We start from the raw sequence: 141,191 nt of genomic DNA, 5'->3' as shown, positions 1-141,191 counted from the left end.
AATTCATACTAAACATTGGTAATGAATTAAAATGGTTACCAACTTTAATAAGATTAGATCTACTTACTATGTTATTTAGAAATATAATAATTACATACCAGTTACTTTAATTCAATCTAGATATTGGTAAAATTTGTATCATTATTGTGACACCAATTAAGAAAGATCAATAACAAAATAAAAAGATGTTGTTTTTATTTTTTTGAAGAAACCTTGAATTTCTCGATTTGTTAACAAATGGTTTAGACTCTTGTTTGGTAAACGGCTAGCGACGAGACAATTATCATTGCTAAAGTACCAATTTATCTGAAAGTAATTTAAATATAAATTGGTTCAACAATAGTTGTGCTTATTTTTCAATTGTTCGCTTTGTTTATAGATTATTTACACTGATTTGCTATTTTTGCATCACTTATCAAATATTAAACATACAAATACATACATATTTCAGCACATTCCTTGCTTCGGCAAATTGTCATCGAACTAGCGTGTTATTAAATGAAAATTTTAGTTGCAACACGTAATTGTTATACTGTTTGAAGCCTCCTCGTATTGATTTTATTAGTACTCAGTTACACCACTTCATGAATCGCTGGCCATGTATTAGTGAACTGAATCCCGACTTTGGACTCGTTGAGTTTCAGAAAAAAAATCATTGTGATTTTTGTTGCAGCCGTTTGAGAGGCAGGCCTGTCTCACTCAAAATGTGTGCAGCTCAACAGTACTGCCTTAGGTGGAACAACCACCGGTCAAACCTACTCACAGTCTTTGATGAACTCCTACAAAATGAAGCCTTCACCGATGTTACCCTCGCTTGCGATGGTGGCAGTCCAATAAAATGCCACCGGATGGTTCTAGCCGCCTGTTCCCCTTATTTCCAAAACTTGTTCACGGATCTACCATGCAAGCACCCAGTGGTGGTCCTCAAAGACGTCAAGTATTCGGAAATCAAAGCTATATTAGAGTACATGTATCGAGGCGAGGTCAACGTAGCCCAGGACCAACTCGCCGCCTTGCTCAAAGTGGCCGAAGCCCTCAAAGTGAAGGGCTTGGTCGAAGAAAACCGCTCCAGTGGGAGCTTCTCCTGCAACCGCGATGAGGAGCCCATGGAACACTCCCCCACGGGCACCAGCAACTCCAATTCAAGCATTCAGAACGTGCACAGTAGCAGCAATAACTCGCCCCCGCATTCGACCAACAGCCACTACAAGAATCCTTACGGCATGTACAAGTCGGGGAGCATGGATCGCAATCCCAGGATGAATCTGCCCATTTGGGCAGTGCCGGGATTGCCCATGCCCTCGCATTCAAATACCGTTCCTAACCAAAACCACCCACATGCTGCCGCCACCGCTGCGGCTGCTATGTTGAGTAGTTGTTACGAAGCTGCCACCGACATGTCGCCTCTGAAAAGGAAAAAATTGTCCAGTCTTCTCATGAATAGAGACACTCCGATTTTGAGGACTGTTCTAGGACAAGGTCAGGCTGATTCATCGCAACCTGTAAGCCTGGTCTGTCATCCGGACAGCCACGATCAACATTCGAACGGACCGGACCAAGAGCGAATGGAAAAGGTAATCAAAAAAAATTTTTTCTTCAGTGATAGCAGCTTTTTGGGGTTTATTTAAAATATATCGAAATCTAAGACTTGTTTGTTTTATTAAAATAAGAAAGTTACCAATTCATGAATAAGTAACTGTAACTGATTTTGTTGGGCATTTTATAGATGCAAATTCTTCAATGATGTCACTGAAATTAAAGTTTTAACATAGCTTGATGAAGCTTTCTATGAGCTTTTTTTAATAACAAAAGTTAAAAAGCAAAATTACTAATCTGCTGTTTTTTTGAGAATGATTTTGATTTGAGCATTTTTTTTGTAACACTTCTTGGTTTTTCTTTCTAATTCTATTCAGTTTTATTCTTAATTTATTTTTTTTAAAGATTTGTAAGCTTTATTGTAATTTAAATTTTTGATTAATTATTTAATAAATAATATGATTATGTACTGTTACACACATAATAACACTAGTTTAAAAATAATAACTTGTTTAATTTACTTGTAACCAAATTATTATTTTATGTTTATTTACTTTTAATCAAACAAAAATAATAGTTAATTTTTTTTTCATCCCATCACATTTTTGAGTGTCAAAGGATATTTTTTTTTGCTTTTTGCACAAATGCTTCCCATTTAAAATTTAGATAAAATTCAAATTGTTGCTAAATTATTGGGACCAGATGGGTTTAAAATGAGTTTTAAAATACAGTACTTTGAACTTCTTTTCTAAAAACTCAGGCTGAGTGACGTTTCGTCAACATCTGAAGGTTTTTGAAGATCGGTACAAAGGTTTTTGCGATGAAATTATGTTAGGGGATTATGTTGGACTGTTATAAGAAAAACTGGTCCAAAAAAACTATAAAAAACAAAGTAAAACAACTCATTTTAAATTTATTGTTTGGTGGTTCTTGTATTTTTGTTAATTACATATTCCTTAAACGTGAAAAAAAATTGCTATGTCCGAAATTCCTCCTGGAGTAACTAGAGCCACCTGAAGATGGTGGGTAAAAGGTGTTTTTTAAATTACCTCATTAACTGGTGGACATAAAATTTACAAAAGTTTGCATCGGGAAGTAATTTTTTGACGCTGAATCTATTGGTGATATCAAAAATTGTGTACTCTAATTTTGCTTAATAATGTTTTTTTTTGTGAGATTCGTATTTATTGGATAATTGTCTTTAAAAAATGAAGCACCGTTTTCGAGAAAAACGAATTTGTTTCTAAAGCTGTTTATCAACTTTATTCCAAAAACAAAAACACGCAGTGAGTTTTTTTATACAGTAAGCGACCAAATTATGGATTTATTTCTAAAATTGAAAATATTTTGTTTTGACAAAATGCTGGAACAGGTCAAATTTTTTTTTTAAAAATACACAATTTTAAACTTGAAAAATTGTTTTTTTGTTGTTGGTTGATATTATTTAACTTTTTGAATGATTTTTTTTCGAAAATTTTATGTAATATTTAATAGTTTGGTGTTTAATAAAAGAGCTATCGGAATAGCTTTAGAAAATAGAGGTTTTCATTAAAAAAAAATATCGATGACGTCATTACTCAAAACCCAAAAAGAGTAAAATTTTAAATCAAGTTGAGAATTGTGTATTTATTAAAAAGAAAATTGACCTGTTTGAGTATTTTTGCCAAAACAAAATATTTTTAGTTTTGAGAAGATTATTGTATAATTTTGCCGCTCACTGTGTTTATGGTCGAGTTATCGTTCTTTAGAAAGAATTTCCGGACATAGAGCAACTTTTTTTTCTACAATGATCTAAGGAATTACTCCTCAAAATCCTTCAACGTTTTTCCCGAACATTCTGTACCTACTTATTTTACGAGTCTTATTATAGTATGTTACAATATAATCAACGACTACAGCAAGGCCTGTCTTTTGAAATGATTTTTTTTGTTTTACTCGAAGGTTATTTTATTGACTGACGCCCTTAGACTATAGCCTAGATAGCTTTTTAAGTAATCTGGCTCTGCGTTTCATTCCATTGTTATCAAATTGAGTAAAAAACCGAAACTTTTTACTAAAATAAGCACGAACGAATATGAAATGAAAATAGAATTTATATTGTGAATCTTATGCATTTTTTTATGAAAATAATTTCGCAGCACTTGAAAAACGAACCCTCCGAGGACGCTCAATCCCCTTACACGGACTTCACGATGATGAATGACGACGAAGAAAAATCAAAATTAGCGATTCCGTCCTCCTCTCCCCAATCCTACTCCAGCGAAATGCGAGCCGTGTCTTCAGGCATTGCAACCTACGTGCCGAACCAAAAACCCGAATGGAAACGCTACAAGCAATACACCCGAGAAGACATCTTATCTGCCATCGAAGCCGTGCGAAACGGGATGTCTGCGTTGCAAGCCGCCCGGAAGTACGGCGTGCCTTCGCGAACTCTTTACGACAAGGTAAAGAAACTTGGTATAACGACAAGTCGGCCTTTTAAACGGGGCACTAACGGGAGTCCTGCGTGCTTTCCTTATGGGATAAGCGGGACAGGGTCGCCGTACGGGGGCCACATGCCTGAGATGGACGATCCTCCTGCCAATAGTAACAACACTTCGAGTCTCCTGGAGGCGACGTTCCTCCAGCACGCGTTTGAGGGTCGTGGTGGTGACGATAGGGAGGCGTTGGCGGCGATGGCAGTGGCGGCGGCGGCGCATGCCGTGGTTTCGGGGCATTCGACAAGTCCTTCGAACCACGGACATGCCACGAGTCCGAGCCCGAGTCCCACTTTGTTGAAGTATATGAGACAGAATAGCATGACGCCGTCGCCGGCCCCCGGAAGCGAGCACCACCACAGTGAGACTAACGGGAGTTCGGAGCGAGAGCGCGATGATGATGACGACCAGGTGGAGGATTTGTCAGTTGGGAGGAAGCAAGAGTCGCGAGTGATAATGCCTCCGATGAATCAGGTGTCGACGATAATGAAGAAGGAGGAGTTGTTGAAGGACATGATCAAGGAGGAGGCTCGGAGGGAGATAAGCGTGGAGGAGGCGGAATAGCCTCGGCAAAGACTGCTGACATAGTTTTAAACCAGTGTTAAGTTTTATGATTATATATTTTATGTATTTTAAGGTTGCATTTGCAAAATGACTGAGTTCAGTGCAATATGTATTATCTGTGGTCACCCCACCCGTACTCACTTAGGTTTAGGAGTTAGCTATGTTAGGATTTTTTATCTCAGAGTGCCTGTTTGTTTATGCCAAGTGCGAGACCAGCTCACATTTCCTACAAGTTCCTTCACGGAATGTAACTCGTAAGACTGATAGATTTATGTCACTTCACTATGAGACTGATTCAAAGTAGAAATTGGCGGTCTTTGTGCTTGCACTACGTAACCGGTGTTTGTTGATCTTTACTGATCTTTGAAAAAAGATGTAAATAGTTTTGCTGAGGGGCATTAAGCCTGCTGCAGAGGAGCTGACAATGTTGACTTGTTGCGCGATTATCAGTTTCGTTCGGCCCTCTTTAATTAACCTTAAATAGTTTCGATGTGATTATTATTGGCTTAAATTACAAATAATTGGTTTTGGGTTTTTAGGCTTGTATCTTACTGGATAGGATAGGTATTGTGTAAGATATTGTTTTAAAGACAGAGAAAATTAGACGAGGGGTTACGAGATCAGTTGTATTTAGTGTACGAGTGTCTTGTGTAGCACTATTGAGTCATTTGAAGCACCTCAAAGGTACATAATAATTGTCAGTGGTAGTTGCACGATGCCATAGGTCTTCATGATGGCCGTTGTATAGCCATAGCTGTGATTTTCCTAGACTGAACACAATCATCACTAAATAACACATCCGTTTTTGTCGATATGAAGTTAGACTGACGACAGGTCTAGTCACCACATTCATTGCTGCAGCTCATCAATTTTATTAGAACCAAAAGTGCAATTCTTGTTGCAACACTGTATTTATTATTAACGATTACAAGACTGAATTAACGTTATTATTAATTAATTATTTTTCCTACGCGACTAGAACACAACAATATGGACCAATTTTTGAAGAAAATTCTACTTACACACATGTGCCTTTTACTCAGTCCAAATCTTACTGAATTACATTCCATTAGTTTTTATCAAATTCCGGTTTTTATCATCACAGGGTTCCCGTCACGTTTTCATAATCACCTGAAGTGAATTTTCGCTAAGCACAGATTCCAAGTTGTATATGTTGTGTTTTATTATTTTTTGCCATTTTTATTTAAGACTGATTATTATTATTATTTTGTTAATTGTTTTCCAAAGTATTTGATAGGTTTTTATCAGTTGTATACCTAGTACTTGTATTACAGATCTCAAATACCTAAAAGCTAAATGCTTTATATTCAACTACCTCAATATAAACAATTTATTTACATAAGATTTCTGCAAGTTGTATATATCAGATTTTATATATTTACATAATATTATATTCTTATTACATCAATACAAGTTGTGTGCTCATATTTTACTTTTTTATATTTGTAGAAGAAATGTACTGTTAATATACATTTTTGATAATTTAATGATACAATATTATTTTATGTAACGTTATTGTTAGAAATAGTTCTATATTGCACTGCACCTATATGTAATGCATTACTATAAGTAAAATTTAAACATGTATATGATACACATTATCACTTATTTCATTCCCCACACCCTTACCTTTACCTACTTAAAAAAATATTTTACAAAGTTTTGGAAAATAAAAATTAAAAAGAACTTTCATAGGAAGGTACATAACCACTTACTTTTTTACTTACTCAACGTATGTAAGTAAAAAATGAATATGTTATGTGCATGCATTTGTAGTAAAACTATAAAGAAATACATTTTTAGGTTTACTTTTATATTCAAAAATAAATTAAAATAGTTTATTTTAAACTATACAGACTAAACCAAAAGTAACGCCACAAAATTCATATTTTTGTAATGAGTCATTTTTCAAAAAAAATTTTAAACAGGTCAATTCGTTTTTATAAATGCTACATTTTAACAGTATTTTAACATTTCTGACGTCATTGGATTTTGAGTAACGACGTCATTACTAATTTTTTTAAGAAGCAAACAACAAATTTGTTGACTGATTTTGGCAGTAGATACATTCTCCTATACCTAAAAAAAAACAGTAAACAAAAATGTGGGTTACCATTTAAAAGATACTGATAACGACTTTACTTAAAATCTTAAAACTCATTGACGTTATAAATGATAGTATAATGAAAATGTATTATTTACAAAAAATAAAATCAATCTGTTTTGGGGGTATAAAAAAATACTCATAAAATCATGAATTTTGTGCGCTACTATTGGTTCACTAGTATTTAGATATACTCTATTTTGAAAATAAATGTAAATTTACTGCACTGTGCGCCATCTAGCGCTAAGTAGTTGAACAAAGTAAAAATTACTTAAATACAGCATCCTTTTTTGGATATGATTATATTTTTTACGTTTATGAATAGATGTCCGTCTTTAATCAATTTCTGACGTCACTGATCATCCGATTTTAAAGTGACATTTGATTCGCTGATCGAGGTATGGTGATGTTTATGTGTTTTGGTGTTTACACCTGCAGTTGGAGTGAAATCAAAAAACTCAAAAAATGGATGAGAACATACCCCCATTCAGTGGGGATTTTAATCTAAATGAGTTGCAAGGTATAGACGGTAAGAATCAATATCTATTTATTAAATAAATGTGCACAATTACAATTTATTGCATCATTTTAGACATCTTAACAAACTGCGAAAACGAATTGATGAAGACCAATGAGTTATTCACAGAAGAAGCCTTATTTTCTCAACTTGACCCTCTCTTACCCATGGATGATGTCAGCTTCGATTTGGGAAGTATCAGTGAATCTACGTTTCTTGATCCTCAAACTCTTTCACCTCTGAAGCAGCAAAATCCTGTATTTAATTCTCAAGTTTCACAGACTTTTCAGTCAAATCAATTTGTAAACACCCACAACAGTCAAGATTTTACAAAATTGAACAATATGGCAAGTACAGTGAAGCCAAACATGCAGCAGACCCAAAATCCAACTGCTGTTATCATTTCCCAATCACAACCTCTTGTTTACTCAAGCTTACCAATCCAACAAACCAATCAACAGCGTATAATCCTCCAACCAAATCCCAAATCTGAACAAATCACGAAAACACAACCTGTTATTGTACAAAATCTAAACCAAATCCCTTCTGATAAAATGCAACAGCTGTTGCTACAAGCAAAAATTGTCAAAACTAATCCCCAACCTACTGTTATGTACACCACTACAGTAGCTTCACCTCAACCTTCTTTGCATACTTTGGTGAACAGTGGAACTCAAATTTTGACCACTGGAATTCCTTTGGTCTTAGACACTGAGAATAAAGTTGCCATAAACAGAATTCCTCAAGGGACAGGGAAGGAACCCAAAGTTAAAGAGGTGAAGAGGAGTGCTCATAATGCTATTGAAAGGAAGTATAGAACCAGCATCAATGATAAGATTGTGGAGTTGAAAAATATCGTCGTGGGGACTGAAGCAAAGGTAAGACGTTTAGATCATTTTTATCGCATGTATCTGATTACAGTTATCTCATAATTTTATACAAAAGCGTAATACTCTATATGTGTACGATTTTGTGCATTACCTTATTGTCTATGATGTAAATAAATAAAAGCTTATGTTGCGATGATTGAATAACTGAAAAAAAAATATCATGCCGATTTAAATTTCTAATTTTTAATGTATTAACTCACAGCTAAACAAATCTGGTATTCTGAAGAAAACAATTGAATACATCCGCTTTTTACAAAACTCAAACACACGCCTGAAACAAGAAAACATGGCTTTAAAAATGGCTGCTCGTCAAAACACTCTGAAAGATCTTTTAACGACGGGCAAAAATATGGAATATGCCCCTCAAGACACTCCTCCTCATTCAGATGTTTCGTCCTCATCACCCGACCACTCTTTACCATCAAGTCCCGAATATTCAACATGTATTAAGGATGAAAGTGATGAAGAGACCGTTGGGATTTCGAAAGGCATGGTGGACCAAACCCGAATCACTATGTTCATGTTTATGTTGGCTGTCATTTCATTTAACCCTTTTGGAATAGTCTTAAAACAGTTTGCTTCTTCAGATCAGGAAGCGTCAAGCGTTGGACGAAATATTTTGTCGTCAGGTAAAACTTGAATTAAAATTGAACTGTAGTTGAAACAATATTGTATAGGTGACGGTCAAACTCCGTATTCGTTTGGTTCCTCGTTTATGCTCTGGTTCATAAATTTGACGATTTTTGGTTTTTGTTTGGTCAAAATGTTTGTTTATGGCGATCCGATTATTCCGAGTAGTTCGAAAGAAGCGCAGAAATTTTGGCGTCATAGAAAACAAGCCGATATTTATATCAAAGCAGGTGATAAACTCGAAGCGAAACAGGAACTTCGTAGGTGTCTCCAAACTTTCGGCATAACATTAGCAACGAGTCGTTTCGAACTCGTGTTGTCTCTTTGTTGGCAAGTGTTCCGTCAAGTTATGCATCGGTTATGGATCGGGAGGTGGTTGTCTAGACACGTTGGGGGTTTTTTCGTCGACGGGTAAGCATTAATTTTTGTCTCAAAGATCACAAAAATGATAAACGACTTTAGAGCCACCCGATACGAAGCTCTGACTTCGTGCCGCGAACTTTCTTTGGTTTATCACGACTTACATCAGCTCCAATTGGTAGATGGGCCGGAAGAAACTTGTCATCTTCTCGGTTTGACAACTGCACTGAGTGCACTTAATTTGGCCGAAGCGGCAAAACCCAAGATGAAGTCTGTTCAATTGATCGACATTTACGTCGCTTTGGCTTTAAGAATTAAAGCCTCGTGTTTGAATATTTTACAAGGGATTCAGAAATATTACTTAGGCTTGGCGAAATTAGCATCAACGAATTCCTGCGATCCGATACCGCCGAGGTTGCAATGGTTGTTGACACCTCACGGGTTTAAGTTTTTCCTTTCGCAGAAATTTCTCTATGATGCTAAAGCGACGAATTTGCCTTTCAGTTGTATTGGCAACGTTTCCGATCCCTTGTCTTTCGCCATGAAGGTTTGTTTTAATTTATGGGGGTTTTATAGGAAGTAAAAGACGTTTTTTGTAGTCGTATAGAGAACATTTACTGGAAACTGCACTACAAACTTTAACGACTCCTGGTAATAAAAATGACGTATATGAAGACAAAAAGACGGACATTACAGACGTGTCAACGTACGTCCATTTGTTGGTTGAAAATGTTGCCACCGATGTACATACGGTTTTCAATTCAAATCAGCCGCATAGTATGTTCTTTGCCTACACAAATGCAATTTTTATGTAATATATTTTTTAAGGTAATTGTGATGAAATTGCCCACTGGTGGACTTCAGTCGTCGATGTAGCCTCTCATTGGCTTCTTGGAGAAGAAAATATAGATGATCTTTATAAAAAAGTTGAAAACATATCTGAATCATTGTTAGATCTAGAAAATCCGCTCCCTAAAGCCGTTATTGGCGCTTTTGTGGCTAGGAAAAATTATCTTACAGCTGGATCGAGTTTTTCTCATAAGAAAATTTTAAAACAGTGTGACCACGCCAGTCAGTTGTTGATCGATTGTCTAACATACTCCAGTTGCAAATCACAGGATAGTTTGATTTTGGTTAGTACCTATTGATTATTATAGGAATTTGTTTGAGAAGAGAAGATTAGTGTTATGGTCTTGGGTGCATTGTAGTTGCATTGCATATTATTTAAAGTGCAGTGTCTCTCCAGTGCAACTTAGCGCATAATATAACGACTAAGATTTATTTTTGTAAAAATTTGGCTCTCCAATAGTTCCAAATATAAGATATTTTCTTTGCAGTTGGCACAGTTGCTGGTCTGTGATTGGATTCTTGAAACAAGAACCTCCCTTTGGGAAGATTCTGTTGAAATATCAACAACTCCGATCCCAGTTCCTAATAATGTTCTTACAGCGTTCCAAAAAGATTTATCTTCATTACGAACTTTAGCCCAACATATCCCTGTAAGTTGGCCTAAAATTTCTCTTTCAAGTTTTTTTGATTTGATTTTTTTAAAGAGCGCTTTGCCTCGTGTTTTTCTGTATGAAGCTACCGCCCGCTTGATGGCGGGCGCAGCCCCAGGCCGCACTCAACAACTCCTCGATCGCAGTTTGCGGCAACGTCACGCTCGTTCGTCGATGATTTGCGGCAAAGGCGATAAAAACCAACAGGATGTTGGAGGAGAGCGCCAACACGCGACCGCTTTGTATATGGCTTGCAAACATTTACCAGGTCAGTTAATGTCATCGCCTGGAGAAAGGGCTGGCATGTTGGTTGAAGCAGCGAAAACTATGGAAAGGATCGGAGATAAAAAGAAATTGCAGGAATGTTATAAGCTGATGAAGACACTCGGTGCCAACTCAGCCACGAATTAGCGTAATTAATTTTTATGGCGGACGTAAAATGTGATGTTTATGAGCCGAAATGGCGTGATTTCGGGCTGAATTGGCTTTAATTTTAATTAGTTTGTAAGCTTTGAAGAATGTGACAATATTTATTTTGTATAATTTTTATTTAATAAAGAGTCTGATAAGAAGAACCTTTTTGATTGGGGATGAAAATCTGGTCTTGCGGCAAAGTGCGTTGTATTTAATCTGAATGGGTCTTAAAAAGCGATCAAGTGTCGTTAGCAGCTGGGGAAGTCAGAATTAAGGGAACGTCGTGTGGTTAATAGGTGCGCACTCGCCTTTCGTACCACTGAATTTTGGTTCAATTAGGTTTTCAACTTGAGATAAAATGAAACAAGCTGTTTGTTTACATGACGGTGCTTTGCTCTTGGAAAAACGTATGCGAAGTTTATTGCAGTTTGAATAAAGAGACATTGCGAAAACGGTTAGCTTTCTTGTATTTACCTTTTGGATTTATTTTTCATAAAGTTGGAGAGGAGGCGGTATATCAACCTCTCAAAACCAATAAATGTGTTGACATGATGTCTCAGTAGCACTGTTTGAACAAGGAACCTTCTATAGATTGCGGAATACCGAGATATTGCCTGCTGGATGTTGAATCTAAGTTTTTTTTTAAATTAGAACTTCTTATCACTGCAAACTCGAAACAGCTACAACCAATCATTTTTTGTATTAGCAGCAAAAACCACCTACTCAAAAGTTATTGTTATTTAAACTTCTTTACTAAAAAATCAAATATACATATACTTTGAGAAAAAAAATTATGGAACAAGTTGAATACATATTAGCAAATGTTTTTCTTTTATACAATTCTTTGTTGGAGAAATAAAAAATAATTGAAATTTAGACTGTATCAGTACGTTTGTTTTTTTTAATATTTTTTATACACGATGAATAAAAAGTAAGGAACTAACTACTTTACTCAAAAATAATTAGTGTAGCGTAAAATACAATTAAAATGTGACCGTTTACCAAAAATAAAATTTTTCGATTTTTTTTAGTTTTCGAGTTTCGCAAAAAAAAATTTAATGGCAACCTACTGTTATAATTTTTTTTTAATTAAACACTATGATCTAAAAATGACTTCTAATTAAATAAATTTATTGTAATAATTTAAATTAATGTTTTTTTTTTAAATCAATTCTTAATGTTGCGTTCCGAGCTCATCAAAAAAACGCTTGGTTCCATACTTTTTATTTACCGTGTATGTAACATCATTTGAAAAGTGTTCCATTAATTTTATATGAATTTTGTTTTACTGTTATATGACTGATGTGTGTAATGGACTTTACGGAATAATTGATAAGGATAGAAAGTGATGATTAAGTCTGTCAATCAAAAAATTAATAGAACAGCAAAATGGAATTATGAATACAAGTTTTGTCCATCCTTTACGATCTTTTAATTGTTGTGTTTACTACGACTAACGAAGACCAGAAATAAAACACACAGAAGATGTGTAAAAATATTTTTAGTCAAATTAAACACACGTCGATTTGCGCCTTGTTACATGTTTAATTATACTAATATAACCTGTCTAGAGTAAAGCTTCTGATAAACGTCGAGTATACTTAAATGTTTTATTAACCACCAATTCCAATTGGTTACATTTAGAAATGATATAACCAATTTCTGAGTCGTGAAAGAAACAATAAAACGATGAACAATCCAGTAGAATGAAAATAAATCTGCCGTTTTGCAAGATGAAGAGCGTAATCAGCGCCTTGAATCCTCTGCATAGTTGGTAAGCTTACGCCTATTTCAAGAAGGAAATTACCTGGCTTCACCAACGAGTACAATTTACTGCATATTACTAACGTCGCACATTACTGCTACTTCTATGCCGTTTCCTGCCCTCTTCAATACAATCCTAACTACCTATACAAATTATAAAGTTAATAAAGCCTACGACAAAGCCGCACTCCGGATTCGAGACGCTTTTCGAGGGGATTTAACCAATTTCATGCAGTATCGGCACAGAAACCTCTCCAAAAATCTTTTTTTATGATTTTGTGATGTCAGATAATTACTTATACAAATTAATTAAAATAAAAGTCTGCACGTAATTCTAACATAGTAAGCGTGACGTATTATTATTTATTGCATTTACAATGCTCATAATTAAAATTTATAGGCCGTTTGCGGCACGCAACTTAACGTAGGTATACATTTTAACAAAATAATTTTGGGGATAATATTCTTCTTTAAATTGTTTTTAGCTTATCTGAATATTTTGCTAATTAATTACGGTTATCACAATCGCGTGGGTGCGGAATATAAAAGAATTTTCTTACACTACAATGACTTTCAATACAACTTAAACCCTGAAATGATTATTTACTTGTTATAAACGTTTATTTTAAAGTCGATACAGCTGCCACAGGGACAGTTGGAATCGCGAATAAAGCATAACTATAAAATCTGAATAAATGTAAAGTAGAATCTTGATTTTATGCGAAATAAAAGAAATTGAGACGTAAATAAATGCAATACTAATTAAACTGTCTTTAATTTGGGCGGTTTGGGGTGTGAGTAAATTACAATTTTCGTCAAATCTGTTTAATGAAATTTTTTATTGATCATTTCGGCATCGTCGGTACCCCTTTGTGAGGCAACAGGGTCGATAATGAGTAATGAAACTCTTACCACATATTGCCGTCGTTGTAATTAACGATTTTAGTTAATATTCTAATTTAGTTGAAAACGACCACACTTTACTATGGAACGGTTTCAAATTACATGACCGAACATATTTAACATTCATTTCAATCATTTTATGTTTTTATCTACTCGACATTCAAAATTTATCCAGTATTGACTTTTCAATCGCACAAACAAGAGTTGTGACTCTTTTTTAAATTTATTTCTAAAGTCTAACGTTCTAACAGCCAAGTTCTTTCCCAAAGGATTGTGTGTCGACTGTGCCTCCCTGGTGGAGCCGGCGTCTTGGATTTAACACTGTTGAGTAAATAATTTTGAAACTTATTAAGCTGCATAAAACTTAATATTTACTTAATACGATAATATCGTGGTAATGGGGCCACAATAAGGTTATAGTCGGTGCTTATTCACTTAAAAGGTAAACACAGAGAGACACCGACGAGGAACTCAGAGTCTCCGAAGTTTACAGGCTGTTTTATAATTATTTAACTTAAGCGTTTTTTTTTGTTTTTATAACTGAAATAAGTTTTATGTCGGGGTGCCACAGCAATAAATTTTAATTAAAAGATTAGATTAATCGTGATTAATTTTGGTCGAGAATAGAAATTCGAGTAAGGATTAGTTAGTCAAATAATTAATCTTAATTAGTACGATTTGATTTGTTTATCATAATAATTGATTACGTTGTGGTTATTGTTTTAATCAAGGCAAAGTGCTGATTGCGGTTTTTAACTTGTACTGGAGGCACTATTATTACTCATTAGAAAACTGAAACTGTCCTAGCATTTCAAAGCAATTACGGTGGCTTTTAACAACGCAGATAAATAGCGGATACTTCCTGTAATTTTAAAATAATGAATTGTAAGACGATACTGAGCACTTCTTGTTCGTTTTTTCTCGTCGAGTGCACGTATCTGTCATAGAAATGATGGATAAAGAAATATAATAATCTATCGGGCAGGGGCGGACTGGCAAATTTTTATATGGAGTGCTAAGTTGAAATGAGGGCCCAATATACAATACAATAATAGTTATTTATTGTAAGAGTGTGTTAGGTAGCGTTTTATCCACGCAAGAATGTTTAACCGCGAGAACGTCAGTTCGAGCGGTTAATTTTCTTAAGTGGATAAGACGCGACTAACACACGACTGCAATATAACGTTTTATCTACAATCACAGGCCCAAATTATTCCAAACTTAATTAGAAATTAAACTGACATTTAAACGTCACACCAAATGTGCTTTCGGTTAAACGTAGTAAGCTGTTAGGTTGCGCTGGTTACTAACAGTGGAATAAAGTTACTTTATTCCACTAGTGGATAAAGTGGTACTTTATACGCATCTAAAGTGTGGAATAAAGTCTCTTTATAGAGTGATTGTGGATAAAAATATGTATAAAAACTACTACTAATGTAGTAATTTTTTTTTAAAGAGTTTGTTTCCTCTATTGAGACATACATCAGTTGAAATCATGATGGTTTAATAAACGAAAATAAAATTTTTAGATGAACGTCTTCAGAGGCTGCTTGTAATTTTAATTTTTGTTTTTCTTTTCGATTCTGTGCACCAAATTTACACTTATATTTAGATTTTTCCATTATTTATGCCCACTAATAATTAAAAAAGAAATAAATTAAAATTAAATAAATTAAGTAAAAACGATATTTTACATCGGTTGATTACAAAATGTGTGGCATAACTTTAATTACGAATCAAAAATCGGTATGAAAAAATGATTTTCTATACTTAAATATTTTTATTACCGTTTATCCGATTGTTATTAAATTTTGCATGTTAAAGGACAAAAAGACACTCTTTGATTTGGTGTAAACGGAGGTGTTGTAGATGCTAAATATTTCCGGTAGCAATGGGTCCTCCCAGTTTTAGGATCATAACTTTTTTTCGGCTTATTAATTTCTATTCTTGATACAGCCCAATCATTTTTTTTTTAAAAAGATAGTTTCATATCGCCAAAATGTACCGTTCTCGAGTTATTTGAGTTTAAACTAAATTCTACACCGCGCTGCAAAATCAGAATTTATAAATTTTGAGCGTACCTTGGAAARAATCCACTACGAATGACATCGCTGTCAATGCTGTTATATTTAATGTAAATTTCATTAAATCCAAAGGAACATTTGTTTATTTCTTGATGATTATAAAAGCTGTAATTTTTCTATTGCTTGACGAGTTGGATTAACAAATACTGTGTTATCTATGCTCATTTGTAGAGGAGTATTCGTGATTAAAATTGACACAAATTTTTGAATCACCTGTATAAATCCATGCGTAATTTTTCTTACATGCGTGTAAGACCTTATAAACAAAATTGAGCTAAAATCATTGAAATTATAGTTTTATTTGTTATGATGGCAATTTTTTAATTCCTTCAAACTAAACACACTTAGCTTCTGTGAAAAACGCGTTTTAGCACTTCATGGATTAGCTCTATGCAATATCAAACTATAACCTTCTAGTGCATTTTGGAAACTTTATTTACAAATTTAAAATTATTGATATTATTTCAATGAGCTCTTGACATAATAAGTCTACCATAATTGAGGGCCCGTAAGATTCGAGGGCCCGGGGTGCTGTGGCACCCCGGCACCCCTGGCCAGTCCGCCCCTGCTATCGGGGGTTTTGTTCGCGAATCAATCGTATGTGGGAGTTAATGGCGTAATTTCGTATTGTTTATGCGGATATAGTTTCAATTGGGGTGATTAATGGATAATGGTTTTCATAGAGCTGAAGACAATTATCTTTAACTGCGAGGCGAACATTTTATAACCCCCTCTCAAAAAAGCGAAATAAATGGTCTTAAATTCAGCTCGCAATTTGGATATATGTTTCATAAAGTCGTAAATTTTAGTAATACTCTTACTCTTTCAGATATTTTACTTTAATAAATTATAACGGGCCGAGGCGAACTGCCTTATTTTGTTTAATGAAGCTGTCATTCCGCGAATTAATTATATCCTGAACGGTATAAATCCTCGCCTTCACACAAATTGGCGGCGGTAAATGTATACAAGGGATTGTGCAACAAAATCAATGACTTGTTTTTTTTTTCGTTGAAACAATCAAACTTGTTTGTGTAGACTTGAGAAAGAATCGATTTATTCTGGTGGTGCACCTTAATTAACACAAAAATGAAGTCGTGAACTTGAGTACTGTGTAAATCTTGGCTATATTCTCGCCTCATCGGTAATTTACCGCTTCCTTCCCGCTTTAAGAAATAAGAGCACGTCGTCCCTTTCACACTTCAACGACACTGTATTTTATTACTTTCCCAGTCGGCAAACCGCAGAACTCCTTAATAACACTGATCTTTTAAAGATCAGGCATGTGTTAGTTACAGAAGCGAATATAAAGAACTGGAACAAAGAAAATGATAATCTCAAGTAGCGATCAAAAGGATTAATTCACCAGAAACAGATTATTTCTTTGGGCTTTGGGGCTCGTGTTCCGGGTTCCTCAGACACTGGTGACCTTTAACGAGCTTTGTCTTTTTCTAAATGTTTTTTAATTTTTTTCGGTTTTTGTACACCAAACCAATCATCTACTTAGTCTTTCTAATAAGCCACACAAATTGCCTCTTCAAGTTGTTCTTTTGGTACGAAAGGCTTTCTTAATTAGGGTTCAAAGTTTCATAACATGAAAAGTTTCTGAACTGTATCGTCTCGTTATAATTTTTACTGTATTTTGGCGTTTTCCTTTGATAAATAGCCGTATGAAGTTTTTCATCCATACCACAATTTTTTTTTTATTTGTTTTTATTACTCCAAATTTTTAAGTTTCTATTACATGACTTGTGCCAATTATATGTGTTGAAAAAGGACATTTTGCAAATGGCTCTCTTTGATTGTTTAGAAGGACTGAGTAATCTTCTCTGTATTCTCTTCTCTAATTTAAATGTTTGAACGGTTGAGTCCAGAACTCGGTTTCCGTCTGATTTTTGCCAAACCTGATGAGGGTTTTACACGCTCCATCCAGTCAATTTGTGATCCTGACATTTTGAATGTCACTAGACCTGTTTACTATTGATTTATGTAAAGAGCTGTCACGGCTTCCGATTTATCGAGAATGTGTTTTTTATTGAAAATGATGTTTGACTGCAGTAAGATGGCCGAAACAAATAAAACTAAATAAAGCATGAAAATGCTGAAATGGAATGTCTTTGTAAGCATTTCATGCATTTGCGAGCTTATGACTGGTGTCATTATACCAAGAACATTTATCTGCTTTTGTATTTCGAGAATTAAAATATCTGTGTAATTTTGTGTTTGAGATTTTTTATTAAAGTGTGTGTTGTAATTAAACTGTAAATTGTAGTAAAATAATGTAGTTTGCTCTTGCTAAAATTAATTAAAACCAAATATTGTAAATTACAATCCGTTCAAAACTTGTTAAAATAATAAACCGTTACATTTTTTTTTAGCACATAGATGAAAATTAAATGTTTTCGTTTCCTAAAGAAAACTACGAAGCGTCTCAATCTATATTTACATTTAATTAATATATTACCGTGTATAAGTGCTTCGATCCCGCAACCTTATGCAAAAATCTCTGTAATAAAAATATGCTCGTATTATACAGAGAAACATGCCAAGATTGCTCGATAAAATTGCGTGTAAACACGGGGTTCATATACAAATTTTAATTACGGCACGGGTACGTTATCGCAACTTATCCACAAGTAAATTACAAACACAGCTAAACAAGCAAAAACAAAACGTATGCACCCGCCTCCAAAAACACCGAGATTTAATAACTTGGTTGGGTATTGTAGATTTCGAGTTTCAATCGTCGGTTTAATAATGAATTGGCGTACAAAACTTGCCACGTACCTGCTCCAGGACCAGCTCTCTTACAGCTAAATAAATTAACCCACACAAAACAAGATGATAATTAATGAACTTGAAATTGTTTGTTATTTTTTTACAGAAATAATAATTAATGGTTTAATTTTAATATAATTTTCTGAATAGGTATTTAAGTAAATATATTGTTTCTGACTCGGCGCATCCACCATTTCACCATTTCATTATCTAATTTTATGCTGAAATGAGTTGAGTAATTAAAACGACCTTCATGTTGTTTTTGTGATTGAAAGTTTTTACCATTAATAATAATTAATTAATACATTTATATACATTTCTTAAATTATCTTTCTTTCTTGAATCTTCGATACTTACTTTCTACAAAAATAACGGTTTAGGTAAAACATGTTGATTCCTTGAATAAAAAAAAACTTTTGAAATCCTTTTGGACAAAAACATTTGAGTGATTTGCCAGAAATAATTTAGTTTTCAGTAAAATTTATATCTCACTGTAAATATTTAGGTACGTATATTTATCTATTATGTTCTGACCTTATGTATCCACCATTTATATTTATTAGTAATAATAACGAATCTTACGTTCTAATAATTGTCTTTGGCATTTTGTTCCCAAAATTACTTACCTTTTAGGAGAATTACGACTGAGGTAAAAACATGTTGTGTTTGAATTAAAAAAAATATGAAAAATAAAATTGGAAGTCTAGTTTTTATATTTTATGTAAAACGTCGATTTTTCTTAAAAATTTACGTTTAATTGACCTAGCTTTGGAACAAAAAGTTACGATCTCATCTTTAAACACTAGAACAAAGAAGTTGATGTCCTAGTTACAAGTCTATGTTGTCGTCGCGATAGATTTTTACATTAGCATTGTTGATCGCTTGCCTTTGTCGGAGCTGTTAGATTTTATGAGAAATGGTTTACTTTTTTATTTGCCGATGTAATAAAATGGGTGTATGAAAGAGGCGTGTAAATAACATACGGCGTTTGTTAATAAATTTTATTTTTGTATTAATCTATATTTTACAATTTGGCATTATACATTAATGTGCTACTTACGAAGCATACAAATTCATTGCTAAACTTAACGCTTTCGAAGTCTGAGAACTAAAATTAGGAAGATTGTTATCGAATTAAAAATGAAAAAGTCATTATTGAAATATTAATCCGCTTTGTTTATTTTTAAATAAAAACTGTTTATGAATAAGTAATGTATTGTTGAACATTAAATGTTGGTTGGTTGTTTCGGTTGCTTTGTTTTCGTGAATGTTTGTCTTTAAGTTAGTAAGGGTCACCATGTTTGTAATAGGTTTAGTACAAGTTACCCTGCATAACAGTATAATTCCAGTTATATAGTTGTTTCTGATTTACTCTAATGTTTCACATGTGTATTTAGACACAGATTTGCTTTTAATCTTCGAATGGATGAAAACTCGTAATTGCAGGATGAAATATATTTCGAAAAAGTCTGGAATTAAATTTGAAGATTTACGTGGATCACTATTTTAATTCGAAAAGAAATTCTGGCGGGATTATCTCGAAGTTTGCCAGTTTGTCACAGTCTCAGTGAATCAAGGGCTCCGAGGTGGGCATTACTTTAATTAAGTGCCAGCTGATGCCCGATTATTCTCAGACTTCGAGTTTCATTTCGTCCAAGCTGACATACAGACAAGATTGAAATGAATATAAGTATTTGCTTCTGCAGACAATTTAACTCTTATTAGCGTAATTAATTTTCTTGTTAAATAATAAAATATCTGTTTGCCTTATTCATTACCTGGACACGGTTTGTTATTGTATAATCGTCACACATAATGCCTAATGCTCACGCCCTGCTACACACTTAACATCCCGTGCGGAAAGCTCCGCTTTTTCGCACCTCCACTTGGTCATTATTGCATACGTTATCACAAAATGCGTCTCTTAGTTTGTCGATTATATACAAGAGTTGTCGGTGGTGCAGCTCAGTGTCGCAAATGCCAGTTCGCCGGCGAGTGTAGCCCCTTATCATTGTCAGTCCATTTATTAACTGGAACAACACAGGTCCATTAACAGTGGCATACGTGGGGCTCTCGTGTATCATTTACCTTTGTAATACATCTCCTTGTGCATAGAAGGACAGTTGCCGTTCTGTAACAAAACATAAACGGATTTCAGTGTGTTTTATTGCAACCATCACAAGTCAATTAGGCTTTGAACGCAAACGACCGCCGCAATTACAAGGATTTCGAATTCAGGACTTGAATGTCTGAAAGCGACGCGAATTTCAGATATGTCGACGATCTACTGAAATAAATAACGAGACGACGCTAATTGAAGCTCGGAATTAAATCGCGACATGTGGTGGAGGCGTCGGGGTAGCTTTATGACACCTCCACAGGATTAAATTAAAAATTTATCAGTGGTTCCAAATTTATACCGAACCGCAATATTTTTAATATGCTTTTTTAACAATTACTTATCACCGTCTCAATGTAAATATACGAGACTTTATTAAATTCTTTAAAAAATTCCAATTTATTGCGCGCTGACACGCGATTCACTTTTTAGCTACCACCAACTATTGAACAAAATAAAAATTATAAATGAGAAATAATATGTAATAAATATAAAAAACAAATAATTATGACGAAAATGTATCAACACTTTTTTAATTTAAAGGTTTGTTTCGCTTGTGGCCCATTTCGTCAAAAAAAAATCAAAGTAGAGAAATATTTTATTGGGAAAGGTGGCAATATTTTTGCCCATTGGTACCATAACTCAAAACCTTTGATATTCTTGTGGACTTTAAAGTGCACATATATTACACCTAGAAGCAGGGAGCTTAAGTTTACAAAAGAAAGTGTCTGGATAATATATCGATAAGTGTTTGATCCTACGCATGAGAGAAGAGACGAATAGATACGATAATCTACATGTTTATCTGTTTACATAGTCTGTTGGCTATAAATATGAATAAATTCGAATTTTTATACTCAAACAATGACGTTATTGTTAACAAGTTAATACAATGATGATATAATAATTTTCATTCTGTAAACCTCATATTCTAGGATTGACATCTGCGTTTTCAATCAGAAATTGAATAGGTAATTTAATCTTTTTTGAAAATATACAATAAGTGTCAGACTCAGTGTCAGAACTCCGCACAGTTTTGTGTGGAATTCATGGTTCATTTTAAAGTGTTCTAAGTATTTCTACTTGGGCAAGTATTTCTCTGATTAAAAAATACAATAGCGCCAATTACAGTTTCTGAAAATTTAGCTCGTGTTATAAAAGCAGTATGATGTGAAAACTGTGAGTGAATTTTTTGTTATTAATTTAAATGCAAGTATCGAGTGCAGGCACTTAAAAATGAACTCCGCGTTTGCTCCATTCATTGAACTAGTTTTTAATACAGAAATTAAGGTAATTATCTTGAGTTTATTTAACCATTATATCCGAACGTAGCCGTAATTGGTGCATTTTAATATGTTTGTGCTAATGGGAGATTGCAAAACGTGCCTTGAATAGCGGCGAGTTGGCTCAAAAGTAAGAAAGGAATACATGGGAGAGAGCCTGTTGCAATGCAGAGTATAACTGACCGGAAGTGAACATACCGCAGCACATCCACGCGATTTTAATACAGGAAATTGGAAACCAGACAATGCAAATTTTGCCTACGTGCTGCCTTGGATTTGTGTGTTTTCTATGTAAATTTTAATTAATGCTTTTGAAGAGTGACAAAGGGCCAAAGTAGGATTGTCGATTATTCTTGTTTGAAACGGAGATGGGGCTGCCGTTTATTAACATCATTTCAATGGTGATCTGGTCTTGTTTAAATATTATCAACCGCGATAAACAACAGCGTGTCGGATACTTTGAAATGCTGAATGAAATTTTAATGAAATTTATTAACAGGGAACAGTATGTGTGAGTTCACGAACTAATCTCATAATCCTAATACAAATTTATTACCGAAGTGGTACACATAGAACCAAATTACTAAATTTATCTGGGCTGAGTTATGGGGCAGTATTGCATCATGGAAATTGCACCCTCTCAGGAACACCTGCAGATATGGACTATTTAATGAGAAAATTTGCAAAACAATAAATTGTTTTTGTTTACTTTCCAATCAACAGTAGTAATTAATGAAGGATTAGTTAAAGTGAATTTGAATTACATAAACTGTACAAGACCCACATCATTTTGTTTAGCCTTCAATCGATGAACTTGTCTCTAGCACCTTTAGACATGCGAAAAGCTGCACTTGATTTGATTTTGACAATTTCGATTTTTTCAAAATTTTGATCGTTTTCCGGTAACTGCAGTAGATTTGCGCCAATAACACAGGAATTGCTTTTGTAGTGGCGGACGCTTAGAAATCAGTTCGCGGGAGGAGAACTCAGGAAACAAGTTATTAATTTTATGTTATTGGAGCTTATTTGAGCTTATTTTAATGTTGAGAAACTCAAGCCAGTGGAAATAGTCAACACATTATGTCGCATCTTGGATAATTTAGGACGTGTTTAAAAAATTAATCGAGTTTGTTTAGGTCGGGTCGAACTAAATCAATCCGCTCAAAGCGGCTTAATTAAACATGTTTGATCGTGTAAAGTGTGAGGTGCTCATTATTTTTTAACGAAAATTAATTGCTCGTTGAAACCGTTGTAATCACACTCCCCTAATATTTGTTAAAACTTACAAGCTCACTTCAATGTTGTATAATTACGCGACAACAAGAGCATTAGCGGAGCTTTGGGCGTTCTCAAGACAACTCAAGTTAAGAGTTTTCCCGGTCGCCGAAGGCGGGAAAGCATTCTGTTAATGTCATTTAAACACGGGGTCATTCAAGCATTAATCTCGGCGAGAGGAAATAGGCAATTGACTTTTTAAATCGTCAGTTATTTAGACGGGAAACAGCAAATCGTTTAATTCGAGAGGAAAAATTCGTAAATGGCATTACCCCCGTTTTCAGGGGGTAATTACCACCATTACGAACATCCCCGACATTCTCTCCTTAAATAATTTAATAAATGGATATGGCCGCACTAAAGTCATCGATTTTCGCCGGGTCAAACTTTAAAATATCCCTGGGATGGACCAAATTACGCAAATTGCCGGCTTTTAACTAATCAGGTGTGTGAGCGGCCGCGAAGAACTCATTAATAAAATAACAACAATAACTTGGAGGGACGGAGTGTTATAATCGTTTCCGAGCTTTAGGCGCTTTGTGCGGATTAAATCTCGTTGCATTCCTTTGATGTAATTTTCGACAGTGTTAACACTCGGGCCAGAGTGTCGGTTTAAACGACGAGCGCCCTAATCCCTTTAAATATTATATTATAAACTAATTTTATCTGCCTTGTGTAATCTATTTTTCACTTAGAAGATGCCGGGATAAGAGGAAGAAAAGGAAAAAGGCAATAGTCATGCGTATAAATTGTAACACATTGCCAGATAATGCCCATATCTGTAGATATTGCAGTTAGTAACGGCACTTGTCTTCTCCTTTTCACGACGATTTCTTATCTTACACTTAATATCTTATCTTTACACTTGACTGTTATTTTTGGACCGTTGGACGTTGCTGTTTAATTTTTTTACGATTTCGATATATTTGGCTTTATTGCCTTTTATATTGTTTTGCTCCGAGCCAAATTCGAGGTAATAAAACAACGACAATTTAAAGTTTAGGGATAAAAAGTTTCAACAAATTCTACAAGCGTGCATGCTACAGATAGGAAGGTGTTTTATTAGCCAAGTATAATTCAACTTAAAAAAATATTTTTTGTATTCGAGTTTATTCTCAAGATTTATTAGGTAAATATTAATTAAAAATTGAAATAGAACGTTTTTCGTTTTGAAAAACTGGTGTTTATTTTTAGAAATTGTTAATAAATGAAATTGTTTGTGCGTTTGAGTTATGAGTGTCCTGATTTCGAGGCCAATTGGCTAATCGATCATTTCGGTTGAATCCTCCTCTGCTTTATAAATATTTATTTATATCAGTGGTCATAATGTCGACAATTTGCGGTAAGAGTATAATCGCTTGGTAGCTTATAATAGCTGCGGCGGCACCTCAGTTTCAATTACTGATTCCGGCGGCGGGAGTCCGGAAGTGAAAGGGGGGCCTTCCATTAACTAAGCCTTTCTCCTGAGACCGAGAGTCATCTATCACCCCAGGTCTTGGCTACAAGCATGCAAAGTGCACATTAGCACCGACTAGATGAACATAAGGAGCGATTTGTGACCGAGATATCACTTCTCAAAAGAAACACTGCCACAAAGTCACTTTGAGCAAAAATTTCTATTAATCAAAGCAAAATACAAACCACGGCATTCTTGAAGTTGATGTTGGTTCTGATGGTTCTCTGATGGAGCGGCTGGACCGGACGGGCGTTGTTGCCCAAAGGGGCTTTGGGCGCTTCTTTCGAACCCTGCATCAGCTTCCTTAATTGGTACATCTGCAAAAACACAAAAAGAAAAGCGGTTCAATGGGGCCGGATTAAAACGCAATCTTTCTCAATCAGACGGACGAATTGTGACCGAGTAGTGGACCAAGTCCGCAAAACGACAGCTCAGCGTTTCCATTCGGACTTTTAAATGCTTTCGCAATTTAGTTTTTCAAGGCGAGACGTTGGAAACCTCAGATTAAATGCAAAACTTAAATCAATTCCAGTTTGGGATTCAAAAATAAAAATGTTGGAAGCTTCAAATGTTAACAATATCGGTTGCCCCCACAATTTTTTTCCTAATCTCTTTAAACGGCTGCAATTTGGAAGTATCGAGCGATGATTCGCGCTTAAAAAGTAATTCGATATAATTAAACGGTAATGGATTAAATCCGCCGAAATTAATAGAGGTAATTTTATCGCTGTAATAAATTACCGCATTCATCAATTCTCAGCGGGCTTGAGTTGCTAAAATGAGTCCCTTGTGTCCAGTGAAAGGCCGCAGAACGCCACTGTAGCACTTTTAGTTACTTTGAAAAATAAAAATAACTCGTTGTGATTGTCGACGCGAATTTCCTACAATTTATGGAAGTAAAAAATCTGGCGGCGTACTAAAGAGGCCTTGCCAGTCTGTCTTTCAAGCTCATAACATTTATATGACGTTTACATCTTGTAGCGATATATAAATGACATCGCACCGCGTAAATTTGTAATGCTTTCGAGGGACGAGCCCGAAAACACTCAAATCGCCTAATACAAAGCAAATAGAAATCGGGCACTGTTTGCATTTAGTTATATCGGTTTTTTCCCGTATTGCCTTGTATCGATTCGGCTAAAAGGAATTGAATTAATAGCTTTGTTTGTGTTCAGCTTGAGGCATAACAATTCAGAGATAATAAATCAAAAAACAACGACCCTCACACCGCTAACACTGATTTCTTACCTCTTGCCTAGTAATATAAATGGGCTTATTAAGGATGATCCAAACAGTAGTCTCCCAACAGCCAGGATGCGTCGTCGAGCCTTCATATGTCATAAAGTGCTCTGTGTCTGGCAGCATATTTTTTAAAGATAAATGTTTTATCGGTGTGGAAGCGCCTGAAATCGAACAGAAAAACAGTCAGTTAACACAGATAAATCCTATTAGCATCAAAATATCTCCACGAAAAACATGGTGTTTAGTTTGGGAAATATTTAAAAATTTAGTTCTTCTTTACTAATTTTACGCTAATGGGTGAATGATTAAAAATGTAAATTTTGCTAACTAGGTATGTGTTTTTATACCTACTCTTATATTCTTTACTTTTTTTATTGTCCGTTTGCTGTGAAACATATAAAATTTTTAATTCGTTCCCTTGTCAAAATACCAAGTAAATAATAATTCACGTAGTGCCTCATTTAAAATTCTCGGAATTATCACAAAATTGGGCCATATAGTAACAAAGGTGGAGCTGGTAAAAAAGTGACGGCAATTATGTCAGTCAGGCTCAGCTGGGGTCTGGGTAGTTCATAATTTTAACTAGCGCCATGTCGGCCTTGTCATACGTTTTATTTCAACGTTCATACTTCTAGTTTCAGTTTTTGTTAGTTCGGCTTGTCCCAAATTAAATTCAGCAATGTTGGGGAGTTTATAAGAAATCTGAATCTCGGTTCACTTATTATTCATTTTCAACGCGTTGTTCAGTGAACAACGATTTGTAAAAGCGCGAATGCATGTGTGTGGGAACATTTCTCATCGCCAGCCATTTGTATCTATTTTTAACGTTGCGAGGAATCGAGTTGTATCCTTGATACGATTTGTGAATATTCAATGTTTTACCTAGGAGCTAATGAGCGTCAACTCTCATAATGTTAATTACAAGGTTTAATCAAATGTTAATATCAATTTATTGTTTGAGAATATTGTGTATTACAACTTTACACAGCTGGAAATTCACAAGGTTTAATTATATGTAAATAAAGCCAAGCAATCTGTCGAACAGCGACTATTTGTTCGGCAATTATTTTAAGTAAATCATTATCGGTAAATATTCTTGATGGCAATTGAATATGACCGCAGTATCGAATAGAATTCAATTTTTCGGCTCATCATTATCTCAAAACAAACCAAATTATACGAATGCTTTCGTTGAAGGGAATTGGAGAAGTTTATTAAATTATTCCGTGAATCACCAGATTTATCTTCTAGTATTGATTTTTTTGCCTTTTGAGCAAAGAAAACATTTTACAACAAAAATATTTTTTTACATTAATATTAATACAGCCAACAAATTTTAATTTCAGTTTATTTAAACAATTGTAAAAAGATGCGATAAAATTTTAAGGTTCACATTTTGATTTGTATTTTATTTTTCTTCAATTCAAGCATTGCAACTAAAAATAACGAAAAGCTTTCATGTAACAAGGATACAATCTTTTTAAATTTGATGTCATATCTTCTTTATATAAATATAATAAAACAGGTTTAGATAGAAACATAAATACATTTTTAATAAAATTTCTGAAAAAATGTATTCAATTTTGATCTTTTGAATTGTAAAAGAATATGTATTTATTTCTGTTTTCAATCAGCATCCAATCTGCTGTAACAAAACGTGAATTAATGTTGATATATTTGTGTGGGTAATGAAATTTTACCCTTTGTTTTGTTTATTTCTTGCTCAAAATGTATTTTTGTTTACTACCCATAAAGCTTACTAATTTGAGTTTACAATTTTTGCTAGAAGTAGGTATCAAAATTTTTTAAATGTAGATTTAGTTTTTGCTTGGAATAATGGCGATGGCTTGTAGATTAAGCAGATTAGATTCCAAACGCAGTAAATGTCAAATGTATTAAAGCAAGGAAACAACATTAAAAATGCAAAGAAATAAAGTCACGTAACGTCGGCATATCACTCGATAAATGTAAATATTTTTTACAAAGTAATTGTCGGATTATACAAAAATATAAATTATGCATTTTTGTATTATACCAAATAAAATCTTAAACGCGTTATAATAATTTGATAACTTGAAAGTAATAGCGATCATAAAACTTGAATCAATAATAAAGTATAACAAAGTTGTTTTAAATAAAATTTGCATAAATTTTGTAGTGCACTCGTATGGATCAAGCGTTCTACATACATATTTAAAAATAAAAAAAAAATAAAAACCAGTTTTTTATTTAATTTGAAATGTTTACAAAAGTTGCGTTGTATTAAATAATAAAACATTGTTTTTAGTATTTTTAAATTAATTGTTAATTAATTCATATGTATGAGAAAAATAAAAATACCTAATTTTATTTTGTTTTATCCCGGCGCATCCACCATTTTTACGTATGGTACTTTTCTTTAGCATTTAACACACTTACTTTTCCATTATGTTCGCATATTTAAAAACTTAGTTTTTATGTAGGCTAAATTTTTTACAAGAAATTTTGGTCTTTTGTGAAATTATGTAGATTTTTACTTTTGGTAGAGTTTAACTGTTGAATTATTGATTGTTCACCCAGATATTACTCAAAGATAAAGCGTCAAATTCAGTAACAAAGTAAAATAAAACCGTGCGAGTCGTAAGACCGAAAATTAGACATTTACATTTTGTTTACCTGTGCGCAGTTTTCGCTAACAACGGGTCTTGAGAGAGCCTTCTCTCCATAAAACAGGATGGGGCAACCCTAGCCGTGCAACTAAACTAGAGCGACAACCAATGCATATAGTCAACAAAATTTAACTCTTCTTGTCTTTTTGAAAACATATTATAAATAGAGAGAGAATCATAGCACGTAATCTCTTTTTACTTCGACATAGGTTTTATACTGCAGTATCATGGGAATGCAGTTGATTTGGAAATCTATGACAAGCAATGCGTCGCATCCGTTGCGCCGAAATTGTACAAAATAAACGCTCGTTTAGATTAACGCCAGCACTCGTTCTGTGGTTGTAGGAATTCTGTTTGGCTAATGGATTAATGGCACCATCCGAACAAGAAAATCGTCATGACCTGCACACGACTTTTGATGATATGTTTACGGTTACAATTAAATTAAAACCCAGTTATTATTTCCTATTTTCTAATTAGAATTTTTGTTTTATTTTATAATGGAGATTTTCTAATATCAAAGATGCTTTTGCAAATTTGTTAAGAGAATACTAAAACAGGCTGTTAATATTAAAATGCAAAATTAAACGAATTGCTTGCACATACATAGGATTAGAAGATTATTAAACTACGTTGTTTTGCATTAACTATTTTAATTTTGTTTTGCATTTAAGAAAAAAACAGCGTTTTAATTTAGTGCTGTATCGGAAAAGATCAAAGGAAGAAAAGATTTTTTCTAAAATAATAAACTGAGTCATTCATAGTAAATTACGAGGACACATTTCATCCATCTTAAGCGGGTGGAAGAAACTCATTGAATATTTAAATATACGAAGTAAATGTATAAAAAAAAACTCTTTACTCTTTTAATATTTATCTCTTTAGCGATTTACAAAGTCACTGAATTTAATGAACATCTTTTATGTTTGCATTTACATAATGTTTGTGCTTTGATACGTAAAACAAGTTTCGTTATATACAGTATTTTGCCTTTGAAAGATTATTCCACTAAGACTAAATACAAAATTAGACATTTGCATCATAGATAAATCTATTCTCTTAACGCATAATTTCTGGTTTGTAACAAAACACCTTAAATTAAGAAGCAATCACAAAAACATGCACCTGTTTCACAATAATTATACAAAATCACGGAACGAAAGCATTACTACCTCGATAACCTCTGATAGCCCAACACCATATTTCACTAGAAGGAAACGGCTTTCACCAACTCTTATATCGTTGCTTGGGCTACCGAAGTACTGGAGATTCTTAACTATATAATAATAGTTACCATCGATCCAACTTAAAAATCGTATTTTTATTTCTATAAATAAATGAACAGCTTTAAATCGTTTTATTGTGGCCAACACAAAAACCGACATGTGACAAAGGGATAATCTCTATTAAGTGATTAAACCAGCTTCGCTTTTCGACGGTCCCGTGTTTTTATTTTGACTCACGAAACTGGCACGATCTGTCGATAGCACGATATCTAATTGTAAACTTTTTAAATGGATTCACTGGAATCGTGTTATCCACATGAAAGCATCAAACAAGTAAAAATAAACAATAACAAGAATTTGACAGAGAGGAAAATAAATTTGCAAATGAGATTAGAATTCGATGAATTAAATTGCAAATGTTGATCCTCTGTACCAATGATCAAAGTATTAAAATACAGCTTTCTATGGAAAACTTGTTGACTAATTTCTATAGGTAATTGCTTTAGTAAAATATTAATGTATTTATGCAACACATTAACTTAATTGATTGCTCTGTTTTTATTTCAAAGTAAAAGTATATCTATGTAATCACTACTAAGTGCGTCCGTTGAGTAGAACAGTTATTTCAAAGTATTTTGGCCCATTTCTTATGTTCTTACTACATGGGTCTGTTTAGAATAGACCTTAATTGTAATATAGTAAACAACAATGATATTTTTTTTTATATTAATGTGCATCAAGTAGGTTGTAGAAGTCTTTAACTTAAAGGCCGATTCACACAAAAAGTGTCATTAATGTATAATGTCATTCAGAACAAATTTCATCACATCAATAATAATGACAAAAATCTTTATGTTTGCTACCCTACTTTAATTAAGTTGTTAATTTTAATTATTTTTTGATACTTGGGGCACACATTTATTTGAAAAAATATTTTTTAGGAAAGATTGAGGTTAGGATTGTTTGAATTTTTTCATGGTTGCCACCTTAAAATAATCCTTTTCAACGACTACTTCGATGCACATTAATATGAAAACGAGTATAGAGATAAAGTGAAATAATAATTAAATATTAAATAAATTAATAAAAATAATAGTATATTATAATACTAGTTTATAAGCAACCTTTTAAAACACGCACGGTTTAAGAGCACGACGCGTCAGCGGAGTGCTTTTAACGTCGTAAGTTTCTTAAAGGCGCTTATAAACGAGTGTTATACGCTATTTTTTATTATACCTGCCCATTTACGATCTTTTATGAGCATTGAAAAAATGTGAATTTACACAATAAAATTATCAAAGGTTGTTTGTGAATCGTTTTCGTAGAGACGGTTACTAGTTTACGTTGTTAAACACATTTTTTCACGTTGTAATTGGTCCGGACATTTCACTATTTCTTGTTACCTAGACAACTTTAAAATTTCAGCGTGCTGTAAAGGCCAAATTGCACACACTGCAGCATGTTTTAATTTAGGATTATGATGCAGGTATAATAAAAAAGTAAATGATAATTAAATGGTTTTTAGGTACACAATCAATAGTTGTTATCATCATTAAAATTAGTCATAATTAAACGAATTTCAGAAATAATAATGTTATAATAAAACTAATTTGACACATCCAAATTTTCGCGGCGTGTCATTCACTAAAATGGTACATTTTTAGGACATAAAAACCGTTAGGTACAAAATGATTTTTAAATATAAAATCTATCGATTTTATAATTATTATAGTTATTTCCTCGACGAGTTTGACTGTAAATCGGACGCTTTACTTCAAGAGTGGATATTCCACGAGGTGGAATAAATTAAGCGATTTACACGAAGACGAGTTGAATACAACATTTTATTTCGACTCAACAAGGCTTAAAATTGCATTAAATCTGTTAAAAATAATCAATCTAATACGTTTCGTATTGAGAAATACCAAACAGTTTTCACACAAGAGAAATTTAAAAATTTAAATTTTAATCGTGTCGAAGAATAAAAATTTTAAGGATTTTGCCTCACTTTTTTAGTTTTGTATTATATGGGGCTGTTCACCACACAACACTTTTTAAGGTATTTGAACCTGTTTTTCAAGGTAGTTTTTAAAAGTTAAAATTGAAGTATTTTGCCCTGTTTTTAAAGAATATACAGGATGCGCCAGAACTCGCGCCCCTGAGAAAAATGCCATATAAGGTAAGATACCAGGAACATGGAAAAAATGTTAAAAAAATTTTATCTATAAAAATTTCGAAGTTATGAGGGTTTAAAGTTTGCACTTTGACTCTATTTATTTCTGTTGGAAAAACAATTTTCCAAGTTTTTTTGCTATAGTCTATTAAAAGAGGAAAGAAGGAAGCTATATTCTAAATTGTAACTCTGTTCAATGTTATTTGAGGCTTTTATTGCCAAATTTTTCTCCCTTTACTAAATAATTGTAAAAAAACATGTACAAGATTATAAATATCATTAAATAGATATAAAAAAATGTCAAATGTCAAAAATTAAATGTCAAAATTTTTGGACAGATGGAATTTTTTAAACATTTTTTCATGCTCTTGGTTTCTTACCTTACTTGAAAATTTTCTCTGGGGCGCGAGTTCTGGCGCACCCTGTATAACAGACCTACTCGGTAATGTAAGTGTATACCTAATCGAATGTTATAACATATTTAGTTAGAAAGGGCTCTGTAGTTTATTATACCTGGTGTCCCACCGTGTATACAAAATTTTTCTTTGATTTGACTCAAAATGTTTGTGTATGCCAGCATAATTGCAGTAGCCAGAAGTAATCGTGCTAGTGGCTTCCTATTCTCCGGGGAATTAAGTCTGCTAAATTAGTGAGGTACCCAAGCAATCGGAATTTGTCAGTAATAGTCTTGAAATAACTTCTCGTAGGTAGGTAGGTGATTGCTGATGAGATTCTCCTTCCAATGTGATTGTTGTGCCGGTTGTTGGATTCTCTATGCAAGTGGAAGCAATCGTCGCACACGTAGTATAGTTAACATTTAATCATAAGGTCGACATCAACCGCGAGCAGGTGCTAATCCCTTCGGATTAAGCCAACGTTGTCAGTCGACATGCACGGATACATCATCGCACCATTCCCACCTCGCGCAGGGCGCTGCACCAACTGATGCTTTGTCAACTGGATAAATAGCAACACGTCGGCCTATACAAATGGTTGTTGCGTTCGGATTCAACCCTCTTAAAAATGACGGCCATTATCTGGCAGACAGATCGTGAGCAATCTGACTAATGTAAAGCGCTGGCCTTCTCATATACATCCACCATGTGAATTTATTCCGAGAATATATTTATAAGATGGTGATTTATTTTTACATTAGTGCCCCGCTTCCGCGCCTGTCATATCACAGACGCGCTTACATTCATCAAAACGAGGATTGATTGCGCATTATAAAACAATACGAGAACCTTCGGATTCTTGCTTCGAGTTGCAGCGGTTCTATACCATGGCTCCGACGCTTGCCTACCATCATTATTCAAACTTTCTTTCTATTATGCGGCTTTCAGTTCGGCACAACGCCTTCACAATGTTCTACAATCTAAATAGATAAATGGCCAAATCTAACTACTGTACTAGAACACAAATTTTCTCGGAAAATATTCAATAACTGTCGAAGAGAGATTTGCATGTGTTTCTTCCCATTTTAAATAGAAAACAAGCCAATCTTCTGCTGTATGTCGTGTCAAGAGAAACCAAAGTCGGAACCAAATTACGTGAGCCAGATAGATATTAAATAGATAGATAAAAAAAGTGTAAAGGACAAAATTGTAGAGAATCAAATCTGCTTTAAAAAGTCCGCGACACCAAATCTCCATCTTTAATGGTTTGGGTTTAAATAGTTTCTTAGACACGCCACATACAAGCGAAATATTTTCGTCACTAAAGATAGAGTTCTAGTGTCGTGGACTTTTTTACTACAAATTTAATTTTCTACAACTTTACACTTTTCAAAAAAAGTTAAAAAAAAACATGAGGCAAAGCAAACATTTCTGTTCTGTTTATTATTTTATATTACGATTGTCAGCAAAATTTTCATTATTTCATTTCTTACTGTCAAGTATCAATTTAATATTCTATCTGCCTGTAACTTTTTTGTTAGTGTTGTCATCATCTTCATTTAAATAAAACATTATTTTTTTCGTTTGTCTCAAATTCGCGCTAGTGACACTCATTGAATAGCAGCAATGCATTGATATGTTTTTTTTTTTAAGTGAACATGCTAAGTTCAAAAAAATGCTTCTGTAGGTATATTGCAATGCAATATCAATTTATTTGTGCCTTAAAATGTGTAAAAACGATTTTCTCTTTTAAAAATAAGTTCTTTTCTTATCGACTTTTATTGATTTGAATACCAGTTAAAAAGTAAGAATCCACTAAGTTATTGAAATATTCAAATTTATTTAAAACGTAATTTTCGTCTTATGATAACTTTAGGTTTGGGACTCATGGATCTTATTGAAAAAGTGTACCAGTCCAACCGAATGAAGCAAAAAAAAAGCATAAAAGGTCAACAAACCATTTAGAGCATTTATCTGATTTTGTTTTTTTTCTGAATCCGTTCCACTTAGTTTTGAGAAAACATTAAAGAATGAATGCTTTCAATGATTTCTGGTAAAAGGTCTTGCTTATTTATTATTGGCAAAAGTGTATTGAAATCAATTATTTCGATCAATAAAACTGATTTAACGCAAATGTTTAATTAAAAATTTGATTTAAAAAACGGGACTTCAAATGTAACAATAATAAATATCCTTGAAGCACTTGCTTTGCGACTTGGGCTTAGCATCAGTGAATGAAATAAAATCGGAGTAAAATCAAACCGATGTGTTTGGTGTTCTCTTTGCAAATCCATACTTATGCACAAAGTCCAAAAACACACAGAGAGAGACGAATGTGTTCTTCTTTTTGATTTGTGTGTGGTCCTCGGACCGGCTTCCTTTAGTAAACACCCCGGACTTTTTATGTTCCCGTGTCGTTAGAATGCAATGAAAAATGGTGTCGAATTCCGGAGTGAGGTTGTTTATTGGTTGGCTAAGAGCGTCGCTATCTGCACTCAGCAATGGTATGATTTACTACCCGATATAGACGCCACGCAGCGGTGTACCGGATAACAGAGACGATTTATGGATCCGTTGCTAAAATAAACCCGATTTTAATTATCGCGACCATTAAATGTAAATAAAAACACAACACGAGATAGCCGGCCATGGGCCTTCATTAACGCCCGGAATGCAGCAAATTCCGGATTGTTTTACTTAAATTAACTGGCCACATGCCGACAGGGAAATTTCCGGTACATCGGATTCAATAATCAGTGATACATTTTTGCGGAGATTACGCAATATTTGCTAGCTTTGGTCTAAGCTGGAAGAAAGTTAGTTGCTTTGTAAAATTGTGCACATCTGAATTTAATGAACTAATTGTGATTTTACAGAAGGAACTGCCGGGGTTGAAGTTACTTGCAATTACGGGCGACGGTTTGAATAAGACTTGCACGAGATAGGCTTCATTTGTTTAGAACAGAAACTAAAAATGTGCACTTTATTCTTTTGACAACTTTAACTGGAATAAGAGAAACGTACAAGCAATTTTTTCTCTACACCAGAGAACACAAAGACCTTTGAATTATTTCAGGTCTAGACTTAAGAACATGAAAACAATCTTTTACTTGTATTTCAATTATTACAAAGTTTTTTAAATTGATGAAAACTGTTTAGGTACAAAAACCACTACTAATACTACAGTTAGTTGACATGTTATGAAAAATCGAAAATTTGCTAGTTGTTCACAGTATGGTTTTTTAGAACTTTATTAATTATTTACAGGTTGCCACGGTGTTGTCACAAATAAAAATAAATAAAGATTTTGACATTTTCTCTTAACGCGTTTTTAATTATGAATCTGTGGAACTTTTTATTGTTACTATTTTCAAGAAATCTTCTGCAATGGGCCTCTGCAAACGAAGAAGAAATATACAAATCTGTTGTTCTAATTGCAGACCAAAAAATTGGTGATCCAGTTCAACAATTTATAGGTACAGGAAATATATTAAATGAACGATGGGTTCTCGCATTAAGCCGAATCATCAAACCTAAGGCAGAGTTAGTGGTAATTCCAGGTCATGAAGTATTTATTGATATCAGCAAAAACAAAAACAAGTACCGTGTAATAAATATACTGAAGCAAGAAGGTAAGATTCCAATATTTCCATATACCTTCAATTACTGTATAGACATAATTTTCAGACTGGTCAAAATCTGAACATGCTTTCACCTTACTACAAACTGCCCCTGATATAAAATTTGATAACTTTACGACTGTCAAAAACATGTTTTATAGTTTCAATGCAAAAGGTAAACTTAATTCGAATTGTGAACTGGTAACTTGGCACTTAGATCTAAAAAAAAGGAAATGGACTAAAATACGAATTTCTGTTCATCTTAAAGTCTCCTCGACCATTTGCAAAGCTAACACTGCCTATGAATCTTGTGTTAGTGTTTTGAATACAAATTATTTGTTAAGGCCGTGTGTCCATAAAGTTGTCCTAGGAGCTCCTTTAGTATGTGATGTATCAGTTAAAGGAATCTATTTTGGCGAAGATGCAATTCAGTGCAGTAAATCTTTAGCTATATCTGTTAATAAAGTGTACCTTTTCGAACAAGATCCCAGCATGCTACACTTTTTGTATGGGCAAGCACTCCGTAAAAAACTAAAAAGAAAGATAAACGCTCCAGAAGAGCCGACTCAGGTTAAGTTTGAGATTTCAAGCTCAAGTAAAACCAGTACATCACCTGAAGGAACCACCATGCAAAGTTCACAATCTCATTCAGTTACTCAATTGGCAGAAGAACAGGCTTCAGCTTCATCACAAAATAGTGCACAACCTCAAAATAATAACTCATCTACTCAAAATCAGTCTAAACCACCAACTGAAGTAAATCAAGTACAGCCTTTAGATAGTCGGGCAAACAAACCGTTTGTAGCCATCACTCAGGCAAATCAAGAGAAGCCTTTAAACTCGTCTCAAGGTGGCAATGGCAAGGCAAACGAACCGCTTACAAACGCCACTCAACCAAAACAAGACAAGCCTTTAGACTCGTCTCAAGGGGCCAATGGAAAGGTGGATCAGGCAAACGAATCGCCTAAAGGCGACACTGAGGTAAATCAAAACAAGCCTGTAGAGTCTCAAGGTGGTGGTGGAAAGAGTGTTCAGGACGACACAGATCAGCAAAAAGCGTATAAAAAATTGCTTTCTGTTATAAAGTCCGGTACTTTCGAAGAAGGTGATGCATACATTTCCGAATATTTGATAGATTCTTCGCACTATGAACTTGAAAATATGAATATGAATCCAAGTGATCGAGAAGAAGATTCGGAGTATCTTAAAAATATGATCTTTAGAAAGAGAGAACAATGTTCGGGTGGAAATTATTGGAAAATTCAATACTGCTTCCTTTTGATTTATCATTTATTGTTAACATTATTTATTTAATAAAGTATTAATACATTCCAAACTGTGAATCACATCTTAAGTTCTATTTTGTCAACATTCTAATGATTTTATGAGCTTCAAGCTCGTAGAAATTTATGAACGCAAATGTATAAAAGCTTCCTTCTGGTACAACGAAACATTCGTCGTGACAAAGGGAGGGTTGGTTATAACAGTGCGTGGGCCATCGCAGAAGTCCAATTACTCCAAATTCGCAAAAAACTGGTAATCCACTGTCGAAGGTACATATTTTCATTTTTCGGTCCGTTTTAGTAGTGGCATACAAAACTTGGTTTTTTGCTTTTCCCCATATTTTTACTAAATTGCTGGTCACTTCATGCGACTCCATCAACTGGTAATTGTAAACCTCGTTTTCTCTCAGCGTGAATGTTACGTGACACTCTTTAAATGTTTGCCGTGGTAGAATGTGTATTCGACTGATTTGCGACCCAAGAAAATTTATATCTCGTTCTGTTTGTGCCACTGCTAAGTTTGATGTCGGTGTGAAAGCAATATGTAGTAACGCGTAATTGTATTGAGGATTAGATACATTTGTTTCAATTCCTAGGTTTGAGCAACCCAAATATGCGAATAAGTTTTTGCTAGGGTAGATATCTAGGGGATTCTTTACAGTTAGAATATGTCTTTTGGTAAGTACCACTCCATGTGCTATAGCCACAGGTTGCTTTTGTTCTTTTTTTATGAAGCAGGCAATGGGACTAGGTCGACTTTTGGAAATAGAAAGGAGTACAACTAGTAGGAAAGCTAAAAGTGTCACCAGTCGACACATTTGAGCTTTAATAGCTGAAAATAATACGTTTGTGTAGTGTGTAGTGTTAAATATTAAAATTATTTAATATTTTACCGGCGAATAACGAAATTTCTGATGCAGCAATGGAAGTAATCTGATTTTATCAATATGATATTAAGATTAACGACACAGACAGATAACAATATCAAAATTTCATTGCCAACTAAACAAGAGAAGGTTTCTTAAGATGTTTTATGCTGAGAAATTTAAAAAAGGCTAAAATTCTTGATGATTTTGTACAGTTGTCCGAGTAGTAATTTCAGTTCTGGTGCAAAACCGCACGCAATAACCCGTTTAACGTTTATGTTGTTTATGCATTAGTCGTATGTGACAGTGTGAAAGGGTTTTGATAGTGAAAAGTGGGGGTGTGTATGGCGTGTCCTGGTCCAACGTGACAATGACAAGTTGGCCGTATATCCCTTTGGACCACTTGAACAAATACGCTTAAACTGACGCAACCGCCACCGATTGTTATTTATACTTATTTACGTTGGACGCACACTTGGGACTGATTGATTATTGTTTAAACGGGACGACGCGATCGTTATGAAATCATTCGACGCTAATTCCACTTGCGAGGCTTCATAAAACACACGTTATTACAGGTGCAATTAAACCAAACGGATTTGACATTAAGTGCACCCTTAAATAACTTATTTGATATCAAACACACGCGGGGGATATTGACGTGTCGAGTGATTTTTACACTAGCAACTTTAGAAACCAAACAAATAATGTTTTCTTCAACCAAAAATGCCAAATAGCCTTACGTTGGTAAAGTTTTTACAGCGTTAAATTTGTCTATCTATTCTAGAGCATTAAAAACACCAAAATAGACACAAGAAAATTGAGTTTTTGATGTTTCAAAGCTGAAATCACTAGTGGACTTTACAATAATAAAACATTGCTCAAAAAGACAGTCTCATTCTGCTTATTATTGCCAATGTCTCTTTTTACGATATTAAATAAGTTCAATTTATCAAAGGATTGAAAAATTTCAAAGTCGAACCCACGAATTAGGATGTATTTATTAAAATTTATTAAAAAAACTTCAAATTTTTTTTTCTACGACCCTAACAGGAAGAAAGTTTCTCCACCATAATTTCCGAACGAAAAGTGGCGAGTTACCTCCCAGTCTCGGGCAGTAACTTCTAACTGTGGGAGGAAATGCTATACTTTCCTCTCTTATAATACAAATAACTATTTTCTACGACCATATACGAAACTACAGTGCGATCAAAAACTCTGTCTAACAAGCAAGCGTAGAAGAAATTGAAAACGTATGTCTGTGCAAAATAAAATGTCACAGTGACAAATGAGAAATGTCAAAATGTTTGTTATGTAAATTATGACAGGAAACCGTGGTGAACGATTTTTATGAATAAACACCAACAAAATCTTATTTTAGTTTGTTTTGAGACGTTTCATAGATCAATTCAATTTAATTAGCTCAATGTTTTAGTTTTTATAAAATAATTTTTTGACATCTAGATAACATACGAACTGCCATGCAACATACGTCCTCAACTAGGACGCCTACTTGATCGAAAGACTTTTTGATCGCACTGTAGATCATAACGTACAATTACATATGCGCGATAATTGGCAATATCGTACGAGGTCGAAAACCTGTGCGATTTGTTTTCGCACTGTGTGTTAGAAAATTAACGCACAATTCACACTCGAATGTTTTGTATTTTTTCATTTAACGTATTTTTTTTTGTATCCATTATAAAAAATAAATCGTTATTCAATGTATTTTTGTATCCATTATAAAAGTAAATCGTTATGAAAAAAAATATGTTCGTAAGAAAAAAATTATTTATGGTTGTAGGAAAAATAGTGTACAAAACTTGCAGGAAAGTGCAAAGTATTGCCTGCACTCGGCTAACGCCCCGTGCGCAACTTTCCCGCTTGTGCGTTATTTATCACTTTCCCTGCTCGTTATGTAATATACTATTACAATAGTTTATAATGGTGTAAATAGTGCAGCATTTTTTGGAAAAGAAATTGTTTAATCAAGAAACACTTGGTTCCATACTTTTTGTTCACTCTGTATGTAGTGTGTAGTTGGCTTTCTTTGTGATAGGATTGTATTAAAGCTCTATAAATAATGTGTTGGCCCTGCGAGACGCAATGACGCTAAAATTTTAATATCTGATGTTAGATGAAAGAAGGAAAAATGTAAAAAGACGACGACTTGATGAGGAATATTTACAAAAGACGCTTTTAGTATAGCCTCGTTAACATATACATAATGTAAGTCATTATTATGTAAATAAATGCACAATCTTAATGTCAATAATAGAATTCATTCAATTTGCATTTGAATGAGAGTCGTATGTTACTTTTGAGACATCCAGTCTATGATATGTGAATCTCTACAGTATATAATGTTTACATTTTATTCCTTTTACAAAGCGTTGCGACGAAAATTGAAACACTTATTAAAATAGAAAACCAAAGGCCACATTTTATCGTTGTAGCGTGTCCCAAATTACACCACACCCCACATTTGAGATTTTCGTTAAATCAAGCTCGATTTTTGCAATTTGTACGTCTCTGATATTGATCGGCTGTGTCATTAGATATTTTTATTTCCAGACGACATAAAATTGCCTTAAATTTATAGATACATAAATATTTATGGTTGCAGTCAAACGTGCTACGGCGCTACATGAATATTTTGACACTAATAATTCGAAAATATTTTTGTGCAGTGCAAATTTGATTAGTTATTGATGATCTCGTCAAAACCACAAATAAATAACTCGCATGAGTGCTTGGTGATACCATCAATTCGTTACGGAAACACACATGCTAGGAGAATTTCTACAATGCATGATGAGTCGGTTAATATAATTCGGTTAATTGTCTGAACTAAACTTCCACTAATGACACGTACACTGTTTAGTGGATTTTTGTGTTGCAAAAATAACATTATTCAATTCTCAAACTGTGGTACAGAAAAACGAGTGATTTAATCAGAGATTATGGAAGTGATGCATTAGTTTTACCAGCGGGATTTTTTGGGCGAAGGGTTGGAGGGATAGAGAAGACAGAATGATAAATGCAACACGTAAACATTACTCACAATTGAAATAGTAGGGCCGTAATTTTGATCTAAATCTAACTTTCGTCCCAACAGATTAAATATAAATTTAATCAACTGGTTATAAATTATTTAACAACATAGAATAAGAAAATTAAAAAAGTAGTGACAACTTGAAAGATAGTTGAATTTGAATATACAACAATATGACTTTTTGTTTGTGCTAATGTGGATGTGTAATTATAATTGCCAAATTTTTAATTTTAATCACTTCTTCCATAAACCTGCTATGAATAATTAAGAACTAAAAACCGCCAACAAAATGCAACTCCGGTTGCACCTTCCTTCACAAAAGCTTCTTTGTCCCGACAATCCGATTACCGGTTGGTCGTTGCCACCTCCGCTTCGAAAATGCGACCCGAAGAATCAATTTGCTTGTCCTATCCTCCTCTAAACGATTCACACTCTCACTTACAATAATATTAGACCAACTTGTGTAATTATACATTTCCCCATTTCCCCCTTTGCCCTTCGTCAACTTGTTGAGATGATGCGAGCTTGAAGTGTAACCTTGTAAGTGATCCAGTTACAAAGTTTCCATTAATTTACATTATTGAATTTGCGCTCTGTGCACATATCCACATATGCAATTCAACCACTTCAAGCGGATTGATGCTTCGTGTTGCCTATGATTTCGAAATGGGGTATTATTAAACAATCCGTAACAATCTAGCCAGGCGGATATGATGTGCTACGGTTTGGATTGCTAGTGGTATTTCTCAGCGTTTTATTCGCATATGAATGAAAACGATGACACTAGTCGGAACATAAAAGCGAGCTCTCAAATTACTGCACTGTTTCAAAATGTTTGCCAGATTTAGCCTTTATACACAAAAATTGGCTTTTGATTTAATCTTGTTTTGTGCACTTAAGAGTATGTGTAATAAAAGTGCTTACTTTTTATAAAGCTACATAAAACTTGTAGTAAGAGGAATGGTTTACAATAATGTATTTTATAAAACTAACTAAACTACTTTAGTCGCCTTAATGTCAGTGCACGAGATACGAAACTTGTGATGAAGGTAAACAACAGTTACAAAGTTAATGACTGTTGGTATAAAAGAAGCTTAATCTTCAAGTGTTATAACATATATAAACAACGTCGTAATACATAATTGCAAAAATTGAAAATTTCATATTTTACAAACTTGTTTAAAAGTTCGTATCATTGAAAAAATTGAAGTTATATTTACTATCCCGGCGCATCCACCATAAATGTAAACATTTAAATTAATTAAAAGACATAAAATACCACAATTGGGCTTCGTGTTTGCACAAAAAATATTAAATAAACTTGTCAATGCGTTGCAAAGTGTTGCATAAAAGCAAAAATAATTAAAAATAAAAAATAATTTTTCTCATGAGCTTTTTCTGGTGTGAGTAGGTAATATGCAACAAAATAAATTTGTAATGTAAATAACTATATACAGGGTAGTTATGGCGTGACTGACACAAAGAAATTAACAAGACAGGAAACACAATTTTTAAGGTTATTTGTCTTTCCATCGTTGGAAAACACTTTAGTGATTCAAGCCTTTTTGAAACTTTTCTATTTAGGAAACATTGTCTTTACAAAGACTCAACGGCAGAAGCATATTTCCCAAATTCGCCATAAATGAGAATTAGATCTGTTTTCTCATGGTTCGAATGTATTTTGACTTTTTGCTAAATTTAATGTCAGTTCTGACCACGATCGTAAAATAGACAGGTCTTGAAACTCCATTCATAAATACGTTTGAAAATTGAATTATTTTTTCTGAATCGCAGGTGGTTATGGAGGGCAACTATACCCGTGGCGCCTTCACGTGGTGATTTTATTAATTCACTGTTTGACAGCATTTTGGCAGCTAACCACAAATTTAAAAAGCAAATTTTTCTCTATTTCCAACTTTTCTAAATATTTTAGCTGCTTGTGCACAGTTTTTCGGTGTTTTAGGATGGTTTTCTTTGATTTATACTTCATGTTTTCTTGGTTAATATCTTGTTTTCTTTCGTTCTGTTTAACTTGATTTCTTATCTAAATTAAATATTAAAAAAATTTTTTGGTTTTGAGTTTGTCGTTCAATGTTTTTGGCAATCAAAAAGGTAAATATATTTGGTTTTTATATCTTGTTTACACAAAAACACTTCTGCAGATGCCCAGAATTTGTGCTGTTTTCCATTGAACGACTAAATGAAGTAGTAAACAATTGTGTTTTTTTTTTGGGTGAAAGAAAAATTGGACCTAAGGGCAAGGAATGAAACTCTAAATACTGTACTGCAAAGAAAAGACAGAAGCTGTTAATTACATTTTGAGAAAAAAGATACAAAATTAGAGAGAAATCATTAAAACATTTTACATTGAAGCATTTAATCGACTAGGGTTTTGAGTTTTGACATATTTGTAGTCTAAAAAGTAATATTTTGGCTTAAAGTCCTATAGATAAATGAGTCCACAAATGAATCAAGTTTTTAAAAAAATATTTATTTCTTTACTCTGTTTACAAAGTGCCCGCTCACCACAAAAATAGATCCTGAAATTGTCTTTATTGTYACTGTGGTTTTCTTTATTATTCAAAAAATRTTGCTGRACACGAAGTSGGTCCCGACCATCGTGTTTCTGACCAAGTAAAAAACACCATTTTTATAAATCTTGGAAGATTGTCTTTACAAAATCCTTCTACATTGTACATTTTGCACCAACCTTGATCGCTACATTATTAGTTAGAATTGGATAACTAAAAAATAACTTATGTATAAAAGTTACTTACTAAGTTAAAAGATGTTTCCTATCATCAAGTGTAAAACCAAACCAAAAACCTCCTCGAGGACTAAATGAATGAAGCGGCAGTTAGCTGCCACTTTTATTAAACATATTGTACTTTATATGTGGCGCTTATTAAGTTGTTTCTTGCACATTTTTTAACAATTTTGACAAGCCCACAGTAACCTAACAAATTATGACAAGCGCTAATTTAATATTTGACATTATTTATGCACGGAGACGTCATTTTTCGTTCATAAATACGCAGTAATTAACGTAGTATCCGATAGAGGCACCACGGGTATAGTTGCCCTCAAAACCTACTGAGATCCAAATTTTTTAATTCAATTTTGAAACACGAGTTTCCAGACCTGTCTATTTTACGATCGTGGTTCTGACAAATAAAATTATTGGAAGCAAAGCTATAGTGGATTCATAATCGATTTTTCAAAAAATGCGAAATCTAAAATATCCACGTTAGCTTTGCAAATGTATTGTGGGTTGTATTTTCAATTCCGTCAGGCTCATTATCACTCGTGAAATACCCTGTATTTTCAAAATTATTAAGTTTAAATTTGTTCCAATTCTTTTTATTCGACCCTTGTAGTAAAATTTGAGTGTTCTTTAAAGTTACTTAAATAACATGCTTAAACACCTTGTATAACAAGCAAATATTTAAGTTTGCAACTCACGTTTTAAGATTAATTTCATCCTAAATTTATTTAAAATAGATTCCAAAAAATGTACTTTGAAAATGTTTCTGTAGTCGGTGGTGGAGAGAGTTAATTTGAGAGTTTATTATTGCTCCAAAACAGTAAAAAAGGAATAAGTAATAAAAGATTTATTGCAACATTAACAGTCTGAGAAATGACCGCTACACCTTGCAGAGTGGCGTTGGCCGTTATTAATAATTTAAACAAGCGTATCGGGCTTTGTGATTTATTATCTGTAGCAGTCTTGCGGTGTGGGTGCTATTCGCTTGGTATTGTTTACAGCACCGCAGGTTAAATGAATTGTCGTATTGTTTGTTATTAATTATGATATCGGTTTATAGAGACTCGGGTCTGTAAATGGATATCGTTTAATGCTCGGAAGTGTAGTGGTGACAGAGCATCGTTTGATAAATGAACCCGAGGGCGACTTTGATAATTGTTTCTGGGTGACGCTTGTTTGTGTCACGTGTTGACTTCTTAACGGAAGTGGAATAACTAATGGAGTTTTAATAGACGACGTAAGATCTCCACACGCACCTTAACTTGTTAGTCTTAGATATGTTTCATTACGGTAAAAGTGCCACACACCGGAGTGACACGCGAGCGGCTTCATCTAAATGCCGTGTCATAAATAATACAGTCGGGGGTTGTATATGGCGTGACTGGAATGATTGACCTCTTCTTTAATTAACCATAAATCAAGCAATATTCACTTTAGGCTCCTCGCGGAACTCACCTTTGTACATCACGTGGCTGAAAACGTTGGTGATTATCCTGAATTCCGGATTGGACCTGTCGCCGATCTGGAAAAAATAAAAAACCGTTTTTAGACAAAGCAAACATCGCACAAACACCGCAGCCTTGCCCATCTGTGGCGTGACTAAAATCACTCTTGGCTCTTTCAACTCTCGGCCACGCTACTGCATATCACATACTCCAAGCTAATTTAAAAACATAAGTGCCTTGTTGCTATTTGTTATCTCTGATAGATCGCATTCGCCCTAATTAAAAAATTCAACGCTGCAAAATGTTGCAACGATCGATGCAAGACATGAACATAGCGTTAGTGACAACTGACTATTTATGCAGCATCCTTTTACGCAATCAAGATCAAACACACCAAGCCACTTTGAAACGAAACATAAATTAATTACATATAATACATACATCAAATCAATTCAAAAGCAGCATTATAGGTGTTGTATGAGAAATAATTATTTTCAGCTTGATTTAAAACTAAAATTGGATCGGAGAAGCATAAAAAATAATAACGCATTCATTGCAAGAAATAAGGGCAAATATATATAGTAACGACAACGTCTAGCTTAACGCTATTTTACTTAATAAAAATAAAATAATAATACAAGGTGTGCCAGAACTAGCGCCCCAGAGAAAAATGCCATGCCAAGAAAAATCCCAAGGTAAGATAGCAGAAACATGGAAAAATTAATGTTAAAAAAATTCTATCTATGAAAATTTCGATGTTGTGAGAGTTTAAATTTTGCACTTTGACTCTATTTATTTCTGTTGGAAAAATAATTTTCTAAGTTTATTTGCTACAGGCTATTAGAAAAGGAAAGAAGCTGTATCTTAAATTGTAACTCTGTTTCATGTTAATTGTGGTTTTTATTGGCAAAATTTTTGTATCTATACTAAATAATTATAAAAAAACATATACAAGATCACCAATAAAACTAAATAGACATAAAAAATGTCAAATGTCAGAGAATAAATGTCAAAATTTTTTGATAGATTTAAAAAAAAATTGCAATTTATGTAAAAACTTTCTCTTTTTTAATTTAAGTATAAAGTGGATACTTGTAATCCTTAGATCATAACCTTTACGAGAAAAATGGTTTTATAGTGGGTTGTCATATAAAAAAATATTTTTTATCCGCAAACGTCACAAAAGTGACCACTTTTATGACTAAATGACACAGGTAAAAGTTTTACTTTTCAGACGTGGAGTAAAAACACTGTTTTTACGCCTAGGCGTTTTCACTTTTACTTGACACTTTGACATTTACCACTGTTGTCTCTTTCTTGTCTCTTTTGCTTTTTCAGCATTTTTTGGACAGGTACAAGGTAGATTATCAGCATTCGACATATTGCACTATAAACTACACCAGTTATTCTCCAATTAAATCAATCAACACTTTCGAAATCTCAACACAAATTCCGAAACTGACGCGTGACGTTTGTTATGATTTTATTGCAAAGCGTCCTGATTATTGAGGTGATTTATTTGATTATTGGTGTGTTGCTCTTTTCTCTCCATCTCAACAGTTTGCAGATAAAATAGTATATGTTATTTGGAGTAAAAGTGAGTTTATGTGGCTCAGCTGAATCCATTTGAATGAACGTTCAGCTTCGCCACGTAAACAATCACTTTTACTTCTAATAACATAATCTACTATTTTGTTGAACTCAAATACATAAGAAAATTTCAAAAAAATTTATTGTTCATAAAACATCACATTTGTAAGTATATTAATTTATCATTCATCAATTAGTTTTTCCATAAAATAAAAGTTTAAGCAAAAAACGTTTGATATCATACTTTTTATTCACCTGATACAAAATGTAAGTATTTTACCAAGGGCATTATGAGAATGTTATTATTTTCGAGGACGACAGGTTTACAAGTTCTCTAGTCTCTAATAACCCAAGACTTTTGTAAGTCGCCTATTGGACATAGACATCAAATAATGTTCGTGGTTTTTGATCTTTGTCTTACTTATCCAAAAATATCAAATGAGTATTGTAAACACTATCATGTAAAACAAATAGTTATAAGTGTTATAACCTATTATGCCCTAAGGCAGTATTCTCTTTATGATACACTTCGTAGGGAAGTTATTATCAATCAGTAATGAACAAATAAAGTATATAAATACATACAGTAAATACAGTGTTCTAAGAAATACGTGAAAAGTAATTTCTTACTTTGTTTTTTTTTTTTTGAATCTATCGTATTAATACTAGAGAGACTTTCTAACTCACTTGAGAGAAAACTAATAAGTTTTCATAGAATAATGTGAGCAAAACATCGAAGAAACAAGACAGTGTAGTGAATTGATACCCCATCTAGAAATAAGTTCATTATAAAATTAAAGCGAATCAAAAGTGACAATAGTTTTAAACTTGTAGGTTATTATTGGGAAGTCAGCCTTATTTCTAAAGATAGTTTAATTTGAATCGTGGTAATTACATTATTTTTGAAGGTACAAAAATAGTATATTATGTTATTAGGAGTAAAAGTGATATTTTATTTATTTTATTCCAAATAACATAAACCTTGTTATCCGCAAACGATTCAGATGGAAAGAAAAGAGCAACACAATAATTATCAACTAAATGACCAAAATAATCAGGACGCTTTGCAATGAAATCATAACAAACGTCACGCGTTAGTTTCGGAATTTGTGTAGAGATTTTGGAAAGTGTTGATTTATTTAACTAGTAAATAATCTACACTGTACATTCCTCTCCTGAAAATGCTGAAGCAGCGGAAGAGACATTGTAAATGTCATAGTAAATGTCAAGCAAAAGTGAAAAAGCTTAGGCAAAAAAAACAGTGTTTTTTACCCCGCGTGATTTTTTTTGTCTGCGGATAAACTTTTTTGGGCAAAAAATTAAGCGACAATAGTCATTCTTAATTCTTAATTCTCTATAAATGTCTTATCACTTATCAGTTAACATCTCTAAAATTTTAATACAATTAATAATTATAATGAAATTTTAGCGATGTTAACTGATAAGACATGTATGAATGTAATAAATATAATAATTATAATAATAAATAGTTTAAACTATTAAAATAGTTAATAATAATAGTTAATAGTTTAACTATTAAACTATTTATGTATATTCATACTCATTTGAACTTTTAGCGTGATTTTATTTTTTATTGTAAAAAAAATATATGAACACTTAAGAACCTAAGCTTAAGAACTTAAACCTTATAATTGTTTTTCTATTTTGTTCTACTCATATAATAAAAGTGCTACCAATAAAAATTAAATATATCACTTTTTGTGTTAATAATTAAACCAAGGTACACTTACTGTTTTGAATAACTAAAAGTTTTGTTTTCTTGCTAAAAATAGATTTTACATAATTTAATATCTTGGCAGACTCCGCCAGATACTTGCTTTGCAAATGCATTACATTTTTATGTAGTTTATCCAAGTATTATGGTTGAACGCGTTCTACCCCTTTGATGTAGTTGTTTACATCCACTGCGTTAATCTGTGAGAATAAATAACAGTGCAATTTAAAGAAAAAACTACTCGTACTTCGAAAATTCATTATTTTATTATTACTCAATGATTGAAAAATAGCCCAAATTGTTTGTTTGAAAAACTGCCGCGTTAAATTTACACAACTAACCGGAGTGGCGTTAAAAATTAAGCGTTAACCCAACAGTCGCTATGTGTTTTCCAAATTGAACGCTACACATTTGAATTGAATTAACTCTTTTATACTTGGATTTGTTATTTAATAAAGAATTAATCAACAATTAGGAAAGAAATAACTTGCGGAATGCGGTTGTAAATTTTATGTGCCCTAGTCTGGTTAGTCGTAAATGATTTATTAGTTAATGAAATTGAATATTGGCACTAAATCTCGCCGTTTCCACAATAATGTAAACACCAGCCCTAGTTTTGAAGTCTTTGTGTGTGAATAATTTTCCTTGACCGTTTATTTTGCGATGAGAGCGGTGACATATTTATAGTACCATTTGCGCCGTGATGATGGGACATTTGCTGGAACTTTTATCACCGGTGCAGCTTTTGAGAATGTGAAAAACGCACGCCGGTCGATGCATTCCAGTTTGTCGGTATGAAAAGTGCAATGCGCAGCGTTTTGCATACCAACAAGGGTCAGAGCAGTGGTCATATCGCCCCACTTGAAATATACCCCAGCGATATCTTCCGCATGACCGGCGGACGTTGTAAAACCCATCCAGAAGCTCCGAATGAGCTGTACTACATTCACAATATGCTAATCTACTCCGACATTACTTCCCGTTCTCTTAACCGTGTCCGTCCGTTAAAATTGTTAATTCTCTTTTAATACCGGACCATTCACTGGAAAGGATTAAATATACATGAGACCTCAAAGAATTCGAGACGGTACGGCCGCCTAATCTCAATGAACGTCTTGTTTGTATTTAAACGAGACCCTATTTTTACTGACGGCACAGTTATTGACGTGCTAAATGATAATAACCGCCGCTTGCATAATGTGACGGAATTTCAACCGCAACACTTGATATTAAATGAAAGGAATTTCGAATTGGGGCCGACTCGACCATAAATACGAAGAACAACCAAATAACAGGGACACTAATTGGAAAAAGGTAACGTTTGAATTGTTTCACTATGTCACAGGATGGCTCGTCATATTTTAAAATACCGGAGCCTGCAGCAAAGAATTTCGCAATAGGATATGGATTGCTTTATAAATATTTATAGCTCATTTTAGTGGGACAGTCCGATGTAACAAAAATAAAAACTGTAAATTTTAGAAGCCGGCAGGAGGCTCTCATATGGATACGTCTTCACCGACGGTGTTTTATACAGGTGTTCCGTCTAAACCCCACATTAGAAGTATTGAGAGTTGGAATAATCGTATTTATTTGAAAATTGGTACATATCCATAATGCATTAAGTCCTCCTAAATGAAAATATTTTCAAGATGGCGGCACTGTCGGTTATACCGGAATTCGGTCTCAACTTTCTTATTTTAAATGAAAAGGTTGATTTTTTACTGCGGTTTTGGATTAATCGGGTTATTTTAAGGGAGTTTTTATCAGATTTCCCTATACCTAAATTTATCCGTTTTTTAAATATTTGGAGTTTTTCAAAAAAATTTGGATCTGTACCTTCCACTTTAAAAATCGGTAACTCTACCATTTTTTAAGATTTTGAATTCGTTTTTTTGGCGTTTGAAAGAGAAAGCTTAGATCATTTTTATGGTGTTTTCAAATTTTGAAAAAAAATAACATATCACAAAATTTGAAGGTTACTTTTGTAATAATTCAAATACTCATAACTCAATTTTTTCAAATGTAATACCCTAATTTTTATTTTACTAGATAGAAGAGAATTTAATTGTGCATTGATCTGTATTAACATTCCCTATACCTAAATTTAATAGTTTTCAAGTTATGGACTTTTTTTAAGACTACAGAACTATGGAAATCAAAAATGTCAAAATTTTCTCTAAACAAACGTCAACAGTAAATTACTATTTGACAAATAGTGCCAAAATATGGAGAATCAAAGTTATGCAAACTTAATTATTATTGATAGGTTCTACCATGCAATCATTATTTAAAGCTAACAAGTGAGAAAAATTTATTTTTGTTTAATGAACAACATCATAATTTTGTTACACTCTCCATAAATACAAAATAAATTAATTAAATCTAAGTTTGAGTAGCTTTGATTCTCCATATTTTGTCACTATTTGTCAAATAATAAGTCACTGTCGACGTTTATTGAGAAACAGTTTTGACATTTTTGATTTCCATAGCAACCTACACGAAAACGGATATGGCTAGTAATAGATTTTCGGCAGTCTTAACAAAAAGTCACCATAACTTAAAAATTATTAAATTTTGGTATAGGGAATGTTAATACAGATCGATGCAGAATTAAATTCTCTTCCATTTAGTAAAATAAAAATTGGGGTATTTCATTTGGAAAAATTGAGTTATGGGTATTTGAATTATTACAAAAGTAACCTTAAAATTTTATGTTTTTTTTTAATTTGTAAACACAGAAAGATCTAAACTTTCTCTTTCAAACGCAAAAAAAACGAATTCAAAATTTTAAAAAATAGCAGTGTTACCGATTTTTAAAGTGGAAGGTGCAGATCCAAAAATTTTTGAAAAACTCCAAATATTTCAAAAACGGCTAAATTTAGGTATAGGAAAAGCTGATGAAAGCTCTTTTAAAATAACCCGATTAATCCAAAAACGCAGTAAAAAATATAGCTTTCCATTTAAAATTAGAAAGTTGAGACCGACCTTCAGTATAACCGGAAGTGCCGCCAACTTGAAAATATTTTCATTTATGAGAACTTAATGGTTTATGGCTATGTACCAATTTTCAAATAAATACGATTTTTCGAACTCCCAATACTTCTAATGTGGGGTTTAGACGGAACATCCCTGTATATACAAACCAACTTTTAATATTTTAAGTAGAAATAGTCTAATACAAAGCTTATCTCTGCTGGCAAACAACTCTATTCTTTATTTTGAGACGTTTGAAAAATATTCACTATTACACTAATTGCCTCCAAAAGAAACAAGAAATTTTTTCCAATAATGTTTGTCTTTGTAGATTTCCCAACTGATAAAAACTGTCATCACTCTCAGAAACGCGATCAAACACCAGTAATAAATCACTTTGTAAGTGGGAATTATAATTGTTAGTTTTGCTCTTTATCAACCAAAGATCAAAGACTGCTTCCTCTTTTTGCGAATCACGCGAGAAACCATGAATTTCGTAGAAAATATCTTTTATAATACAGACATTTCGATATGAATCACTTTTTCCCGACAATTTTTTGTTTGTTTTGAAGGATCTCTTTTTATTAAAGCTAGTCTGAAATAATGAAAGCATATACATGTTTTCAACAAGATTTCAAATTATTTTGACTTGATTGTAAAAGCATTTTTTTCCAAAAAATTAGAGTATTTACCTGCACCATTAACGATATGCCCACAATGCCCTGAGACTTGTGTTGTGCTTCGGACATATTGTGATAGAGTTGCTTATTGAACCCATAGAGTTGGATCTGAAAAATATAAATAGAATAAACATTTAGAAAGTGGTAAGGCTTTTCATGTAATTGGCTTGAAAGCATCGTAATAAAATATTGTGAAGCGATCTTTTCTTAATATTTATGAGCAGTTGTTTGAATGTCTAGGGGTTGTGTATTCGAATAGAATATGTATACTATCGTACTCGAATATAAAAGAAAAAACTAAATCGATGGGAATAAAGTAATAACACAGAATAGATACATATCCCAGTCCATCACGCTGACTTTTCAAGAAATTCAATAAGTCGTATTCGAATCCGGATGACTCGGGAAGATGGATGTATGCTTAGGGCACGTATAAGATTTTTCCGTTCAATACAGAACAGTTGGGTTCCGGAAAAGGCGATAATTTTCTCTTAAATTCGTCGCTAGCTGTGTTTTATTATTCTCCCGTGCCAAAGTTGAGATGCTCATTTTCATAATAAAAGTAATCCGTATACATGGCGAAAGTCATAAAAGAGTTTTAAGCATGTGGATCGCTATAATTAAGTGAAATACAGAGAGTTTGACCCCGTACATCTTCTTTAACACGCAGAGTTACGATGTGCTTTGGAACATAAATACTACAAAGCTTGCTTTAGAACAACTCGCTAATATCTTCACTAACTGCCCTGATCTGAAGTTCCTATTGATAAATTTGAATTTTTAAGGCCCGTTACTTAGATATTTTATTAACAACAATAACAATCATTACCCGACGTAATGTAAGCTCCGCCAGGAAGCATTGTTGCAACCCTATTCAAGTTTGCTAATGGGAAATTCTAGTCTCGAATCTTTTCTTTTGTGGCCCCCTTTTCAAAGAACATCCGATTCACTGTTTACAAAAAATAGACAATTCACTTCGTTAAATAAGTACGCCCAACGCAAATAAACAATCTTAAATTCCTCAATATGGATGCATCTAAAATTATTAGGCCTGGAAAACTTTGCATTCCAACAAAATTTGATTTATTCCAACTACCCTTACCTCTAAAGTTTCCCTAATTTCTCGATAACAATATTACAGACAAGATGTTGGAAATAGGGTTCAGTCTTTGAGACTCTCTCCAACAAGAGGATATATTACGGCGCAAACAAATCAAGTACTTCTCCAATATATCGGGAAATTGTCGTTGCGTTACAGCGTAAAACAACAGTTAATTATGATGTTAGAACTACGTAAAATCGTAAGAGGATAGATGCTTCAAAGTGAACAGAATAATAATAAAAAAAACGAATCTGAATTTCTGAATATATACAATGGGTATTTTTTCAAAGTCTGATCCGCTTGTAAATCTTAACAAATGGCAGTAACCAAAAATATTATACATAAAGGTAGTGATAATTTTAGAATGTATTTTCACATGGTAAGCTATGGAGTTATTTATTGATTTATTGTAGTACATTACAAATTTCTTTAACGCCATATTAAGTCTGTTTGTATATTTAGGTTGTAATTTAGCTTAGTTTATTAAATAGCAATTATAGGAAACAAGCTAAATTATCTGCTAGTGACCGGTGACTTGTTAACCAAATTAAATTACAAATTTCTGCTAAACACAGTCAGGTTTAGTTGTCTGTTGATTGACTTGAAACATTTTGTTTATAATTTATTAACTTTTGAAGGCTCAAAAATTGCTATGATGTAGCGTAACCTGTTGCGAGGTGGGAGTTTTGCTCTTCTTTGTTGCAGTATTGCAAGAGCAAAACAAATCAAAAAAATAAACGTATTTCTAATAATTGTAGAGCGTAACATAACGTTTTCCTTTCACACGAGTTGGCGAAAGAAAACAGCTCGGCTTTCTCTAACGAGCTGTTTGTCGCAACTTTGAAAACTGCTCAATTATCTTGGAATTTTTTAACAACGTTGCAGAACATTATCACATTGTTTTGTCTTGTCAATTGAGCGTCGTTGCATCGATCGTTCCAATTTGGGCACAGGAAGACGTATTTGTGAAATTGGTTGCTTTGTATGCGATTATGCGCCTGAGGACGTCCTAATAACAGAAAGTAATGCTCGGTAAAGCAAAATTTTAAATCTATCTAACTTTTGAAACTGTATTAGCAAGAAGAAGTCTTGATATAAAATCGAAACGTTATTTCTTCAGCGTGCTCGGAATGTTAAGCAAGACATCAGAGTTTCTAGACAGTTTGATGTAGTGTTTCGGCCAGGTGAAATGTTCTAGTAACGCGTACGAGGAGAATTTATATTTTTCAAGGAGCCGTTTGACGTCGGAATTATACTATACCTACGCATCTATCCATCCAACAGCAAACCACTTTGAAAATTTCAATTCCAATATAAATCTTTCTCGCTCATACCATTCTATTCTACTCGAATCCACTATCAAAAGGTAATCAGTGTTTGTTGTTGATACCTGCGCGAATTAGTGTCAACAGAGAACATATTTCGCAACTGAACTTGACAATACTTTCTTTGGACATTTAGATCAGATAAAGAGAAAAGAAAATTGATGATTGGGCGTAAATATTTGAACCAAATGAATGAAAGAATTCGATATAATACGAAAAGCTGAATTCACTTCACAATGATTGATATTGACAGCTAAATGCGCGTTCTTAAACACCGTTTAAGTTTGAATGTTTTATAAATAGTATTTTTTGATTCCATGGCACAATAAGCAATAATTCTTTGTAGTACCATATTTTAAGGGCAAAAACTCATAAAACCACAATTTTTTTGATAGAGTTTGTTACATTTTATTCGGTTTAATGTGACCACACAAAAGTAATGGCAAAACGTTTTTAGCAGAGAACATATCGATCAATATTTGTGAAACGTCAAAACAATTTTAAAATTATTCATTCAATAATTTAACGTTTCCAATGTACATCCATTTTCAGCAAAATGCAGCTTTATTTTTTATTTACATTTAACAATTTTTTGTCTTTTCGATTTGTTGACGCAAAAGCGATTGAATATCAAACGCCGGAGACGCAGTTCTTGATGTGTTTTGTCTTTTTACAAATTTGTTTTTAAAATACCATTTTTTGATAAAATCATATGCCTGTTATTTTGATATTGTAGGTATGATATGCGTTACTTTTATTTCAGATAAAGGCTGTTTTGTAAACAAAATATGAATTTTTGATGAGTAAACACCAAAAAAATGTTCTGTGTGTCTGTCGTTTACAATATCTTTGCATAAATAATGACACTTAAGAAGTAGAAGAGAGTGAATAATTTGTAGAAATTAATATAGTTGAAAGCCACCGATTTTTGATGACTAAGATCATTAGCACCAACAAAATTCTTTAGCTTCTAGACTAATACTCTTCATTCAAAAGTTCACAACAAACTGTATCTATATCACACAAGTAAAATAACTGATTTGGTCCTATACCTATCCTTTTCTCACTTTAATCTTGTTCTTTTTTAAAAATGTTTGTTATTCAATGATTTGTCACAATGTACATATTAAATACATACTCTGTCTCGAAACGTTTTCTTTAGATTGAAACAGGTTTTGCCCTTATCAATTTAGTTGGCAATATATCATCTGTTGCATTCAAATATTTTTTTCTGCAATGCCGCACTTAAATGCTGAAAGCAAATGCAAATCAAGACATTCAATTTGTACAAGGTATCTGTAAAGTTTTTCGCACGCCATGCGGTAAAATAACACGAAAATTGTAAGAAAAAAAAGACATTATTTCATTTATCTACTCAGTATTCAGAAATGAACACAGTTTATTTTTCTTGGCAGAATTCTGATTGTAGTGAAAATAGTAAACGCATAGACCCCTCATGTTTACATTTACTGTATTAGTATAAAATAGCTGTAGTCATATCTATTGGGTATTGACAAATCGAAATATAAATAAATCGAAGTACTGTCGTTGGCCAAAAAGTTTTGTACATTAATCGCGCCTTAGGTATAGTTTTTCAGCGTTGAGTTTTATTAAAGCACTCAGCTTTGCTTCGTGCATATTAGAACTTCACACTGTAAAGTTATACCTGTGTGTTATGTAAATATAACTATTAATAAATTGCCCAGGGGGTTAAAAGACTCCTGAAAATTTTGATGAATACTTAAAATGATATGGGATCATGCATTGTCGTTAGAATCCCGGTCATTTGGTATAATTTTCACGTTTGAGTCATTCGGCGTTATTTGGTCTCGTTTGGTTTATTGGTTTTATTAGTATGGATTCAGCGTTAATCCACTTGATCGTAAAGCCCGTCAGAACACCGAGTTAAAATGTTTTTTAGCATATTACGCAAACTTGGCCGATTTATTATTTCTAACCGGTTAAGCTACAAATACATTAATTTCTAATTAAATGCCACACGCTATCGGCTAATTCGAATCCCATTATGGATGGGAATATTCCAAGGGACAAAGTTGCGTTTGTTTTATTGTAAGTGGAATCGATTAGGGTGTAATAATTTAAAGAGTGCTTACCTCCGCCGGAAACGAATATCCGTGAATGTGGTGTTCTGATCCTTTTTGATTTTCCACTCCGTAATGTATATAAATCTCTTCGAACTGGTATCTGTAGGCCAGCGGTCCTCCCGATATATTCACGTGCTGTTTGGTGTCTTTGTCGACTTTGAAGACTAGCGATTGTCCCGTGTTGTGCAGCATGCCGCTTACCTATCAAAAATTTCATTTGATTTAATTGAATCTTGTGGAAATCGAACGAAGGAGACGCTCGTCGACAAAAAGAGCTACGATAAAAGCGCCCCAGACTAGGGTCATCTATCATTCAATCAGAGGGTATGCGTAGCGGGACGCCACTAATGATCAAAACCATTATATACAGTTTAAATCACATCTTGTTTTTGCTATACGTTTACTGACATTGCTATTCAAAGCCCCAAGGAATAACAAAAAGACGACCCGAAAAAACAATCAGTCATTTAGCAAATTTACTCTTCGAGAAGCATTAGCTTACAGTCTCTGCGAATTTTTCTATTGCTCACTTTGTGTTTGTCCAAGTGGATGCGTTGCAAGTGAGGGTCGAACAGTAATTTCTCCGGCTCCACGTTGATGGGAGACTGTCTTCTTCCCTTCGAACACATATTCCACTGGGGGTTCATAAGACCCCAGTAACCCGGACCTGAAAAATCAACGTCACGTTAGGGCATATATGCGATCTGACGTACACGACGCCAAATCAAATTTTCGACAATAATGGACATAAATAATGCAGAGATCTGCTAAACTACCAGGTCAACAAATTGTTTTTCGATACCGTAGATGTCTTGTAAAATATAGCATCCGTAATAAAAGCTCTAAAGTCTCAGTAAACATCCCCTTTAATCATTAGAACTCTCCCGATTTGTTTTCATGCATTAATTGATCAATCGTGGAAACTTTTCAGGAAAGTAAACAGAAACCGATTATTATTTTGTTTTCTTTCACTGTGTCTGCAATCACGACTTTCTTAATTAGGATTGCATCTCGTGTGAATTTGATTAAATTCAACTGCAGAGCGCGAGTTTAAACTTATTAAATTATTTGGGTGTTAATTTTGCATTTTCGCTGATGACTTTATTTGATCTTCGTCAGGTTAATTATAGTTATAATACCTGTGGGAAAGTTGAATGTCAATTAAGTAAGTGGCAATCTGTTACGGTTTTTATGTAGATTGTTATCATAAAATGCAACGACGACAATAGCAGCGTTTGATAACTACGCACCTGTAGAAGCGAAGTGCATTAATATAACTAACTTTGCAAAAAGTATAACAAAGTTTGGGTCGCAATAGCCCATAAAAACTTTTCCGGAGAAAAGTTCTCAGTTTATATTTCCTAAAACAATTGTTTTTTGGAATTTCCAGTGGGTGTTTTATTAATAAGTTAATCTGCAAAAGAAACGGAATCAAATTAGTTATTCGCTTTTCAAGTAAAGTGCACTCGAAACTCCTCAGATTTAAAATACATTTCCCGTTAAAATGCTCTTTTTCTAACTCCATTTTTCATACAAAAGTCTACTCCCTTAGCTTCATCAAGTTACAATCGTGCTTTTCGGTGCGACATGAGACGAGGGAGACTTCTTATTGTCCGCAGCAAAATTCTCGTCTTATGGACAACAAAAAGTGCACTTTGTAGTAGCTTTGCAATAAAATGTCCAGTACGAAAGCGATTAATCTTACGTAATGATTATCTGCATGTGATGTGGTGCTTTTATCTTGACATTTCTCGTTCAATGTTTCACAGCAGAATGTTCAATTTAAACTCAAAATATTTTTATTTAAACTTAAAATTGAGTTTTGAAGTATGTAGAACAAAACTGCTTTCAAGTTTTTAACATCTTTATTTTTGTTGAACACCTTAAGCGAACATTAGGAATAGTAATTATATAAAATTAGAGTTAGTTCTTATTACAAGTTTATAAACTCGAAAACTTTATTACACCGGAGCTTCAAAATGAAGTATCTTAAACAAAAGTTTGCTTCGACACAATAGCAAATAATTTAAAGCGGGAGTTCTTGAACCCAGAATTATCCACATGTTGCTGTATCTAGAATGTAATTTACTATTTTTTGGACCAAAAAATGTTTTTTTTTTATTTTAATTAGAAAGGACACGAAAAGATTTTAATAATTCTGTTGAAAACTTGCAAATTTTTCGCAGGTGGAAACTTATTACCTTATCAATTATTATGTTTATAATTTAATTTAAAGTTTGCAAAGATTCCCATCATAAGTGGAGATTTTCGAGTGAATTTTAAGTCTCAGCGCGTCCTCATTCCCGACAACGAAGTATGGTGATTCTGAACCACACCTAGCGAACCGTGTAGAATTTTTATGGCGTAGCTATTTTAGAGCACGAAATAGAAGTGAACATTTCTGGAAGTAAATCGTTTTCATAATTCAACAAAACATTGCATGAATTTGCCATTAGCAAAATTAATAGAATAAAGTTATTTCAGTTTTATTTTAGCCAAAATTGAAATGGACGTAAGCATAACAAGGGTGTTGGTCCGTGTTTAAGACACGCTTTGAGCTCTTTGTTGGGGGGTAATGTAGTGCGATATTCTTGTAGGTCGCGGTAAAACAGGCCGGCGTCGTACAATTTTCAGCAAATATTTGTGAACGAGTACCTCCGAGACGTTTTATTTTTATCGGGGCAATGCAATTATTTACACGTGATTTTACTTAGGGCCGGAATCGACTGGTTATCTTGTAAATTTTCCGAGTGTATAGCGAATCGACTGTATTTTATCGAATAGGGAGTATAATACAGTTCGTTTTGATGGCATCGCTTATTGATTGAAAAAGTCTATTTCCTTTAAAAAGGGATGCTTTCTTTGAAGTCTGACTCGCAACGTAGCACTCGTTACGATGACGTTAGTTTAACACTGCACTCCGGGTTATTCTTGCTCTCTCCTGAGAACCGGAGAAACTTAACCAGATTTCGCCGGCTTCTTTCTGATCAACGCCGTTTAGTCTAATCCGCTTTTGCCAATTGGCAAACACTACAAATGAACTTAAGAGCACTTTTCCAGACGACCAGTTTGTCAAACACGGAGCTTCCTTCTTTCATTATTAAACTCCTAAAGAATAAATTCCGGGTAAAGCAACGATCGACAAATTAATATGCATTCGAGCTGTTGTGTTGCTATTCACTGGGTTTGCTTACTTTATAAAACTTGGAAATTTTAATTAATAATTCCCTAAAAATAAACGCGTCATTTGACCTGAATTCTTGAAACTAAAAGTTCTGATTTAAATAATTTTTCACTAAAACATCTTGACTCTTGAACGGAAACACAGCGTTTTTCCACATTTTGCCGAGATTTATTACCTGCATCTGCAGTGTCAACTAAGCCGTGGAGTCATCTAATAAACTGTTCCACTGTTAACTTTGACACATAAATCGTGAATTCTTGCGTTTGAAGAACCATTCAACAAAAATTCATCTTAAATAATTTAGTACTACATGACAGGCATTAAGATTTATGGCAGAAATGCTCCCTAAGTGTAAAGAAGTTTATTTTTTACACCCATTTACGTGGCTTGTGTTGAAGCTTCTGGGGCTTTAATTTAATAGTAATGTGGAAAAGTGACAAATTTTCCAAAGATCTACTTTTTAAAACGTTTAAAATTTCTCACTTCTTTTGTATGTGGTCAAAAAAGCGTCAGTAATATACTCATGAAAATGAATTCAATAAAAAATCGTTTTTTCAATTAACTTGATTTTACCCCTACAAAGAATGCGTTTTTAATAGGTTTTCCCAATATTAAAAAAATAGTATATTAAAGTACAAGTTGCAGAAGGCGGTCTAGCACAAATCCGAAATTCCGAAACGAGCCGCGTAGCGGCGAGTTGAGAAACAAATAGTGCTTGAAGAAAGTTCTGCAACAAGCGCTTTATACTATTTTTTTTTAATTTTGCCGCTTTATATCATTTTATAAATTAAAAGACGAAAATTTAAAAAAAAATTCTAGAGAATTTTGCGGTGTGAAAAATAAAAATAATAATTCTTATTTTCACATTTGAAAATGAATCGTAAACAAAGTCCGTCACTAAAATTAAATTAACGCCAACGACTTATTAAAGCACTCAAATGACGTCGTTGGGTGCCGGAATAGACTTATTCCAAAGGCAAATTAAAAAAAAATAAAATTACAAAATTTGATGTAGCGGAGAACTTTTATACGCCTAAACGAATTCAAAAATCAAATGTGAAAATTTTTATCCGGATAAACAAATATTATAAATTTTAATGCTGATTGGGATCTGTAACATTAATAAACGGTAAGTTGTATCGAAACAACTCAAAAAACCTTTTTTTGTGAGAAACTGTGGAATTTAAGAATTTGTTGCCGAAAGTGGCAAAAAACTACAGCTAAAATAGTTAGGGTAATTTTTATTCTATGCTCCCATTCCGTTTAAGACGTCCCTGATTAAAAATATCGACATTCGATTTTTGACTTCGTTTAGGTTATAAAGCTGTACCAAATTTTGTATTTTTTGCTAAAATAGTTTCTGAATAATTAGGAAAAAACGGAACATCTTGTATATTAACATTTAAAACCATAAGCATTTTACTCTGAAGTAGTAGTATATTCATTTGTATATTTTCTAAACAACTCAGTATGTATAAAGATAAAGACATCAGTTAAACGACGGTTTTAATGCCGGATAATACACGCCATGGACTTTATCTTCCTGTTAACTTCTGTAATAATTGAGTTTGAGTAGTTTACGTGATATTTAGATTTTGGTTATTACATCTTTAACTGTAATGTCGTCTTAGAGAAACAATGTGAATACGAATTTAACCGGAAAAGAGAATAATGCATATTACATCAAATGTATATAGATATATTTTTTTTTAATTAATCCTTATAAATAATATTACCTCAAAACACCAACGTTTATCTTGTACCATTATGCATTTCCACTACAAGGTGGTCCCCTCACGTGAGAATTTAAATTTAAATTTTAATGTTTTTTTTTTTCAGTCGCGACACCAAGAGGACCTGAAGAAAATATTAAAAATATGAAACTTTGGAATTTAAGAGTTATCATATAAATGTAATGTTGTGTACAGGGTGTTTTCTTTTTATTGTTACTTTAAACAGGTAATAGTATATTCAATTTTTAAGATAACAGTTTCATATAAACATGGATCGTAAAAACCAAAGTAGTTAAGATACTTTTTATTTTATACCCTTCCAGTTAAGAACGCCCCTGAACACAAATTTCGACATTATACAGATTTTTAAATTTGTTTAAGTGTGTCAAATTTTGTAATTTTGTTTATAATGGTTTTGAAGTATTAGGAAAAACTCTTTGAAAGATGTACGTACCTACCCCTTTCAGGTTATACAGTTCCGTTACATCTTTTGATAAATGTTGTTCATACAGAAATTTTGTCTTAAAATTAAATATCACCTGTTTAAATTTGTAACAATAAAACCATAACATCTTGTTTTGGACTGAGCCTTGACTTTCTTTATTCCTCTAAAGAAACCATTCGATGGTTAAGTAAGTTTGCTTTTCCGATTTTCCCTGTAATGAAACTCAGGGCAAAGTAATAATCGTAAACCTCTCTTTAACATAACAACAATAGTACGACACGTAAATTGATAATTTATTCATTAGATGAAATTAAAGCGTTATGAAAACTTTAATGTTAGGGCAATAATTTGAATAGATGTTTGGCTAAGTAATAAACCGGCATATGCGCCTTGAAAAACGTCCCCGATGTTATGCGGTTTAATTTTGAAGTCGTTTGTAAAATATAGTCATTTTGTTTTTCTAAGTTACAATGTAATTTGGGTGAGCATGTGCTCGGAATCGCCTAATTAAAGCATCGACGTGTCTCCTTGTTCTCTCCGCGATCTGCATAAAATCATCCTGCCTTTTCTTGGAACTTTTCAGATCTTGATTCGAGTCAACAGCCTTTTATCAAGTTGTCGACGTTCCCACTTCATTTTTCACGATCCACGTCATTTGTCAGTAAGTTGGGAAACACCGTAATGAGTTTGAAAACAACGGACGGGCGTGACATGGCGGCGGCGGCCAGTTTGGCGATGTCTTCTTTCTCGACCATTTTTCTTTCGTCGACATCAGCCAGTTTAGACAAGATGAAATGGGCCAGCAAGTGAACCGTGCCGCCTCTCGTCTTTGTCTCCGAGGGAAGATTCGTCTTTTTCGGCCTCGAGAACAAAACCTCCACTACAGGCCCCATTTGCATTTAATCGTCTGCGACAATACTGGACGCGGCTAAATTATTTACTACCCGAATAAAGCCCGAGACTTCTTCAAGGTTTTAAATCCGTGGCGGGAGTCGCTCTAACTAGTGAATTTACAGTCGCTGTTGACAGCGGGGGCGGCTAAGTAGCTCGTTAGGGCACGCCGGAGACTACCACGTCTTGCTTAATACAGACAGAGCTTTTTCATATCCTTTTCATCCTGTTACTCATCTCAGCCAGATTCGATATCCAATATCCGATTCCATTCCGACAATTACGCGACAAAGGTGCTACTGACGACTTGAAAGACGAAGTTTAACAACGAAATCATTTTAATTTCAAATCACCGTTGGCAGATGCTGTTTCGAGCTTTTTACGTTCTCCCTGTTTTTAGATGCGGAGTTCGGCCGTCCGTAAAAGTGGAGTTACTTCATTACGACTTTAAAGTAAATCTTCTTTCAGCATTTTATTTTCACTTATTATATCAATACTCTAAAATTTTTTATAGTTTTTTAATTGAAAAATAAAACACCTTTGAGAAGCACTAAATAAATATTAATCTGTTACATATCTACCCCTGCTTATGCTTTATCATTTTTATCATCTAGTAGAAATGTGTGTATTAAATGGAATGTGAATGAAAACATTGTCAATCAGTGATTACATTAGGATAATATTAGTTCACTGTCATGATTGCACTAATAGCTCAAAGGTATCTGACCAAACAATTTTGTAATAAATTAATTAATTTGCGCATAAAATAAATATAAATTTGTAAATCCATAAATATAAAATTTGTAAACAGTTATTATTTTGACTTTTAATAATAATTTAAATAAACTTAAGGCCTGTTTCATTTACTTAAAAAATATTCCAATATATTCTCTATCGCAAATAAATTGTACTTCTGCTTAATTAAAATTGGATGAAGTACATAACTAAAGATAATAATTATAATTTGGCTAATAAAATTAACTGAAAACATAACAACAATATGACAGATATTTTTATTTCATAACTCTGTCATATTGGATTAATAGCATTTACGAATTGTGTGACAATCTAATTTTCAGTGATCATTAAATTCGCTTAAAGCAATATTTATCTACAATGCGTTTGCATAAGTACACACTATATAATCTCTTTACATTTTAATGATAAAAACAACTACCCAATGTTTGTTTAGTAATCAATATGATGACATTGTGATAAACTGTACATACATACATTCTCTCTTTGAGACAGTATTGGTAACGATTTAATATTTAATCTCTTCAATTAACTATATTGAATACTCCCACACATTCAATTACCAAAACTATTCTCAAATAATAAACTACAAGTCAATATAATAACTAAAAAGCAAAAAAAAAGTATCATTATAAATACCAAATACGCATCCTTGATGAGATTTTGATTACGTATCGTTTTCAATTACATTAAATGTACCTTGGCATTGGTGTGGAAATCGACGGAAGAGAGAAGAATTGATAGTTGTAATTTAGCATCAGGTCCTTGACGTCTTTTGGGCGTTATATATTTCAGCGTTGTAATGTAACTTTTTAACTGGGTCGAAAAGTTGTACTGAAAAGCAGCCTTTCATTATTGAAATAAAGTTCAGGTAGCGTCGCAATTCTAGATGAAGCATTAGTATTCATACGGCATAACTACTATCCCCTGTTTGTCTATCTTCTTCTCTAAGTTCTTTAGTTGGGTTATCGCTCAAAATTCTCTGCTCGAACGTAACTAATTCAAGTTTGAGACCATTGTTTTCAGTTTCCCCTCTTCGCGAAGCCCTGACTCGTTTTCAGAATTGTTAACTCTTCTTCTAAGCTGATTATCGGTTGATATTATTTAGGATGGATCGATTTACTGAGAGGTGTTTATTTGTAAATGTAAGCGATAAGTGCGACGTACTTAACCCTCACAACCTCACCGAAAATGTTTTTCTTCGCGTCACGCTCGTTAAGATAACGGCTGGGATGCAAAATGGACTCGACGAAGACCCCGAGTATTACACCGGGTGATTTTATCGCGAGAACAGAGCCGGACTTGGGAGAAAACTTCTCATCTCGTATCGCGACTTCAATCGCTAAACAATCGAGAGATACATTTGAAAGTTTTTTCCGGCTTTTGTAAAATTGTAACTTTGAAACACTCTGAAAGCATTTGCCGGAATTTTCTCCTGATGCTTAAATTTACTGGATACAAGTAAATTTCAAAGTGTGTCTGACGGTTGGAATTTTACTGCAATGAAAGTTAAGCCACTTATTACGTGCTTTTAATTAGTTTAATTTTCTTCAAGATTAATAATTACATTTATTCAAGTTCAGTTATTTTATCTGTAGTAATAAATAAATTCGATCAACCATGAGTCCAGGGACGAGTAGCAAATTCAAAAAATTTTAATTAAAATAGCAGAAAAAGTTTTACATATAGGCCAAATTAACTAGTTGCATAGAATGTAGAATGAAACTTTATTCATTATTATTATTAGAGATTACACATTTAATTTTTTTTACATTTTTACGCCGGGTATTAAATTAAAACAAAACAAGAGAACACAGTTGTTATAAAATAAAGAGGTATCAATAATGCATACATACCTAATTGAACAATTATTTCTATTTGCAATTTAAAAGCCTATGAAATAATAAATAATAAATAATAAATAGATATAAATAATAACAAATGTAATTCATAATGCATATTAAATTTTACATTCAAAAATATCAAATTTATGCTGATTAATAAGATGAATATCATTAGTTATTTAGTCACAAAGTTATATTATTCTATTTAATTTCTTTGATGTCAATTTTTTATGGTGAGAGATTATGTATATTTGCCACTAACAACAGTACAACAAGTTTCATAAGACCAGTCTTGAAGCACGAATTCAAGTTTAAAGAATGAGTGTTTCAAGGTCTTATGGGACAATTTTTTCATAGTACTTTTTTGTAATTTGCTGTCTTTATGCCATTTTTAAATGACAATAATGTGCTTATTCTTAAAGTCAAAATTTGATCTAGTCGCCTTTTGACTATTTAGACATTTTTGAATATTTAGACATTAGACATGATGACGTGGCGTCCTTTAATATGTCTATTAGAGAGACAAAATCGTGGAAACATAAAAACATATTTCAAATTTAAGCATTAAAGCTTTATTCGGAGCTTTATAAATTAAATAGAATGCTAAAAAAAAATTATAATCGATTTTTTTTTGGTTGCGATATTAACCACGAATATTTTAACTGAGTCAAAAGTTCAAACTTGTTGCTGTCAATTTCAATTTTGTTTTTGGCAGTATTTGTTAAAACACATGATAGGTAAGAACAGACAAAACTGAAAAAAATAATATGTGTGAACATGAGATTAGTTTTATAAGTTGATACCTACTCGTACCTCAAATACATTATTTCGAGTTCTTCTTAATATCTGTTTTTTTGACAAAACTTTGTAATTGGTCGTAGTTGTAAATTCTTCGTTGTAAAACATAAAAAAAACGATCTATTGTAATTTTTATTTGCCAATCGTCTCGTCTGTGTTTTTTTACGGTGTGATCCTTAGTATGGAAAATCCAGCAAGTCCGTGTCGACGGTAAACATGACACGATCTCCTGTGCCGATTTTAGCAAACATTTCAATCCCAGCGATCGCGTTTGTGAAATTTATGTGATGCGTCCGAGGGTGCGTGACAGCGTCACTTTTCAAGCTTAGTGTGTCGACATCCGAATAATACTTAGCACCAACTATTTTCAATTCAACATGCAATTTACGTCTGTGTAAAGTAGCGGGCGGCCTAAAAAAGCTCTCTTGGCAATGGAGTTATTCCGGTAAGTAAATAAAGCTATTCGGAGGCGCGGATCGTGTGATTTGCACGAAGATAAAGGGGAGCAACGAGATGAGCCGATTCTATGAGATCGCTGAGACCGACTGAGATTGAGCGGTTTAAAGCCGCAAAGTGAGACGCCGCTGCTCTTACAAGAACTTTTCGCAACTCTTTAAATTATGGTAGGATCATCGTTGCGATGGAACCACTTTTTCGCGAGTAATCTGCCTAAAAGCGGCTTAAATCAAACGGAACTGTGTAGATTGAGGCATCGCGCGATTAAGCTGTATCGGAAGGCTCCTGTCGCGAAAGTTAAGTAACCAAAAACTTAAATGGTTTTCTAGTTTTCAGAGATCAGTTCTCATTATGTATTCAGCGAGTGCGGCGACTAGCGAGTCGCTAAGCGTAGCGGCCGTGTAATTTGATCATGGGCGTGAGTTACTGCCCGGATGGTAGTTGTGTGCTTTCCAATTCGACTTTAATTTTACTCACGAAGCACGAAATACAAAACACTGTCGTAAAGTATGTTTCACCTAAAGCAGAGGTAAAGTAGTGCAAAGGCCACAATGCACTCTATTACGGTTACGTCAACGTTCACTTCACTCCAAGAATTTATCTACAATATATTTCAAACATCTACACCGGCAGAGTATCTGGAAGAAAATTAACATACCAAGCAATATGTTACTCATTTCAATTAGATAATATGTTGTACTTGAAATATTAAAGTTTGGTCTAAAGTTATCAATAACTTAAAAATGTATAATCTAAAAAGCTCACACATTGTATAATGTGACATTTTGTACTTAACTCTCTATAGGAAATTAAAAAACCGTTAACACTGGAATGACACAATATGAATTTAACCTCACAACGTAACTTTTAGTTCTATTATTTATTCACTAAAGAAACTTAAATCAGGCAGTTTTTATGTGTTTTAATTAATTTTAAAATGACAAAATTTATTTTAATAAAATAATTTAATTCCCGCAATAATATTAATGCATACATATTTGCATTAACAATAATTTCTTTATAAAATTTTATAATTTATTATTAACAGTATTATTTATTACAGTTGAAAAAAAATACAATTGCAATTTTATTTTCCAATGAATTGAAACTTCAAATGATTGTTAAACTAACTATTAACGTGTTGATGAAATAAATACATTATTCATTGCTACAGGTCAAATTGATTTATAAATTTTACATTAATTTGCATATTTGCATATTTATAGTATCAAAGTTGCAAAAACAATCAATAATTGCAATTTGTGTTTCGAATCGAATTTTTTTAACTGCATATTTTCGAAGTTGTTTTGTAATGAATAAGATAGTTTGAGTTGAATTAAATATTGCACTTTCTGAAATAAAATTCTAACAATCTTTTCATGTTGTTTGTTTATTTCACCGACGAGCAGAGGACAACGTTAATTTATTAAATAAAGCATTATTCTTGTTTTAAAAACTTTCAGTCTTGCGGAGTGTATAATTAATGTAAGTTTGAAAACTTTTATTTAGATAAAAGGACAACGTAATATTTAACTAGCTCAATAACTTTACTGAGATTTATGTTTTATTCTACAAAAGTATTATTTAAACTACAAAAAAAAACTGTCTAAAACAAAGCAAAATTTTTGTTTCAAAACAAACCGATCATTTATCATCGTCTAAACATGCACTCTCGGCAAATAGACAAAAATGTTGTTGATTGATAGGACTTTGTAAGAAAGTTGCGCAGGTATCCATTTAGAACCCTCCCTCTAGTTCCACTTCTTTATAAAGCAAGTGCTTCTCATTTGTCACATTATTTTAGTTAATAGATGCAAAAGTTAATTTGTAAAAAGCGAGTTAAAATTACATTTCGCTCTAAATGACAAAGTCATGCTTCTTTCGTACTTACAATTGCAGCTGTAATTTTTCTAATTTTGTTTTTCTGCTCGCAAATTAAGTGTTATTTTCACGGAAAGTAAAAAATTAACCAAAAATTAAAGCTTTAACTTTACGACAATAAAAATTATTTATGCAAGCGTAGGCAAACGCTCTTGCAGACGTCTCTTCATGACACTAATGATGTTGCTAGTGGGGGAAATTAGGGCTCAAAATTTGCTATGTGAATTTTTACACGTCCAAGGGGTTGCATGTGAACTGCGCATATCTCACGTCCTGCTCGGTTTGTTTATAACCTCACGGGCTAATCAGAACGTGTTATTGTGGAAATAATGCAGATCATCCAGTCGTGATCTCATCAACCACGCTGTTCTGGGTATAATCTGAACTACGATCTAAGCATTCCCGTTCGATATTTTTAATTACCTGCTGTAGCCCTCTCCCTTTCTGTTCCAACTGCAAATTGCTTAGTTAACCCTTGTTCTTGCTCTAAGCAGTCCAAATCAAGGTTCACAGCAAATCGACAATTTGAGAATTTTGACTTGTATTTTAATTAAGAAAAAAGTTATCGTCAGAATTATTCAGAAATCATTGAATAAATTATATTGAGTTGTCTAATCTCTACATTGCAAAGCTCATAAATTCTAAATATGTATAATTTATGCATTCAATATTCCGTTAGTCTATCTGTTTCTTGTCGGGTCCCTCTAGCGGATGTCCTGAGATTTGAATATTGTTCTTGGTTGTTGGCGGAACATGTTGGTGTCAGTGGCGGGGCGTCGGGACGCTCCCAGCTGGCGCACAAAACGTACAGGGCGTTAATGGACGCGGTTAACAATCGACTAGAGTCGACAACAATACAGTCCGAGTAGAGCGACTAATGCTTCTGTTGTTCTCATTCTATCGTCTACATTCTTGTCTCTTTGACATTTAATTCGAATAATAACCGATCCATCATTGCGCGATATCGAAGACTTGTTAGTAGTGAACAGCTATTGTTGGTCCATCATGCGTAATCATCAGACATCATCCATTGCTGACATCGAACTCATCCCAAATACATAATTTACTCAATCCACTGCTCGAGCTAGTTTCATGTTAGCCTAACATTTGCCGTAAAAGCTCTCAGTTAAATTACAAACGCGACTGAACGTTTCTTACTGCTTTCTAAATCTGAAAACGGCGTTTCATAAACCACTCATCTACTGGATTATTTTTAGAATATTTATTAATGGAGTTTGGCCAACATATTCCAAACATAAAATATAAAAATCTAGCTTTGTTGTTTTTATTAAAAATAATTGATTCCAGTTTTTGAAACATTTTATATTTTGTAGCTCAAGTCCTTGGTAAGTTAAAAGCTAACATAAAATATTTACTGCAACTTGAATTGTATTTGCCTGTAGCATAGCAAAATGTAGAAAATAAATTTTATATTCTACGTAAAATTAAATTGCATAATAAATAAAAAGTACAAATTTTAATAATATAATGACATCCATGTTTGAGAATAAAAATTAGTCCACAATATTCTGTCTCGTCTTAATAATTTATTAACTAGAAATTAACATTAAATTAATTGGATTAAAAAATAGAATTCAAACGTGTTGAGGCTACTACTTCTTAGACCTAATTTTATTTTTCTTTTCTATTATTGAAAAAAGGTAAAAAAATGTTTAATTAAAAAAAGGTTAAAAAACATAAACTTCTGGTTTTGATTTTTACTATTTGTTTAAACTGCTGTTATTTGTTTAAACGAACGTTAATCTAAAATTGCATTTTTAATTTAGTTTAAATTTATTTACACTTTGGATAAGTTTTTCAGTATAAATGTTACACTCCTATTAATTAAAGCTTAAAATGTAACCTGTGTATGAAAACGCGTCACCAAAAGCAAAAATTTGTTTCAATTTTAATTAAAGCTTTGAGAACTAATCAAAAAACTCAATAAAATTGAGAAAAACAATCTACTTTTTGTAAGGTTGTCGCCACTTTATCTTCAAAACATATTTTTTGTGTTTATTTTTTCATAGTCTGGCTGGAATAAAAATATGCAAAATTATGGCTGTGCACCTAATTTTTTGAGGTCAGTAACCGTCGCTAGTTAAGATACTGGCCATGAATGTGGTTGTTCCCTCTGAATTTATTTCCCAAATGTTGAAACTCAACGTATAATTATCTGCTCTCTCACACCTACTGTTTGTCAACATCATGAGCACTAGATTGAATTATTACGGATTAGTCAGTAAATTTACTGTAATTGTTATGGAAAAGCAAATAAGTAAGTGTATTTCTCTACTTTTGTATCTACTCTTACTGTAAGATGCTGTATAAAATATTTGACTTTATATATTAGGTAAAACTAGAGGTTTTTTTTGTCACAAATAATCCATTATTAAAGTATTCTAAAACAAAGACAAAATATATATATTAAATGGGCGTAGTTTTTATAAAGCAAATTAAAAGACTTACGTGACATTAATCAGAAACAAGACTTTTGTTAAACTTTTAATATATTCGTAACACCCACAGAAATGACTATAATTTATTAATCTAACAAAACTAATTTATTATTAAACGCATTGTTTTAATAAATTAATGTTCTGGTAAATCTCCTATTTTTTTAAGTATTGTTTAAATAAAAAGTATAAACAATATATGACAACCGAGCGTTTTCCCAGTGTCCAATTTACGGGTCCAAAAACAACATTTATTTTACTACGGTGATAACATCTAAAGAATGCTACAAAAATTATTATGAAGGCTCTACAATATAAATTAGCTTTTATCAGTCACGGAATCGTAACGGTTGTCGAGCAGAATCGTGTGACGGTTGAAAGCGAAGATTTTATTTCGTTGGTAATAAAAGCTTGGTGGGTGGACTCCGGCATTATAAAACATTACGTTAAAGCGAAAGAAAAATATTATTTAGAAGTAATAAAGACATTAATTGGCTTTCCTAGAAGACAATCACTTGTAATTTAAAGACAAATTTAAATAATGTTTTCGTATAGCTACAAATAACTCACACAAGTCTAGGCAATAAAAAAGCTCATTATCACAATTGAGATATTTATAAAAAGCGAATAAATATAAAATGAAATTCATTTTCCTAAGTGGTTTTCAGGCAAACCGATCGATCTCATTGGTAACTAAAATAAAACTTTATTTCTTATAACAAATTAAGTATGCCATTAAACATAATTATGGCGAACATTTTTTAACAAGTTAAATAAATTGACTGGTTTATTTAGTAACAATAACAATTTTTGCCAAAAGAATTAAAAATTTTTAAAATTTTTAGTTTTGACGCACTAAATATAGAAACATAAATATAAATTATTTCTGAAATTTAACATTTAATTTCTGTACGAACTTTTTGACAAAATGTTATATTTGCCCGGCGCACCCACCAATTTGATGCTTACTTTGTGATGTGAAAAAACAAATTAGTTTAAATCTGACTTAGTGTCTGTATTAATGAAAATTAAAAATGCATTTTCGAGGTGTGTGTCAGGTGTTGGCAGGTGCAGGCCGCAAGTTCGTCGAAAGTTTGAACGAGGAAATCAAATAAAGAGCTTGCTCGAAGTCTGTCAAAAGCACGCGTACACACCTCATCCAATATGCATAAACATCGGCCGCTGTCCGTCACCTTCATGCATTATTCCAGTAGAGACAAAAGTCCGCTGCCGTCATCTGTGAACTGCTTCTATCATGGAAATTAGCTGATTGCAGTCTAATTCCGTTTCTGTATTTCCGTCGTCTTGCATAATCCATGCGGCCGCAACGCGACTTGCAATCACCCTCGCCAACACAGGAGATTGCCCTTGTAAATATCTTATGGCCAATTCGCACTCCCGTCCTGTTTTCCAATTCAATCTTAACTGTTTCATGGCTTCGGCTGCACTCAGCCGGCCATTTCGCCGCCTTAGCAGAGGCTTACCGCTCGGGCCCGTCTATTGAAACAAATCTCGCGCACTTACGGGATGAATACTTTACATATTTTTATTGCAACCTCATTCTCTCTTATTCCCACACATGAACTTCGAGTCCAATCTACGAGAAGCGTTCTTAAAACTGGAATTTTCGGTGCCTGTTGCTTTTTACTAAATTTCACATCACCGATAAAAACTTGGTTATTTAAAGACATTGGAGTCAGTCGAGCAGAGGAATGTTATTTATTGAATAAGAACACTGTATCATGGACAGTGCACATGTGGTCCAACTCCTGTGTGACCGCACTTCGTGGGGAAAATCAATTTCCGGAGAGCCTGCAATGTGGCAAACTTAACCGCACATTGCCACAATGTTACTTTGTCTGACTCTACTTTTGAGCACTTCCATCAACCAGTTTTATCTTGAATTAATATCTTCACTTTGGAAAAATTAATTTCTGTGTGTAGGTACGCTTCAAGTCTCTAGGAAATAAACACATTTTTATTGACTTTAGGAATTTGCAATAGTTTAGCATTGAATGAAAAAAAAACAGTTTATTTTTTGTATTTAGGTTTCAGCTTGTCAATATAAAAATAAAAAATCGAAGTAACCCCCCAATTTGTTTTAATTTGATAAACAGACTATCTGATTTTATAATACAGTATAATTAAGCACAGAGTAGGTTTTATAGCTAACTAATTAAAAAAAGAAAAACCTTATGAACTCTTCTAAATTAAAATTCATTTTGAAGACATTAATTTAAAAAATGTTTTTTAAAAACAGTTACACAAAGAGGATTTGCAATTAAAAATAATTTGTAAATTTAATATAGATATAATGTGTGCACTAGATGCCGTGTGAAGAATACAAAGTGCAATTGCGTCAGTCCTGAAACTCATCAGCAACCGCTAGTCGAATTAACTGCACACGTTTGTAACTTGTTAGGATAATGGACGTTTCAGATAATCGACGTTCTTGTAATCAACGCTCAACGTAATTGGTAAGATTTCACCAGCTTTAATTTATTTTTATCCTGAATTTTTAATCCTAACTTGAAAGCTGGTACCAAATTGCAAGCGAAATCATCTTTTCCCCGTAACACGATTTTCTTTAATTACAATGATCACATGCCTTGACAAAAAGAAAGAAAATGCTTTCGTTTAATCTTGCATTGCGCAAAATTGATTAAAGAAGTTGTGGCAATTTTTTTAATCCCGCCTATAAGTAAAAATGTGAGCGGAAACATGAGTGCCTAGAGAATTACTCCGTCAATGTTTGAGTTAAATTTGGGCCTTGGAGAATATCAAGCATCTAAATAATTCATTTTATTACCAAAGAAAAATTTTGGTAATCTGAAAAACGCCGCTACATATACGATCTAAATTATTGATCGTTGTTTTACCTGAATTTTCGTTTACGACAATGTGGCCCTTCCTAATTAGATTTAAAAAGTTTCTATGCAATTATCGATCGACACAAACAAAACGTTTGTTACTCTCCAGAGACGTTATATTCAGTTAGAAGCAAGATGCGGCCTGCTATTCCCCATATACTTAGGTATGGACGCGACCTGTACTACATTTTTTATTGTTTCACTTCTGTCAGAAGTTTACTCTTGATTCTTTTGCCTCGTGTTTACCCCACAATCCTCCTAAACTTTTATAAACTCGTGCACTATTAATTTATTTGTTCGTGTTGGACCGCTTGCCTTTTCTGATTCCTATTTAATGGAATCAAGTAGAATATAGGCACAATTATTGTGAAAAAGTCTATGCTTCAATTATTAACTGTTTATGAGATTAATATTGACCAAACTCATAAACCATCAAGCAGTATTTATTAATTATTTGTCGTTGAAAGTGATTCCTATTTAATGCAATAAAACGGAATATAGGAACAATATTGTGAAAAAATATTTTAGTGTGTACCTACTTGTTTATGCTTAAATTATTAACTATTTATGACATTAATTTTTACCAATACCATAAACCATCAAGCAGTAATCGTTAATTATTATTTATTGTTAGAAATAGTAAATATTTATTGTTATTATAACATTTTATTTGTTTACACAAACCATTAAATGTAAACAGATATTGATTATTTAACTCTCTATAGTTGAGAAAGCTTCAAATAGGATGAATATATTTTTTTTTAATCATTTGCTTCCAGAAAATGATAATTAATATAAATTAAAGTAAAATAAAAATGTGATCGTATTTTGAAAACGAAATTGTGTTATGTTTTAGAGTTATGCGATTTTTTTGTCAAAACTGCAATTTATGTAAAAAATTTAAAAAATATATAAAGTAGATAGTTGTAATTCTTAAATCATAATCTTCATGAGAAAAATGGTTTTTTCTATTTCGGTGTTAGAATAAGTCTATTCCAGCACCCAAATTACATCATTTGAGTGCTGGAATAAGTCATTCGGAGTAATTTAATTTTAGTGACGGACTTTCTTCACAATTCATTTTCAAATGTGAAAATATGAATTATTTTTATTTTGTACAGCCACCTAAAATTATTCCACATACCTAAATGTCGCCAACCGTGGCAAAATTCTCTAGAAAAAAAATTAAATTTTCGTTTTTTAATTTATAAAATGATATAAAGCGGCAAAATAGAAAAAAATAGTATAAAGCACTTGTTGCAGAAGGTTCTTCAAGCACCCATTTGTTCCTCAACTCGCCGCTACGCGGCTCGTTTCGGAATTTCAAATTTGTGCTTGAATAGATAGATACCTTCTGCAACTTGTACTTTAATATACTATTATAGTGGGTTGCTATTTAAAAAAAATACTCCCAAAAAAATTGTAGAACTCAAAAACAAAAAACAAAATTGAAAAATTTTATTTTGTTAAAACGATCACATTTTTATACTCCTAATACTTTTTCAATCATCACATATTTTTTCCAAAAAATAAATAGTTTAGCAAAAAACGTTGATTCCATACTTTTTCTTCACCTGGTATGTAATAGAACTACATTTCATAAAGCCATTTTTGCAGAACGATCTCATGTATGTACTTGTGTCCTAATTTAATTATAATATTTTTACAAATAAATTGAATTTTTCTAATCTAAACTTTGTCGATGGCAAAATATTTGGTTATAAAATTATTCATCAGTTTAATTTTAATTTTGTTTGCTGTAAACATTTACTGTTCAAATTTTGTGATTAAATCGTGCCACCAAACATTAAAGTTATCTAAATATAATGTCACATTTGCCGGGACGCAATTTTTTAATTTTGCAAATTTTGCAGCAGTGATATTTGGTATAATTAATTGGATTCTTACTATCATATTTGTTTATGATTATTTTTCCAAAGTGACACTAGTTAATAACATACAAAAACCTGAACCTCCGGCCATGAATCCCAGCTGCGGCAGTAAATCAGTTTCTTTTTTGCTTCGTCGAGTAACTATCGCAACATTTGCAGCTACATGACTGTTGAAGTGAATTTTTATTTAACAATTGAGTGCGCTTGAATGATGGATGCAGTTTTAGAATTATAGACATTCTTGGTGTCGCCTCACGTAAAGCTAATAAACGCGAAGTTGTAAAGTTCTCGGATTTTTGATGTTTGTTTCAGGTTATAATTGAAGCGCGAATTTTACGTTTCCTTGTGAACGTCCGGAGATGTCTGAAGTTATTTTGATTTTTGTCGCAGTAAATATAAAAAGTCTGCCAACTGCTCGTCTAAAAAGTTGTTTTCGTTTAATTAATATCTTCGTAGCGTCGTTATTGATTTTTTCCCTCAAGGTTTATACTAACGTAAATAAAATTTCGCGCTTAATCTCGAGCTTTGATTCGAGTTTCCGTTTACTACCGGAAATTAAAAAGCTGGAGGTCATAGACGATGGTCCCGTTTTTGGTAATTGCCTTGAGAAGCTCTATGATATGCACCGCATGCCGGCCATACATGGTTCTACATCATGCAGTAACAACGCCAGGAATCCAGCAGGAACGTCGAGTATGGCCGATGTTACATAAGTCCCACTTTTCATGCCAGTTAAGTGACTTGCTTGCACACGACCCACATCAACCAAAAGCGATTTCATTTTAACATAGTTTAGCCAAAATAAAAATTTCCGTTTTTGTCCGAAAGTACGTTTTATCTAATCTGTACAGTAACGGGCAGAGAAAAATCAAATAAAAAGAACTCGCAATTCAATAATTCGATGAGAGGCTATAAAAGATATCAGCGACGGCTTAGCAGGTGCCAGTACGAAAAGGCCGCAGCTTTGCAGAAAGCCACGTACTGGACGTGGACGCTGCCAGCCATAATAGAATTTTTTGCTTCACTTCTATTCACCGAAATATCAAAAATAAACGGAAATAACACTAAATGTGACTAAACAACTATTTGCATTCGGATAAATGCTGCGCCCGTAAATAGCGACTCATAAATTGTAGATTTTCAACCTATTAAACGTTATGTGCAAACCTTATTTAGATTCAAGGAAAGCTTTAATAATTTTAATTTAATCCCAGTAATTTTTGTAACACAGACACCTCATTTACTTAAGATAATTCACAAGTAGCAATTAAGTCAACACACTTTTACACTTGCAATTGGACGTACAAAACGTGCCACAAGTTCTCTACTTCTGTAAATTACTAACCTAAATGTCTCCCACTATATTATGCCACTCTTGTTAAATTGAATTAGTTTTTCGGAGCTGCACTTCTTTTGGTCTATTCTGTAATTCTAAAAATATGTGGAAATTTCGTTTTAACCATTCAAGAGCTGTACAATTTCAGTGGCTTTTATCACTTGTGGAGGAGAAAATAATTAATTCCAATCGGATAATACCGAATTGTTAGAAAAATGTAAGTTATTCCGGCCGATTTGCTTCATTACAAAGAATCTAACCCAATCGGGCAACTAATTCACACTTCTTGGTTTATTTCCCAACTGCAATAAATTGTTTTTTGGCCTTTGACGAAAACATAAATAATGAAGAAAAATGCATATCAAACTATACCTACGGCGGAAACCTCGAATAATTTCTTGTCGCGGAGAAATATGATAAAGTACCTGCTGCATATAAAATGTGATTAATTAGTCCTACAAGTGTTGCATATTAAGTGTTCCATTATAAAGTCTCGAAACTTTACGAGGGATGATCTCTAACGTGATACAAAGTAATTTTTTATTCACACGTGCAAAGCAGGTTATTATGGCAGTTTAGCAAATTTGCGAAAAGATCAAGACTAGATTTGAGGCGTGCCTTAATTTAAATAAAAAGTCACTTAAGTTTATTTAATGTGTAGTTTACACCAAAATAATTTTAACAAAATTAATAGCTAGATTGAAAATAGATAAAAACAGACAACTTAATAAATATTCTTTTAGTTAGGTACATGACAATAGAAATTATATTGTCACAAAATGTAATTGCATAACATTTCAAAAATACCATAAATATTTATTTATTGATTATTTTATCACAACTTTGACCTTTTAGGTCTCGTTTTATTATTTTTTATTTTTATGTAAAATTTTTAGTAGAAGAAAAATAATAACAGAAACAGGATTTAGTTGCTTCTAGAGTCCGTTAAAAAAGTGACATATCGCTCTTCTATCTGCATGCGTCATTTGATATAGTTGATGAAATTCAACTAGGTCAATAGGTTGTAAATGACATTTGACGTGTTTTGCATCATTATGATTACGTGTTGAACGCGTTCCAGAGTAATCCACTATAATCAGATCTGTGGACCAGGTGCGTTATAGAGTGGAACGGCAATGCGGGGAAATCAACATGCCGTTGATGATATTTAATGAACTTTCGTTGAAGTGGTGTTAAACATGCAACATTTCTGTTTACGTTTACGAAGTATAGCGGGGGGTTTATGAGCCTCTTTGAATATTGGCCGATCGGTTGTGCGATATTTTCTCCTCTCTTGCTTTTCGCTTTTAAATTTTGTGCTAAATTAGATTGCGTCTAAAGAAAACTAATTTCCTGACTCAATATTGAGAGTTTGTTGCGTCCTATGAGTCACTTAATTGGTACAATGGCAATGTGGACTTCAAGGTTAATGCAGATTATAAATTTAATTGCAAAAATATCGGAAAGTATTGACGCAAAAATGGTCATTATAAAGCAATTTAATTTTTCTTGAAGGAGGTTAAAGAATTATGAAAAAGTGTTCTAAATGCAATGTGTGTCCATGCACAATAATGTAAACAGCTACCCGTAATACATGTACTACTAATCCACAGCAAATTATTATTGAAGCACATGATTATAATTTAAGCTATTGTCATAAGATTATGTACGATGTTGTAGCGGTAAACACCTATATAACTTCATAATTTATTTGGAAAAGTTCATTAAAACAGTGTTTAAACTCTACCAAATTCATGTAAATGATTGCTTGTCCATATATTAAAATTGGGTTTAAACTTGTATCTGCAATTGAATAAAGTTATTATTTAAAGCTAACTGAATTCTAGATGTAAAAGTATTGACTTATATTGTGTTTTTACTTTAATGTTTCTTTAATTGGATTTAAATTTGCTGAGACAAAATGGTAGGTAATGCCAACAAAATGTGGAAAGTATGAAAAATATGACATCAAAAGTAAAAGTACAGTTAAAATAATTCCGACTACGAAATAATTTCTGTATAAATATTAGGTATAGTACAATAAAAAATATGGATAAAAAAATCACAAAACAAAGTATTTCATTAGTTCTGACTTTTCTAGATTTTCTTATTAATTAAGAAGCTAAAGAGCGACCAAAATGATATATCACTGCAAGAGATTTGGTATGGAACTCATAACTGTAACAATTTTTATGACTCGACACGAGCTTAAATTTTTCAGCAGATTCTCTAGTTTTATCAGACGGGTTTATTACAATTTTTCATTCTCGATTCTAAAACCTCTTTAATTAATCAGAAATCACTCAGTATATAAGCAAGTATTTAATTAGAACTATTAATTATTTTACTCAAAAAACGTTTTAATATAAAATAAAGTTGTAAAAGTTCGAGAGTTCGGCTTGACGTGGTGTTTTTAATTGATTTTGTACTCGTAGTGACTTACCCGAAATGCCGTCGTAGGTCCACCATTCCTGCCAGTTGTCACATCCCACTGTAACAGAAAAAATCGTTGAGAAATTAGTTCGTCGGCTGTGAAAGAGGGGTCGACCCATATTACAATATATCGAATTGTTTTGTCGATGTCGCGTCTTCACCAGAGAAAGGAAGAACAGTACAGATTCAATTTATAGGAGCTGTATTAAGAAATGTTCGGAAAAGAGAAGGGGGTGGCCAAGATCGCTGACGCTAGTTCACATTTCCCCTTGTCGAAGAAGCGCAATCCAATTCAGCGAGAAGCCATAACCCAGACTCCCGCCGGCACAACGAATTTCCAGAGACATTTCAGGAGTTTTGCCTCCTGTAATTTCGATGTACGAGAGGAAGTGGCATATTATTCATAGTAAGGGGTGTAATGCATCCAATTACGACCCCTAGCACCATAGATGATAAAACAAATATTACTTTTTTATCCCGGAATTTTTGACACCGTAGAGATAGAAATTATAAAAATTTTATTCAAAAAAATGTAATGTTCATACTCCTATTTGTGGCTTTTAAATCATTCACAAATACATATATGTATCTACTTTTTAAAAGAAATTCTATTTTTGGTCACATTCAAAAGATTTAAATGTAATAAAAATTGCATGGAATAAAAGTTTCATTAAAATTTCAGAAGACTGAACTAAATAAATTGTTTAAATGTACCAGTCACTCTAGTTGTAAAAACTTAACAAATCTGATTTTTACATATACAGTATGTCCCCAGATTGAGTTTACAAGATGAACATTTTTTTTATCTTTGACTTTACGCCAAAACTGCAAAAGAAAAACATTTTTTGTTTCACCTGAGACAAGCAAATCTGTAATTAAAACTTCATTATTCTGATTCAGTGAATAGAAAAGTTAAATTTTTTCTTTATTTTGGACCTATACAGGGTGTCAATTTTAAAACTTGCAATCGGCAATATCTCTGGAATTAAAAAAGTTATTGAGAATCACTCAAAATCGTTTCGGTGGTCTTTAGGGGGAATTAAAATGGCATGATAAGTGACGCTCCTCCACCCACCCATCAAGCCACAGCCACCTTAAGTTGAAAATTTTAAATGACACGACCTTACTTGCGATACATCGTTGGAAAGCCCATAACAAGCGCTTTTCAAAAATGTCATACAACAGCCTATTTGATAAAGCCATTTTTCCAATTATTCAAAAACGAAAACGTTAAATTTTAATTTTTTTTATTATATTCAAGGGTGGGTGGAGGTGCGTCACTTATCATGTCATTTTAATTTCCCCTAGGAACCACCAAAACGGTTTTAAGTGATTATTAATAACTTTTTCAGTTGAAAGAAATTGCCGATTGCAAGTTTTAAACTTGACACAGTGTATAATTTAATTTAACTTTAATAATTTATCACTGCTTTTTAAGTCCTATCACATTGGCGGTTGTAATGATTTGACAACTATACAGGGTGCGCCAGAACTCGCGCCCCAGAGAAAAATGTCAAGTGCCGGCGGCAATGGGTCGCCACAAAGTGCAGCCGAAGAAGTACCTTTTGTTTGCATAAGAAAGTTATTAGACCCTTAATTCCGCCAATCCCAGAAGGGCACCTCAGGGTGGGATCGAAAAATTATATTTGTTGCTGGGTTTCAAAAATAATACCAATTTGCCTAGAATCTTCAAGAAATAGTTGGTCTACTGTAATTTTCAAATCTGTCATGTGTTGACATAACACGCTATTTTGGAATATTTTTCTGCCCGAAGAGGTTTTACACGAGTGTAATGGTTTGAATTTGTGTTAGATGTCAATTGTGTGGTTTAAGTTATTAAGTTTTAACCATGTAATTAGCCGCTGATAATTTGGAGATAATAACCATTTTTGGAAAGTGTTGGCGTAACGCTAGGGAGGCAGCTAGGATATTTTCTGAACGTTTTCCTGACAGAAATCGCCCATGCTATAAGGTCACATTGAGGACCATTGCCAGGGTACAAGAGCGGTCAAGTCCTACCAGACCGAAAAGAAATTAGAGGTGTTCCCAGAACGGTGCGCATAGTTGAAAATGAAGAAGCTTTTCTTGATTTTTTAAGATGGCACTAAGTAGATGCATTAGAGAAGTTGTAGTCATTATAACTGACATACTCGTATTAGGGCAGAGGAAATTTCAAATGCTTTGTTTTCGGGGGCATTTCAGCCATGATTTCCAGTAAATTTGTGGACTGACTGAGAATATTCCTTTTTTTCCGGGAGCATTTCAGCAATGATTTTCAGTAAATTTGTGGACTGTTGAGGAATATCAACTAATTTCAATATCAATATTGRAATATTTTTGTGGATTGTTWAATGAAAAAGAAAGCAAGGGGTCTTAGTGCAATGTGTGTTTTTAGGTTACAATTACACTACCGAACAAAAATACCTTGGTAAATCTACAATTTATGACAGTAAAAACGATCCTAACCAGTTTTGTTCAAGCACAAATTCTTATAAAAAGTACATTTTTCTGTTAGTTTTGCAATAAAGTAAAGAAACTGGCGTACATTTTAGTCTTTTTAGTTAATCTAACTCGCTTCTAGCATTAGTTTTCGGCTTGTTTGTGTTGTTCATATCGAAGAAAAAGTTAAGTAGGAACAATGCTTCTGAAGAAAACATCTAAAAGTATTAAAATAGTTGTTGGTTTATCACAGTGGAAATCGAGTTTTCAAAAATTTTCAACGATTTCGTCTCATTATACTTGTGCACAGCATCTTCAGCGAGAAAAATATTCGAAAATAGCGTGTTATGTCAAAAACATGACAGACAATTACAGTATTCCAGCTATTTTTTAAAATTCTGAGCAAATTGGTATTATTTTTGTAAACTAGCAACGGATATAATTTTCCAATCACACCCTGAGGTGCCCTTCTGGGATTGGTGGAATTAAGAGTCTCTCAACTTTCTTATGCAAGCAAAAGTTACTTCTTCAGCTGCACTTTTTGGCGACCCATTGCCGCCGGCATTTGACATTTTTCGCTGGGGCGCGAGTTCTGGCGCAGCCTGTATATCACTTTGACAATTAATTATATATTTATTAACTGAATAATGATAGTTAATATTGACTTTGTTTCTTATTTTAAAGCTGTTTCTTCGAGTTGTCATGTATTAAAATTATGTTTTTCACAAATATTTTTGTTAATTAACATGCGTAAACTTATTTGGCAAAGTAACATCATTGTCAAAAAATAAAGCCGCCAATGTGATAGGATTTAATAAGCAGTGAAAGTCCAAAATCAAGAGAAAAATGAACTTTTCTTTCTGCTGAGTTAGTATAATGAAGTTTTAATTACAGATTTGCTCGTTTCAGGTAAATCAAAAAATGTTTTTCCTTTGCAGTTTTGGTGTAAAATCAAACATAATTTTTTTTTCCTCTTGTAAACTCAATCCGGGGACATACTGTATATAAAACAAAAGCTCAAAAAAGGTTTAGTTAAAAGAAAATTCAGTTATACACGCAAGATATTGTTTAAACAAATTTTGAACTATTGTTTTAGTATGTCTCTGTTTGCAAAGAAACATTGTATTTTACTCTGTTTTATTATTTATTTGGAAATATGTTTTTATTGCGATCTGCTGTTTGCTTTCGCTAGTGAAGGCCGGCAAATACGTTGCACTATTTTAATAAACAAATGTTGGGTGAGTAGTCATCCGAGTGGCATTTTTGTGGATTAAAGAGATAAATTCGGAGCCGGTCGAGACTGCCTCTTCTAATTTTTCCAAGCGATCTTATCGGTCTATAATTGAATTGGATTTAAGATGGAAGAAGCCTGATCGATCGTCTTTCTTTCCGTCATTCTCGAATCATTGTGTCTCTTTTGATATGTTTCCCGTTTCTGTTTGCTCCCAATTTCGACCCCTTGAAATATTTTAAACCGTCTGGCTGGCGCCGTCTTTTCGGCGCCGTGACGCTCGCAAAAACTATCACAACAAATGGCTTTAGTTGCGAGAGCGGCGCCGACGAGTCGCACTAAAGACCTCAACGTCTGGAAACAACGAATTTTATGATTGGATGTGGGTCAATTGACGTGCTCCATCAAATCATGGCCGTTGAAAGCTGCGAAATAAATGTTTTAACAGGAATGTCAACCAGACATGTACGGTTCCTGAATATTTGATTTCAATTTGAAATTCAAATACGTTCAGCTAGTGACAAAATGTATACTATATACAATACGATGCGCAATGGGAAATTGAAAAGTTATACTGTTAAATAAAACTCCAAACAGTATTGAACGAGCGAATTTTGCCGTCTCGAGAGGACCGCCCGCTGCTAACGTGCTGAAACATGTCTTTCATGGAAATTATAGCCAGAAGTTGAATGTGACAAAGCGACACCTTTCAAACTACAAAACGGTCACCAACCCGTCCTCCGACAACACAATCGCCAAACTTTAATCGTACGATTGTTCCAATGCTCACGATTTGCGACAGATTTGAGAACGCCAATATTGAACCCAACTTAACTCGATCTCGGAAACAAATATTTTGAAATCTGGTCCATTAAAGCAACTAAAGTCACATCTTTACAAAAAAGATTGAGGAATATTCTTCAAAAAATACAAATGGAAAGCTGTGAACATGGATTTTATTGGAAAGGTGAGAACATAATTAAAGCACATTTTGTGGCTTCTTTTTTACTTTAATAATTATACTACTTTTGTCCAAACTTGTGTTTTAAAAAAATAATAAACTGAAGTTTATTATCAATAGAAATCGGATTTTAGGTGAAATTTCTTTTTGATTCTATTTAAGACCGGCGAACGGAACCCAAAATTTGAAACGTTTTAGATAAAATAGAGTTTTTTTTTGCGTTTTGCATTTATTTTTTTTAACTTTATTTCGGGACTTTGTTATTGCTTTTCTGTCACTTTGTATTTTTTCTTTCTTCGCTTTAAGTAAGTCAAGTTTATTATTTTGATTTTACAGCCGCAACCGGAAATGAAATATGCGAGGTTCTTGTTATTATCCACGAAAGTAATATTTCCGTGCGCTGAAAAAAAAACAAAATTCGCAAGTGTTTATAAATATTGAGTTAAATTTTATCTTTTTAAATGTAACTTTACAATTTAGTTGCCAGTGTGGCCATAGAAAAGTCTCAAGCTATAGAAATAACAATGTAATATTTTGTTGTATATACTCGTAGCTATTGCCATTTCTTTCACTACTCACAATGTTTTTTCTGTGTGAAATTTTACACAGAAATCAAAAGTTTATGACCAATTATTTCTCCTTAAAAAATGCATTTGCGACGTTACCAGTATGGCGATAGCTATAGCACGAGATTTATGTCCCTGGATTTCTCTACCCAGATTGAATTTTTAAGAAGAACTTTTTTTTTGATTTTGTGCCAAAACTGCAAAAGAATAACATTTTTGTTTAACCTGAAACGCGCAAATTAAAACTTTATTATTATTATGATTCAGTAAAAGTTCATATTTCTCTTGATTTTGGACAGAACAAAAAGTCAATAAAAAAATGAATGACTTTTCTTAACACTGACACAGAAAAAAAAGTCAGAATAATTAAGTTTTAATTACAGATTTGTTCGTTTAGGTTAAGTAAGGAATGTGATTCTTTTGAAGTTTTGGAACATACTGAATTTGATTTTTTATAAAACATATAGTTATATTATTATGTGAGATATTATAAATGAAAAAACATTTATTCTCTAGGATTTTATGACCTCTTTTCCTATTTTTTCTATTTTGTGTTTTTACTGTTCTTTTTAAGATTCTTTTTTGCATTTTTTAACGTTTTAAAATCCTGTCTCTAATTATGAAAAACGTGGCCAAAATATTTATAACTTGTGCATGGCAAATGAAATAACAAAACAACAAAACTAGTTTCATTGAGTTTGTTTCAGAAAACAATTCATACAAAGTATCTTTTAGTGCGCTTTATTCTTTGTAGCACATATTTTTAATCGAAGTCCAGCAATCAGGCTAACAGCTTTCGTCATGTAAGAAAACCTGCACTCAAATCTACAATACAAATATAATTTATTAAGGAATAAATTGATTTGTTCGGGTCCTCTCTCTTCCGGTCTGCGGTCACTTCGGCTAAATTAGATTCTAATCCAATTAAAAGTTTGCCAAGGGTTATCAGAGCTCGAGACTGACCACTGCCCGTCTCTACTCCAATCGTGAAGAACAACTGCGAACTACATAAAACATTGATGAGTGTGTGTCCACGTTTACACTGTTCCAAAGAAAAATAAAACGAGGTGGTTTTTATAGAAGTTTTCTCTCTTCTTGTCCGTCCAATGTTTAAATAAAACTCTGATTTGATCCGGGCTGTTGAAAACACGAAAAAAATTAATTTTGCTCGTAGGGAGATAGTTGAGGTTCCTCGTCGACCTGTGACTTCTCGCGTGTAATTCGGTAATCAATCTTAGCACTAAGAGCACCATTAGCACAGGCAGCACTCCCAACTTTTATTATTCACTTTAGTGACAGCGTATTTCACGTTTTTCGCCATCATTTTTTATTTGTGTGTCTCTTGTTCGCTTTTCTATGATTCGCTGGCACGCTGCCTAATCAGATACGTAAAATACAACGGCGGTTAAATTAAGCGTGTACCAAGGTAAAGAAGTTGATAGCAGCAACGTTACAGCAATGGAACTTAGAAATTAAATTTCTTAATGCATTTCGCTGCGGCAATAGAATACAATAGTCACCACAATTTGCTTTGAATCACCCCGGCGTGAAACTTTTCCCATCTCTAGGTAAGGAGTAATAAGACAGGGCCGAGAAGATTACTTACAGATCGATGGCAGCCCGGCTCTGGCATGCTAATATCCACAGTATGCAATTCAAATTAGGGTGAGAGTTAACGAGGACTTGATTAGCACGTCTACTACACATTGCGGTGTGCCGATATCGGGGTTCTAATAAGATGTCAAGTTGGCACACCCAAATGCAAAACTCGAAAATTACAACAAATTCCAAAATTTTACTGGATTTGGGGTCAGTTAATCACTTAATTACCGCATTTTTCAATGTATATAAAATTTAAAAGCTCGCAGCGGGCTTTGCATGCTTTACAAGGCTTAAGGGCTTTATTAATAAAATACTATTTTTGTTTACACGTTTTTTATTAATGAAATAAAAATCCCGGTTGATTAACTGGAGCGTTTGCGTTTTGACTGCTGAGTTGTTTATTTCAGGAATAATTTACGGGGATTTATACGATATATGGATACTTGGAAAATAAAAATGTGGGATTGTAAAATAAGCGAACGATAGATAAAATCAGAATAAATTAGAAACAACGTCTGATTAAGTCATTTTAAATTTTGTGCAAAACTGTGTAAAAGAGTTTTAACGCAAACCTACCTCAGCCGGTTGACATTAAAATATCCCACATGAGCAGCTACTTCAAACTGAATGGGCTCATTAACATACAATAAGGTGAATAAAAAGTAATTACTTTAAAAAAAAATAAGTGCAGTGTAAGGTACTATAAAGAAAAATCCTTTTAGTTTTCGAGTCTTGCAAAAAAATTTTTGTTAATAGCAACCTACTGTTACATTTTTTTTTAATTAAAGACTAAGATCTAAAAATGACTGCTAATAAAATAATAGCTATTAAGACAACTAGAGTTTCATAAACAGTAAAATTGAGGTCATAGTTCAAAATCGAGCAACCATTAGGGAGCGAGAATTTAATAGATCGAGATTTTTAAACTATAAAACTCGAGTTGTCTTGCAACACAAATACTGAATCAGAAATTTTTCTAAATTCAGAAATTATTATAAAGAAGTATGTCAAAATAATGTCAAAATTAACAAAAAACACAACTAAGTACATTAAAAAAAAAACGGGAAATAAAATTTTTCCTAACGTAAATTTGGTTCTAGTTGTCAATTATCAACTTGATAATACCTATCAAAAATATTTCTATCAATGTCATTAAATTTATACCAACTTGAGCAATGCAGCATATAAGTGAAGTAAAGAAAGCCAAAATCGTCGCTCACCTGGAAAATGGTAGGAAAATTATGAATTTAGTCGCAGAATTTAGAGTGCGAAAAAGTACCATCGGGGTTTGGGTTGCCCTACAATTACAAATGATTAGGTATTAAGTTGTTCAGTTTGTTACTAAATTCGAAAATATAATTTGTTCAAATATAACCTATTTATTTTTTAACTGACATGCCAGCAAAACATTTTATTCTTCGACACTGTCAAAATTTACGGTTTTTCTCCCGTGTAAGGAAGTTTTGACAACTGTTTGGCATTTCTCAATACAAAACGTCAAATTATTTTTAACAGATTTAAAGCAAATTTAAGCCTTGTTGACTCTAATTCGAAGAATAAAATGTTGTATTCCACTCGTTTGAGTGTAAATCGGACGCTTTATTCCACCTCGTGGATGGTAAACCACTCGTTACACTCGTGGTTTAAAAATCCACTCGGTCAAATAAAGAGTCCGATTTACACTCAAACTCGTCGAATAAATAACTATTAACCTATTTTTAATAAAACACGTTCACACTACATGGAAAAATAAAAAAGTTTTTTTTTGAAATTTCCCGTTTTTTTTTTTTTGAATATACACTTGAGTGCAAAGAAACGCAAATTAATTTTTTATAATGTAATTTGGTCTGTTAATATGTGCCAGTTTATTGAGGTTTTCTTTGTCAAAATACAAAGTTTCATAATCGTCAGGCATCTTCCAACCTTCTATCAAGTTTTTCCGTTTCTCCATTTCCTTTTTAACACTGACTACCTATGACACTGCACTATCAAGACCACCAAATAAGAAAGACATTTCTTTTGATAGTTTTCTAACCTATTTGGGAACTACCTCTTTCACACTATGTAAATCTCTAAAAAATTTGACAATTTTGTTTTTGACTATTTGCACTTTTTTTGCACTCAAGTGTAGCTGTATGCATCAACGTATTTTATAGACTTTATAGACTTTTATAGATACGTTTCTATTGACGACGTACTTTATAGATAAAGCGTATTTTAACGGCAACATAACAAGCAAGTTTAAATGCACGGTAGAAACAGTATAAGGTATTAGTGTTGCAAAAAATTAGTTTTGAAGTATTGCTTTTCGAGCTCACTACGAACTTAACCGAAGTGGTTGTTTCATGCACTTGATCATGGGAGAGCCCTTATTTCTATGTACTTTGTCGTGGTTTTAGATGGACTAAAAATAGAAGAAAATAAATTCTTATAAAAATTTTTGATCTATCAGGAACCTCCCCAAAGCATCTGCACAAAAAAGCGGACTCTTCGGTTAAGTTCCGAAAATCTTCATGATGAGCTCGTTACGCAACTTTAACGATTAAAAAAAAACTACTGGTTACAAAATAATTTTATTTAATTAGAACTCATTTTTAGATTATAGTCTTAAACTAAAAAAAATTGTAAGAGTAGGTTGCCATTAAGAACAAAAATTTTTACAAAATTCGAAACCTAAAACGTTATTCGAAAAGTTTTATTCTTCAAAAAAAAGGTTTATAGTACTTTACATTTTACCAATAATTTTTTTTCGTAAAGTAATCAGTTTATCGACAAACGCTTGGTTCCATACTTTTTATTTACCCTGTATACAAGGTGAACAAAAAATATAAAACGGCGCGGCTGTTTTAGTTTAGGTATACTATGTTGCTTTCAGAAAAAAAATACATAGTTTGTGGAAGATTTTTTGGTTTTAAGTTCTGCACCTATTCTGAAAGTTATTTTTGAGAAACTTTAATTCTGTTTAGATAGTTGTAAAATTTCATAGTAGATAGTAGATTATGGTACATTACATAACGAGAACGGAAAGTGATAAATAACGCACAAGCGGCTAAGTTGCGCACGAGGCGTTAGCCGAGTGCAGGCAATCCCGCGAGTGCGTTAGACACTTTCCTGCATGTTTTGTACACTATTTTTCCTACGACCATAAATAATTTTTTTCTTATGAATATATTTTTTTTTCATAACGATTTATGTTTTATAATGGATACAAAAATACGTTGAATAATGATTTATTTTTTATAATGGATACAAAAAAATACGTTGAACGAAAAAATACAAAACTTTCGAATGTGAATTGTGCGTTAGATTTCTAACACACAGCGCGAAAACAAATCGAACGATATTGCCAATTTTCGCGCATATGTAATTGTGCATTATGATCTAGTTTCGTATATGGTCGTAGAAAAATAAATTTTTCCCACGACCATATACGAAAGTGACATTTTCCATACAGTCAATTACCCACAAAAGTTGACGATATCGAACAAATCCCATTATTTTACTAACAAACGTGTGTGTTAGGAAAATAACGTAAGAGGTTGTACGATTGGCGGACAGCCCTGAGTGCATCTGGTAAATCGCGTGTGATTGGCTGTTCGTTGGCCATCTGCCAGGGCTTTTGACTTTTATTTTCTTCATCAAAATTCACACAATGTTTTGTTATTAAACCCACTGACTATTTAAATTAGCTTATTAAGTAAGATAATTAATAATTATTAATTAATAATTAATTATTAATAATTAATAATTTGAAAAAAAAATTAATAATTAATAAACGCCCAATTTAATATCTATCCATCTTTTTAACAGAAACATTAAATCGTTTCATTAAAAATATTGGTGTTTTCTTTCTGGAGTGGGGTTGCAGGGTCGTGGGAAAAGAAGCGTACATAACTCGCTGGAGAGTGTCTAAGGCACTCGTGAGGCTTCTGACTCCTCACCTGTGCATTATTTGTCACTTTTCGTGCTCGTTATGTAATATAGTATTTGTTGATGAGAATAAAAGTATGTAAAAATTATTGCTGAGACATTTTTTCTTGCTCTTGCAAACTCGCTTAAGCTTTTAAGCATAGTGTAGTGCGGAATCTTCGTCTGTTGTTCGAATCCGTCAGGTTCGATGAAGAGGGCAGAATAAAATCATCCATCACGCGGGCAGTGATTAATTGAGCGCGGTATGGCGAGGACAGGTGGGACAATAGTCGTGGACGACGCTATGAATAACGTAGCACAAAGGCGCACCACGCTGCCCGCCGATATTGTTTACGAAATTCGCTTTAGCCATTTCCGGCCCTAATTGAGATCCGATCGAAAAATCGAAGTCGGTGGTTTTTCGTGGGAGGCACCTCGACATTACCGCGAAGTGCTTTCTTGTCAACTATTAAATTTCTCAGAATGCGCTACTTTTCCAAAACTCAATCAATTTGATGTGGTGTTGCAGATTTCTCGAAACTTTACCAATCTAGAAAATATTGAACGTGATTGTTTGCCAGCAACTGCGAATGTAATAAACGATGACTGTCTTCCGAGAATTTAAAACATAATGGACGGGTGATAAAACAAATATGGGGACAAAAAGGGTTCCGTTGGAATTCGCTCTCAGACTGCCTTACAACAGACTCTTCATCCCTTTAATAGGATGGAACTAAATTTTATGAGTTTCTTGTAGTAAACTGTGGCGAAATACCCTCAAATAAACTGGCAAACAACGACACGGTTAACTTTTCTTCAAACCTAAGCACAACTCACAACATTTTTGTTCCGCCAATTTCAGTAAAGTATTTCCAATAAATACAATTATTCAAAACTAATTAACTAAACAGAAATATTAATAGTTAAATTCAAGACAAAATCAATTTTAAATTAAATTTAACAACTTGTAAACGTTTTACTTTTTCTCCGATACAAATTCACTGTTGTAACCAGGTTTTTCATATTTATTTTTAAAGCTTAAAGTTGAATTTATCGCGTCATCAGCAGAAGTTCGAATTGCGCATACTGATATAAATAAATAGTCAAGCTTTATAAGCACCAAAATCATTAAAATGTCATTAATAGACGTACAACTAATTTTTACCTTCTTTAGTCTTAAAAAATCAACAAACTAAAAAGAAAACTAAAAATTACTGTAAAATAATAAAAATTTCCAAATTGTTCAATGTTAGTTAACACCTTTGATTTTTAAATCAATCAAGTGAAGTTTTTTGCACGTTGGTTGATTCTTTTTGCGTTTGTGTTCTTTTTATTCCATTTCCGAAGTACGAGTAGGTGTTGCGACAAATTATAAAAGTGTGAAACATGTGTCCTTGCTGCTTTACAAAACAGTAGAGTGGGAGTACGGGACATGTACAATCAATCACAATTAACAAAAATGTCATGGTTGACATGTTCCGTGATTGCGATTGTAAATTAGCACTTACTGAAGCTTATGAATACAATGAAAGAAACATTAACACACTTTGGGTTAAAAAATACAAATACAAAATTATTATGTTTTGTCTTTAACATGATCTAGTCGTTATTTTTCTTTGACATTTATATTTCTCACTTTTGTGAATTGCATTTCAAATGGAATAATCAGCATGCGGAGCGGTCGATGAAACAAATTCGATTTCTAAGTTTAGATGTTAAATTCAATGAAGTTTGCACGAATAAAATTTTCTCTAAACAGCAAAGATACAGCTGAGTGAATTTTGTGTTTATTATTTTAAGCCGTGTCTTTTGTGGTAGTTATACTCCTGAGACAAATGTTGAAAAATTAGGCGTGTTCTGTGGTAAAGGCAAAATAAACAAGAGCTGAGGGTGTTATGTTATAATAATACAATACCATCTAAACCTCCGGAATTAATATAGACCTGTGTAATTACTAATATAAGGACTAAATGGTGGCTTGCGTGACGACCCTCCGCTGAATTTCCATTTAATCAAGGAGTCTGTTTATTCATATAATAAAGAGACGTTAATTACATTTAAATTCTCAATAAATGTTTCGCATATTTTACCAAATTCGAATTGCGATTTTACGACTCCCTTTAGAGCGCTCAACACACAAATCATCTCCCATATTGTCTTTATTAGCTAATTGGCTTGCAATTACGTGTTGCACTGCACGCATTTTGCAGTTAAAACTTTCTCCCAGATCAATCTTTGTTGTACCGCTATAAACCTCAAAAAAATAAGGTACTATTAACTAAAGCCTGCTAAAAGTTAGAATCGGCCAAACTCCAATCGTCGAAAGAGAAATAAACGACTTAGGTTGCTCACGTGTTTGAACACGTACAACCATATCCAACCTGTTTTGCAATTATCCCTCCCTAAGGTGTCGTAACATCAACTATTCTTAATCGCTCCCTGTTTTCGGACTAATTATTGTACAAATCTACCGCTGTTATTAGCCCAAAATTAATGAATTATTTCGCCGTAATTAGAGCGGGGATTTTGATTAATTCTTGCCTTAAAGCTATAATCTTGCATTATCGTCGCTCCGGAATCGGAGATCATCTCGAATTGTTAATCACGCGATTTTAAACCCAACAAAGATTTCACAAATTGGTCTTGACTCTCGTTAGGGTTAGCGGGCGACAAATGCAAGCAAGACACTGAAAATCAATTGCCATATTTTTTTGTTAAAACAAAAATCCAAGGATGGAGTGACGGCAGTAATTTTTTTACAGGGCGTAATATCCGGAATAATGAATGAACGCTTGATGCCGTGACGGGCGAAAGGATTATTTTACCACTTTGTTGGGCAACTTTACACCCTCTGGTCACCTGTTTTGAGAAAACACCATTTTCCTTAAACTCATTGACTAAATTATATACATTGCTACACTTGTTGTTACAATTTTTGGTTTAAAATACCATCCAAAATACATTACAATACCAATTAACTTTTTTATTGTTAAAAAAATTAAACGTTTGATTACAAAATTCACAAATGGTGGAGGTGCCGGGACCAAAAAAATTCTGTAAAAATATTCTGAACCAAAAAATTTCTGAAAAGAAAAATTTGCAAAGGTTGGAAATTGTCATTTTTGATTTATGAAATTGATTTATTATTTTTCTCCTATTATAATTTTTTTTATTGCTTTGTTACTTTGAATGATAATGCCTTTTTAACTGTTTTTTTATTGATGCGCTTTCGTTATGATGTGGTAGGTGTGTGGTAAATCGCAGTTAATTTTGATTAGTGTGTATTCTTGTCGCCGCTTTGGAACAATATCGGCGGGTGACGTCCACAGATGGCAATTGGACCGTGTGTTCGGTTATGGTGCACAATACAGGTCATGCATATACAATACTCATACATCTAATTTTAGTAATGCAAGGGGTATTCAGGACAGCAAACAAGCCAATTTAATTGAATCGGTTCGTAGCGTTTCGAATAAATTATAGCAGGGTATCGAGCCCTCATTATAAATCAATGTTTCTTCCGGGAGCGTCGAGGAAATCTCTTCGAGAGAAAGATATACGCAGTTAAGAGCTGCGCTTTGCCGATTTAAATGTTTATTTTAAACAAAGTTGAGAATCTCGGCCGAGACAAAAGAGGATGAAGAGATGATTGGCTTGGTTAGCGTGCGATTTATATTATGAAAGATTTATCGCGTCTTTTTATTTTTCTACGAGAAATAATGCCCGTATAAAGTACTAAAGCTGTCATACTAGCTCGCTGTATTTGATATCTTTTCAGAATTAAATGTCTTTCACACCCGTGTACGGAAACTTATAAAAATATTTTATATCACTCACAAAATTTTTAAAAAATGACATGTTACACCGCACGGTCAAAATCCTCTCAATTTTCCTTTGCCCCCGAATAAAATATGAAAAACATCTCCGTAAAAGATCAAATTATTTATCAAACATAATTAAGTAATTTAACTCATTTTGTACTAATTTAATTATCCTTTGACATTTTAAAAATACCTACATAGTAATCGATAAAATTGCGTAAGCAAACAAACACCACGAACACTAATTATGTGCTAATGAATTTAAACTTGCCATTACATAATTTAAATTAAATGGTAATCTTGATAAGTAAACATAATTCGCCTCTTAAAATCAGCAAAAAAAAACTAAAAAGGTTTTTTAGATAACAATATTATTTAAAGTTACTGTTTCCATAAATCTTGAGTTAAGTTAGTTAATACTTATTTAAAGATAAATCTATTCATTCTTCCTTCTTTCGTTAGAGTTATTTCTTTTCAACATCAGTATCTACTATTAAGGTAGCTTAACTAAATAAGATCACTTGATTTTTATGATTTTTATATATTTTTTAAAATATGATAAGGTCTGGATTTATTATCGAAATTGTAATTTAAACTTTTTTAACAATGTGTGCCAGAAAAATGCCTCTTTTGTTATTTTTTCTACATGTTTTTAACATATACATAAATTATTACAAAGGGCCTTTTTTGGAACCTCCTAGCCCCAAATAAGCCATTGACATTAAATAATAAATAAGGGTCATATTTAAAATTTGGGATAGGATTTTTCAGTAATTGTTTAACAGTAAGTTAAGCAAAAAATCTTTAATAAACAAAAAAAAACAACATAAAAAATACAAGAAAGTAAAGAAACAACTTAAAATTAACGGTGGGCCTTAATTGGCTTAGGTACTTTAAATAAATTCTTGTTGCAATCCCCTTTATTATTTTCTGTTCTATTATGATAACTAGTAAGACTAGGAAGAGTTGTGGTAAAATAACATTAGACTGACTTTTTTTAAGTAACTTCAATATTTTAAATGTTGAAATTCCATCAAGTCAAGCAGAGAGAAGTCCACTTTTTTGGTCGTAGACATCTTTCGCAATAAATGCGCCATCTGCAACAAGATCTGCAAACCACAACTGGTCGTCGAATATCCGACCAAACTGTTATAAATCGTTTGCCGGAAGTCTGTTTGACATCGTACAGATTCTAACCCCCTTCTATTACCGCATTCAACGACGACAGAAAATTGAACGAGAAAGTATGGACTCTTAAACGTAAGTTTTATCTTTACAGTGCTTTAAATGACAAGGAACTGTTATTTAATAAACCTAATCAATTTTTGGTCGACAATTGTATTTTCTAGCACAGTCACTTGTGAAAATCGTGAGCAATTTCGTGTATTCCACATGAAAACATTTAGAGCTGATTCAGGCTATGATAACAGGTTTAAAGCGGAATTTATTGGGTTAGCATGTACTGTAAATCGTCGTAACGGAATAATTCGAATTTAATCTCATATTAATTTTTAAATTCGTAAGAATTTGAGCAAATCGCGAAAATAAATCATTGCATTTATCAATGTCATCTTAAATTCTGAAATGTTTGGCGATGAAAAGCATTATGAATTAATATCCCGTTTCTTATCTCAATTTATTAAAAGAACATTTTGAAATTTTTACCACCGAAAGTAGATTCTAACATTTATTTGGTGTGAATTGTATCTTCTAATATTAGGAAGTTGCTTAGCAAATCCCAGCTTATGAAGATGTTCTAAAGCTAGAGGTAAACTTGCTAAAACCTCAAGCTTGAATAGAAGCGCTAAGACACTGACACCAGTTTATCAACAATAGTGATCATTGTTGGCGCCCCTATTTCACCACCTTCGGACAATAGCAATTACAATAGGGCAATAAGCAAGCAAAGCAACAAACACAGGAATCAATAACACATTTCGCTCTAATTCAAACAAAGAAAGGATGTTGGGAAATCAGCTATTAGTTTAGATAAATTTACAGAAAGCAAATTAAATTTTAATTCAATGCTAAACTAAATTTTTACTTTGTATTATCAAATGTCAAATTATTCGTAAATTACAATTTAATTTCAGTTAAATGTTCCGTAATCCGGCCCTATATGAATTTAACATTTAGTTTCTTCTAAAACTTTAATGCATTACGTATTTAATAAACCTTACGTCACAAGTTAGAAGTAATTAATGGCAGTTTAATGTTACATGTGCCTAGAAATTTCCCAGTCATTTCCATATTTCTAGTGATGTAACAGATTATTATGTCAATCTTCAAACTTCTCAAAAGACTAATTAGCTGCTCTAAACTAATCGTTACAAACATTACAAAGCTTGTAAATATAGTGAGTTCAGATGTGTTAAAGTTTCTCAAACCCTAAATATACAAAAATTATTGTTTACAGATTAACATTATTTTATAATTTTGGATGTTTGAGCACAATCTGGATTTTATTAAAAGCCAACTAATTATATTTTAAAGAAATAAATAAAACTCGTTATAAACATTTCATATCATTGTCAATCGCAAAGTTTATTTAGAATATTTAAATATTTGATGAGATACTCAGCAGTCATGGCACAGCTAACTACAAAATAATTTCCATTTGAATATTGATACAAAATTTTGCTCGTTATTTTTACATCGATAATTGAAATCCTGTCTTGTTGCAAAATAGGTCAGAGATGTTTCTTGTCTTTTGTGATGTAGCCAATAAAAGTTTGATATTTTTTACACACATAATTATTTCTGCAGAAAACGCCAACTCAGTCTGGAATCGCGACATTGAGAACAAACGTGACAATGTCGTTCAGAATACGTGATGTTTCTTAAAAAACGCCTTACCCAAATACACCTTTCTGTGTTTGTAAACGAAAGAAATTTAATGAATATGCTGTGATTTTACATTACTCATTAATGTTGCTCGAGAAAGTAGGGACGAGCAAATTAACTTTTAACTGTTTGCTCGGTTGAAGTTTCTTTCTCAGATAATGAAACTTTTAATTTGGTACATACCTAGACCTCCAACAATAACCTTAATTCTCATTATTAGCAAGAAAATAAATCTTTGCTTATTTCTGATCGTCACGAGACTTCCACAAACATCGAACTCTTAATAAGATGCAGATTGCAAGTATTAAAGCAGGCTGACCATGCATGTATATTAAAAGGCTCCCGGAGAACTCCTGGAAATTCATTTGAATCGCAAATTTGTAATCTGACACAGTAAACTAGCCATGACATGGTTCTTACTCGATAACTCTATCAACAAATTCAAATAAATCTGTTCAAGTTTTTGGTCAGATTATTTCGCAACAATAAATTAACGCCGCTAATACATATATAAATTTTAATAGGATATGCTATTACAGTGATAATAAAGCGAATAATCCAAATGAAATTGGAACGTAAAAATGATTTTTTTGCATTGACCGCAAATGAAGTAAACATTAATTACTTTGCATAAATAAAAGCGGCGATGTGTTAGCATTTTCAATAAAATAAATGCTGAAGGTTTATTGATATCATGTTGGCTAGTACGAGAATTGACGGTCATTATTATTTTGCCGCAATCAAAACTGTGTGTTCAGTAATCAGAATGGAGATCGTTTTGACCCAGAACAAACACATTTAAATGAGTTTCCTTTGCTTTGGATTAACCCCGCTGATACAAAACGATTGCTCTCACTTAAAATGAAATAATAAACACTGAAATAAGCACTAAAAAAGCTGTCTCGGAAGATTTGATTCTTTTTAGAATTAAATGTCGACGGGGAAACTTAAAAAATGTTTTATATCACCCTCAAAATTTATAAAAAACGACGGCTCCGACCACATTGTAGCAGGTTCTCTACTAATTTCGTTTTCACCCACATTTACGACAAAATAACAAGCTCCCAAATACGGTTTAAAAAACCAAAAAGAGTAGCACACAACTGATCAATATCAAGAGTCAGATTTAAAAAATAATGGGATATTCCTTCTGCTTCTTTGTCAAAATTATGCACAAATATAACTCATCCTAAAAACGTTTTTCATCATTTATAATCAAGCTTTTGTCCAGGACTTCCATTAGCGCAATATTAATTTAGACCGCTGAGCTCCCATTGGAGTAAGTTGCAACTATGAAACACTATAATCCTTACATTTTGAGCCCCTTGTGGCGACAGTCCTCTCATTTTACTTCAGGAATTAGACTGACCAAAATCTAAACTCCAAACTGAACGCTTACCGTACTAATTTGAGACACCTATGACCCAGAAACAAATAAATGAGTGGCTAGTAGCCATGCAAATACGCCGAATCAATTTATTTGTAATAAATAACTTTTAATCAAGACTTAATTGGGTTCCTAAATAATTACACCTATACATCAGTGTTTTGCAAGCAATATACGGGCTATTTTAGATTACCTATCGGACGTCACGTAGAACTAAAACTTATATTTCCCAGCATTAAAGTTAAAATCATTGATTGGGTTAGACTGTTAAACACAAATGCAATAGAATGAGGTGATAAAACCGCTTTTATTCCCTCTTATTTTGTTCAATGAAGCCACCGGTTATTCAAAGCTTTTACAAAATAATGTTATTCACCGGCTTCATTTCCCGATGAAAATAAAAGTGAGATGTCGAATGAAAGAGAACTACTCCTCCAAAAGTCAAATTGCAAAAATATATGATTAAATAAATTAAAACAAAAAAATATTACCACCTTGTAGTGCTAAAAAATAATAACACCATACTTGAATATTTTAATTTTAAGAACACATTGCAGCAACCAATTTCTTATTTCGTTTTATTATATTTTTATAGGTTTAGTTAGTCTGTACTGTATTATTACAAATACGACCGCAATATAAATTCTCTAATTAGGAAGCAATTTTTATGGTCCCGTGTAAGGTAAAATAATAAAAAAAACAGAGCATAAAGTTGTTATCAAAAGTGCAAAACTGGAGATAATAATTTATAGGCGATTGGTGCTTCAGTGGGATCGATCGCAAATGTGGTTTAAAATATGTATTCCGTAAGCCGGATTTAGGCGCTAGAAGTGTTGTAATTTATTAAAAGGATTGGAATAAATCGTCGTTGCGTGTAAAGAATCGTTGTATCTCAGCTTCGACATCACAGAGCCGGTGAGATTCCCGAAATAATTGCCGACATACTTAAGAGGAGCAGTAAGCAAAGCGAGGTATCTGTAATCTGCACCCTTGTTTCCTTTGCTATTTGCGGCCGACCGAGCCATTTTCAGTCCTTCCTTATCAGCCACCGGTACTATCCCCCATTCTGTCTTTATCCCTTCTTCCGCCAACACTTCATGCGGAATTTCCATGTATAGTGAAAGCTCTAAGGTGCTCTTAACCCCGAGCTGCTTAAACCACTTGTCAATTTACAAGGTGTGGATTTTGGTTTAAGCAGGAGTTGCTCTGTAAATTGTTGCTTTGAACTTTGTGTATCAGTTTAACTGAGTTATTACTGTCTTGGCAACTCCATTAAAATAAATACCCGAGTCGGGAGAGATGAGATCGAAGCGAGAATGCATTTTTCGGCTTCCATTACAATCCATCAATTTTAACATATGGCAGCGAGTGAGTTTCGAGGTTTCGTGTCTGCCGACAGTTAATGTACGCATTATCAGTTCTAATACAAGAACTTAAACACGATAGTCTTCATAAGTAAATGTACCGGAAGACGGATATCTTTGTGCATGCTTAATTGCTGTTTCGATGTTGCTGGTGGAGGGTAGATGGAGATAACGCTGAGTGAATAATGCGAACCACTACGAACTTTGGTCAATACACAAGGTGGTACTACACGAGGCGCTAAATTTCCCACTAATGTCATTCTGAGACACTCTTGTATATTAACAACACAACAAACTAAGAAAAAGCAAGCAAGAAACAAACACAAAGTATAAATTAATTTCACTAACCCTTTTAAAGTTCAGTCCTAGATTTGATTCAAATATTTTGTAAAATGTAGTATAATTTTAATATAAAGTTTCTAACATTTATTTATGTATCAAGAGAATAAAACACTATTTTAATCCCGAAAATGTAAGTGAATATACAAAATGATTAACTTGTCAAATAATATCAAATAATTTACCAAAATATTCAGTTTATTCAATTGCAATTTTAAGGGTAAAAATTGGTATCAAGAAAATTGTTTGAGACAAAAAATGGTTAAAAAATTCAATTCAAATAATTCAAAATAAATTTCAGTTTATTTTAAAAATTAAAATCAATATTTTATTTATTTTATTCCTAAGGGAATAAAGTACCAGATTATTAGTCAAAAACGAGGGAATAAAAGGACACTTTATTCCCTGTTGATAGGAAACAATAATCTGTACTAGATAAATGTGCCAACTAACAATTCTGATATATGTATTATTGTTAATATAATTAAATTCCATTTTTCTGGCTAGTATAACAATGTTGAATAATGAAATATCAAGTTGCGAGTAGATGAATATCGACTAAAATATTAATAATGGATTAAATCCATAATACAATGTTAATCTCACATAATTGCTACTTTTATCATATAATTTAAATAACTTTCCTGTTTATAAAGTTGTGAAGGTATGCATTAAATTTTGACACCAAAGTTTTCTAAAAAAAATATGTATAATCAAACAATGTATTTCTATTTTTTAAGAGATTTCCAAAACGTATCAATAAAAAAAATATTTCTACAATTACAAAACAAAAAAAATGTAGGCTTCAAACTCAGAGTTCAAGATGATTGGCAGATAAAAACCGAATGAATGGATGTACCTACTAAAAATTAAATGTGCGCCATGTCGTCGGTCATCGTCCCTATAATTTGTCGCCACGATAACAAAACTGGTAAATATCCAGGAAACCAGGTCCCTAAGCTTGCGTATGCACAAGTTAGAGCTTAATTTACCCTTTCGATGGTGCGATTTTAAGTAATTTATGTTGCATAAAAACATGCAGTGTCTGCACTACGTGCACGTTGTTCGGCCATGTGTGAATATGATCCCAGTCCGACCCGATAAGACCTGTTAATATTTCTCATTATCCCGTTTTATGACGAGAAACCCTTGTTAGGGTGTTAGGGTTTTACCTCAGCTACATCCTTATCAGTGTATTAGCTCAAGCCGGTCTCTAATCATATTTCTCATATCGACGTGACACAAATAAGACGAGGCAAACTTTCAAACAATTATTGCCGAGAGAAATCTCACAAACTCTTTATTATTTTCATTCTTCTACAATTTTGGTTAATTCCATTTGGAAAAAATTCCAACTGAAGCTTTTTAGCAATTCACACGTTTGAATACAGGAATCAGATTGGAACAGGTTTCGATTTCACATCGGTATGTTTACCAGAATAATGAGGAAAATACGATAACGCGATGAAACTGAATTAAATTTTTGTCTCTTTCGTTACAATAAATTATATCAATCCTCAGGATTTCGGCTCGTTGAACCTATTAGTGGGCAAGCGTTTTTATCGCGTAAAATTATTTCACGAGCCATGTCCTTTGCTTCATTTCTAAGGACCCCTGTTTTAGCTGAACAAATAATTGAAAAAAAAAATATAAATTTAAATATTTAATAAATTGTAAAATTAAAACAAACACAAAAATATGTATCATTAAAAAGTTGAGAAAGATTTGCCCGGCGCATCCACCAAATTTGTATACACTCAGCTATTACAAATTAAATTTCCTCGCAAATAATTTTCTTACATTTTTGAGTAAACAAATGTTTTTTAATTATACTACTTTAAATTAAAAATTTATTAATAAATATATTTTTTCTTGATGTACAGGTGCGCCAGAACTTCCGCCCCCGAGAAAAATGCCATGTAAGGTAAGATACCACGAACATGCAAAGAAATGTTAAAAAAATTCTATCTATAAAAATTTCGAAGTTATGAGAGTTTAAATTTTGCACTTTGACTCTACTTATTTCTGTTGGAAAAATAATTTTTCAAGTTGTTTTTGCTACAGGCTATTCAAAGAGGAAACAAGGAAGCTGTATCCTAAATTGTAACTCTGTTTAATGTTATTTGTGACTTTTATTGACAAAATTTTTGCACCTTTACTATCATCACTTTACGTCAGTATCATTAAATAGACATAAAAAAATGTCAAAAAATAAATGTCAAAATTTTTTAACAGATAAAATGTTCCTAGTATCTTATTTTAATTGATTTTTTTTAGGGTGAGAGTTGTGACACAGCCTGTATGTAAAGTTTAATAAAATGTAAAAGAAATCAATAATAATCGTACATTAAGTTGACACATTTTTCTTTTTATATGTAGACCTAACGTGACAAATCACTATTATAGTTATTGCATACTGATATGTGATCTATTTATTATTTTTTCAAATAAAACGAAGAAATTTAAAATAAAAAGACAAGTTATGTGAAGTAAATACAATAAATCCTTTAAGTATAAATTTCTTTTATTTGTATATCAAATTACATACATGCAAACATGCAGTTTAATTTAATAATTTAATAATTTCATATTTACATAATAATGTAGCAAATTTTTCAATTTATTTATTTTATATTTAAATTTATTGTATTTTAAAATTTCCGCATTTTTTTTCATGTGATTCATAAATGAAAACGTTAGTTCGATTACAACTAAATTCCTGTGGAACATATTGTAGATGTATTAAACACACCACACCTACACATAATCAAAAATCCACAAAGGGATCACATAAGTAATTACAATCCGGTTTACGACAAATAATATAATAGGTACATAATTATAAAATTAGATCAAATCCTGTAAATACGACAGACAGCACGCAAATAGAAAATAGGAAAACACGAAAAATTTTCCACTAATTAAACACATAATGTTATCATGTAAATCCATCTTTTATTCATTGAATTTCTTAAATCCATGTTATTTATGTGACACATTTTGATGAAAAATGGAGCCACTTCATTATAATAATAATAATAATCAATAGAATATTGACCAAATATGTAAATGTGTGAATAATTAAAAAGTGTGTACCTTTATTGATTCAAAAGACAAGTTTGACAAAAAATCAGATATAAATCTTTTTAGTGTTTCTGTCGCAGTAAATAAATTTAATTAATTTCTCGAATAATGATAAGCAAGAAAAAAGATATAATTTGCGATAAAGTTGTTGAAGTTATTTCTAGTTATATTTCGCACAGTGCGTGGGTGAACAAGTGTAAGGCTCGTTAAGTCGCAATGTACCAATTTGCAAAAAACTCACGTACCATACAAGAAGGAGGTGACAAGAAGAACGAAGCACGTTGTGGCATGCATCTCGTCGCCGAGTCAGCAACACATATTTCAGGATATACAAACTAATTCAAGTCAAATGTTGACAAGCAATGCCGAACAAGCCCGTCATAAATGCCTCTGGCGCTCCGAATGATCATAGCAAAGCGCGTGAAAGTTTGTTCAGAGTGTGGGGTGGAACACCCCTTGCAGACAGAGGTCGGTCGCAAACTGCCGGAGTCGGTTTGGAATTGTGCGCCCGGAGTCTCTCCGGAGATCGGCCCGCGTTTGGATTGGCGGAGAAAGCGCACCTCGCCCAATGGGAATAAAGAATAACGCGCAGATTATCTATTTTTCACCTGGTTTTTACAAAAATTTGAACGTGTTTTACGGATAGTTTGAACGAATCGGAATTAAATTCTAATTACAAAGTCCTGAATTTAATAAGCGAAGCCATCGCAGAAACAAAAGTCGAGAAGAAGTGACGAGAATTTTATGCAGAAATGTGATTTGCAAATTAAACTGAAACCAAAAATTTCAGAAAGTCAAATTATAAATCTATACATAAATTTGTCAAACTGTCACTTCATTTCAATATTCGAACCTGTTCTGCTTTTAAGATTGCTGGGCTACAAGAAGTAAATAATTTAAAGTAAATAAGTAGTAACTTTAATTAAAAATATAATCAAATACAATGCAAACATATTTATAAGTAGTTTATTAAATATGGATACATATTAAAATCTCTATTAAATGTTTAGATTTACCTGGATCATCAGCTAATCAATAAAACTGCAAATATTAAATTAACCATCGTTACAGATCAATTAGTGGTTAGTATACAAGGTGATTCTTAAAAAGACCGACAAGATTTTATCACAGCTTTTCAAAAATAAATGGAGACAAACTATACCCTTTTCTCGTTTATATGTTTTAGGAGCAAAATCCCCTTGATCCGTGCCACTTACAGCGTTTATGAATTGTTGCAATGATTAAGTACATTTTCATCAAATTAATACCATGGTTTCCACTACCTGTGCTAATACTCTTTACGAACACATCAGTAGCGTACGCTTTACCTCGAAAATAACAATAAATTTTATTTGGAGAACGGTTAAACAAAGAAATTTTTAAATATTTTTTCCAGCATGTTCTCATTCGATGCTACCAAGGATAAAATTTTGTCGATCTATTTAAGAATCACGCTGTATTAAAGCAGATTTTACATAAATAAAAGAAACTTTTAACAAATACACACATATCCAAATAAAAATATTGAAATCAAAATTACAGCATCTAAAAAAAACTAGAATCTGATTTAGTGAGCAAAACTGACTATGTACCGTGCGATCAAAAAAAAAAATAGTATGCGGTGACTGAAGTCCTTTAAATGGCAATCCTAATTTTTGACAACAAATGTCAGCGGAAACTTTGATAAGTTTGCGTTTTATTAATTTTGACTAAAATAATGTTTACTTTAAAGCAGAAAATTTTTATTGTTGCAAGTTATTACAAATGCTGTACAAGACGAAAACGGTGAATGGCCATTTTCACATACAGTTTGTGTAAAAAAATTCCAGCCCAGATTCCCAGACAATGTATTGCCAACTGTAGAATTTAATGGACGCCTACTTTAATTTATTTTTTTTTGATTGCAAGGTATTAATCCTTGTAAAATGCAAATATTGATTTTAATATTTATATTGTTAGTACACAAGACCAAGTTTCATAATGTTAACCTTGTTAAAATACGGTTCTTTTGAAATACAAAAAATCGCAAAGTTTTTTAAATTTATTTTGTATTTTTTTTATAAAAAACACCCACAAATTATTTAAAATATTATTTTATTCAATATAGGTACAGTACAGCAATGTATCTATTGTATCTAAAGCTACAGATAATTTAAACGCGTTTATGGCTTATGTTTTATTGTAAAAATAATTCGAATTCGACCAAGTACTATGGTTGCCTTGGTATCAACAGTGCTCATTTTAATGTGAGACATTGTTGCTACAATTAACATATGAAATTAAATATCTTTTATTCTTCGACACTGTCAAAATTTACGGTTTTCCTCCCGTGTAAGGAAGTTTTGACAACTGTTTGGCATTTCTCAATACAAAACGTCAAATTATTTTTAACAGATTTAAAGCAAGTTTAAGCCTTGTTGACTCTAATTCAAAGAATAAAAAGTTGTAATCCACTTGTTTGAGTGTAAATCGGACGCTTTATTCCACCTCGTGGATGGTAAACCACTCGTTACACTCGTGATTTAAAAATCCACTCGGTGAAATAAAGAGTCCGATTTACACTCAAACTCGTCGAATAAATAACTATTAATTTATCAATTCTAGACATCAAAAGTTAATTTTGTCAATAGAAAATTTATTAGTCTATAAAATGCAAAAATAAAAATAGGGTGTTCTATTTAATTTTTTATTATTATTTAACGTTTAACAAACTTCCACATTTTGTTAACTTTTCGACTGCAAAAAAAATGTTATAGTCTTAAAGTTGGTACTTTCTCTCTTTACAGTGTATTTTTTTCCAACTGTCTCAACTTTTTGTGTAATAATTTTTAAAAAGAGAATGTTTTCGCCAAGAAAACCAACTTAATTCAAAAACTAAGCAAAATCGACTAATAGAAGTTTAGTTTAAAAACATTGAAATTAAAAGCTACATTCAAAAATTCCAAAAACATGTGTTTCATTTAAAAAAAACATAAGTTTGTATTGTAACTTATTTTTGGGACACCTCGTATAATCAAAAATATTTTCCTGAAATGGGCCCTAGAATATAAATAAAGTCTATAAAATATCAAAATTCCCACTTAAATAATAACTGAGCTACAGAAGACGGGGGCTGAGATGAAAAACCCTGTATGCAACATCATCAGTAACATTAAATAGAGATAAAAAACAAATGTCAAAAATTTTTTGAGAGTTAAAATTTTTTAAACATTTTTTCGTATTCCTAGTATTTTATCTTAGTTAGCATTTTTCTCTGATTTGCAATTTCTGGGAGACCCTGTAAATGTTAATACATAATCGTAAATGTATATGTATATGTACCACTTTAGTTACATTTTAGTTAATATGTCTGTCTATTAAATACATAAATAAATAAAGAATACTAATTGCTCCATAAAATATCTACAACATTTGTGGACTTGATAAATAGTATCATTTCATAAACTATGAACCCTTTACAGAACAGAAATAATATTTTGTAGAATACAATACAATTTCTAGATGTAGGTAAATAAACTCAGTTAAAAAGTATAATTGCAAATTTGTCGCAAGTTAATGTCTCGAATAATTTTGTTGGCTCTCATAAAGCAGCTTTCTTTGCCTCTCGCTCCTTTTAAAGTGTTGTTAAACGATAAAATGAAATATTCCAAATCAGCAATGCTTAAATGAAATATGGAAATAAAGTGGTGTTAGCTTGTTTAAGGATACAGAGGCGCGACAATTTAATTTTTGAAGTCAACCCCAAAGTCATCAAAATTCAGCCCGTGCTTTATATTTTAGCCAAGTTCATCCAATTGTAGAATTTATTCGTTAATGCTATAATTTGAATTTATTTTATATAATTCGCCCCAATTAGTGCACTTTTGGCCTACATTAAGCATATCGAAAGATCTCGAAACTGGCGACCATTAACCTGTCTAATCTGACCTAAAGGGAGTCACATAATGGAATAATCTTGTTCTGAACTTGGAATGAGCGACATGTAGGTGTCGGTAAATTATTACCGCAAATTCACAGTTCGATATTAATATTTAAAACGGCGTGTTAAACCCGAAACTAATTAAGAAAAGTATTCATTTAATTGCTTTCCGCGCGCAATAATATCTCGTCTTTGGGAGTTTCATCGCTGGCCGCGTTAAATTAATGGAATTGTCGACGGTTCTGGCTGTGAAATCTCTCGCGGAGGCTTATCGGCCACTAGAGACCCGGATGAACCGATAATATTATAGAGCTTTGCTCATTATACTCCCTCCTTCCTATTTCTTATCGAGAGCGCCACCCGATAAATAATAACCGGTCGAAATCGATCGCTTAATTCTGCTAATTCCGCAAATTACACACTTTCTCATGTTAATTCCTGCCCACATATCAATTCCGCCAATTCTGCAAATCGTCTAATGTCTCACGATGTGTGTTTATGGAAATTTTCCGGGTTTTCAGCTAGAGCTGAGTGAGCATTCATTAGATATGCCGGTAGTGAAGATAGCGCATCCCTAATGAAAAATCGAAACGTTCACTATCGACAAGGGGACACCTAGTAATTAAATAAAACGATGAATCAACCACCATGACAACTCCAACTTTCCGAACAATCGGAAGCTTTACTTCTCTTATTCAAAATGTTAAAAACTTTCCAAATAATTGAATAAATGCAACAAGAAAGTTAAAAGGCTTTATTACAAAAAGTGAATAAAGCGCTATGAAAAATGCAGCTGAATTGGGCCGCGTTGCTGGAAAACGGAATAAATTCAATTCACACGCGCCCGTTGGTATTTTCCTTCCCCATTGGGGAAATTTTCAGCGTCAACTTTCCAGTGGCGCTCTGTTTGATTTCATACTACATGCACTCCCCTTTGAGACCGCTCTAGTTTGAGAATGTGTTCTCTTTTTTTCGTGAGTCATCTCGCATCCTAAACATAAGAAAAATCCAAACTGGCTTATATGCAAACGGAATGAGGACTCTAAACAGGTCAGAGCCGGAGTGGAAAGAAAGCATCAAAGATACACTTCAAACAGCTTTAAAACAAACTTGAGAGATTCAGATTAAACTTAATTTTGAAACACATTTGTCATAAAGCACTTAACTTTTGTCTGTTCATCTAAAAAGTGAAAGAGAACTTTCGATAAATGTCAAATCATTTATTCGGATGTTGCAAACCTATTCAGACCTACAGGAAACAAATTGTCTATGAAAACCAAAGTCCTAAAACTCAAATACACTTTTTTGTAGATACCTCCAATGGTTCAGGGTACTTTTTACCAAAAACTACAGAATTTCTAAAAAAACATTTTGTACTTTTATTCAAAAGTGCAGAATATTTAGGTATTACCAAAGCCCAGAACGTAGCAATCTTTTTTTAATCAAATTCACTCAAAAACACCTTAATTAAATTTCTTCCAACAACAATACCCATTGTTCTCTTGTTTTAACTCTGTTTTTTTCCAATCCTCATTTTTTATCCTTTACATCTAGCTAATTGGAATTTTCTCTTTGTTAAATTTGTGAGGTGTTTAAAGTAGAAGTAAGATAAATGTTTTATAATGATGTCAAATATTTAAATAAAAGACAGTTTATTTCTTTTTAAAATACTTTGATAGAAAAATGTTATCAGGTTATGAACATTTTTTTTATTCTTTGCTTGTGAATGTTGGGTGTAGCCTCTGGGCAGGATTTGAAATCCGGTCCTGGGCATAATCGTGATCTTTGCTGGCGCGTTTGTGCTTTGAGGATGTTGGATCGATGGGTCGTATCCTTCTCGGGGTGTTTTCATCAGTAATCATGGCACCTATCGCACCTATTTTAAGGACATAAAACCCGCACACACCTTCCTAAATAAACGCCTTCGAAGCAACCCTGAAAGTTTTATTGTAAGGAGGTGTTTAATACAAGTTAATTTTCAAACTGAAGGTCTCTCTTCAAAGTTTGATTGATGTCGCAATAAAAACTCAAGAAAAAACAGTAAAATATCCTGACACAGGAGGAATTATGTGCCGGATTGAATAAGGAATCGAAAATCAATTAGGCTCCGCGTCTGGTCGAGGTTTGAGTGATTAAAAAGCTCGGTCGAGCTTTTTCACAAATGGTTACTTCGCTTGCACGATATCATGAGATATTGCCCGGTTGAGAACACGCCCCCCAACAAGCATGAGCTACTTAATCAAAACGCGAACGAATGGATGGGCCGGTTAATTTCCGTCGATAGAGATAGGGACTCACGTTCCGCTCAACAGAAATGCAAACCATCTATGATATATATTGTTTCAGCAAATTAAAATTGATGCTCGTTCTGTTCCGTCCTGATCATAGGCCGGTTTCAGCACGTTTCATGACGCGGAACCGCCACGCTATCGCGTCGTTTTGTGATTTGTGATCCGATTGCGGACACATAGAGCGAAATAACAGGAAACGTGCCATCCCCCAATCAACAGCAACCAAATTCGAATATCGCAAAAGAAACACTTTTTTGATTTTTTATGACTTGTCTTCGTTAGCTCTTGTTTCTTGAACAATAAATATATAAAATCTGATATAATCATGCTCTTAATGTAAAAGCCATGTTTTATTAAATCAAAAGAAAGCGAATTAAAGACTGAAATACCGTCGACAGGCAGCCCCACATAACCATTTTTCAGAACGTCCCGTTAACAGACCTGTCATCTTGAAACCGATCTAACGCTCACTTTAAATTGGATAGAAAAATTGATGGCCGCACATCAAATTAAATGGCTCGTATGAAAGAAGCCTGCCAAAGACAAGCCACTTCCTCGAATCATCCAATATATTTGTTTTTGCTTAGAGTTGTGTTCCCATAATCCCGGACGTTCACAATCCTAAACATGCGAGGAATTTTCTTTCACAAATATTTATTTAAATGACAGGATTGTTAATAGTTTTCAACGAGCAGTTGGCCTAGAATTCAGGATTTCGCCCGGAGAAATCTGCGAAATTGGCTTCAGACTGGCCAAATCGATCTTTTAATCCCGTTTTAATGAACAGTTGTTATTGAAAAAGGAGCAGAGAATTGCGAATTGGCGAAAAAGTTAAAGTCTAACTATTTTTATCAGCTCAAAAGCGCTCTCTCCGAATTAAATTAAATTTAGATTTAAAAAATGTGTTTTTTATTTTTTTTCTTGTTATTTTATTAATATAACAAAGAATAGTTGTTGCTAAAGTCATTAATTTGGTCATGTATCGCAGCAGGAAGTCCGTTGAAGAATGCATCAAGTTGAGATTAGTAGTGTTAAGTAGTGGTCGTGTCGTTGGTTTGCTAATGGCAAAGTAGATTAGGCAAAGTTGTGTGTAATTGGACGGACCGGCGCGAATTAGTTTAATTCCTTATCACGTCGCATTCCCATGAGCGTACAGAGGGCGGTATTATTGATAGTCTCCTTTCTCGTATGTTGATGGCAACAAACTCTCGAAGTCAATTAGACGTAAATGATAGATCAGCTGTCAGATATTATTAACGGATTGGTTTTGATAAAGCAATTCGCGCTTTGCTGCATAAATTAATTACGCAGGTTATTTAGTGACACATCGGGTCTGTTGTGACACGTCAAATTAAATTTCACCAACGAGGATCTCACTTCGAAAATTGTAAGAAAGGTTGGGATAATGGCCACTAGCCGCAATAACAAATCTGGGAAAACCCTAAATTTCGGATGTATTTTCGTTTAACGACCAGTTTATCTGAAATAACCGGAGTTAAATGTCGTGAATATAGGTGGTAGTTACTTTCTGGGCAAAGTATCTAATGCGCTTTGACCCGGCTTCGCAGTGCCGAGTTTCAACAAATCCTCGTGGGAGATATTAGTGCGTCTTCTTACAGAAACCAAAACAAGGCTCCGACTCTGTGCCAGATTTCAGAGATCGACGATACAAAATCGAGCTTTGTTACAACACATTTGTGTCACCACTAGAATTTTCTCTAAATTGCAAAAATACAAGTAAAACTAAAAATTGATTTTGTATTTAAAATTTCGAATCGACAAAGTCGAAACAAACGGCTCCTAATGCGTTTAAAAGAGGACCGAGGTGTTAACGAGAGTTGTTTCAGTTTTCGTGGTGCAGGCTCTGTTTATAACGGGTAGTGTTAAATTAAATTTAAAACAAACTTTATAGGTTATAGAGTCGGAAACTATAATAACTCAGCGAAATGCGATTTTCATTACAAAGGTAATTATAGCGGACATTTAGAGCTCAATTTATCATTTTAACAACTTCTGCATAATCCGCAAATGTATAAAACAAGCATTATAATATCCTTTAGTGTGATGAGTTTTTCTTTAATCTTGGGAAGTAGTAAATTCCAGTTGTTTCCTTCTTGAAAATTAAATTCTAGCCCATAAGAGGCAAGCTATTCTAAATTTTGAAGCGTTCATCGCTTAAGACCTCTTTGCAACAATTACGCGAATGAAATATAGTAATTATAATTTTTTCGTTGATGATTTCCTCGCTGAAACCGGCGGCCCCGCGAACAGATAATAAATTATATGAGACGGAGCTGCTTTTTGCGGCTCGAGGGGAAGAAAGAGTGAAAAAAATAATTTCGTGTCAGATCCTCGGCCGCGATTATCGAGCTAATTTCCTTGAATTACTTTTAGCCAACTCTAATCCGTATCTATATCTGAATCCTCGAGATTATATTCAACCAGGCCGCCTTTCAATTTCCTTTGAACTTATTACGTATTTCCTACAGAAAAATGCAGACTTGCCTTTAAAATATCGATAATGGGATTTATAACATGATTACGATAAGCACATCCGATTAGCGACAATCACAAAATTTGAGTTTATTTTCGTAAAAAAAATCGGTTCAGGAAGCTCGCAAACTTCGCAAAAGCTGAACGATGTCGCCCGCTGAGATGCTTCTGAAAATGAACTCTGTATTTCACCGGCGAACACGCCATAAATGTCATTTCCAGACCGTGATGAAACCAAAAGAATTGAATTAAAACTTAATATTTCTGGTTTACGAGTGTCTTCAATATGCAACTTTTACCAACTATATTTCCCCAAAACCATTCCGCAAGTTAGTTTAGAACGTCTTTTAATTACAGCGAGCTGCTATCAAGTTTTACAGCGCCATAATGAATTATGTTTCAATCTAACTTACATCAATTTTAAGCCCAGTTTTTCAAACTAGGTATGTTTTACTAATACTAACTGAAATTTAAAGAAATACCAAAAAAATCACTTTTTAAAATAAAGTTCCCAGTTTTGCTAGTTGTAAATAAGCATAATAATCGTATTTAATTAGAAATAATATCTGGCCATTTTTACACATTTTCTGGTAGTCAAAGCCCAAAAACCTGCCTGTCTCTCTTATTATTTAAATTGCTGAACTGGTAAAAATAGCTCGTTTTGACATTCTTCGATCCAAGGAGGTAAGTATTAATAAGTTGTATTAAAACCCTGTGTACCTCTGTATTAACATTTCATTTAATTACACTGTAAACTCTGTGTCATCTCACGTATGTAATATGAACTCGAAATGTCTACTTTTGATTTTAAAAGAGAGCAAATTTACCCTACACGAATCACATGGATTTCTCTATCCAAAGTATGGTAAAGGCTTGAGTAAATGCGTGAATTTCGACTAGGAATAACTTAAAAATTTTCGAATTGCGTAAACTGGTCAAATGATTAAATATTTTTTCTTAGATAGTTTTTTTAAATTATTTTGGAATATATAAAATAAATGTAATGAGAACACATGACAAAATTTGAACACTTCGTTGGAATTAAAAAAAAACTTAAAAAAGATACTGTAGTCCCGTTTGCAAATTATGTCATATTAAAATATTTATACACCAATGGTGCTACTACATATTTCACTATTTGTTTTGTTAGAATTATGTTTAAAAAATAAAAGCTAATTTTATTATTTATTTTTTAACTCTGAAAAACCAGAAAGGATGTAATGATTCATTCATAGGTTTTTGGATGAGGGCTAATCATGATGTGTTTTTGTACGTTTGGGAAAGTTGTTTCTGTTTCAATTGCTTTTGTCGCAAGTTATTTTTAAAACAAAGTTTTTTTAATACCTACAGAAAATACTAATAATTTTGAGACAAAAATGCTTCAAAGATTAGAAATTGTGAGAATTTAGGGTCAAAGAGAAGATCTAAATATGGATAGTTGAGCCCTCCTTGGTGTTGTTAAATTGGTTCAGGCCCTCGTCCTGTTTCAGTATCTCTGAAATGATTTGATGACAGGTCATCCCCGAAATCAAAGCGCTGGAGCCGCGTCTAATTTATATGAAAATTCCGGTCGTGCTATTAATTCGGGGCATCGTCTGAAAAAATTTATTTCACCGTTTGAGACCCGTCAGTGGATTTTTGAGGTGCATTTTAATGGGGCGTAAATAGACGTGATGGAAAGCGAGAGATCTGAAGAAGCGTCAGCATTCCGCGCGAACAAGTTCCAGTTTTCCTGTCTGTGTGTGTATGTCGACTGGTGTTATGAAAATACGTTTTAACTTCAAAGCGATGTCGAGCTCGAGTGATCTGCGGATCAAGTCTGAGCGAAGAGCAATTTGTGCATGCAGATTTCCTCCGCGGCGGCGGCGGACCTCACAAAGTGGAAATCACCCGAGACGTGTGAATGTGTATCCGCCACAGGATAACGGATATCTTCGGCCGTCTTCCTGCGCCCCCTAAATACATCAGCAAGGCCCGCTTTATACCGACCCTCGTAAAATATACAAATTCGGGAGATCTCAAGCGGTTCGCGCAAATCTACAAATCCCTTGTCAAAACGATGAGCCAGACGGAAAGCCGGGACGACCACTGCTCAACGACAATTATTGGTAACTTTCAATAAACCGCAAATGCAATTATTGACTCGAATTATCAACCTTAATTAAAAAAACAATAACTTCTTTAGATCAGTTCAATATCTGAAAAATTTTAAAACGTAAGAGATACCTACTAGAGAATCAATTCTCTCCTTAACAGAAGAAAAATGTGTGCATGCATTCTTATTCATACATACAGACATTCAAGCATTATTCACCGTGAATAATATATAACATCTCTATTTTCTCTATATAACGTTTCGTTTTTTCTCTATGTAACATTTATCTACATATTTGAAATACACAATTGACAGAAAAATTCAAATGCAGATTAGAATATTCCTTATATTGAAATAACCTTTAAATCATGTTTAGCACACACAATGTTAGGTTTTACAATTTATTTTTTAAAGTAATTGATCCAACCAATGCAGCATTTGATGAAAATTTTATAAACCCATTAAATCCCGGAAGAGTGACATTTTACTCACATTTATTTTTTAAATTTTGTGAAAACACAACATAAAAAAGACACAACGGTAAAACCCAAAAAGGAACATTATTAAATAAAATAAAATTAATACTTTAAGAGAAACAACAATAAATTATTCAAGTACCGGTATACAGAACATTTATTTGCAATGATGTATGACTTTTTGTCATTACTCTAAAACTGTTTTGACGTTATCAGTGTTTCAAAACACAAAAGTGCTCATTTTCAAGTGCTTTTCTCTCGACAAAATTTCAAAAACCCGAAGTAAATTTTACAATTAACGAATGAAAAATTTATATTTATAAAAACGGTTTGCACAAATTAATTACGCAGTTTATTCTCCATAATACTGGTATTTAAAAAAATAAAAAAATAGATAGTTTTTTTGATAATCATACAGGTGCGCCAGAACTCGCGCTCCAGAGAAAAATGCCATGTAAAGTAAGATACCAGGAACATGAAAAAAATGTTAAAAAAATTCAATCTATACCTAAAAGTTTGGAAGTTATGAGAGATAAAATTTTGCACTTTAACTCTATTTATTTCTCCTGGAAAAATAATTTTTCAAGTTTTTTTGCTACAGGCTATTAGAAGAAGAAAGAAGGAAGCTGTATCCTAAATTGCAACTCTATTTAATATTATTTGTGGCTTTTATTGGCAAAATTTTAGTACCTTTACTAAATAAAAAAGTTATTAAAAAAAGTTGTTTAGAATCAAAATTTACGTCAGTAGACATACCAAATTTCAAAATCATCGGCCAACTTTAATATTTTATTTTTTTATGTTTATTATTTCACAAATCAAAGAATTTTACTTTTAATAGTTCTTTTATTACGAATAAAATAAATTTACCCATAGGTTATTAGTACTAAATAACATTTTGACGTATCAGTTAATAAAAAGCAATTATCTTGAAAAAAAATGAAAAATCATAGTAGGTCAATGATTTTTAAATTTGGTATAGAAGCTTAAATGTTAATTCTAAACAACTCTTCTTAATAACTTTTTGGCGTATTTCTTACATAAAAAGCACTTTACAAAAAAATAGTTTTCTTTCCAATCATAATAAAGCAATTTTAATTTTATATTTGCTCGTTTCAGGTGAAGCAAAAAATGTTTTTCCTTTGGCGTAAAAGCAAAGATATTTTTTTCCCTCTTGTAAACTCAATCCGGGGAGATATTGTACATATTATAAATGATTTTCATCTAGCCAGCTGTGAATTTTCCATGTAAAATAAAAAATGCCGCTTTACGAAGATATGGGTACCTACTTGTTTTAACTTAAAAATTAAAAAATTGCCGTTTACTAAGAGTCCACTTCGAAAATAGACTTCAATCATAAACTTGTTTTCTCCCAAAGTATACAGTATTATCAATTATTATTGGAAATTAGTTGAAACAATAAAAGTTTAATTAACAACAATTTATTATTAATTAATAAGTGACACTAATGACAGAACTAAAGCTTTCAGAAAAACTAGAGCGGCACAAATAAAGTTACATGGAAAAAAATTCCAAAGCTGGCTAGATGAAAATCATTTATAACCACTCTGTATATTCGTATGACAAGTTTTTTTCGATATTTTCTTTTTACTTCTGGAGCAAGATAATCTAAAGTAATTTAATTTTTTTATACATAGAAAAATCTTCAAAATCTCTTTGTCAAAACATTAGTTCAATAATTTGACTGAAACAAAAAAAAATAATATTTACTATAATTTTTACAAATAAACAAATGGGAGAGACACGTCTGTCATGACCAATGGAAATCACCTGTTCGCGAAATTGGCGCTTGATTGCTTGACGTGGCATGATTTATTGAAAATAAAAAATGTATGCAAGTGGATTCGTTCTCCACTTCATTACGCTTTGTTATTCAAACGATGGCGGTATTTATATTTATATTTTTATGTAAAAGCGGCGTGTTACTTGACAGCCAGCTGTCACGTTATAAAATGCGCTGACTTGAGGTACCGTTTTATGAATTTAAAATCCACCGTTTTATTTTTGATAGAATAGAATGCTTACGTCTGAAAACTTGGTAACAGGTTTTAAGATTAAATTTAATTTATTTGGGAAATGGAGAGACCTAAGATTTCATATTATGGAAGATATTATCGGCTTCAAATGCAATTAACTTTGACAATGAATGCCGCGAATTTAATTTCAAGAAATACTTGTGACAAAGAGTTTAATTTAATATGTTTTCATATGCTTATAAACTGTCATAAACTTTAATAAATGCGTTTTAATGGATGAACAAGTGCAAATAAGTACGAAACCTGTTGCTTTGCCTCCACACACACAACATAAATTGTTAATTGCGCCAGTACCATTTTCAAAAAATAACAAAAATTTAGTCTGAATTCACTCGGTCTAAAACTGTATACATGTGGAATGTTACATCAATATTTACTCGCCTCGTTCAGAGTAAACCCTTTGTTACGCTGTACACAATTTAAACAAAATTAGAGCCACGTAAATTAAAGTTAAAACCATTCAAAACACGCCCTAGATGAGAAAATAGCGGAACTATCCACTTGAACAATAGACCTAATGCTGATTAAGCTTTTTGTTAGATGTCAGCGCGATAAAACAGAATCAAAAATCTCCTGTTTTTGGCTATAATGTTCTGTCTGGTACAACGTGCAGGAAATGTAAAAGTAACGAACAAGAGACGGCAAAGGACTCAACAAGAAATTAGATTGCAAAGGTCAAGTCGTTGGCGAACTCGAAAACATAGATAGTAGGTTCAGATTGAAGAAATATCTAATGAAATTAAATGAAATTGGGCGAAATAATGAGGCTAGTGTCCGTGATGTACGAAAGGGATTTAACTCGAGATAAGATGATTGCCGGGAGTTGATTATAGATTTGCGCCAAGAAGATATAAGCCCGGCGCTGGACTGCACAGACATTCGAAAATAAATTGCAGAAGATCAAGTACCACTTTTAAACTAATAAACTAAATGTCGAAAAAAAAATTTGATCACTGGCCCGGTGCATGCACCATTTTTACAACTTTAATTCTAATTTAAAATAAACAAGTTTACAAGCCTTGTAAGTAAAATTTGTCGAATAATCTTAAACATGAAAACAAATACTCGAAAACAAAGCATGAAACAGGATCAGTTAAGCTTAATCTTAAAATGATCACAGGTAAACTCGAGTGTTTGGCGAGAATTACGATACATTGCATTCTAGTTACACTGGTGGTTGCACCAGTTGCGCAAAGCATTGTTCCGTATTACGGGAATAAAGGTGAGAATGTACGAAATACGACACTATTCTACGACTTTACTTGAAACGAGTCAACTTGAGCTCTAATTTAATTTCATTGGTGGTGATGCCACATAATTAAAGCATGATTTTATATTTTATGTAGATAATTTAGATTTTAGTCTCTAAAAAATCTGGCGGAGCTGAAAGCGGCAACGTGGCAAAATAAAAGCACCTCAGGAATACTTTGAGATTTATGACACCTAATTCAGTTTATGGCCTGTTTGTCAAGGAAGTCAGGAACAGCCCAAGTCCCGTGCTAACGTGGTCTCCACTTTATGTAGGCCCATTGTTAAATTAAATGGATTTGTAATAAAGAATAATCGCATGCGTAGGAAAATCGTCAGAGAGTCGTTTTCCGCTACGACGCACGTCTTCAGTCAGAACAAAATTTCCCCGAAACTCGATTATGATAATAAAAACTAGTCGTGTATGTGCCGCTATTAGACCCTTCGGAAGGTCGATCTTAAATTTTTGATGATGGAGAAAGAAAAAACGCACTTTGATCTATGAAGAGATATTTTAGACACCCGAACCGCAATTAAATTTTTTACCATTCGCCCCGGCCGTGTACTATTTAATTATTGAGTCGTAAAGGGGGTGAAAGTTTTTATGTAAGGTTTGCTATTTGCGTGGCAATTTTCCTCGAGGGCGGTTCGCCCCGACTGCTCCAGGATTTATCAATGTCTGCTCTCGTGTGTTTGCCGTTCGCTGCAACTTGAACTGATCATATATATGTTCCAGTCGTGTTTGTCTGTCAAACGTTCGGTTCGTTAGACAAGTCAAGATAAGACCTGGGCACAAAATTCTTATTTTATTTCATTGTACCAACGGTTTCCATTAAACCAAAACTGCAAACACGTAATAAATGCAATTGATACAAAAAATGTTACAATTCTAGTTAAATTTTATAAACTGCCCTCATAGAGAAATAGGTAGGTCTGAATGACTTCTTTGATAGTACAATTTAGCGTAAAAAGCCTTAAACATATCATATCTTTATATCAATCAAGTAAGCTGTTAAAAATCTTAAAATGAATTACAACCCTTTGTATTGATGTAACATCAATTATATTAATTGGCATTGATTTTGTCAATGATTGGTTGAATTAATTGAGTATGAGTTTAATACATTGCACTTTTTGTAAATACATTAATGATTAGAAACCTTATAAATACAGTAATAAGATATAAATTTATTAGTTACTTAAAAAAATTGCTGTAGCCAACAGAATTTGCATCCATCCCACATTATTGTAAAAATGGAACTACTGGAATCGTTTAAAATTTTTATCAAATCATTTAATATATTCTGAAGTCACTTAAAAATAATATAATAAATAAATAACAGATGTTCTAGCAAAAAAAAAACAATATTAAAAGATATCTGTTAAAGCTGTAAAAATGATTATCTGTTAAAACAAATAAATAAAACCAAGATGGTTCTAAATCAGCGCAAAAGTTTTCTTTGCTAAAAGTTCTTTACAAGTTGACAATAACTATAAAAACAACGAAACATGTAGGTAATAAAAATTCCCGTGAACAGTCAATATTTTTGATGATCAAGAAAAAGTCTGCAAAGATTCAGTCATAAAAAATAGACATATAAATTAAATCCCTAAGCAAATAAAAAAATATTAACAATAAAATAAGCATACCATGACCCAACGGTGTAATAAAAAGGTAAAAAATTAATACTCCTAAAAAATTCATTTTATTACATATTATCAAATCTAGAAACAGACAGTAAAATCAAAATCAAATAAATACAGCTAATAAAATGTCACATTATAAATCAAAAAGTTTACTATTGTTAGATTAATTAAAATTTTACTTACGAAAAATATGTCAAAGATATGGTAATTATTTAATCTTAAAAATGTAGTGTGAAGTGGATAAAATAATAATACATGGTAATTATAAATGATTCTAACATTCAATTGCTCCTAAAATTTTTTTAAATTTTGATCTTAATACAATTTACCGTTCCTTAAAAAAATGTCAGTTGCCGGTTTACGTAAAATTTTGCTTTTGTAGTCATTTATTTAGAAATTTTGCTTTTAAATCACCTTTGCATTGTGTGACAAGATTACTTCATGACTCTTAAAAAAGTGTAATCAAACTTAAATTTTGTATTAAAACGCCACAATATTTAGAAATACAAAATAATCTCTTTGTCTCTATAATTTGAATAAAACTAGGTATGTACGTTTTGAGGCGTGAAAACAAAAAATGACAGACATCTCGACCCTCTTAATCCCTTATTTAATTAACTGTCCGTTGACAGACTGGATATATTTAGTTAGAAGGGCCGAGAGTCATTAGTCCTTTTGACAAGCTTCTTAACACCGTCTCTTGCGTGTCTTTGTGCCACCTCGTGAGTCCTTTCACCGCGCACGAACGGTTGTGGGCAAAATGGGGGCCGTGTACAGCATAAATCTCCTCAGAAGCAGCCGCATCTACGAAATATTAGACCACTCCAGTCAAGAATGTTTGGCACTTGGCTGAATTTGTATCGGAAGTTTGTAATTGGCTTGTGATAAATAGTGCCAATTATTTTGGTTTTTGACGAGTGTTTAATTATTGTGGATTGGCGATAAATTTGGCGTTGCGTTTTTTAAGGCTGGATTTTATCGGGGCACCGAGACTGTTATAGAGATATAGTGACATTTTATAACTTTTTTATTCCGTTATATCCAATCCCTTATATTGGATTCTCCCTCTTTGAGAAAGCGTTCGCCCGGGAGATATTGTATAATGCCAAGGGTAGTAAAACAATTTATACTCGTGTAAGTTAGAATGTTGCAGGATGTCATTAGGTCATCATCGAGAAAAGACAGACACTTCATGACTGCGGCAGCGGCCACATTCCATTAGACAACTTTGAACGCAATACCTTGTGAATATTGATGGAGCTTCTAGACCCAGTCTCGTGCTATGAATACTAAAAGCCTCCAACATTGTCTCTTTTTTTAGCTCGATTTGCTCTTCATCACATGAGACTTACTTGTAATAGTAACGGACGTGTTCGGCAGCTTGCCCGATAATTTCGACCAGGATGCCTTCACAAAAAAGTTAATTATCTTAAGATGAGAAAGAAATTAAAATTTATTCCTTTCTAAATCCAATATCCAGACGACCGGGGGGCAAAGCTGATCTTTGGTATATCTTAATTTAAGGTAACATCTGGCGCCTTTCTCAACTTATCAGCCCTGACTTATGCACATTCAAAATGAATACTTAAATTATTTCACGAGTTAATCCTTTTCCACCGCAGAATTTTACACACTTCACTTAATATTAAACGCCGCTATTTCCCTGCGAAAAACGGATCACGATAGGCTATTAAAGCTTCCAGGTTTATCAGCCAAAGACGACACTAAATCGGTTTATCGCCAGAATGCTTCGGGATGAATAACATAACAGCCGGCAATTGATGACAGACATCTGTGCCGCGAATAAAATCACCACCACAGGTCATTCCAAAACCGCTAAACGACATTTATCATCTCTTTCACAAAACCAAAAGTAATAAAACTAATACCACAAATAACAAATTACAACACAACTGACAACCAGTTCAAAGACACCGGAGAAGCTTCAAATTTTATATAAACTAATTTAAAAAATAAACATTAAATTTTAAACAACATAAACAAGTTGAAAGAAAAAACAACAATATAATAAAAAATAAGTGTGTTTTTATACTATTTTTTCTATTAAGTCCTTTTTAAATTGAATTTATTATTTTTTTGACAGTTAAAGTTTTTGACATTTGACGTATGCGGTACCCAAATTGCTCGAATATAGCTCACATTGCATTAGTTTCGGTAAAATACGTAGAACTGCAACAATTTGTCACGACAGTTTATCACCAATGTTGACCAAACTATTTCATAAAATGTCGACAAAAAACAGAGTCACAAAATTGCATTCTATGCAACTATTTTCAGTTATACAAAATGCTCATTGAGACACCAAAATAGAAAAATTGTATTTAATTTTTTGTTAATTTGTAAATTTGTATTTAATTTTTTGTAATGAATAATTAAGTACTTTTTATTTAAATATACCACGAGTTACTCTTTTCAATAAAGTAAGGATGAAAAAACTGTTTAGTTAAAATTGTTTATTGTTAAAATTGTTAATTAAACAATTTATTTGTCTTAGGAAATTTATTAATTAAACTAAGTGTAATTAAGTCATCGCTTTGATCTGCTTATTATGCAAAAAATCACTATTTTTGAAAGTAAATAAGTCTAAATAACATAAACATACAAGAGTAAAAAATGAGCTTATTTATGAAAAGATTGTTTTAAAGTTTATTGATATTATGAAAATGACAGTAGTGCCCGTAATTTTAATTCCGCAACTGTACAAATAAACAATTCAAGAATTAGGTTTTTTTTCCATTTCATGCATTCCCACCTAATTCTTTAATTGCACAAAGGCGTGATGTGCTTATGAAGATTTATGATGATTTCACATATGCATTATTACTGCTTACATTCGTTTTACATGCGACTAACAATTGTTACTTTTACTTCTAATCCAATTACTTTAAAAGTACACAGACTACAGAATACGGACTGTTAATAAATTCAAAATCAATATGTTGACGTTGGTATCGGCAATTAGTTTTGATCTTTAAAAAATCTCTTATAAACCTAAGATTGAGCTGAAATCATTAAAACTTTTGCAGAGTATAGAATTGTTTGATTAAAAATATTCTGGTTCGCAGCATCGCTGCAAAATTACTGTGGTTGTTTTTCTAATTTAGGTTTATTAATTTTTGAAAAAATAAATTTCTTTGAGCAAGTTTGAGTTGAGTTTAGCAAAAAGCGATGATTTATGTGAGATATAATATAGGGCGTCACACGCACCAATTTGTTTTACGAGTTTACGATCAGTGAGTGGATAATTCGGCGAGGATTTCCCGGCAAGTGCAGCGTGTTGGGTATTAATGTCGTTGGTTCAATTTGAATATTACATCGTATATCGGCAGTAATAAAATTGCTTTTATCATCGTTCCACTCCATTACACGTTGATTACTTTCAGAATGCCACGAGTAAAAATACTGTCTGAGTGTTATCTATTGAAGACAGGGTTAATTATAGGCAGGGATCTCATTAGTGTTGACGTAATTACTTGCCAACTTGAGCTACATTTTAATTACTACATTTCTTAGATACATACTTTTTTTTAAATTCATTCCGCAAATTAAAAAACTTCTCGAGCTAGAGCTCCGACTCTTGTTATTTCTGTAATTAATTAAGACGGGTTTTATGTCAGTTGCGTTGATATTGAAAAGCCGTAAAACCCGACAATTGGATAAATAAAGCTCGGCTAAATAAAAAAGCAAACACGCGATTTCTAAAGATCGCAAAGAGAGCTACTAAGACTCCTATGCAAACTGCGTAAACGGAAGTGATTGCCAACGATATACGTTTCCATCGGGAAAGCAGGCCGCTAAACGACTCTCCAAAGATTCGAAGATTAGATATTTTAGAGTTCGGTACTCTAAATCGACTTTTTCAAGCAACCCCTTTGCCATGTTTAGCTTATTCACCAAGATAATGTGTTGCTGATCTAGAACGCGCTCCACTCCTTTCGCAACTTATCTGATTGTTCGAATAATTCACACTCCACTTTGTTTGCATCATAATACTCGAGGAATCGATAACCGCATTTTGCAGAAACATTAGCCGATTAAACGTACACTCATCGACATAAACAACGCGATAAGCTGAGACAATCTTGAATAACTGGTTGCATAACTATGCGCATTTAAGGATAAACGAATGACGCCGTTATTTCTGCAATCCCTGATTAAACTTGGGACAGTTGGTGCTTCGTTTGTCGGTTAATAGTTTATGTCTGAAACCAATTGGCTGCGCTTGTTCTTCGACAAGAAATATTTCTCCAGAATGAGAAGTCTTCTAATTGGTTACAGCGCAAATTAAACTTGGGCGGTAAATAATTTATCTTGAAAAAATCAAATCTTAGTTGGAAGGTTTTTGCCACATCCGTATCGATCCAATTTCATTTCTGTGTTGTAAACACAATCTACTTATGTAGATGAATATTACATTTTTCAAGTGCAGCAATTTAATCAGGGAGTTTTTAGTCTCACAAACAGTTGTTATCTTTTATTGTCGCAATTTTTTAAACCTAGGAAATTAGGTGGCTGCGACAAAATTTGCACAAAATAAAACATTTTATTATTACTTTTGTGGCGAAAGTTCGCAAAGACACGGAAGACAATTAAGTGGAAGTGCACTTTGAGCCGAATTTTCGCCAGTATAAAATTTTTAACGGTCGAATTGATTTCATATAAAGAAGTTGAAGACATAAGCGAATCTCCGGGCGGCAAAACTCGGATTGGATCAGCCATTGACTTATTGTTATTATTCTCATCACACGGCATATTACACCGCAAGAAGGGCTAATCCACTCTTTGGACTCGCTGAGCTAGCGGTTTGTCACATCAGAGATATGAGCCCCGGACGCAAGAAATATTATCTTCTATCTGAGGCTTTGAATTATATGCGCCAGATGTGAAACCGTTGCAAGATGTGAAAAGGGAGTGGGCCATTTATTTTTTATTTTGCCGCCTCTTTCGTATGCTTGCATAAAATTTATTAATGGCAACGTTCAAATTTACCTCAGAGATGTGCACATCAAACTTAATCGAAATTACCATCCGAGTAGCTGACAGCAAAAAATCTTGCTGCGTTTTTCTTTTTACAATTATTATTGATTCACAAAAAAACTGTATTAAAGCCCAGTTTCATAATACTTACTGTAAAGTCCTTTAGTTAAAAGCGACTTTAAAGTTGTTGCATTTCATAATAGAAAAATGTATCAACTTTAGTAACTGACTTTAAGTAAAGTTGGTAGAATTTTTTTATGTTTGAGTACGCTTGCGTTATGTACTTTTAATTTTAAAACCGACATTATTCAGATTTGATTACTTTATTACAATTAAACGTCATTCAATAATTTGAATTTCGAAAATGGATGAACTAGAAGAATCACTGAGTACATTTATTTAGTGCGATTCAAATAACAAAGAACTTTGACAAATTTGACGTTTTTTAAAACTACTTTCTGATAAATTTGACGTTTGTTAAAGCTACTAGTGAGTTAAACGAAGATAATCCAGAGTTTAAAATTAAAGGCACTTTAAGCCAATTTTTAATTTTAAAGTGTATTATGAAACGCGTTTTATATATTAAAGTCACTTTTAAAAGTTAAAGTTCCGTTAAATTTATTTCGAAACTGGTCCTAAAATTATTTCAGTAGAAAAAGTACATTTCTTCCATCATTTACATAAGATTAAAATCAGCTAAATAGAAACAGAAATACACATTTATAGCCTAATTTTGCGCTTCGAAATTCGCCTTGTTGCTACTGAAAACTGAAAAGTGATCGATGGTCGATTTGGGGCATCGCAAATGAGTCGATCATTAGAGATGCAGCGCAATTTGGGCAAATGCAGCAATTTGAGCAGTTCTGAAAATATTCAGTGGCTCTCATAATACATAGAATGGGTTTGACAGAAGTCAATTGGCTTCGTAAGCCTGAGAGCGATGTTATTGTGTTCCCTAATGACGAATCATGTTTTAACTAAATTGAGGTAATGAGGTTCAAAGTTCGCCAACAGTCAACATCGCTTTCAACTCGAAACTTTCTCCCTCGCAACTTTATTATTATAATTGCAAATTTTTAAACTCGTCCAGATTGAAAACTACAAGCTTTTACATTAAAAGAATACAATTGCATCTTCAATGTTATAAAATGTAAAATGACTAAGGTTTACAGTTATAAACCAATAAAATGGTATTTTTTATAATGCAAGAAAACTAACAATCAAATTTTTAATATTTAATTACGTAATTACTATTTTGAAATTTAAGCATCAAACACACAAAAACCAGAGTTAACACCGGTTTTTAACTAAATTTCTCGTTAAGAAAAAAGTAGCTTTCTACAAAATTAAAGCTTATTAAATTTTGTCCAAATAATTTTCTCGGGTTTTTTTCATCTCAAATTCGAAATATTCGCTAACAAATATCGCATTCACTAAGAAAACACTAATGAATTAACCTAAAGATCGTTGTAAAAGTGTAAGCATTGTGATTGGGCAGCTTAAGGTCGGCCATTATAATAATGTAAAAAAACAATCATTGTAGATTTTTGAATTCATTCAAAAATTTAATACATTGACGTGATTGGTCTGTTTGTGATCGGCCAAATTAACCAAATGTTTTTTGCTTAAACTATTTATTTTTTGAAAAACTAATTGATGAGTGATAAATTACTACAGGGCGATTCAGATAAGATAATGAGCCTGACGATCTGATTTGCATTTGCAATCCATGTTGCTCTGATAGTGCTTTGACATGCAATTTATGATTTTTAAAAAAACTGTTTGCCTACCTTTAATGTTTCACTGTTTCATACATTTTGTATTGGGTTTACACCGAAAAGACTTCTCTAATTTCTCTATCATTCCGCGAGAACTGAATGGCACTAATAATCGTTCTCTGCACTAATGTCAGAGTGACACAAAGATGATAACTTGGATTCAACTTGCAAATCCTAATTGAAATTGGATCAAAGGCGTAAATGAAATTTGTTTTTTGGGTTGCATCGCCAGATCGTCAGGCTCATTATCTTATCTGAATCGCCCTGTATAAAAATTTGATGATTTAACAAGAATAAAATTTTTCGAAATTTCCTTGTTTTCGAGTTCTACAAAAAAAAATATTTTTTCAAATGGCAACCCACTATAAAATCATTTTTCTCATAAAAGCTATACTCTAAGGATTATAACTATCTGCTTTATACAGGGCGATTCAGATAAGATAATGAGCCTGACGATCTGGCGATGCAACCCAAAAAACAAATTTCATTTACGTTTTGATCTAATTTTAATTACGATTTGCGTTTGCAATCCCAGTTAATATATGTTGCTCTGACAGTGCTTTGACAAGCAATTTATGATTTATATAAAAAAACTGTTTACTACCTACCTTTAATGTTTCATTCGTTTATACATTTTGTATTGGGTTTACACCGAAAAGACTTCCGTAATTTCTCTATCATTCCGTGAAAACTGAATGGCACTAATAATCGTTCTCTGCACTGATGTCAGAGTGACACAAGATGATAACTTGGATTCAACTTGCAAATCCTAATTCAAATTGGATCAAAGACGTAAATAAAATTTGTTTTTTGGGTTGCATCGCCAGATCGTCAGGCTCATTATCTTATCTGAATCGCCCTGTATTTAATTTTTTCAAAAAAATTTTTTCACATAAATTGCAATTTTGACAAAAAAAATCGCATAACTCAAAAACAAAACAAAATTTCGTTCTAAAAATACGATCACAGTTTTTATATTACTTTAATTTATATTAATTATTATTTTCTGGAGGCAAATGATTAAAAATAAAACCGATTGTTCCATACTTTATATTCACCCTGTATAAGAAGCCAATCAATAGAAGACAGCAACAGAAAAATGATGAAAGATGTAAAGGTGAAAAGAGGGGCCGAAATTTACAGTGACCATCATCTATTAGTAGGAAAAGTTAAAATCCTAGAAGAAGAGGACGAAGATAAAAGGAGAGAAAATGGACACAACAAAGAAACTATAAAAGTATATAAATTACCAGAAACAGAAGTTGCGACCAAATACGAAAAGTTAATCGATAGGGCAATACAAGAAAGAAAGAACAACTTTGAACAAATGACGACCCTAAATATGTGGCAAGAAATGAAGAATATAAAATTAAGTGCAGCAAAAGAAGCTTGTGGAACCACCTTAACCGGCAAACAAACGAAACGAACAGCATGGTGGACAAAAGAAATCAAAGAGGAAGTAATGAAAAAAAAAGAAAACAATGCAAAACTACTTGACCAACAAAACAAAGAAGATATATGGAGAATCCAAGTGACAACGCACAAAAGTTAAACATATAGTGACAGAAGAAAAGAAAAAATGCTGGGAAAAATTTGGAAACAAACTTGAAATTGACAGCAAAGGAAACCAAAAGCTTTTCTACAAGGTAAGTACTGAAAAATTTAAGAAAAAAGAAAAATAAACAAACAATAAATATAAAGAACAAATTATTAGTAACCCAAACGACGTAATGGCTAGATGGAGAGAATATGTCCAAGAATTATTAAACGGACAAACAGAAAGAAATACAGAAGAAAAAAGAAAAGAAGTAAAAGCAGATACAGAGAGCCAGAAAATGGACATAACTGAAGAGGAATTGAATGAAGCTAAGAATGGGAAGGCGCCGGGCCACAATAAAATAATAGCGGAAATGATTAAGAAAATATGGAAAGAAGGGAAAAGTGCACTTTTGACACTGTACAACAAGATATGGAATGGAGGGAAGAGAAAATACTAGAAGAATGGGAACTGGGACAAATAATACCAATACACAGAAAAGGCGATGACCGAGACTGTAAAAACTACAGAGGAATATCTTTATTAAGCGTACCATTAAAGATTTACGAACAAATACTTGAAAACTAATTAAGAACAATAATTGAACCAACACTACTGGAAGCACAGAGTGGTTTTCGCAAAGGTAGAAGTGTACAGGACCACATCTTCACGATCAAGCAACTAGCAAACAAAACATTGGAATATGGGAAGCAAATCTATTTAGCATTTATAGACCTTGAAAAGACGTTTGATAACGTATTACGGAACAAAGTCTGATAAATAGGGGAGTGAACAAAAAATTAAAAAACGTAATAGAAAATTTCTACAGTAATACTAGAAACTATGTCATCAGTAATAACAACGCAACCAAAAAATTCGTCACAAAGGAAGGACTGAGGCAAGGGGGAGTGCTGAGCCCAACCCTTTTTATACTAAACCTGGGACAAAGCAAAAATCCTATCAAGAAACAGAAAACCGTGGCGCGATATTTGCTAGCGGATGTCCCGAAAATTATTAACAATACAAAAAAAACCGAAGACCATTGATAGGAAACTTTATAAGCTTTACGAGTATATAAATTAGAGATTGATTATGTGTGTTATTTTTTATTATAAACTTTTTTTCAAACGCTTTGGCTGAATGCGTGTCTTCGTTTTATCTCCTAAGAACTCTAATAAATGGAAATACGTTCTTACTGCAGCTATTCCTCGCAAACGATATTTATAAATGTCTGTCAGAGTCGACGGGTTGGTATCGCGTCTAGGAGCTGATGGAATTGATAATTTATATCCACTAAAGCTGTTTATCACTTACTTTAAATATTGCCTTTCCTCGCAAGATTTATTTTCGTCATTAACTTTATTGTTTCTAAGGTATTTTGCACAAAATCTCAACCAATTTGCGGTGTTAATAGTCACCGCAATCCAAATAATCATTCCTTGTACACAATTCGCGTTCATTTTTTATGTGCAAAAAATACGAAATTCTTACAATGTAGAAAAGGTAATTCAAACGTCCATTTGTCGAAGGGGTTGTTTTAAGAAATATCCCGACTTAAAGAAATGGCATTTTTCACTTTTAGTGCCGGCCCGACAGACCCTCCGTGTAGGTCTGATATTTATGGGATATAACTAGGAGTGGTTGACAAAGCGTTCGCAGTTCATGTTGTGTGCTTATAAACCGGATCATATTTTTGTAGAATGCTGGACTTTTGTCTCCCCTTTTATTGAACGAAGAAGAGAGTAAAAATCCGGGTAATAGTGGCGAATATTAACGACTTCTTGTGTGTCTACACGGAGTCGTTATCGTTCGTGAACAGAATTGTGATTAATGAAGGAAATGGTAAGATGTTTCAGTTATATTTTACGTGACTATGGATTTATTATCAATAAGTCAGTTGTTGGAGAACATGTGTTAGCTCTCAGCAGGACTCCTCGACTTTTCTTGCCACAAAGTGGCTACATACTATCCACATACCTTGTCCTAGAGACAGACTAAAAATTTTATTTTTTTTCTCACTTTGTTATTATATTAAGAGCCATTTTCGCGTTCGCATGCAAAAAATTCGCCCCTAAGGTCACCCTTCGTAGTTCTTGCCTTGTCCAGCTTCGATGCTTGATAAATTGTATCAGCAACTTTTTACTCCGGACTTCTTTGCTTCAAGTTCTATCAAAGTGTCATTTTTATTTAACGTGCAGTTAATGTGATGCTTTTTAAACTCGTAGAAGAAAAAGTTCTTGCAAGATCAAATAACTGAATAAGGGAATATGATGTTAGTGATTGATTTTCGACCGATTCACATTCAATCAAAGTTAGGAGAAGTTCTTGATTCGCAGTGACCGCTAGATTGTGCACAGGCGAGTGTAATGGAATTCCCCGATAGTAACGACTCCACATCCCTCGGGAACTGACCCGGCACTTCGGTTTGCACTCGGCGCCCCTAACAAAACAATGGTGCCCGTACAAACTTGATCAAATATTTAAACATTACAAGTGGTTTCTGCACTAAATGCACCATGCGCTTTAATTAAACTTACAACAACTTAAACAACCCCAAAAAGAGCGATTCTTAAACTAAACAACTTAAACCCACAAAACTAACTTTTTAATTAATAGAATCTCAATTTTTGACAGTTTAGGGATCATTGACTTTGTCACCAACCAACCTTGTGAAAGAAATTACACCAGTAAAAAATCAATATGCATCCATTCAATACGAAAATCATAAAAAGAAATGTTTTCTTTCAAGCGAAAAAAGAGGGTTTTATTAGAGCCTAGCGAAAACGTAAAAAAGCGATGGATTTTTATAGAAAGCAACACTTTTATTGGTTGTACTGTCCTTCTCATAGATTTATTATCGGATATTTCTTATCATCCGAGTAATTGTTTTGCTTATTTACTTTCCATAGATAAGCGAAAAAGTTTAATAAAAGGTCGTAACCAATTTTATGAAGTTAACTTTTCGAGCTACATGTTTTGGAAATATCCTCTATGACCATAAATACAGAAAGTGACCATCAAGACTATAAATCACGGGAGATTAGACAACGATTTTCCCGGTGATTGCATTCCGGGAACATTAAATCATAAGATTGTGTCTGATGGCTTGTGGGATTATAGCTTAGCTTTGATTGAGAAAAATACACCAACTTCTGATCATGTTCTATTAATATTTTTTTTAATAATTACTTAGTACTAACCCGGCGCATCCACCACTTTTTTCTTTAATTTATGTCCTGTAGCAAGTCTTATTAAAGAAAAATTTAATACAGTTTTTAGACATTAATGATTTTTTCCATCAAATTTGTCTTCTTCCTCAACTCAGTGTTAGTGCTCTATAACAGTTACAGGCTTCTAATAAGATTAAAACTTATTAAGAAATTTTACTTGATGTTTTATTATTTTATTTTAAAAAGCTCTCTTGCTTTTATGCTCATGCCACTCTCATGCTTTGTTTTTATGCTTATGCCAGTCTTATGCTTATATTCCCTTATTTGCTCTTAGCGCTCATGCTCTCTTATTATGCTTACTACGCACATGTTTTTAAAGTTCGCGCTCTTATGCGCCCGCTATCTTTCATTGCTTATTTGAATTTAAATAAGAGAAAAATTTTCGGTGGTTTTCAGTAACCAGACTGGTCTATCGCTATTAACTCGGGAATTATTAGCGACAGCCTGTTATGTTTAGCAGTAGAGTAATTATAAAATTAAAACGTTTTTCAAAATTGTATTAATTGTATTACGCCTATATTGTGCCCAAATAGGCGTGAAGGTAAATTTCCCCTTTCACCTTCTTTATGCCTTGTTGTAAACAGCGAGGTGTCGCAAAACTTTTTAAATGTTCTAATATGCTTTCGCTGATAAAAGGAAAATATTAACTAGTGTTTCGAAAAGTTTGTAATATAATTGCCAGTCTCGACAAGAAACAATGTCTAAAGACTCCAAGTTGAAAAGATTGTGCGAAAGTCAATGAAACCAAGCGAGCGAAAATACCGGTACGCTTAATAGGATTTTTAAAAGAAAATTGTGAATTGCTGTCGGCATTATTTGTTCGATTTTATCCCTCCTCAAAGAATATTACATTAGCTCAATCAATACATTTGTGAATAAATGCCATGTTAGGAAATTCTCCGGAGATATAGTATAGCTTTTCTTTCGATTGCTAAATATGACATATGGAAGGCGAAACGTAAGTAAGTTACCTTTCGGGCTAAAACGGTAGTTTATTTTTATCGTATAGTACCCTGGGGTATTTTTCGACGGAAAGGACAAGTGTCGCAGCTACGCATACAAAATTTTTCTTAGATTGCTTTATTAGATTTAAGAGACAGTGGAATTTAATCTTCTGATTCAGTTGCGCCGAAATTTCCTCGCATCAAACATTCAAATCCACCGAGCGAAAAAATTAAACGGTTTTAAAGCTCCGACATAATAAATATTAATTAGCAAAATTGGCGCCTCATCAATCAATCTTTATACCTAAAAACACCCTCGCTATTTTTCCTAATTAAAAAGTAATCGAAATTATTGGCAAGCAACGTTTAAAGACTTAAAGATGAGTAATAGGTGTTCAAAATTGCGTGGTCGCCCCCTCTTAAGAAAATTATTTGAATAACAAAGTGCGACCCACATTTGAATTCATTAGGTATTTAAATTGGTGCATATTCGATAACACCGGTAATGGGGGATTATTATGTATAAGTGGTGGCCCCCAAATTCTGCAAGTCAAATTTTCGAAAACAAGAAATGCAAAATTAAAAAAATATCTATTTAACAAGCAAACTTTCTTTGATCAAATATATGCAAATTAGTCGGGCCGCGTTTTGATGTCGGCCGAGCACAAAGTTGGGAGTTATTTGCAAATCCGGTCACATTTTACTTCCCTACTATGCGTAATGCTTAACAAATTCAGCTTTAATTAACAGGTTGAAGGGTAAAAATAAATCAAGAGGGGTTAAATAAGAGTATGCAATTTATTGGACAATTGTTGTTAATCAGAAAATTTTACATTAACTGTTTTTGAAACTACAAGTCTGGCTGGCATATTTACATTACAAGCGATCAACGAAACGGTGAGTGAAATAAACAGTTTGCAGACTACTCAACAGTGATGAAATGCGTTCATTGCATACATTCATTTTTTATAAAAATATTGTAGTAAACAAATATCTATATGAGATAAAACATGTCACTTTGCGTAAAGGCATACAATAGATAGTAACGACAACTAAAGAGAAAAGAATAGCAATGGCAAGATTGCACGTCTCTCAATTTATACACCAAGCCGGAAAAAATATAAAACGTACCTGACCTAAGAACATGAAAGGCTTATTAGTATTTACATAAACATTGCAGTAGTTCTTAACTAAGATCGCACGTGTAAAGACAATCTTCCCGCCCTTTTGATTTTTTACAATTTTGTAAAACCTTAATGTAATATTGTCTTTAGCTGGGTGTTGTTGTGATTTGTTTGCCGAGGCTTGAAGCAAGCATACAAATACCAAATTCAGTATAAAGTGACCAACCCCAAAAACACCAAGACACTTTTTGACTACATATTTACACCTTGATGAAGCGTTAAATTAACACTGTTGATCACCTTACGACAGCTAAAACATATAGAGGCAGAGTAACTAACTCTAAATATGAGAGACCATCTCGTTGCAGACTACCTAACAGAGGCTCACAAGAAGTGCTTGTGTCCTAATCTATCATATTTAGAAGCGTCTTGTTAGTTAGTGCAATGTGCTCGCCTTAACAGCAATTGACAAACACCACGTGATGCTAATCGAGTCTTAACACAAATTTTGTACAGTTTTATTGTTAAACCAGCTTAATGAGCCGAATCCCAGCTAATGTGCTTCATATTCAACACAGGAGACATAAGAGAACGAAGATCCGCCGAAGAAGTTGAAGTTATGTATTTCTGGGTTTGAGGAGACTGCAGATGTCTGTGTTTGATTATCTCGCGCTCCACAGGCAAGAGACACAATTCCTGCAGAGATTTTACCGTATCTCAAGAGTCACTACTTCTACTTTTCCTTCCAGTTAGAGAACCAACGATTGATTTTAGAGCCGCTCCAATACTTTTTCCAGGAGTGTGGAGATTGGAATTATTTCGTTCAAGACCTTGAGGGTGAGCGTCGAGACACTTTTGGTATCTCAGCTACAAACGATTTTAAATACCCCGAAACAATAAAACGGAAGACCAACCTTACAAGCCGCCTCAATGGTCTTACAAAGTGCACCAGAAGAAGGTTCGCAGTAAAACACATGTGCAACAAAAGTGTCCTGTGCAGTATGCATTACGAATGCACAGTGTTTGATAATTTTTCCTATACCTAAAAAGGATAAGTAGCGGACGCGGCATTCCGCTATGAGCCTATCGTCCTATAAAAACACAGTTATTACCAAATGTTGCAAAAGTTTCTAACGTCACTAAAACTTACACTTGGGCTTTGGATTGATATCATAGACGGAGCCACAGCTACGTTAACACACTGCCACTGTTCTGGAGGAACAGTCGCCACAAGTCTATCAATAGCCTCATTCAAAACATCCATTCCAGTGGCTTGTGATACTTGAGTGGTGCCCAAATATTGGGCTCTAAGTACTTTCTTTGGTTCTTCCATAGGAGTGGGAAAAGACTGGGCTAAAACCCCCAAGTTACCAACCTACCAAAAACAAAAAATCGACTACTTACAAACTAAAGACTGGCCGTTGCGAGTTAACCGTCGATGTTCAGTTGGTAGGTTTGTAGGTCGGGTAGCTAACGTCCGACCGTTAATATCGATTGGTTTAGCTAAATTCTGTTGCAAACTTCGTTCTATCATTATTTTTTTACAAATATCTCTTAAAGTATTGGCAATAGTGCGGGCAGGCATGTCGCAACGAAAGACGTGACACATGTGTTTTCGAGTGCTTCGATCTCTAGCTACGTAAGCAAAATCTCTGCAAAAACAAAATTAATTTGGTAAAAATATATCATTACTAATATTGAGCGCTAATTTGAATACCTCTCCCTGAGTAATAGAAAGCACAAAAAATATCGAGTTTAGTACTTGACATATCGAAAATTTCTAAGAAATTACCTTCCATTATCGCGTCCCACGCCCCAAACCCTTATAGTATGTATAGGTTGAGTATTTAAAACGGTCAAATTTTCCGGATCGATTAATTTTAAAGCCCCCTCGTCTAAATCCATGAACAAATCTTTGCCCTATAAAACGCAATAAAAAAAAACAATTTTGTAATTTTTGCAACCTACATCTCCCCATCGACCCACAACATCCAAAAGGTCATTTTTTCCAACCGATAAATCAACAATACATTTATTTACAGCTTTACTACTCCTTTCTGGAGTCAAATCTTCTTCAGCGATTTCAACCCAACCTAAAGACCTAACAGCGAACCTAATTGGTCTTTCCCGTGACTCCTGTTCTGGTTTCGAAGGGTAACTTCGCCTCCTACAAACGAAAATATTACTTCAAACTCTAAGCTAGAAAAATCTAACAAACTTGAAAGTCAAATCATTTTTTCGTTTACGGTCTTCTGTTTCTAGATCCAGAGCTGAGCTGGTACTACTTCTGGTCACTGACCCGATACTGTTTTCAAAAGTCATCATTAAAACATCATTTTCTTTATTGATGTTGTGTTTAGATTCAAGTTTTTCGGATTTTTCGCTTTCGGGTACCACTGGGACTTCGCGTTGGATCGTTCCGCTTTTTATGTGCCAATAGTAAGGGCCATCATTGTCTGTAATCAGACATTTTATTGGTTGAAAGTACGTTTAAGTGAACTTTTCAATTACCTTCGTGCTTCTCCCAGCCGGGAGGTAAATCAGTATCGTCGGCACTCTCTTTATCGGGCGAGTATATCTCAATTTCTTCCGCACATTTTTGATTCTTTTTCTTCACGGGAACGGCATATAAATCATTATTAAGCTGGCCGGGTATGTGTGGCACGCCCTTTTCCTGATTGTCCTTGTTGTTCTTCGCCGTCTTTTCGCTAATACTAAAATAAAGAGGAATTTTAGTGCCGCTCGTATCGCAAGCGGCACTCTCGAAAAAACTCTTGACATATGGGATGTGTTTTATTTAGGACATTGGGTTGAGTTAGGTGTTTTAATTAAATCTTATTTTTGTTACAAATGGTCAACAAAGCGTAAAAAGAAACTATGATATGTAAATTCATGAAACTGTTTGATATGATGTGCTAACAATTTGGGCGAATGAAGCACGAAAATAAAGCAAAAAAACCTACTTTTCTCGCGTTGCTCTTTTTTCGCTGTTATCCATGACGTATGCATTTCCATTGCGTTCATTACTCCTACAACAAACAAATTTATCAATAATTTTGCTCCTTTCAAACAATGGCTGCTACTTTTTTCTCTACTGGAAATAAAAATAAATTGCACACCATATTAAAACATTTTTTGCACTACTATCAACCCGTTTTTTTTCGAAACAATCCATCCCATCAATCAATTAAAAACCTTTTTGTCATCATTTACCTTTTATTGTCATTAATATTCGTCAAGGGCCCACTTGTAATATCCACCCCCATGGTGCCAATATCCAACGCAGCATAAGCCTTCCGTCCAGGCCCCCCAATCAAAGGCTCCTTAATACTGTGACCGATATTACAAATATCATCCAATTCCTGATAAATATCCTCATACAGATTCGTGTTTGAGTTCAGAGCATCATCAATGCGAGTCGGGTCCAAATGATAATTTGGATTTTCGTAGCTTAAAAGACCGTTTTCTAGAATTGTGATATTTAGAGTCACAAGTGCTGACAATAGAAAAATCTCACCGAGAAAAATATCCTCCTCTTCGTGCCCTGCATGAGCCGTTAAAGCTGCCATGCTCTGGACTAGAGTAAGCAAGGATGAATACGGACTACGGGAATCCGAAAGGCTCGCAAAATTTACGTAGAAACCGAGAGGCGCTTTGTGGAACTCGCCACACAACATCCCCGAGCAGAACTACCATTCCTTTCTACCTGCAACAAAAGCAGGAATTCACAGAAATGGGAAAAAATAATAAGAAGCTTAGGAGCTTCAAATGAGAAATCTCTCAATTGAAATTAAAAAAAAAATCAGAAAAGTAGATAATAGAATAGTTTTCTGAGGTATATTTATTAGTTGAAGCTGAAGTGTAATGTACGAATAAAAATTAAGTACAAGCATAAAAATAAAAAATGTGAGGCTGGGTTGTTAACAAAAAAAAGTAAGGAAGTAATAATAATAATGTCATTTATTGTATTTAAACTATACAAAATATACCCAATATAAACAACAAAAATAAAGAAATAAAAAACAACTAAAAAACTAAACAATAACAATAAAAAAATAATAGGATACGAATCATTATTCCCAAACAAAGTTCATGTACTGTAATAACAACTATATAGACAGATAAATAGTTTATTAAACCGGAATTCTAAAAAAAGCATGTCCCATAGATAAAAAAATCTAAACTTAACATCTGATTCAAATTAATGTGAACAGTTACAATCAAAATGAAAACTGTTCTAAAAAAAACTTAATTAAAGTACAAACGACAATTTTTGCATTTCTTTTATAAGTCAAAAGGCAAAAAAAGTAAAATTTTCACAGAATTTTCGTTCTTGTCCCGAAATTTCTGTAAAATGTGCGAAACTATTACAAACTAGTAGGACAATATGTCAAGGTGAGTATTTATGATCCTCGCTTGACATTTTGTACACCATATTTATAAAATGTAGTGTAATTAAAGTATGGCATTTTGTAAGTCCGTGTTTAGTGTTGAACTTTTGCCCGTTAGCTTCCTACACTATTCCCCGAATTAAAAGTGATTTCGTAAATCAATATAAAGTCTAGCATAGTCTCATCCTTGTCCTAGTGTGTGGTAAAAACCCCTAGGATATCGAATTTCGTCCATCAACAAGTCAGAAAATAAAAAAGGCTTAGTAAATCCACAGGTCGTCTGGAAAAAAGTTATTATAGGTTATGGAGAGTTGCAGCTCGAAATCCTGAAGGAACACAGCGATGCAATGCATAGGAAAAATCTACTTGTCTCTGTCTGAACATCTACTTCGTTCCGTTCCCCATCAACATTCACGCTCTGTGTGAGTAAGAATTCGAGTTTTCTTCATAATCCCTTTTTCTTTTGAATAATAAAAGGTCAAGTCGATGAATTACTGAATTTTCTTCCGAAGTGGAAACCGTGCGATTAATCGAAACACGCAGACAAATTTAGATGAAGCAGATCGATCAACGTCAGACAGGAAAAACTAAAAGTCTCGAAGGTGAAACAAAGATTCGGTCTAACAATGAACCAAGATCGTAATCTCATTAATTGTGAATTTTTCAAAACTATAATTAACAGTCTAACGAGCCGCTTTCGCCTAATTACGTTAAAGCTTTCCCAAAAAGCCATATGTAGGACAGGGGGGGTGCAACAATCGACTCTTACCACATCGGCACTAAGTCCGCAGTAAAAAGCCCTTTAGTGTCGGCATTAATTTTCACATAAATTTTAATTATGTTCAATACATGGACACAAACACAGAAGTTGCGCGTGTCGCGACCACCTTACTTAACGGGCGGAGTGAGGAAGTGGCGCTGTCGGTACGGAATATACTTGGTTCACCCCGCGCATCCCTTAGACCATGCTATTGATTTTTCGATTGCCACCGGCCTCGACTTCGCTCAAATGGTACATAAAAATCTAGTACATTAACAATTGCTTTACAATACGATCCATCAACCGCCCCCGAAAAAAAATCGCTAAAAACCACCCCTGCGGCCCGGAGCAAGCCGCATTGATTTGCCACATTACGTGACTAATGCAATGACAAGCTAGAAGGTCAGGAAAAGAGGCGCCACGACCTAATCAGCGAAAAAATCAACGACTTTACAAATACCTGGGGCTAAATTTGGCTCCCGGAGCATTTCATGCAAACGCGACAGCATTGGATTAAAATTGAGATGGAACAGCTTCATTGCAGGGTGGTTTAAATGCAAGTGGGTGTTAAGAATGTAAGGAATATACTTGTGGAGACAACAGTTATTGGACATTGTTCAAGCCATTTTATAGGAATGGAGACAAGTGCTATGCATTTTATAGCTAACGTTACTCGCATAGTGGGTTTTGTAAGGAACTAACTCAGGGAAAGACAATACGCGACAATGTATCCTTTCTAGTCAAAAGGAGCAGATGCCCAAGACACAAATTGTTCAGAAAGACAGAAGAATTTTATTATACAACATAATTATTACAAACCGAAGTCAATAATACATATTTTACAGTTGAAACTCCTGAATTCTGTACAATCAGTTTTAATATAGATTACCCTTGTCCGTCCAAAATAATGGATTTAAAAAACTTACAAAATATGTCTTAACTGAGACATCCTTTATAATGCTCAGTCAAAGTACCAATATCAGATATTAATGAAAGTATATTTAAATGTTGAAAATATGTTTAAAATGTTTGATATAAACAATCCGCATTGTTTACATTTTTGTAATATGTACTTAGAAACCATGTATCGTCATTTTTCAGTTTCTATTTATAAAAAATGGTAATTCACAAATTTATTATTATTTTTTATTTGATGTGCACTTGATATATACAAAACTTATCAAAGTGCTTGTATTATGACTTACCTACTGGCCGTTTTAACTTCAATTCAGAAGAGACATAAAACATACGCAAAATAGAAAACATCAAACTAGTTTTTTTAATATTCCCACTTTTAGCAAATATACTATGCAGTATGTCCCCGGATTGAGTTTACAAGAGGAAAAAAAAATTATCTTTAATTTTACGCCAAAACTGCAAAGGAAAAACATTTTTTGCTTTATCTGAAACCAGCAAATCTGTAATTAAAACATCATTATTCTAACTCAGTGGAAAGAAAAGTCATTTTTTCTCTTGTTTTTGGACTTGGACTTCTCTGCTTTGTAAGTCTTATCACATTGGCGGTTTTATTATTTTGGCAATGATGTCACTTTGACAAATGAGTTTACGCAAGTTAAATAACTAATATATTTGTAAAAAAACATAATTTTAATAAATGGCAACTGAAAGAAACAGTTTTAGGATAAGAAACAAAGTCATTTTTAACAAGAATTATCATTATTTAATTAATAAATTAATTGTCAAAGTGACATATAGTTGTCAAATAAATAAAACCGCCAATGTGATAGGACTTAAAAAACAGCGAAAAATTATACTAAGTCGAAAACCAAGAGAAAAATTAACTTTTCTTTTCACTGAATCGGAATAATGAAGTTTTAAGTACAGATTTGCTCGTTTCGGGTGAAGCAAAAAATGTTTTTCCTTTGCAGTTTTGGCGTAAAATCAAAGATAAAAAAATTTTCCTCTTGTAAACAATCCGGGGACATACTGTAGATGAACAGAAAGTATAAAACTAAACGTTTGTTATGTAAACAATTTGTGTTTTGGTGAATGATAAAAGTACCTACTACAGAAATATGGACGTATTTCAAGAAAAGATTTTTTTTTGTTTTTGAATTCTGCAAAATTTTTAATTTCTTCAAATGGCAACCCATTATAAAACCTTGTTTCACAAAGCCTTTGATCTAGAGATCACAACTATCGACAACCAACTATAAAACCTTTTTTCACAGCTACATTTTATTCAATTTTTATCGAAAAAATTTAATAACAAAATTTCATCTCAACACACGATTACATTGATTATAGCGCTTTAATTTTTATTAATCATTTTTTTCTGAAAGGTTATAGTCAACACTAACGAGGCATTAAATAATAATCATTTATCGCAATATAAACGTTTTTGTGATAGTTTTCAGCATTATTATTTTCCCTCAATTTGGAGTAGTAACACAATGAAAAATTGAAAAAATTTAAAAAAGTCAAACTAACATAGCTGCACTATTAACAAATAACTGTTAACAAACAAATGAATTACTATTCATTTAGGATTGCAAACATAAAAAAGAAGTACTTTTCCACCCTTAGCTTGCACAGCAATCAATTCTGACGTCTGTTAGGGGAAAAAAGGGTCATAGTTGCGCAGTCTACTTGTCGCCACTGAATTAATTTTAATCAGATGGACAGGAGGTGACGGCTAATAAGCCCATGCACGCAGTCTAACCTGCGTAAGTAACTCTATAAATAAAATAGGATAAAAATGATGTAAATGTTGAGTTAAAAAAGGCAGCAAACAATCTCTAAGCCCGGAGAAA

General features: G+C 33.2%; 5 protein-coding genes across 18 annotated transcripts in view; 3 read left to right on the top strand and 2 right to left on the bottom strand.

The window, feature by feature from the left end:
* The window catches only part of LOC123004768, a 14,241-nt gene extending 8,066 nt beyond the window's left edge, over positions 1 to 6,175 (top strand). For all 4 annotated transcript variants that reach the window (XM_044398192.1, XM_044398193.1, XM_044398194.1 and 1 more), the window contains exons 2-3: positions 674 to 1,574; positions 3,675 to 6,175. In XM_044398192.1, coding sequence (XP_044254127.1) covers positions 674 to 1,574; positions 3,675 to 4,577 — 1,804 coding nt within the window. In that variant the 3' untranslated portion in view covers positions 4,578 to 6,175. The remainder of the gene's footprint in view (positions 1 to 673; positions 1,575 to 3,674) is intronic.
* An 898-nt stretch (positions 6,176 to 7,073) lies between these two features.
* On the top strand, positions 7,074 to 11,170 carry LOC123004797 (sterol regulatory element-binding protein 1). The gene is made up of 9 exons (XM_044398234.1): positions 7,074 to 7,231; positions 7,295 to 8,097; positions 8,312 to 8,738; positions 8,787 to 9,150; positions 9,202 to 9,646; positions 9,699 to 9,876; positions 9,928 to 10,232; positions 10,437 to 10,598; positions 10,653 to 11,170. The coding sequence occupies exons 1-9, from the start codon at positions 7,168 to 7,170 to the stop codon at positions 11,007 to 11,009; spliced, it is 3,105 nt and encodes a 1,034-aa protein (XP_044254169.1). The 5' UTR covers positions 7,074 to 7,167; the 3' UTR covers positions 11,010 to 11,170.
* An 8,357-nt stretch (positions 11,171 to 19,527) lies between these two features.
* LOC123005340 (carbonic anhydrase-related protein 10) lies at positions 19,528 to 103,896 on the bottom strand. Of its 2 annotated transcripts, XM_044399038.1 has the most exons (10): positions 103,675 to 103,896; positions 79,893 to 79,940; positions 57,438 to 57,574; positions 56,917 to 57,108; positions 52,388 to 52,483; positions 45,405 to 45,471; positions 25,923 to 26,077; positions 24,860 to 24,991; positions 20,630 to 20,672; positions 19,528 to 20,571 (listed from the first exon to the last, which is right to left on the bottom strand). In XM_044399038.1, the coding sequence occupies exons 1-10, from the start codon at positions 103,721 to 103,723 to the stop codon at positions 20,507 to 20,509; spliced, it is 984 nt and encodes a 327-aa protein (XP_044254973.1). In that variant the 5' UTR covers positions 103,724 to 103,896; the 3' UTR covers positions 19,528 to 20,506. The 2 variants fall into 2 exon arrangements, with proteins under 2 accessions (XP_044254973.1, XP_044254971.1); XM_044399036.1 differs by lacking the exons at positions 19,528 to 20,571; positions 20,630 to 20,672; positions 24,860 to 24,991; positions 25,923 to 26,077 and adding an exon at positions 37,255 to 38,093.
* LOC123005339 lies at positions 35,677 to 37,315 on the top strand. 2 transcript variants are annotated; one of them, XM_044399035.1, is made up of 3 exons: positions 35,677 to 35,834; positions 35,907 to 35,990; positions 36,046 to 37,315. In XM_044399035.1, the coding sequence occupies exons 1-3, from the start codon at positions 35,696 to 35,698 to the stop codon at positions 37,290 to 37,292; spliced, it is 1,470 nt and encodes a 489-aa protein (XP_044254970.1). In that variant the 5' UTR covers positions 35,677 to 35,695; the 3' UTR covers positions 37,293 to 37,315. The 2 variants fall into 2 exon arrangements, with proteins under 2 accessions (XP_044254970.1, XP_044254969.1); XM_044399034.1 differs by having other exon boundaries at positions 35,677 to 35,990.
* Positions 103,897 to 132,921: 29,025 nt separating the features above from the next.
* LOC123005418 (protein Fe65 homolog) overlaps positions 132,922 to 141,191 on the bottom strand; it is a 9,846-nt gene continuing 1,576 nt past the window's right edge. For 5 of the 9 annotated variants that reach the window (XM_044399153.1, XM_044399157.1, XM_044399152.1 and 2 more), the window contains 12 exons: positions 136,784 to 136,972; positions 136,480 to 136,732; positions 136,230 to 136,295; positions 135,778 to 135,980; positions 135,485 to 135,722; positions 135,235 to 135,433; positions 135,059 to 135,186; positions 134,984 to 134,989; positions 134,671 to 134,918; positions 134,417 to 134,619; positions 134,181 to 134,357; positions 132,922 to 134,133 (listed from right to left, as the gene is read on the bottom strand). In XM_044399153.1, the coding sequence (XP_044255088.1) occupies positions 133,984 to 134,133; positions 134,181 to 134,357; positions 134,417 to 134,619; positions 134,671 to 134,918; positions 134,984 to 134,989; positions 135,059 to 135,186; positions 135,235 to 135,433; positions 135,485 to 135,722; positions 135,778 to 135,980; positions 136,230 to 136,295; positions 136,480 to 136,732; positions 136,784 to 136,943 (2,031 nt within the window). In that variant the 5' untranslated portion in view covers positions 136,944 to 136,972 and the 3' untranslated portion in view covers positions 132,922 to 133,983. Of the gene's footprint in view, positions 134,134 to 134,180; positions 134,358 to 134,416; positions 134,620 to 134,670; positions 134,919 to 134,983; positions 134,990 to 135,058; positions 135,187 to 135,234; positions 135,434 to 135,484; positions 135,723 to 135,777; positions 135,981 to 136,229; positions 136,296 to 136,479; positions 136,733 to 136,783; positions 136,973 to 138,426; positions 138,771 to 141,191 lie in introns of those variants that run through there. The other 4 variants (XM_044399154.1, XM_044399158.1, XM_044399159.1 and 1 more) reach the window with 4 other exon arrangements.

This window comes from Tribolium madens, unplaced genomic scaffold, assembly GCF_015345945.1.
Source record: "Tribolium madens isolate multiple individuals breed KSU strain unplaced genomic scaffold, Tmad_KSU_1.1 Scaffold_20;HRSCAF=117;Tcas5.2_LG4, whole genome shotgun sequence".
In the NCBI taxonomy this organism is placed as follows: Eukaryota; Metazoa; Arthropoda; class Insecta; order Coleoptera; family Tenebrionidae; genus Tribolium; species Tribolium madens.
Note: the sequence above shows the minus strand (reverse complement) of the source record. Positions and strands in the feature narration are given on the sequence as shown.

What these genes read in the sequence shown, in the direction of transcription:
- LOC123004797 (XM_044398234.1), top strand. Translation starts at nt 7,168, where the DNA reads ATGGATGAGAACATACCCCCATTCAGTGGGGATTTTAATCTAAATGAG. An exon ending in ACGAAATATTTTGTCGTCAG is followed by an intron (nt 8,739 to 8,786) that starts GTAAAACTTGAA and finishes AATATTGTATAG; the next exon opens with GTGACGGTCAAACTCCGTAT. An exon ending in CTTTAGCCCAACATATCCCT is followed by an intron (nt 10,599 to 10,652) that starts GTAAGTTGGCCT and finishes ATTTTTTTAAAG; the next exon opens with AGCGCTTTGCCTCGTGTTTT.
- LOC123005339 (XM_044399034.1), top strand. Translation starts at nt 35,696, where the DNA reads ATGAATCTGTGGAACTTTTTATTGTTACTATTTTCAAGAAATCTTCTG. An exon ending in AAATATACTGAAGCAAGAAG is followed by an intron (nt 35,991 to 36,045) that starts GTAAGATTCCAA and finishes CATAATTTTCAG; the next exon opens with ACTGGTCAAAATCTGAACAT.
- LOC123005340 (XM_044399036.1), bottom strand. Translation starts at nt 103,723, where the DNA reads ATGCATGCCACAACGTGCTTCGTTCTTCTTGTCACCTCCTTCTTGTAT. An exon ending in GACCTACGACGGCATTTCGG is followed by an intron (nt 57,575 to 79,892) that starts GTAAGTCACTAC and finishes TTGATTTTTCAG; the next exon opens with GTCCGGGTTACTGGGGTCTT. An exon ending in GCATATCGTTAATGGTGCAG is followed by an intron (nt 45,472 to 52,387) that starts GTAAATACTCTA and finishes TATTTTTTCCAG; the next exon opens with ATCGGCGACAGGTCCAATCC.